Source organism: Nomascus leucogenys, chromosome 10, assembly GCF_006542625.1.
Source record: "Nomascus leucogenys isolate Asia chromosome 10, Asia_NLE_v1, whole genome shotgun sequence".
Classification (NCBI taxonomy): Eukaryota; Metazoa; Chordata; class Mammalia; order Primates; family Hylobatidae; genus Nomascus; species Nomascus leucogenys.
The window spans coordinates 74,143,067-74,287,245 of NC_044390.1; the positions used below are offsets into that span (position 1 = coordinate 74,143,067).

General features: G+C 39.2%; 1 protein-coding gene across 1 annotated transcript; it reads right to left on the reverse strand.

Moving 5' to 3' along the window:
- Positions 1 to 7,244: 7,244 nt before the first annotated feature.
- CRY1 (cryptochrome circadian regulator 1) lies at positions 7,245 to 114,989 on the reverse strand. The gene is made up of 13 exons (XM_003269977.4): positions 114,197 to 114,989; positions 38,349 to 38,457; positions 21,065 to 21,207; positions 17,698 to 17,882; positions 17,205 to 17,293; positions 15,855 to 15,995; positions 15,464 to 15,775; positions 13,804 to 13,955; positions 13,374 to 13,576; positions 13,180 to 13,272; positions 8,856 to 8,927; positions 8,678 to 8,781; positions 7,245 to 7,890 (listed from the first exon to the last, which is right to left on the reverse strand). The coding sequence occupies exons 1-12, from the start codon at positions 114,352 to 114,354 to the stop codon at positions 8,678 to 8,680; spliced, it is 1,761 nt and encodes a 586-aa protein (XP_003270025.1). The 5' UTR covers positions 114,355 to 114,989; the 3' UTR covers positions 7,245 to 7,890.
- Positions 114,990 to 144,179: the final 29,190 nt, after the last annotated feature.

The following is a 144,179-nucleotide window of genomic DNA, read 5'->3' on the forward strand; positions in this document are numbered from 1 at the left end:
AACTGCAAGCTGCCATCACTGGTCAGGAGGGAGGGAGCAGAAATGTGCACCAGGGTGCTGGAAGCTTGTATTAGGGCTCCACATAATTGTGTGAGGAATTACAATACATATGACCTCGTGCACTGTAATCAAAACTTGAAACTGACAAATCAGCTATGCCAACTGTATTAAATAAATGCTATTTAAAGTTTTTTCCAGCCCAAATATTTAAACAGTGCATTTCTAAGACCATATAATCAGAAAAAAAAACCTTGAAGAAAAGGGGAAAATAACTTACAATTATGCATATTATGTACAAGAAAATTACAAACACATTTGAACTGTGAGAAGATCCTGAAATTTCTAGTATGTAAGGGATGCATTAAAAATACTGATAGTCGATTCAGGAAATACAGAGAACGCCACAAAGATACTCCTCGAGAAGGGCAACTCCAAGACACATTATTGTCAGATTCACCAAAGTTGAAATGAAAGAAAAAATGTTAAGGGCAGCCAGAGAGAAAGGTCGGGTTACCCACAAAGGGAAGCCCATCAGACTAACAGCTGATCTCTCGCAGAAACTCTACAAGCCAGAAGAGAGTGGGGGCCGATATTCAACATTCTTAAAGAAAAGAATTTTCAACCCAGAATCTCCTATCCCGCCAAACTAAGCTTCATAAGTGAAGGAGAAATAAAACACTTTACAGACAAGCAAACGCTGAGTGATTTTGTCACCACCAGGCCTGCCCTAAAAGAGCTCCTGAAGGAAGCACTAAACATGGAAAGGAACAACCGGTACCAGCCACTGCAAAAACATGCCAAATTGTAAAGACCATCGAGACTAGGAAGAAACTATAGCAACTAACGAGCAAAATAACCAACTAACATCATAATGACAGGATCAGATTCACACATAACAATATTAACGTTAAATGTAAATGGGCTAAATGCTCCAATCAAAAGACACAGACTGGCAAACTGGATAAGGAGTCAGGACCCATCAGTGTGCTGTATTCAGGAAACCCATCTCACGTGCAGAGACACACATAGACTCAAAATAAAGGGATGGAGGAAGATCTATCAAGCAACTGGAAAACAAAAAAAGGCAGGGGTTGCAATCCTAGTCTCTGATAAAATAGACTTTAAACCAACAAAGATCAAAAGAGACAAAGAAGGCCATTACATAATGGTAAAGGGATCAATTCAACAAGAAGAGCTAACTATCCTAAATATATATGCACCCAACACAGGAGCACCCAGATTCATAAAGCAAGTCCTGAGTGACCTACAAAGGGACTTAAACTCCCACACAATAATAATGGGAGATTTTAACACCCCACTGTCAGCATTAGACAGATCAACGAGACAGAAAGTTAACAAGGATATCCAGGAATTGAACTCAGCTCTACATAAAGTGGACCTAATAGACATCTACAGAACTCTCCACCCCAAGTCAACAGAATATACATTTTTTTTCAGCACCACACCACACCTATTCCAAAATTGACCACATAGTTGGAAGTAAAGCTCTCCTCAGCAAATGTAAAAGAACAGAAATTATAACAAACTGTCTCTCAGACCACAGTGCAATCAAACTAGAACTCAGGATTAAGAAACTCACTCAAAACCGCTCAACTACATGGAAACTGAACAACCTGCTCCTGAATGACTATTGGGTACATAATGAAATGAAGGCAGAAATAAAGATGTTCTTTGAAACCAACGAGAACAAAGACACAACATACCAGAATCTCTGGGACACATTCAAAGCAGTGTGTAGAGGGAAATTTATAGCACTAAATGCCCACAAGAGAAAGCAGGAAAGATCCAAAATTGACTCCCTAACATCACAATTAAAAGAACTAGAAAAGCAAGAGCAAACACATTCAAAAGCTAGCAGAAGGCTAGAAATAACTAAAATCAGAGCAGAACTGAAGGAAATAGAGACACAAAAAACCCTTCAAAAAATTAATGAATCCAGGAGCTGGTTTTTTGAAAAGATCAACAAAATTGATGGACCGCTAGCAAGACTAATAAAGAAGAAAAGAGAGAAGAATCAAATAGATGCAATAAAAAACGAAAAAGGGGATATCACCACCGATCCCACAGAAATACAATCTACCATCAGAGAATACTACAAACACCTCTATGCAAATAAACTAGAAAATCTAGAAGAAATGGATAAATTCCTCGACAAATACACCCTCCCAAGACTAAACCAGGAAGAAGTTGAATCTCTGAATAGACCAATAACAGGTTCTGAAATTGTGGCAATAATCAATAGCTTACCAACCAAAAAGAGTCCAGGACCTGATGGATTCACAGCTGAATTCTACCAGAGGTACAAGGAGGAACTGGTACCATTCCTTCTGAAACTATTCCAATTGATAGAAAAAGAGGGAATCCTCCCTAACACATTTTATGAAGCCAGCATCGTCCTGATACCAAAACCTGGCAGAGACATAACCAAAAAAGAGAATTTCAGACCAATATCCTTGATGAACATTGATGCAAAAATCCTCAATAAAATACTGGCAAACCGAATCCAGCAGCACATCAAAAAGCTTATCCACCATGATCAAGTGGGCTTCATCCCTGGGATGCAAGGCTGGTTCAACATACGCAAATCAATAAATGTAATCCAGCATATAAACAGAACCAAAGACAAAAACCACATGATTATCTCAATAGATGCAGAAAAGGCCTTTGACAAAATTCAACAACCCTTCATGCTAAAAACTCTCAATAAATTAGGTATTGATGGGACGTATCTCAAAATAATAAGAGCTATCTACGACAAACCCACAGCCAATATCATACTGAATGGGCAAAAACTGGAAGCATTCCCTCTGAAAACTGGCACAAGACAGGGATGCCCTCTCTCACCGCTCCTATTCAACATAGTGCTGGAAGTTCTGGCCAGAGCAATCAGGCAGGAGAAGGAAATAAAAGGTATTCAATTAGGAAAAGAGGAAGTCAAATTGTCCCTGTTTGCAGATGACATGATTGTATATCTAGAAAACCCCATTGTCTCAGCCCAAAATCTCCTTAAGCTGATTAGCAACTTCAGCAAAGTCTCAGGATACAAAATTAATGTACAAAAATCACAAGCATTCTTGTACACCAATCACAGACAAACAGAGAGCCAAATCATGAGTGAACTCCCATTCACAATTGCTTCAAAGAGAATAAAATACCTAGGAATCCAACTTACAAGGAATGTGAAGGACCTCTTCAAGGAGAACTACAAACCACTGCTCAATGAAATAAAAGAGGATACAAACAAATGGAAGAACATTCCATGCTCATGGGTTGGAAGAATCAATATCGTGAAAATGGCCATACTGCCCAAGGTAATTTATAGATTCAATGCCATCCCCATCAAGCTACCAATGACTTTCTTCACAGAATTGGAAAAAACTACTTTAAAGTTCATATGGAACCAAAAAAGAGCCCGCATCGCCAAGTCAATCCTAAGCCAAAAGAACAAAGCTGGAGGCATCACGCTACCTGACTTTAAACTATACTACAAGGCTACAGTAACCAAAACAGCATGGTACTGGTACCACAACAGAGACATAGATCAATGGAACAGAACGGAGCCCTCAGAAATGATGCCGCATAGCTACAACTATCTGATCTTTGACAAACCTGACAAAAACAAGAAATGGGGAAAGGATTCCCTATTTAATAAATGGTGCTGGGAAAACTGGCTAGCCATATGTAGAAAGCTGCAACTGGATCCCTTCCTTTCACCTTATACAAAAATTAATTCAAGATGGATTAAAGACTTATATGTTAGACCTAAAACCATTAAAATCCTACAAGAAAACCTAGGCAATACCATTCAGGACATAGGCATGGGCAAGGACTTCATGTTTAAAACACCAAAAGCAATGGCAACAAAAGCCAAAATCGACAAATGGGATCTCATTAAACTAAAGAGCTTCTGCACAGCAAAAGAAACTATCATCAGAATGAACAGGCAACCTACAGAATGGGAGAAAATTTTTGCAACCTACTCATCTGACAAAGGGCTAATATCCAGAATCTACAATGAACTCAAACAAATTTACAAGAAAAAAACAAACAACCCCATCAAAAAGTGGGCAGAGGACATGAACAGACACTTCTCAAAAGAAGACATTTATGAAGCCAGAAAACACGTGAAGAAATGCTCATCATCACTGGCCATCAGAGAAATGCAAATCAAAACCACAGTGAGATACCATCTCACACCAGTTAGAATGGCCATCATTAAAAAATCAGGAAACAACAGGTGCTGGAGAGGATGTGGAGAAATAGGAACACTTTTACACTGTTGGTGGGACTGTAAACTAGTTCAACCATTGTGGAAGTCAGTGTGGCGATTCCTCAGGGATCTCGAACTAGAAATACCATTTGACCCAGCCATCCCATTACTGGGTATATACCCAAAGGACTATAAATCATGCTGCTATAAAGACACATGCACACGTATGTTTATTGCGGCACTATTCACAATAGCAAAGAGTTGGAACCAACCCAAATGTCCAACAACGATAGACTGGATTAAGAAAATGTGGCACATATACACCATGGAATACTATGCAGCCATAAAAAATGATGAGTTCGTGTCCTTTGTAGGGACATGGATGAAACTGGAAAACATCATTTTCAGTAAACTATCGCAAGGACAAAAAACCGAACACCGCATGTTCTCACTCATAGGTGGGAATTGAACAATGAGAACTCATGGACACAGGAAGGGGAACATCACACTCCGGGGACTGTTGTGGGGTGGGGGGAGGGGGGAGGGACAGCATTAGGAGATACACCTAATGCTAAATGACGAGTTAATGGGTGCAGGAAATCAACATGGCACATGGATACATATGTAACAAACCTGCACATTGTGCACATGTACCCTAAAACCCTAAAGTATAATAAAAAAAAAAATACTGATAGTCTTTTATACCTCAAATTTACTATTTTAAGCAAATGTGAAAAACATAAGGACTTTGTACAGTTCATTCAAAACCCTGGTTGTCTCAACATAATTTTCCCAAGTTGTCAGTACAGTTTTTGGCAATAAGAATTGAAGAAGTATTTGCTGAATGAGTAAAATGTCTTAAATCCCTCAACCGCAAGTAGGATTTCTAGTTAGGGGGAGAATACTGATTCGAACATCGTGTATCTGCTCAAGTAGAGCATGATGATTGATGCCTTTTCTTTCCCTTTCAGTGATCCATTTTGACCACTATTTACGCCAAACTGAAAAAGCTTTCCAAAAAACTCCCTAATAAAAAAAAAGAAATCCTCTTAACATTTATAAATAGCATACCAGTGCTTATGCTGATAGTGTTCTTTTACTGAAATGTTTATTTATTCACATTAAAACTGAATCTTTGGCCGTGCATGGTGGCTCATGCCTGTAATCCCAGCACTTTGGGAGGCCGAGGCCAGCGGATCACGAGGTCAGGAGATCGAGACCATTCTGGCTAACGGTGAAACCCTGTCTCTACTAAAAAATACAAAAAATTAGCCGGGCGTGATGACACGCGCCTGTAGTCCCAGCTACTCGGGAGGCTGAGGCAGGAGAATCGCTTGAACCCAGGAGGCAGAGGCCGCAGTGAGCTGAGATCGTGCCACTGCACTCCAGCCTGGGCGACAGAGTGAGACTCTGTCTCAAAACAACAACAAGAAAACTGAAATCTATGACCTCTTGTACGGTGATGGTAAATCTCAGGTCTATGAATTTCTCAACTCTGCACTGTACAACCAGGTCCAAAGAGTAGGATGTGAGGTACACTTACCATAAAAAACAATTAAAATATTACTTCACTTTAACAGTGGTGAAAAAAGAATGATAAAGCACAGAATTTTTTCTTATTCTTTTTCTCGGTAATGGATTTCCCACCTGCCCCCATCCCCGAGACAAGGTCTCACCCTGTCATCCAGGTTGGAGTGCAGTGGTGCAATCACAGTTCACTGCAGCCTCAAACCCCCCAGATCAAGCCCTCTTCCCACCTCAGCCTCTCAAGTAGCTGGGACCATAGGTGCACACCACCACACCTGGCTAATATTTTTGTTGTTTTCTTTTGTAGAGATGGGGTCTCAAGATCTTAAACTCCAGGTCTCAAGTGATTCTCCTGCTTCAGTTTCCCAAAGTGCTAGAATTATAGGCATGAGCCACCATGCCTGGTCTTCTTTACTTTTTAATTTTTATTTTTATGTTGATTTTTTAAAAATAGAGATGGGGTCTTGCTAAGTCTCCAGGGCTGGTCTCAAACTCCTGGCTTTAAGTGATCCTCCCGCCTCAACCCCACAAAGTGCTGGGATTACAGGCAATGAGCCACCACACCCAGCTCAGATGAGGTCTTGCTCTGTCCACCCAGGCTGGAGTACAGTGGCACAATCATAGCTCACTGCAGCCTTGACCTCCTGGGCTTAAGTGATCCTCCCACCTCAGCCTCCAAAAGTGCTGGGATTATAGGCATGAGCCACCACACCTAGCCTCAGTAATGCAATTTGTTGATCATTGTTAATTCACTATCCAGGATATTTTAAAAAATGCATATCATCTAAAATGTTATTGTTTCTGTATTTTTACTCAACTTTATCATCAGTTATCTTTAAATTATCATACTAAATATCTATCACGATTAATGATGGGAAAATGAAAAGCCACTGGTTATAATTCAGAATGGTAAGAACTAACCTACTAGAGAACATTAAAGGGATAATAACAATAGTAATAAAAATAATGGCAGCTAACCAGAGCTGTGGCATACAGCTATGCAGACTGTGCACTGTACATGCCGGGGGGTGACACAGCATGGCAGCCCCGTGGCTAACACTGAGTACCCTATCACATGCCAGCTCATAAGTATTTTACATGGAACTGAACTATACAGCAGATACTACCCTCATCCCCATTTTATACATAAGAAGAAAGAAGACACAGAAGGTTAAACTTGCTCAAGACCTCAAAGCTAATGAATGGCAGAACTGGGCATTTGACTCTAGAGCTCACTCTATTGATTGCTACCCCATACTGCCTGATTTATGGTTACAAATGCCATTACTTGAAAAAAATCCCCTTAGTTTTACATCTTCCTTGCATATAATTTTGAAAAATACTGTTTAACTAAACATATGGTAGCTGTTCCTTCAAAATGATGATGTGGTTTATAGAATCTCTTTGTAATTTGTAATCATATATCATACAGCAATACTCTCTCCCTTACCAAAAAAGAAAAAAAAAAACCACCACGTACACAAGATTTCATATTTGCATATACTTTAATAACAAGGTCATTTTAGTAATAAATGAACAAAGAAACAGAGACAAAGAGAACTTAACACGTGATACTTCCACAAGTTTGGGTCTAAAAAGGTTTACATCAAAGTTTAAAACATATACTGTCTGTGTTAACAGAGGCTACAATACCAATTTGGATTACACACATTATCTAAAACATTATTATCAAAGAGTGCAAAGTTAGATCAAACAACATCAAGAAAATTCTGTCCTAAAATTTTAACAAAGTCTTTTAAGAAAGTCTAAAAACCTCCTTTTTCCCCACTGACTTCAAAACTTTGAGTTTTATATCAGAATATCAATTTGTCATTTTAACTTTTTTACCATACATGAAAAATTATCAAAAATATATCGATGGGTCTATACTAATTGTGACTGTTTATATTTACATTAAGCAAATTCTCTTGCCAAGTTCTTTATATACAAATTACCAGTTGTCCTCTGTGAAATTCATTAAAAAGTTAAAAACCAAAGAAATGTCATTAGAAACAACATATTTCAATATGTAACTGCTTTCCATCAATGAAGAATATTTTTAAATAACTTAATTGAAAAGTATTGAACTCCCCACCAATTTCAGCTGCAACAGTATTCCTCCTGAATGTTTTCTGTGATTTAAGGGGAAAAAAAAAAACTAGGTAATGCCTGATTGCAAATAATTCAATGACAAAAATGTGATGAGTGTTTATTGACCTTATCTTCAAGATACTTATAGTCTAATTAGGTTGACATAAAAAAACCAAGCAATAAAAAATGTAAACAGTGTTAGAAATTGAAGAAACAGAAAATTTTTAAAAACTGGCAAATGCAACATATAAATACTTTTCATATTAATTTAAATCATAAAATGACATCCCAAATCCAATTAAATTGAATGCAGGCAAGGCTTTCTGATACTTCTAATAAGGGCCAGCATTTAAAAAAATTTTAACCTATTCCCAAATTGGAAAGAATTTAGATTTTAGAAGCATCACAACAGATAAAAAGAAATTTATAAACATTTAAGAGGCAAAGATTTGGGGGAAAGTTCATAAAAAGATTACATTAATGTCACTAAAATAAAGGGGCCACTTTAATTGTTTTAGATTCATAGTTACATAATAAGGAAATAAAAAAGTTGTCATTTTCTAAGAAAAAACTTGACCACAAAATCATAAACATCTCTAATTTAAAGAGGATTGGTTCAGATGAATATAAAACTGGTACAACAATTTCTCCAGTACAGATGCATGTCTCCTGGCCAAAAATTAACTGATTTTGTAAAAATTGCTTAAAAATTAATGCCTCAAGATTTTCTGGTTTGAAAATAGAGATTTGCTCCATTTTTGAAATTATCTTAGTTTATGTTAATTATATACTCTTCTAAAGCAAGAAATAAAGCTCTAAAATATTTACCTAATTAGTGCTCTGTCTCTGGACTTTAGGACCAATACTCTGTGTGTCCTCTTCCTGACTAGGACGTTTCCCACCACTGAGACCAGTGCCCATGGAGCTTCTTCCTGCACATTTAAAAAATGTATGTTTAAGATAGGAAAAGGAAAAAGAACAGTATGCTCAAATGCTTCATTCTTACCTTGCTTCAACAGGTGAGTTTGCTGACTGTCACCATGAGCATAGTGTAAAATACCACTCCCTTGAGAGCAACCTGTTAGTATTTAAAACACAGTAAAATTACTTAAAATCAAATCCAAGATGTATGTATTATTAAGACTACAAATCCAACTTTTAGTGCTTGTACTTAAGGTCATTTATATGCTTTTAAGACTAAATCTCAATCTTCCTATGAACCAAACATCACATGCTCAAATCAGGAAAACTTAAATTTAGGCTCACAGAAGTGTTGACAGTTCAAAGGCAAAATCACTGATGATCATTTTCTAAAAAATATTTCCTTACTAGATGACAATTTGAAACTTGACCATGAAGGTAAAACATGGGGGCAAGAGTGAGATGGACATTCTTCCCTCACTCTTGTCCCTTTTCCCACGCTTTTCCTTCAGAGCCCCTCCAAACATATTTCCTTGAGGATAAGGGAATAAGGGCCTGCCCGATGAGTTAAACAATTCAAATCATAAAACAAGCAGAAAACACAGACTATGTGGCAGTTACCTAGCCTGAGCAATCATATCAACCCTTCTAAAAACAAACACTATTATAGGAGAATAGGTTGGCTAGAACAGAGAAGTATGTTTTAGGGAAACATTTCCGTCAGTGTGTCCAGGTTATAGAAAAATATGAGCATTCTGGACCTATCCATGAGCAGGTGGATAGGTCAACACCTTATGGCCTGAACAAGACTGTGCACTTACTTTCATTTCAATTAACTTCAATCCCAGGCAATCAGTGGCAGTTGCTCACCCTAAGTGAGTATGAAGTACTATCCCATAGTTGTTTTAATTTGCATTTCCCTAATGACTAATAATGCCGATGAACTGATATTTTACAATAAAAAAAAAACCCTAAAAGTTAAATAAAAACGAAAACATATTGCTACAGTAGTCAACATATTACGGTCTGTGTTATTTTAAGAACAAAAGTAAGACATCTATGTATAGTTTATTCCTTTCCTGAGCACGTGTGCACACACACACAAATATAAAGATGAGGAGAGAAAAATGCAATTTGTGTTGCAGAGATTAAGAATGTTCCACAGTCATTAAAACAAACAAACAAAAAACAACAACCAAAAAAACAAAGAAAAGTCCAAGAATTTTGCCCTTTGACATGCCTTGTAAGGTACTATAAAAGCCTACAGACAGGATAAGTGTAAGGCATAAAAGGATATGCTTTAGAAGCATTTAAGTCCTTTCAAATGGAGCAGAAGAGGAGAAATGTTTAATATTAATAGCATAGCCCAAGTCGTATCTTTTCACAATTTCCCATTTCCAGGTCTAAAATGTTTTTTCCTTCATCTGACTACCCAAATGCTACTCAATCCTGCCACCTTTCAAGAAAGTTTCTCTAGTCCCTTCAGCTCTCAATAATCTCTCCCTTTTCTCATGTTGCACATGGAGGCAGCATCTTATAATTTATCACTTTTTCATTTGTTTTTGTTTTCCCTCCACACCCCCATTTAGACTTAAGTTCTACTTAGCTTTTCATGTCTCATGTCTTTTGAAAGCCTCCAAGAAGCTGGCTACAAACTATGTTACAGGCAAATATTTACATGATTAAAATAATTTCAAGATTTATTAATTCTTCTATTATATAATAAACTACCCTATATTTATACATTTGTGAAGCAAAATTGTCCCAATTTAACCTGCTACCATGATTAGCTTTTGAAGATAATTCCAAATAAACGACACAGGTTTGAGTGGTCTGTCTAAAAGCAGTTTGTGCCATCACTGTGCATTAGTCCAGCCCTTGGTTCCTAGCCCATTGCTACCTGCCTGTTATCTAAGTGCTTCACAGAGCTTCTGTCCCTCACTCACGTGTGGGCCGACAAGGCAGACTGAACTGAACAAGAGATCTGGAAGAACTTTTGAAATGATTATCTTGTGGAAGTTTATTCAAATTGTAGGAGATCCTGAGAAGGAACATTTCTCAAGTATGCTGCCATCACTGCCAACTGTTGACTGCTGGGTGGATCACATTCCAGCAATAAAATATTTTCTCTTGTAAACATTTACGGCATTCCATTTGCAGAGGAGGCTCAATGATGCAGGAAGAAGTACAAGCTTTGGAGCTAGTCAGACTTGGATCTGAATCTTAGCTCAACTACTTACTAACTGTGGGATCTTTGTTAACTTACCTAATCTTTCTAGGATTATTTCCCCAAATATAAAATGAGGATCCCACTACCTCCTCCCCAGGTTACTGTGAGAAAGTAGGCAAAAATCCCTTACTATCTACTGGGCACAAGGTAGGCAGTCAAAATGTGAGTGCTTTTGTCCCCTTCTCCCAAAACTAATTCTTGGAGGATAAAATACATGCTGTTTTCATGAGGATGCATTTCTGAATTCAAAAAGGTTCAATTTTTAAAAGGCTTTATTCTTAATATCAACTTAGAAAATCTGACTTAAAAAAAAGCATTCCTCAAATGCTACCCTGTTTTTATCCTTATGTTTTTACTTTGAAAAATACAGATTCACAAACAGTTGCAAAGTTAGTACAAAGAGGTCTTGTTTCCCTATCTTCTTAGTGACATCTTATGAAACTACAGTACAATAATATAACCAGGTATTGACATTGATACAATGTGTTTGTACAATTTTATGCTCTTTTATCACATGTATAGATTTCTTTTTTCTTTTTTTTCCCTTCAATTTTTATTTTAAGGGTACATGTGCAGGATGTGCAGGTTTGTTACATAGGCCATGGTGGTTTGCTGCACAGATCAACCCATCACCTAGGTATTAAGACCAGCAAGCATTAGCTATTCTTCCTAACGGTTTCCCTGTCCCTGCCCCCCCAACAGACCCCAGTGTGTGTGTTTTGTTGTTTTTGTTGTTTTTTGTTTTTGAGACAGAGTTTTGCTCTTGTTACCCAGGCTGGAGTGCAATGGCGTGATCTCAGCTCACCGCAACCTCCGCCTCCTGGGTTCAAGTGATTCTCCTGCCTCAGCCTCCCGAGTAGCTGGGATTACAGGCATGTGCCACCACGCCCGGCCAATTTTGTCTTTTTAGTAGAGACGGGGTTTCTCCATGTTGGTCAGGGGCTGGTCTCGAACTCCCGACCTCAGGTGATCCACCCACCTCAGCCTCCCAAAGTGCTGGGATTACAGTTGTGAGCTACTGCACCTGGCTCCAGTATGTGTTGTTCTCAGCATGTATCCATGTGTTCTCATCATTCTACTACCACTTATAAGTGAGAACATGAGGTGTTTGGTTTTCTGTTCCTGCCTTAGTTTGCTGAGGATAATGGCTACAAGCTCCATCATGTCCCTGCAAAGAACATGATCTCGTTCCTTTTTATGGCTGCATAGTATTTCATGGTACATATGTACCACATTTTCTTTATCTAGTCTATCATCGATTGACATTTAGGTTGATTCCATGTCTTTGCTAATGTGAATAGTGCTGCAATGAACATAGTGTGCATGTATCTTTATAACAGAATGATTTATATTCCTTTGGGTATATACCCAGTAATGGGATTGCTCAGTCAAATGGTATTTCTGCTTCTAGATCTTTGAGGAATCACCACAGTGTCTTCCACAATGGTTGAACTAATTTACATTCCCATCAACAATGTAAAAGCCTTCCTTTTTCTCTGCATCCTCACCAGCATCTGTTGTTTCTTGACTTTTTAATAATCACCATTCTCACTGATGCTGTCCTATTTTTTAATCAAATTACTGAGCTTCATGCTATTTTTGGTCAAAGCCAAAAACTAATATGATGATTCAAATTTCGAACACATACTGAATTCTTGAAATTATTAATATCACACATAAGAATTTACACACGGTCACTAAATTTGCATCATACAGAAAACTACTACAGACCAGACTTTATAAGAAAAACTCATGTGCAAAAAGACTAGAGGGCTCTATGCATGTGTACAATAAATCTTTTGGCCATGTTCACAGGGCCACTAACTTTCTTAACTAATTACCTTATAGTTGCCGTACACCTAAAGAGTAAAAAATAATAAGCATTCTGAAAATATGACATTTGAGTTTCATTTTATCCTTAAAACTGCTCTCCTCAGTTTGCAAGAGCTTTAACTTGACCCAGTATCTATTATACGTAATGATGTTTTCCATCTCTAAAATGTCATCAATGGAGTGAAGAGATGTGTCTGGGTGCACATGTATGCATGCATACAAAGAATCTATTAAGCTAATTTCAAAGATAGATTTTTATAAAATATGTTAGTGAGGATCACTAACAAATAAATTTGTTTAATAACCTCTTCATGTTACTAAGTGCAGAAATTTCCTTTTCACTTACTTCCACTGCTGCTACAACCTGGGATATTTTCTGCAGAATATCCCATGAAGCCTCCATTCCCATTAGGATTAGAAGGTACTGATGCTAGAAGACCTAAAGGACAAAAAAATTTTCTTTTAAATTATGATCAAGATAAAATTCAAAGGTAAGTACATAAACAGCTGCCAAAGAAACAAAGACAGTTATTAACATACCTAGTCCTCTATATCGTGAAAGCTGCTGATAGATCTGTTTCATCCTTTCAATATTCAAACGGCTTGCTTCAGCATGGTTCACCATTGGTTTAGGATAATTAACTCCTATCAAACATTTGGCTACCTTTTGGATACCTTCTGGTGCATTCCAGGGATCATAGATATATTTTGCAGGGAAGCCTCTTAGGACAGGCAAATAACGCCTTTGGGAGAAAAAAGAAAGATTACTAATAAAATGCACTCTAAGCAAACTATAACAACTACTAGCTAAGACAGACCAAAATCAAATCAAGACCATTTAAATGATCTGTTTGCCCTTCTCATCTCTGCTGCCCATCATGAGTGGGGAATACTTTAAGCATTGATTAAACATGAAAAGCTCTTCTTGAATTAACTATTCCAAACTGAGTAGTAATCACCCTTGATTTACCTGATGTAGTCTCCATTGGGATCTGTTCTCCTACCAAAACCAACAGGGCAATAGCAGTGAAAAAACTGTTGAAAAAAGGAACTACAAGACAGCCACATCCAACTTCCAGCATTTATGCTCCAATCTGCATCAAGCAATAATTCTTCAAATACCTTCAGAAGTAACAGTAACCAATTAGTTTGCACACACATAATTCACAAAGCAAGCATTTTCAAGGTCACAGTAGATCCAAAGTCAAGGCAAAGAAAATCTAGCACAGAATTGTAAAATTAAACATTCCAAAGTTAGTTTCCCTGTCTATGTTCTGTTCTATAATGAGCTCTTCCAGAGAAAGAGACATAGTAGTAATATAGTATGCTTCTGAAGAGAATTTCCTTTTCCAATCTCTGCAGTGTTACTGGGAGAATGGAAGGTAAAAAAAATATTCAAATCACTGATTTAAAAGGATGTGGATTTAAAAGGATATTATTAGTAGACACAGGAAATGCAGTAAACCACTTTCAAGAAAGCAAAAATGCTATTACATAAAACACCAACAAAAACTTAGCTTCATATTCTAGCCTAAATAAAGGAAGCACACTCAAATATAAATTCACTTAAAAATATATACTAGCATTACATAGTTTAATTTCGAATTCCTTGATCAGAAAGAAAATAGAATTAAAATAAATGATTTATATATATATTCATTAAGTATGTTATATATTGTCTTTGTATACAACTGTGTACTAGGAAATATAAGAGATTAAACACACACACACACACACACACACACACACACACACACAAGCTCAGAAATGGTCCTTGGATGGGGCAAATGTATGATACTGCCAGAAAGGTAAAAAATGTATGTAATGGCCGGGTGCGGTGGCTCATGCGTGTAATCCCAGCACTTTGGGAGGCTGAGGCAGGGGGATCATTTGAGGTCAGGAGTTCAAGACCAGCCTGGGCAATGTGGTAAAACCCTGTCTCTACTAAAAATACAAAATTAGCTGGGCACAGTGGTGGGCACCTGTAATCCTAGCTACTCGGGAGGTTCAGGCAGGAGAATCGCTTGAACCTGGAAGGTGTAGGTTGCATGAGCTGAGATCACGCCATTGCACCCCGGCCTGGGCTATAGAGCAAGAGACTCCGTCTAAAAAAAAAAAAAAAAAAAAAAAAAAAAAAAAGTACCTAAGTCTTATTATGTATAATCCACAAGATGTCGTCACAAAACGTAGTATGCTTCTCTTTACATAATAGAAGTATTACTAAAAAGCTGTGAAGTTGAAGTGAGGTGAAATGATTTATATTTTAAAATTTATAATATGAATTCACTATCTCTAGGAACTCTTTAGTGAATTCTTTTGGTGACAGAAATATCACCTATAAATATATCTATCAACAAATTCAGTGTTAAATTTTACAGTTCTCTTAATGGCTAGGCTGGTTTAACCATTAAAATGACTTTAGGTTAATCAATTTAACCAGTTTTCACCTTTTTGCTTGTCTGATTATATCATTTTTCTCTGAAAGTGTCCCCATATTTGGGGAATTATGTTTTATCCACTGAAAAACTACACTATAAATGAATCTGTATAACAGACAACTTCTAGGATTTGTTTTATTAAGGTAAGGATTCCTTCAAAATAAGGCATGCTATATCAGTTAGAACACTTACCTTCATTCCTTCTTCCCAACTAATCCACAGGTCCCCTCGTGTCAGGAAGCAAGCAACTGCATGCCTGGCTAGATGATGAATCCAACCCTCCTGACGAAGCTGTGTCATGATGGCATCAATCCATGGAAAGCCTGTCCGGCCTTCTGCCCATTTTGCTAAAGCCTCAGGATTTTTATCCCAAGGAATCTGAACACAAATAGGGTTTCCTTCCATTTTATCAAAGCGTGGATTATTTGTTGCTGCTGTATAGAAAAATTCACGCCATAATAGTTGCCCATAAAGGGAAAGGGGAGGGGAACTGTTCTTCTTTACCTATGGTTAAAAAGCAAAGAAGTATTATCAGAATTTTTTTTTAAAGTATTAAACAATAAGCTCTAATTTTAGAGAATACCTTTTTGTAGAGATCTGTTAGTTTGAAGTAAAACAGTCGACATGACAAACAACCAAATCGGAGATAAGGACTAAGTCCAGTAGGGCTTGCAAGCAGAGAATTCGCATTCATTCGAGGTCTTTCAAAATTTGCCACCCAAGCCTGAAAACACACAGAGAAAATTACATTAACTAATTGTCTTTTTCATTTTAAAAGAACACTCAGAATGGAGATTTTTTTAAAAAAAGTTACATAGTTCTTGGGGAATAAAATCTTATCCTAGCCACAAATTACATGTTTTAATAAAAAATAAGACAGGATAAAAAAGTGAGCATTCTTTTGTTTCAGTCATCCTTGTGCAGCACATACTCATGTGAAATAAATTACCTTCCAATTTCCAACAGAAAGCTGAGAGCACCTTCAATCTCTCTCTCTCTCTCTTTTTTTTTTTTTTTTTTCTGAGACAGGGTCTCACTCTGTCACCCAGGCTGGAGTGCAGTGACTCAATCTTGGCTCACTGCAACTTCCAGCTCCCGGGTGGAGGATTCTCCTGCCTCAGCCTCCTGAGTAGCTGGGACTACAGGCATGCGCCACCACGCCTGGCTGTTTGTATTTTTAGTAGGGATGGGATTTCACCATGTTGGCCAGGCTGGTCTCAAACTCCTGACCCCAAGTGATCCACCCACCTCAGCCTCCCAAAGTGCTGGGATTACAGGCATGAGCCACCAGGCCTGGAAAATTTATTTATTTATTTTGAGATGGAGTCTTACTCCATCACCCAGGCTGGAGTACAGTGGTACGATCTTGGCTTACAGTAACTTCTGCCTCCTGGGTTCAAACAATTCTCATGCCTCAGCATCCCAAGTAGCTGGAATTACAGGCACACTCCACCACGCCTGGCTAACTTTTGTTATTTTTAGTAAAGATGGGGGTTTTGCCATGTTGGCCAGGCTCGTCTCGAACTCCTGACCTCAAGTGATCCACCTGCCTCAGCCTCCCAAAGTGCTGGGATTACAGGTGTAAGCCACCATGCCTGACTTTCAACCTGTCTCTTTAACACAAAGGTAAAGGTGAAATATAATTCTATTCTAGTTTCAAAATTGTGGCTACTAGATACCAGCTTAGGTAGAAAGAACAGAAGAGGTAGTGTGGTAGTAGCTAACGTGGAAATAATTAGAAGAGGAGGAGAAAGAGCATTTAAATGAGGAGATGGTAGTTAATTTTCAAACAATTAGGTTTGTGCTATTTTAACCATTTCCGTTAATCCTCCCCTTTCAACAATCTATTTGTTATTTTTAAAAGAGAGAAAAATTATTTTTTAAATGGCAGTTTGGAAATACAAGCATAGCTATATAATCTACATTATCATACTTTTCTTTCCAAATGCCTTTCCAAACGAGTGAGTGCTTCAGTTTCTCCACCTGGCCACACTGCAGAGGATAAGCCATCTGTATCGAAACCTACAAGAAAGAAAAGAAAAAAACATCATTCTTCCAAAACTAAAGTAATTTTTATTTAACCCCAATAACTGGGAGAACAAATTACTTTGCAGAAAAATTAAGAGAGTATCATAAAAATGAACTGAAGGCCTAAATAAGCCCTCACCTACAGAGGATACAACATGGTTTCAATTTTTCAGGATGTACATCTTAAGGTGTTAACAATAGATCACATATTTATAAAACACATAAATGATGAACAAACATATCACTTCTTAAAGGGTTCTTTTTCTTTCTTCTCCCCCTGCCCTTTCTTTCTCTCCTAATGCAAAATACTTTACATGGCAAAATTAAAAGGGGAATTTTCTGAGTAATTTATGATTTATTAACTTTTAAGCCTTACACTGATTACAGTTTACACTCACCTAGCTCTTCCAGTGAAGGGACTCCATATTTCTCATCATGGTCATCAGACAGAGGAGTTGTGCACTTTTCTATCACTTCTGAAGTAATTGTCTCTACTGGTATCTCTAGTGGTTCCATTTTGCTGATGAGAGTCTGGAATCTTTTATAAGTTAGAGGCGGTTGTCCACCATTGAGTTCAATGATCCTATAACAAGAGTTAGTAAAATGTAGACAGTATAAAAAAAGACAATAAATTTTGGCTAACAAGCTCCCAAAAGGCTTAAAAAGCAGAAAATAAAATTAATCACTGAAGTCTTTGAGGAGAATGTTAGCTTGTTATAATAACCAAGAAATGTGTCCAAAATGATTAATGAGTCCAAAAATCATTCTCTTGAGCTTCCAGACATCCTCTAGGTATCAAATATACACACTACACAAATATTAAAACCTTTAAGACAAAGAATATTAAGAACTTATGAGAGGAAAAAACAAGTAAGAGGGTAAATTAGTCTAAAGGCAATTACAAAAAGTTAATACACACAGACATATGAAAAACATGTTATAGCCCAGCTCAAAGAATCTCAATCATCAATAAAAACTAAACCAGGTTGATAATTATATGAAAGAGTAATCAGCAGGTCTCATTTAGGAAAAATAAATTTTATTGTATATATTTGAGTTTACAACACATTATGGGATACATGTAGATAGTAAAATGGTTACTATAGTGAAGCAGATTAACATATTTATAATCTCATATAGTTACTTTTTTATATGTGTGTGACAAAAGCAGCTAAAATCTACTTATTTGATAAAAATTCCAAATAAAAGACAATTTTATTAACTAAAATCCTTACTCTGTACACTAGACCTCTAGTGTGGTTCATCTTACATAACTTCTACTTTGTATCCTTGGACCTACATTCCTGATATGGTTTGGCTGTGCCCCCACCAAAATCTCATCTTGAGTTGTAACTCCCACAATTCCCACATGTCATGGGAGGGACCCTGTGGGAGGTAACTGAATCATGGGGGCAGATCTTTCCCGTGCTGTTCTCATGATAGTGAGTAAGTCTCACAAAATCTGATGGTTTTTAAAAGGGGGAGTTGCCCTGCACAAGCTCCCTCCTTGCCTGCTGCCACCCATGTAAGACATGACTTGCTCCTCCTTGCCTTCCACCATGATTGTGAGGCCTTCTGAGCCATGTGGAACTGTAAGTCCATTAAACCTCTTTCTTTTGTAAATTGCCCAGTCTCAGGTATGTCTTTATCAGCATCGTGAAAATGGACTAAAACAATTACCCTACTTCCTTCAGCAAATTTTATAAATTTGGATTCTATATTACTGTGGTGACAATTACTTCCTATTTTCTATTGTGCTAATGAAGGCATGAGAGATGTCAGCATATGTATCTATGTCACATACTTAGAACACATAAGCCCCCAAATTTCAAGTTATTTAAATTTAAGTATCTTTTTATTTACTTCTGATCACTAATTACCTCAATCAAGTATTAATTTAAAAAAAAACTAGCTTTGCCAATGGTAGTTTAGATTAAGTTTAGATACTATTTTGGAATAACTACTCTTTTTCACTATGGCCATTTGCTTAGCATTTGGCCTTAATAAAAAATGACAGGTGAAATCCAACTCCATCATTTTATAGATGTGAAAACAGGCCTACCAGAAGAGTTAAGTAAACTAGTCAACAAGGTCATATAACTGATAAATGGCAAATCAAGGTTTTCTTAGTGTATTTTAGTGTATTTTTCATTATACAATACGTAGTGATGTATCAACTACAGATACATACAGAAAATAATACAGAAAGCAATCACCATAAAAGATATCCTGTTTAAGTAAATTTTGCTTCAGTGTATTTTTAATTTATTCATAGGGTTGCAATGAATTTTGCTGAATGTAATGATACCACAATAATACTACTGAGGACATTGTTAATTACACAACAGTAGCAAAATGAGAATCTTAGGACAAAACATTTTCTATATGTTACATTTTAATAAGATAGATTACATATAGTAAATATTCACATTCAATCCAATAAACACTTAAGTTTTTTTTTTTTTTTTTGAGATGGAGTCTCACTCTGTTGCCCAGGCTGGAATGCAGTGGTGCTATCTTGGCTCACTGCAACCTCTGCTTCCCAGGTTCAAGTGATTCTCCTACCTCAGCCTCCCAAGTAGCTGGATTACAGGCACCTGCCACTATGCCTGGCTAATTTTTGTATTTTTAGTAGAGATGGGGGTTTCACCATTTTGGCCAGGCTGGTCTTGAACTCCTGACCTCGTGATCCACCTGCCTCGGCCTCCCAAAGTGCTGGGATTACAGGCGTGAGCCATCGCGCCTGGCCTAAACACTGAATTTTATGCATAACACTAAGTCTCCCACTTAGAAGCAATTGCTTTTATCCTGTTTTGCCCCCTCCTTGCTATGAGCTCCCTAAAGTTAAGCAAATTGGTGAGCTCAAAGGCAAGATTATTAAAAGATACATGAATTCTAGCTTAGTATCAAGTAAGACCTTTGTCTGAATCAAATCATGGTTTTTTGATACATTTAAAATGTGAAATCAAATCAACTAGTTTGTCATGTTACAGAATTTGTTTTATTAACTTGATAAAATACATAAATTACTAAAAAAGTAAAATGATTTAAAAGGTAAATAAATTATAAGATTTCAGTACTTAAAAGGACAATGGTATGCCAAAAGTTTTAAAAAGTTAAGTTTTATAGGCCTCTAAGACTCATAGCATATAATACTCCCTAAATTTAAGTTTGACCACAGAATTTCTGTGGGACAAAGCATCACCAAGGACTGGTGTTGGAAGAAATACACTTCGAGAAATATTCTATTATGCCATTGTTCAGAGGACTACAGCTATGCAATGTTACATTACATCCAATTTGCATATGGATTTAAAATCCAGACAGACAAGATAGATATACATGAAATAAGATAACATTAAACAAGCATATAAATATGTCAAGGCAATTTATAACTATGTATAACTATAAAATTGATAATGCTAAGAGCCCAGAAAGACAAGATCACAGAAGGCTGAGTTAAGAGTAGTCAAGGAAAATTCGGTAACAGTCTTAATCCATAATAGTTTTGAAATTGAAATGCTGATACCTGTCATTGGGTCAATAGCGGCTAAATAAAATGCTAAGGATTTGACATATGTTCACTTAATTCTCCCATAACTCTGTGAAGTACATGTTATTTCTACTTTATAAACCTCAGTTAAAAACTTATCTATGTAGTTAATACCACCAAACTATATACTTAAAAATGGTTAAGATGGTAAATATTATGTTATATGCATTTTCCCACAGTAAAAAAAAAAAAATAGAAAAAAAAGGACTCACTTGTCTAGGTCATATAATGTATGTGAAATTCTTACAATGACTTCTACTCCAGCTTCAGTTGCCAGTTTCTTAATAGCTGCATCTCGTTCCTTTCCAAAGGGCTCAGAATCATACTCAATTGAAAGTTTAGTAATGTTCCATTCCTAAAGTAAGAGAAAGGGGAACAATGTACACCAATTTTAATAGTTATTTTTTCTATTATAACAAAAAGTGAAAAAGCTGAAAATCTACATATCAAAGGATTATACATAAATCAAACTTTGAATATGCAGGAAAAAGTAAACAATTTATCAATTAAAAAATACATAAGTAACAAATGTATAACCCATTAGATTCTAGGCATTATGTTAGGCAACAGACAATCTAGCAAAGCAATAAGCTTAAAACCAGCTCTTATACTGAATGTGTTTGTAGAGCACTTTCCTTTTTCAAATTACTCATACTTACATTACATACTTTCATTTGAGCCTCAAAACAACACTCAGAGTTTGGCACTTTGGTTAGTATTTCCATTTTGGAGATAAGTTTATTTTTAAAACTTAGGGACCTGCCAGAGTTCACAGAGAGCCAGACCACCTGAATTTATGTCTGTTGAGTCTAAGAACTGGTCTTTAACTAACCTTTGATAGTTGATATGGTATAAGCTGCCTGGCTGAGGTCGTGTGTGTGTGTGTGTGTGTGTGTGTGTAAATATTTTCTTTCTGATTACTAAAAAATGTTAACCGAAAAATTTGGAGATGGTAATAATAATAGCAGTTACTTATTATCAGGAGCTATGTTAATAAGCTCTGTACATCTCCTTATACTGATTTTAAATGAGGAAACTGTGACTTAAGGGAATTGATTTTTCTTAAGGAGAAAGTTTTTTTTTATTCTAAGTCTATTCTGATTTATCTCATAAAGAAAAAATTCCACCATTATTTAACTGCCTATATGGTAACATACTATAATTCACCAAACACCTCCAGATTAGACAAGGGCTATTCCAATGGTGGGTTTAAAAAAATTGCTATTCTAGGCCGGGTGTGGTGGCTCATGCCTGTAATCCTAGCACTTTGGGAGGCCGAGGTGGGTGGATCACCTGAGGTCAGTAGTTCAAGACCAGCCTGGCCAACATGGTGAAACCCTGTCTCTACTAAAAACAAAAACATTAGCTGGGTGTGGTGGCACATGCCTGTAATCCCAGCTACTCGGGAGGCTGAGGAAGTAGAATCACTTGAACTCAGGAGGTGGAGGTTGCAGTGAGCTGAGATCGTGCCACTGCACTCCAGCCTGAGCGATGGGAGCAAGGCTCCATCTTAAAAAAAAAAATGCTATTATAAACTTTACAGTATATATCTTTACCTTTATGCACACATCTTACAAATTTTAGGGTATTTATCCAATTTTTTCCTAGAAATAATCCCTTGAAAAACAACTGATGGGTCAAAGATAAGCACATTCAAAATTCTGATAGGCTGTCAAATTATGTACCAGAAAGACTGTACAAATTTACATTCCCATCAGCAGTACACCTAAGTGCTTGATCTCCACACACTTGCCAATAATATGTATTAGTAATCATTTTTTTTAAGATGACATGTCACTTTGTCCCCTAGGCTGAAGTGCAGTGGCATGATCTCGGCTCACTGCAACCTCCGCCTCCCAGGTTCAAACGATTCTCCTGCCTCAGCCTCCCGAGTAGCTGGGATTAAAGGCACACACCACCACAACTAGCTACTTTTTGTATTTTCAGTAGAGACGGCGTTTTGCCATCTTGGCCAGGCTGGTCTCAAACTCCTGACCTCCATCTACTTCGGCCTCCCAAAGTGCTGGGATTACAGGTGTGAGCCACCATGCCCAGCCAGTAATTGTTTTTAAATGTCTGCTAAACTACTAGGAAAAAAATAATATCTCATTAAAAATTTTTTCCTTTCTTAAAAGTCCTGAAGAGTGCACATCAAGAAATTAAGTGCTGTTGACTTTGAGGAATAGAATTTGAGCGTGTAAATAAGATAACTTTTACATTCTGCTGTATTACTCAGATTTGTTAGTACAAACTTGCTATTTTTGAAATTTAAAAATAAAACTAAGATGCGAATAGAAAGGCATTCTATTTCTTTGTTTTATAGTGAGGTAGCATAGAATAGTTTAAAAACACAGGATCTAACAAGTTAGACTTCCTAAGTTCAAAGACTGGCTCAACTACTTAGGCAAACTGCTAAACTCTCCATGCCTGTTTCCTAGTCTATAAAATGGGTAGAATAAGTAAGGTGCAGAGAGAGTGCCTAGCACATAATAAACCCTATGTAAGTATTTGCTACAGTGAAGTGAAAAAATTAACCATATTATTGGGTTGCTAAAGAATTAAATAACATAATGCATATAGAGTGTTGAGGACAGAGCACAGTGCATAGCAAACCCTCAGTGAATGACAGGAATTCTTTTTCTTTTCTTTTTTTTTTTTTTTTTTAAGAGTTAGGCTCCCACTCTGTTGCCCAAGCTGGAGTGCAATGGTGCAATCATAGCTCACTGCAACCTCAGACTCCAGGACTTGAGCAATTCTCCCACCTCGACCTCCCGAGTAGCTAGGACTACAGGCATGCACCACCATACCCAGCTAACTTAATTTTTTTTTTTTTTCGTAAAGACAGGGTCTCACTATATTGCCCAAGCTAGTCTCAAAATCCTGGCCTCAACAGATCCTCCTGCTTCGGCCTCCCAACGTGCTGGGATTACAGACGAGAGCCAATGTGCCTAGTGCGATTTAATACTGTTTTTTGAAAAATATTATTTTAAATCTTAGGTAGTAAATACTGAAGTGAGTCAATAAATAACACTTCCTGCCCCTTTTCCTTCTTGAGTTCAGTCACGTAAGCCGGGGGCTAAAGATAAAAATATCAGCCATATTATTAGCAAAGCTAATAGAAATAGTAGAAAACATACTAGGTTTCAGGGCAGGTAAACTTGCTAATATTATTTCACTGCTGAATCAAACAGATTTACCTACTCAATCATAAGCAGCACCTCCCTGCAGTGTGGGCTTTCTCTATAAAATGTATTACATAGAAGAGGAGAACATAACGTGTGCTCTCTACAACTAAAAGAAAAGGAGCCGTCTGAGCTAAACTAGCCCAGCTCCTTCTCCTAAACTCACCAATGAGATCATTCACTTTTCCTTCCCTGGGGATAAATTAGTGAACATCTCTCCACAAGAAAAATGAAAATCTAGGGAAGAGAAAGTTTCCTCAACATTAAATGCATTCATTAATACACTAAATATTTATTGTAATTCTATGACAGATACTATGCTAGATGACCCTCTCCTGGAGCTTATTGAGAAAGAGTGGCAATACAGAGGTAAATTAATGAATACGTAACTATTAGGGAAAAAAAAATGCTATGATAGAGAATACGGGGATGGGGTCTGAGGTGGTAAGCTAATAATCCACACTGTCTTCCAGACTGCACTGGCTAGACTTCAAGTAAGTTGTAAAAGCAAATATCCTTGTTTTTTCCTATCTTGGGTAGAATGCATTCAGTGTTTCACCTTTAAGTATGATTTTGTGTTTTTTTGTACACTTCCTTTATCAAATTGCTATTTAGCACTTGATATGGTTTGGCTGTGTCCCCGCCCAAATCTCATTTTGAATTGCAGCTCCCATAATCCCCACATGTCATGGGAGGGACCCAGTGGGAGGTAACTGAATCATGGGGGCGGGTTTCACCCGTGCTGTTCTCATGATAGTGAGTAAGTCTCACGAGGTCTGATGGTTTTTTAAAGGGCAGTTCCCCTACACATGCTCTCTTGCCTGCTGCCATGTAACATGTGCCTTTGCTCCTCCATCTTCCACTAGGATTGTGAGGCCTCCCCAGTCATGTGAAACTGTGAGTCAATTAAATCTCTTTCCTTTATAAATTACCCAGTCTCAGGTATGTCTTTATTAGCAGTGTGAGAACAAACCAATACAGCACTTTAAAAAATTTCTAGTTAGCTAAAAGACCTTTTTAAAAAGTATACATGGGTGCTGAATTATGTCAGATGCTTTCTCTTCATCTGTTAAGATAATTTCTCTTTTCCTTTATCCTATTAATCCAGTAGGTTATATTAATTGATTTTTTTTAATGCTCAACCAACTTTGTATTCATGAGATAAACCCCACTTGATCCTGAAGTAGTAGTATTTTAAAATATAGCAGGCTGGACACAGTGGCTTACACCAGTGAGCTCTTTGGGAGGCTGAGGCAGGCGGATAGCCTGAGCTCAGGAGTTTGAGACCACTCTGGGCAACATGGTGAAACCCCGTCTCCGATAAAGATACAACAATTAGCCAGATGTGGTGGTGGTTGCCTGTAATTCCAGCTACTCAGGAGGCTGAGGCGGGAGAATTGCTTGAACCTGGGAGGTAGAGGTTGTAGTGAGTCAAGATTGTACCACTGCACTCCAGCCTGGGCAACAGAGCGAGACTCCATCTCAGAAAAAAAAAAAAAAAAAGAAAAAAAATATATATAGCCAGGTTCACGGCCGGGTACAGTGGCTCATACCTGTAATTCCAGCACTTTGGGAAGTCAACATGGGAGGATGGCTTGAGCACAGGAGTTCGAGCTCAGCCTAGGTAACGTAATGAGACTACATAGCGTCTTTACAAAAAAAACTTTTTTTAAATAAAAAATATTGCTAGATTCAATTTAGTGATTTCTGAGTCTTTGTTTATGGGGGACACTCGGCTATACTTTAAATTTTTTCTTAAACTTTCCTTGTCAGGTTTTGGTATCAGGGTTATGCTGTCCTCATAAAATGAGTTGGGAGGTAATCTCAATCTTGTTTTCTGAAAGAGTTTAAGAAGGAAATATTTCCTTCTTAAATATGTGATATAACTCAAAATAAAGCCATCTAAGGGCTTGAAGTTTATTTATGGGAAGGTTTTTAATTATAAATTCAATTTCTTTAAGAGATATAGGGCTATTCAGGTTTTCTTTTTCTTCTTATGAGAGTTCTAGTAAGTTATACCTTTCAAGTAATTTTTTCATTTCATCTCAGATGTATAATTTATTGGCATTATAGTGCTTACGATATTCTTTACTATGCCTTTAAAGTTTGGAGAATCTCTAGTGATGTCCTCTTTCTTATTCCTGATATAGGTAACTTGTATTTTCTTTCTTTTTTGTCTGAATCAGTATTGTTAAGAGTTTATCAATTTTATTAATGTTTTCAAAGAACCAGTTTTTGGCTTTGTTGACTAACAGGAGACAAAAATCACATCAGCAATTTGAACATGAAAAATTTACAAGGGCAACTCATTTTATTGTGCTTTGCTTTATTGCGCTTCTCAGATATTATACATTTTATAAATCAATGGCTAATGGTAACCCTGCACTAAGCAATTCTATTGGTGCCATTTTCCCAACAGCATGTGCTCACCTCGTGTCTCTGTGTCACATTTTATCAATTCTCACAGTATTTCAAACTTTTTCATTATTATATCTGTTATGATAACCTGTGATCTCTTCTCTTTTTAACAGATGTGGTCTCACTGTATCACCCAGGCTGGTCTTGAAATCCTGGCCTCAAGTGATCCTCCCATTTCAGCCTCCTGAGTAGCTGGCACTACAGGTACCAGTCACTACACCCAGCTTTTATCAGAGATCTCTGATGCTACTATTATAATTGTTTTGGGGTGCCATGAACTGCACCCATAAAAGAGGGTGAACTTAATTGATAAATATAGTGTGGTCTGTCTCCCCTACCCAGCCTTTCCGCCATCTCTCTCTCCCTCTCTCCCTCTCCTCAGGCCTCCTTATTCCCTGAGACAACAATATTGAAATTAGGCCAGTTAGTAACCTTACAATGGTCTCTAAGTGTTCAAGTGAAACGAAGAGTCACACATCTCTCACTTTCAACCAAAAGCTAGAAATAAGCTTAGTGAGGAAGGCATGTTGAAAGCTGAGACAGGCCAGGCTGGGCACGGTGGCTGACGCCTGTAATCCCAGCACTTTGGGAGGCCAAGGCAGGCGGATCACGAGGTCAGGAGTTCCAGACCAGCCTGGCAACATAGTAAAACCCCGTCTCTACTAAAAAAACAAAAAAACAAAAAACAAAAAAACAAAACAAAACAAAAAACTGCGCATGGTGATGTGTGCCTGTAATACCAGCTACTCGGGAGGCTGAGGCAGGAGAATCATTTGAACCCGGGAGGCGGAGGTTGCAGTGAGCTGAGATTGAGCCATTGCAGTCCAGCCTGGGCAACAGCGCAAGAACCGTGTCTCGACAAAAAAAAAAAAAGAAAGCTGAGACAGGCCAAAAGCTAGGCCATTTGCACCAGTTAGCCAAGATGTCTACACAAAGGAAAAGTTCTTGAAGGAAATTAAAAGTGCTACCCCAATGAACACATGAATCATAAAAAAACAAAGCAGCCTTAATGGTGACATGGAGAAAACGTTAGGGGTCTGGATAGAAGATCAGACCAGATACAATACTCCCTTAAAGCACAGTCCTAATCCAGAGAGAGGCCCTAACACTCTTTGATTCTGTGAAGGCTGAGAGAGGTGAGAAAGCTGCAGAAGGAAAGTTGGAAGCTGGCAGAGGTTGGTTCATAAGGTTTAAGCAAAGAAGCTGTCTCCATAACCTAAAAGTACAAAGTGAAGCAGCAAGTGCTGGGTGGAGAAGCTGTAGCAGGTTATCCAGATCTATCTAAGATAATGAATTAAGGTGGTTATACTAAACTACAGATTTTCAGTGTTGATGATGCAGCCTTCTATTGGAAGAAGATGTCATCTAGGACTTTCATAGCTACACAGAAAAAGTCAATGCCAGGCCAGGCGCTGTGGCTCATGCCTGTAATCCCAGCACTTTGGGAAGCTGAGGCAGGCAGATGCTTGAGGTCAGGAGTTTGAGACCAGTCTGGCCAACATGGTGAAACCCTGTCTCTACTAAAAATACAAAAATTAGCCGGGCATGGTGGTACACGCCTGCAGTCCAAGCTACTGAGGAGGCTGAGGCAGGAGAATCACTTGAGCCCAGGAGGCGAAAGCTGCAGTGAGCCAAGATCGTGCCACTGCACTGCAGCGTGGGTGACTCCGTCTCAAAAATAAAAAAAGAAGAAAAAGTCAGTGCCTAGCTTCAAAGCTTCAAAGGACAGGCTGACTTTCTTATGAGGGGTTAACATAGCTGGTGACTTCAAGTTGAAGCCAGTTCTCATTGCCCATTCTAAAACTCCTAGGGCCCTTGAGAATTATGCTAAATCTACTCTGCGTGTGCTCTATAAATGGAACAAAGCCTGGATGACAGCACATGTGTTTACAACATGGTTTATAAATATTTTAAGCTCTCTGTTGAGACCTACTGCCAGAAAGACTCCTTTAAAAATATCACTGCTCACAGACAACGCACTTGGTCATCTAAAAGTTCCAATGGAGATTTATTAGGGCGATTAACAATTGTTTTCATTCCTACCAATGTAACATCAATTTTGCAGCCCATGGATCAAGGAGTAATTCTGACTTTCAAGTTTTATTAAGAAACACATTTTGTAAGGCTATAGCTGCCATAGACAGTGATTCTTTTGATGGGTCTGAGCAAAGTAAATTGAAAACCTTTGGAAAGGATTCCCAATTCTAGATGCCAATAAGAACATTTGTGATTCATGGGAGGAGGTTAAAATATCAACATTAACAGCAATTTGGAAGAAGCTGATTCCAGTCCTCATGGATGACTCTGAGGGGTTCAAGACTTCAATGGAGGAAGGAACTACAAATGTGGTAGAAATAGCAATAGCACTAAAACTAGAAGTGGAGCCTGAGGATGTGACTGAATTACTGCAATCTCATGATAAAACTTGAATGGATGAGGAGCTGCTTTCTATGGATGAGCAAGAAAGTGGTTTCCTGAAATGGAATCTACTCCTGGTGAAGATGCTGTGAACATCATCAAAATGACAACAAAGGATTTAGGATATAACACAAATTTAGTTGATGAAGCAGTGGCAGGGTTTGAGGATTGACTCCAATTTTTAAAGTTGTACTGTGGGTAAAATGCTATCAAACAGCATTGCATGCTATAGAGAAATCTCTGGTGAAAGGAAGAGTCAATTGATGTGGCAAACTTCATTACTGTCTTAAAAAACTGCCATAGCCACAACCATCAGCAACCACTACCCTGATGAGCCAGTAGTCACCAGCACTGAGGCAAGAACCTCCAGCAGCAAAAAAGATTATGACTTGCTGAAGGCTTAGATGATCACTAGCATTTTTTTAGCAATAAAATATCTTTAATTAAGGTGTGTATTTTTTTTTAGTCATAATGCTACTGCACACAGAAAAGACTACAGAATAGTATAAAGACAACTTTTATATATATGCACTGGAAAACAAAAAAATTGTGACTTGCTTTATTGTGATGTTTGCTTTATTGCAATATTTACTTTATTGTGGTTGTTTCGAACCAAACTTGTAACATCTCCCAAGTATGCCTGTATCAAGAATTGTAATTGTTAGCTACTAAAGGTGGTCAACAATGACAAGGAGTAAAACAGGAGATAAGGCTACACTTCAGCATGGTAGGTAGTAGCCACTAGGCCACGTGTGGCTTCTGGGCACTGAAATGTGACTAGCTGGCACTGAGATGAGCTGGAAGTATAAAATACACATAAAATTTCAAGAACTTCATATTTTTTAAACCTGCATTTAAAATAAGCTATTTTAAAAGATAAAATAGCTTATTAATACTTTTATATAGAATATTTTAGATATACTGTGTTGAATAAATCATTAAAATTAATTTCACCTGTTTCTTTTTACTTTTTTAATGTGGCTATTAGAAAATTTTAAATTTAACATGACTTCTATTAGATGGTACTGCTCTAAGGTGTTCAAAAGTACCAATTGCAGAAAGCAGCTGCCACCTCCATGTGGAGGGAAAATAAACAAGGAATGAATAAAAAAACTTAACAAAAGCTCCCTCCACCAAGACACTGAGATTCACGGCTCATTGGATGGAGCATGCTGCCACAGGAACACACAACCTTCCCTGTAAAGAAACTTACCAGAGGGCAATGACTAAAACTGTTTCATACCAATAACCTGCTGGTTGGCTGAGAAACTTCCTGGTAGGTATGGGCTAACTGGAGGTGATCTGTAGAAGCTGTCCACCAGGTGGCATAGAAACTTATCAGAGGGTATAAATAGGCTTACACAGAAATTCACCAGAGGGTGTATGTAGGCTGTGGCTGGTTCAGGAGGGCTGCTGAGGTGAATGCTACTGATCCTCCTGCATAGTCATCTGCTGGCCCAGGGAAAAAAAGCACAAGTATATCAAGAAGAAAAGCTTCTTCTCTCTTGCTGTGAGCTTGCAGAGCACCACCAACAATATCTTTTGATAAAGCCTAATATCTAGCCAGCTGGCGAAGGAGAAATGTTTACAGTGTCCAGCTCCAGTATCACACAGTAGGGCAAGGAAGGGTGGGTCTGGCACTAAGAAATAATAAACTAATTAATGCATACTGATTTTCTTTATTGTTTTCTATTTAATTGATTCCCATTCCTCTTTATTTTTTGTTTTCTTTCTACTACTTACTATTGGTTTAATGTGTTCTTTTTCTATCTTTAAGGTAGAAACTTAGTTCTTGATTTTTCCTTTTCTAATATAATATTGAAAGCTATAATATTAATTTTCCTCTAAGCACTGCTTTAGCTGCATTCTGTAAATTTTGATATACAGTCCTCCCTTGGTATCTGCAGGAAATCTGTTCCAGGACCCCTTGTGGATACCAAAATTCACAAATGCTCAAGTCCATTATATAGAATGGTGTAGCATTAGGATATAACCTGGGTGTATCTATATATATATTTTGTGTGTTTTTTTTTGTTTCTATTGTTTTAGACAGAGTCACACTCTGTTTCACAGGCTGGAGCGCAGTGGTACAATCTCGGCTCACTGCAACCTCTGCCTCCTGGGTTCAAGTGTTTCTCCTGCCTCAGCCTCCCGAGTAGCTGGAATTACAGGTGTGCACCACCACTCCCAGCTAATTTTTGTATTTTTAGTAGAGACGGGGTTTCACCATGTTGGTCAGGCTGGTCTTGCACTCCCGACCTTGTGATCCGCCGGCCTCGGCCTCCCAGAGTGCTGGGATTACAGGCGTGAGCCACCACGCCCAGCCTTTAGAGACTTTATTTTCTCAATTCTCTAATGGGTTCAAACAAAATAAGAGGGAAAAAAACCTCTATAATTTTGTGTCACATTCACTTTCATCTCATTGTTAATATCGGAAACAATGATCTATTGTGAGTTTTTATATCTTAACCAGAGATGGAAGTCCCTATCTACTTTTTTTTTTTTTTTTTTTTTTTTTGAGACAAGGTCTCACTCTGTTGCCCAGGCTGGAGTGCAGTGGCATGAATATAGCTCACTGCAGCATTAACCTCCTGAGTTCAAGTGATCCTCCCACCTCAGCCTCCTGAGTAGCTAGGACCACAGGCGCACACCCAGCTAATTTTTTTTCTTTTTTGGAGACGGAGTCTCGCTCTGTCACCCAGGCTGGAGTGCAGTGGCGCAATCTCGGCTCACTGCAAGCTCCGCCTCCCGGGTTCATGCCATTCTCCTGCCTCAGCCTCTCCGAGTAGCTGGGACTACAGGCGCCCGCCACCACGCCCGGCTAATTTTTTGTATTTTTAGTAGAGACGGGGTTTCACCATGGTCTCGATCTCCTGACCTCGTGATTCACCCGCCTCGGCCTCCCAAAGTGCTGGGATTACAAGCGTGAGCCATCGCGCCCGGCCACCCAGCTAATTTTTAAAAATTTTTGTAGAGATGGGGTCTCAGCATGTTGTCCAGGCTTATCTACTCGTTAGAGCAGGTTTTTATTTTAAGCAACATGTAGTTACCTTTGAATTTCAATACCTGGATTTAACAGTAAGACTGCAAATGACACCAACATATTTTCATTTGAGTAAGTGAATATTCACTTTGCAATTTGTTTTGAGAGAGGGTCTTGCTCTGTCGTCCAGGCTGGAGTAGAGTCGCATGACCTCGGCTCACTGCAGTCTCCAACCTTCCAGGCTAAAGTGATCCTCCTACCTCAGCCACTGGAGTAGCTGGGACTACAGGTGTATGCTACCATGCCCAGCTAATTTTTAAAATTTTCTGTAGAGACAGAGTCTCACTATGTTGCCCAGGCTGGTCTCAAACTCCTGGGCTCAAGCACTTGGCAATTTTAAGCACTAAGATTTGTATCTATTTTTGTGTATCACAATTACTTGTTAATCAGAAAGGATAACATGAACAACTAAATGAATATAAAGTTCTTGGCTGGGCGTGGTGGCTCACGCCTGTAATCCCAGCACTTTGGGAGGCAAAGGCAGGTAGACTTAAGGTCTGGAGTTCGAGACCAGCCTGGCCAACATGGTGAAACCTCATCTCAACTAAAAATACAAAAATTAGCTGGGCATGGTGGCGCGCTCCTGTAGTCCCAGCTACTCGGGAGGCTGAGGCACGAGAATCACTTGAACCCAGGAGGTGGAGGTTGCAGTGAGGTGAGATCGTGCCACTGCACTCTAGCCTGGGTGACAAAATGAGACTTGGTCTCAAAAAACAAAAACAAAACAAAACAAAAGAAAGAAATAGCACTCCTGAACAATTAAAAAAAAAAGTTCGTAAGTCATAATTAATATACTGTGAAAATAGGCAATGTAAAATTTGATAGTAAAACTAAAAGTTGTAAATCACATATGTGCTAGGAGAAAGCATTTATTTTTAAATTGACAGTAAATGAAACAGTATAATTGCATAAAAATGTAAAGCTACCTCACAAAATAATCCAAATACAAAGAAGGCAAAACTCTAAAAATTTCCATCCATCCATCCATCATCTTTTCCTTCTGTTTCGTAACTCTAGTCTTAGGGTCTAAACTACTATTTATATACTGAAGAGTCCTAAATTTAGTCCAGACTTCTCCCTGAGCACGAGACTTGAATGCCTTCTCAACACGTACACTAAGATGCCTAAAAGGTATCCTAGACTAAAAATTTATAAAATGAACTTCTTATTTTTTCCTTAAACTTGTTCCTCCATAGTCTTTGTTACTCCATTAAATGGGAATCCATCCTGCCATTAGTCCAGGCTAAAAACCTAGAGTCATCCTTGACTCTCATATATCACATATAGGCAAACCTTACAGCCTCTATTTAAAATATATATCCAAAACCCTACCACTTCTCAACACCTCTACAGCTACCCTGGTCCTGGTCATCATCATCTTATTCCTAAATAACTGCCATTGCTTCCTAACTGATCTTTCTGCTTCTGCCTCTACAATATTTCCAATCCCCTGTGTATTCTCCACAAACAGCCAGAGAAATTCTTTTAAATCATGAGTTAAATCATGGCACTCTTCTACTCAAAACTCTCCAATGGCATCCATTTCACTCTGAGTAAAGGCTATGATCTGGCTTCCAGCCACCTCTCTGACACCATTTCTTCTTTTCACTCACTGTGCTCTAGACACGGGCCTTCTTCTTGTTCCCTAAACAAATCATGCACATGTCTGCTTCAAGGCCTTTGTTAACCACTGTTTCCTCTCCCTTCCATGCTCCTTCCCCATGTTGCAGTTAGCTTAGTAGAATTACTAATTCTCAAAATTCTGTCAGGTAACTGGATGGTTCTTTTATTGGTTTCACTTGGACCTGCTCATGAGGCTGCAATTCACTGGCAGCTTGGCTGGGGCTGGAGTGCCTAAGATAGTCAAACTCACACATCTCAGACTTTGGTGTTGGCTGTTGTTTGGTCCACTATCTATATGTGACCTCCCAAAGTTAGATATTCTACCCCAGGCTTTCTTACATGATAGAAGGAGCATCCTAAGAGGGGAAAAGTAGAAGTTGAAAGGTCACTTAAGGCCTAGGATTTGGAATTCACAATGTCTTCTTTGATACTTGTTTAAAAACAAGTTATAAGGGCAAGTTAGATTCAATGGAGTAGGGAAATAAACTCTACCTTTTGACGGAAAGAGCTGCAAAATATTGTGGAAATGATATACCACAACCCAGATGCATGGCTCACTCCTTTCATATGTTTGCTCAAATGTCACCTTATCAGCAAGGCCTTCTATGATTCCATATAAAGTAACTTTCCCTCACCTTGACATTTACTATCCCACATTTTACTCTTCTCTACAGCACATATCACCACCTGACATTGCATGTTTACTTATTTGTTTACTATCTGTCTCCTTCCACTACAGTGTAAGCACCATGAAGATACAAATTTTTTGTTTCACTACTGTATCTCCAGTACCTCAGACACAGCCTTGTATATAGCAGGCACTCAATCAGTATCTGTTGAATACATTCTATTAAGCATGTGCCATGAATTAATAAAGCAAGATCCAAAGTAACTTAAAAAAGCATAATATAAATTTTACTGTTGAAAAATGGTGGCTTCATATGTTCTTTTATTCTGTGATTTTTAACAAAACATTTTATAACGCTTCAGGGTGGCCATCTATAGACTTTAGCCATGTGTCTCTGTTTCTTAGATATAATGAGGCTTGGCACAGTGGCTCATGCCTGTTATCCCAGCACTTTGGGAGGCCAAGGTGGGTGAAGACTCCTGGATCCTGAAGCCAGGAGTTTGAGACCAGCCTGGCCAACTGGTGAAACTCTTTCTTTGCTAAAAATACAAAAATTAGCAAGGTGTGGTAGTGCATGCCCGTATCTCAGCTACTTGGGTGGCTGAGGCACAAGAATGGCTTGAGCCTGGAAGGCAAAGGTTGCAGTGAGCCAAGACAGCACTACTGCACTCCAGCCTGGGCAACAGAGCAAGACTCTCTCTCTCAAAAAAAGAAATAAGATACAATGAGAATGTTTTTAAAAAATCTAGATATTAGTTATGCACCTAGTCTCTAAAACCAATAATTTAAATTCCTTATTAAAAGTTTCTGCAGGGCCTAGGAAAAGCCATCCTGTTAGCCTATATTAAGTCAGAGTTCAACTTAGAAAAAAAGCTAAGTAAAAAAGGCCAGAAAAAATGACAATAGTTTATTAGATACATATGTGTTTACCTATATGTGTATAAAAATGTTCTGACCCATTCCTGAATCTACTCCTTATAAACAGAATAAATTGAGTGAATGACACAGAAGAAAGATACATACTAGGGGAGATATCAGTACTGGAGCCACTGACACAACTATCCCAATTAACTAAGGGTACTGTTACCAGGTCTAAACCAGCCTTACCTCCAATGTGGAAAACCAGATTAATTACCTATTAAAAATCCTCACTACTTGCTGTACTAGAACCAAAAGACCTGAGACACCAATTAAGTGACTCAGCTAGTTAATGACAGAAGAATCTTCTCCCTCAGAGAAACTGTGGTTGTGATGGTTAGGGTGAAGGTGGGGGACAATTTACTTTTAATTGTATATCCTTTTAGCCTTTTTTTTTTTTTTTAAACACATGCATGTTGAACCTATAAGCAAAAAGTAAAAATCAAAACATTAATTCAATAAAAAAGGAATTAATTCCCTCTATGGCTCTAGATATGGTCAATAAATCTAAAAGGAAGTTTTCACAAATGGCATTTTATACAGACTACTATATGTAGCTAAAGAAAAAATCAGAATAAAATAATAAGTACTATATGTATATGTATGTGTTCATGTATTTGTATATTATGGCCCATGTGGAAACCCATTCCTCTCCGCCAAATTGATAAGATAGGACATCATTTAACTATAGAAGATAGTTTGGCCCAATAATGTGCTACTTTAGGCAGAAGAAATCTCAAAACAAAGAACACAAAACACTTGCTGGTTGGAAAAATGTTGGTTCAAAAACAAGTAAATAAGAATTTTGTTATTTTAAAGCAACTAGGGCTAGGTGCTATGGCTTATGCCTGTAATCCCAGTGCTTTGGGAGGTTGAAGGAGGATTGCCTGAGGCTAGAAGATTGAGACTAGCCTGAGCAACATAGCAAGACTACCAAAAAAAAAAAAAAAATAGCTGAGTACGGTGGTATACAACTGCAGTCTTAGCTACTCAATCCTGTAGTCCTAGCATCACTTGAGCCTAGGAGTTTGAGGCTGCAATGAGCTAGATTGGCACCACTGCACTATACAGGCAGGGCAACAGAGCGAAACCCTGTCTCCCTGGCCCCAAACAAAAAAAAGGCAACTCCACTTAGGATTCATTTAATTTATATCAAACAGATTTAGAGACAGGGTTGAAACAATTATCAACACATACTCTTATACTCATGAGTTGCTGATAAATTATTATTATTGCTTCTGATATGCTTTCTTGTTAGAACTCTCCCAAATACCTAGGTTAAATTCTAACTGGATAAATTACAGTTGTGAACACTCTTTATTGAATGTAAACTTTCGCTAACATTAAATGTGTCTCTCATACAAGCCAAAAAAAAAAAAAAAAAAAAAAAAGGGCTAAGTAATGTTTATTTGATCCCCAGCACTGGGGATTGATCTTCTCATTCACAGAAAGGAGCTGTTCTCTTCTACATTAAAAAATACAAACGGAAACACTGCTATTTCAAAAATTTGATGAATCAAATGATTCAAGAAGAAGCAGACATACATTTATAAAGTCTAATAGTAGTTGATATGGTTTGGGATCTATGTCCTCACTCAAATCTCAAGTTGAATTATAATCCCCAATGTTGGAAGTGGGGGCTGGTGGGAGGTGATTGGATCATGGGGGCAGATTTCCCCGCTTGGTGCTCTGATAGTGAGTGAGTGCTTGCAAGATCTGTTTTTTTGTTTTTTTTTTTAAAGTGTGGCACCTCCCTGCTCCTTCTCTCTTCCTCCTGCTCTGGCCATCTGAAGTTCTTACTTCCCCTTTCCCTTCCCCTTCCACCATGATTGTAAGTTTCCTGAGGCCTTCCCAGAAGCCACTATGCTTCCTGCACAGCCTGCAGAACCGTGAGCCAATTAAATCTCTTTTCTTTATAAATTATACAGTCTCAGATATTTCTTTGCAGCAATGCAAGAATGGACTAATACAGTAATAAATAGGAAGGGATGAATATAAAAAGGGCAATGAGGAAACTCAGTTTCTGGTCTGGGCATTTCCATGAGCTAGTTGTATGATCTTGGGCAACTCATTTACTCTCTAGGCCTAATTTTTTCATTTGAAAAAACGGGAAGAGATAAGAGTAGGTATCTTAAACACTTTTAAAGATTTTTAAGATCCTACTCAGTTTTTTAAAAAGCACTACAGTGCCGGGCACGGTGGCTCACACCTGTAATCCCAGCACTTTGGGAGGTCGAGGCAGGCGGATCACCTGAGGTCAGGAGTTCGAGACCAGCCTGACCAACATGGTGAAACCCTGTCTCTACTAAAAGTACAAAATTAGCCAGGCATGGTGGCGTGCGCCAGTAATCCCAGCTACACAGGAAGCTGAGGCAGAAGAATCACTTGAACCCTGGAGGCAGAGGTTGCAGTGAGCTGAGATTGCACCATTGCACTCTAGCCTGGGCGATGAGAGCGAGACTCCATCTCAAAAAAAGAAAAAAAAAGCACTACAAATTCTGTATTATTGGTAAAATGTCCATTGTTACAACCCTTTGACCCAGAAAGTCTTCTAAGAATTATCCCATAAATGTACTGGCCCATGTGAGCAAAGATTCGTAAATGTGGATAAGTAAGTTCACTGGCATTTATATTAGCAAAAGGCCTACAGAGAAAATAATTAAACGTTCAGTAGAAAGCTAGTTTAAAAAATTACAGCCATCTACAAAATGGAATACTATGAAGTCATCTCAAAGACCGAGGAAATGATACGGAACAACTTCCAAAAGATATGGTTATGTGAACAAAGCATGGCAGAACAAAGCACCATTGTGTGTATAGTGTGACATTTTAACTTTTAACAAAGGGGATAGTAACACAGACACACACACGGATATGTGTGTGTGTGTGTGTGTATATATATAATATACAAAAAAAGTATATATATATATATACACACAAAAAATTCTTGTTTATCCAAAGAATATTTCTAATTGGATAAACAAATTGGAATTGGATACATAAGAAACTGGTAGTAGTTGTTGCTTCTGGAAGGGGAACTAGCAGTTTAAGGTAGAAGAAAGATTGAACTTTTCATTGTAAACTATTTTCTCACTGTCTGATTTTTACCATGTATAGCTTTTTCATTAAATAAAGAAAAAACCACAAAATTTTTACCTGAAAATACTTATATTTTCTACATTTTCAATTAGCCAAAAAACTTTATTTACCAAATATGTAATATTATCTGAGAAAAGATTGTTTTATGCAAATATTTTTCAAATTACCTTGAAAAGCCTGGGAAACACATCTGCTGGTTGTCCACGAATCACAAACAGACGGGAGTTTAATTTTCGTAGATTGGCATCAAGATCCTCAAGACACTGAAGCAAAAATCTAGAGAGAAGAAAGTATTATTTAAATTATTAAAAATATATATTTAGAAGACATAAATTATTACAAAGTCATATTATTCTAAAAGTTGAAATGCCAACCTATCATCTTATTACCTCCTATTGATATATAAAGTACTTTTTCCAAAAACCATACTAATATATATTTTTTAATTATAGCACAAATTACCTAGTATTTTAATACTGAATAAAATCAAATTTTCATTAAATAAAGTGACTATTAGCAAAAATTTAATTTGTGAACATAAAAACATATAAAGTATCAAAGCAATTAAATTGGTTTCATTGTTTAAACTTTATGAATATTTTCTATATGAAAATGGCTTTTCATATAGAAATGAAAACTTGAAAAATCTAGAATATCTTCCGCTGGGGGGAAAAAACTGGAAACATCCTATGTAATGAATAAGCAAGTGAATAATTTAAGAATGTCATGGTAAAAAGGAATCTGAGGGGACAAAAAAAAAGAATATGAGTACTTTTTTGTAATATTGTAATCATTTAAGAGACTGAAATCATAATGCCCATTTTCAAGTTTTTAATTTATTTAAAAAAGAAACTAATAAGTAGATGCCAAATTATGTGGTTATTAATTCCCTGAGTGTAGAAAATGCCAGATTAACTTCTAAAAAAAAAGAAAAGGTTTCATGGAGTTGGGGTGGAGATTATAGACTTTTTCAATGAAATAAATAGTAATAAGGCTTACACATGACAGATATCTAGGAAAATTCTGGGGCAGTACCGTAAGACTGCTTACCGTGCATCTTCTGTTGCGAAGAAATGGAACATTCCCAAGAGCAAATTTAAAAGAGATATCACCCATGGAAGGCCCAATCTTATTATTTGACTCATGTTAAGTTTCATCTAGATTCTGTTCTTTTCAGCTGGACGTATCTTATTTCCTATTTTGCTTCTTTTATGTTTTTGATCTTAAGGTTAAGTATTTGTCTGACTTTTCCACAGGCCACATGGTCTTTCAGAATAGCGATTATGTCTTACTTGTGAAGAGCAGTGATTAAGATGCAGGGAAATGCATATTCTAGAAGTACACTATCTAATATGGTAACCAAAAGGCACATGGAGCCATTTAAATTTGTTAGTTAAATTTAAAAATCAGTTCCTTAGTCACACTTGCCACATTTCAAGTCCTCAACAGCCACGTGTATAGCTGGTGGCTACCGTACTGAACAGTATAGCTACAAAACATTTCCATCATTGCAGAAAGCTCTACTGGACAGATTGTTCTAAAAAGTTGCTTGGTCTAGATCATTTTGTTCTCTTTACCCATTCCAATACCATCATTTCACCAAATAAGTCTTTGTTGATTTTTTACAACTGTAGTTATTAGTGACATAAGTACACTAGTCAGGTCTGACACTTCTACCTCTTTAGGAGCACCATCTGTACAGCTTGAAGAGTCACGGTGCTATATTTTTATGTGGATGTTACAGACGTCCCACCATTTCACCTTAGGAAGTCTCATGGGTTTCCAAGTAGGAAGCAAACCTTTCTATCCCCACATTTATATTTTATCACATCCCTTTTCTGCCTTGATTTGGAGTCACCTCCCTAACACCTGATCCCCACCCTAATCCACCACTACCAATGTACAAATATTTCAGGGGAGAAGACTGTTGTTGTTAGATGGATAGTGATATAAAAGCATCGGAGTTTAACAAAATTATCTCCAACTATGAATAATTTATCATGTCTGGTGACAAATGTTTATCGGGAAGCATCTAATTTTATGTATTTGCTTGGCAAGAAGAGCTACTAGACAGAACAAAGATCGAAGAGTTTTTACACAGATCAAAAATTAAGAAGTTGAAAGAACTAGCAATTTTAAGTTTTCTTAAATTGAAACAGTACAAAACTTAAATGTCCTGGAGGGGTAATCTAAGGCAATAATAATCCCCTAATCTCTGTTGTATCATTAGTTTCAAAATCTTCCCCACCAGAAGTGAGGAAGAACTGAGAACAGCAAGAGTTCTCCATATTCAACTTTTTGGTCAAAACAATTCTATGTGGTACAAGAGTTCAATGACAGTAAGATGGGAAAAGAAATAAACCAAAAGGACATGATTAATTCATAAAATGAAGAATTAAGTATGGATTAGTTAATAATCTTTCCCTTTCTTAATAGGCTGAATAAGCATTCTGAATGCTTTTAATAAACATTCTTTTTTTTTTGGAGACAGGATTGTGCTCTGTTGCTAAGGATGGAATGCAGTGGTGTAATCATGGCTCACTGCAGCCTTGACTTCTCCCACCTAAGCCTCTAGAGTGACTGGGACCACAGGCATATGCCACCATGCCCAGCTGATTTTTGTAGTTTTTGTAGAGGTGGGGTCTCCCCACGTTGCCCAGGCTGGTCTCGAACTCCTGGCCTCAAGTCATCCTCCCACCTCAGCCTCCCGAAGTGCTGGGATTATAGGCATGAACCATCACAGGCCTGGCCTTAATAAACATTATATGAACCAAACAAATGCACAGAATGATATGGACTAAAGTAATGTGTTACAATAGGAAAAGTTTTGAAACCTAAGAATTTATTTTGTTTTGGTACTTCATGAAACAAAGGACTAAAAGCTGTATTTAAGTATGGTGTTCTTCTTCCACAGATATAATTTACATCTCTCATTTCACATAAAAGTTGCACAGATTTAAAAAATAGAAGCACTTAAAAAATTGGCCAGGCACGGTGGCTCACGCCTGTAATCCTAGCACTTTGGGAGGCCAAGGCAGGCGGATCATGAGGTCAGTAGATCGAGACCATCCTGGCTAATACAGTGAAACCCCGTCTCTACTAAAAACACAAAAAATTAGCCGGGCATGGTGGCAGGCGCCTGTAGTCCCAGCTACTTGGGAGGCTGAGGCAGAGAATGGCGTGAATCTGGGAGGTGCAGCTTGCAGTGAGCTGAGATTGTGCCACTGCACTCCAGCCTGGGTGACAGAGCAAGACTCTGTCTCAAAAAAAAAACAAACAAAAAAAAACCTAATAATAATATAGGTACTTTGTAATAAAATATTTTAAGTAGAAAAGATCCAAGAAGAAAAGCAAAAGAGAAGGCTAAACTAGAACACACTATGATGCTGTTCTTTGTTATAAGGCTTTTAAAACGATTTGCATATATTACTTTGATAAAATAAAATTTACATTGCATATATCTACTTTTGTTTATATGTGCAGAAGAAAATAATTGGAAAAATACTTACCAAGCTATTAATCATATCTCCCCCTTAGGGAGTGGGGGTTTGAGATAGGGGTGAGAAAAAGAGAAACACATTTTTTTTAACTTCATAAAAAAGTTTAAAATTGATAATTAGCATATATTCCTTCAAAGTAGAGGAAAAATGAGATACGCTACATATGTATCTGGTTTAATACATGGTGAACATCTTTTTGAGGCAATGGACATACTTCTACAGCATCAATTTTCATAATTTCATAGTACTTCATTGCACAGATGTCCTATAATTTAACAAGTCTATCAACAAATTACTATCCTTAAATCAATCCTGAAAAGTCCTATCTAGTCTCCTCATCTGTAAAATTGGGTCAGTAATCAGACCTGTCTCATAGCATTGTTCGTGAGAATTAAATAAATTAACATATGTGAAGCTCTTAGAATAGTGCCTGCCCATAGTAAGTACAATTATATGTTATCTATTACTTTTTAGTGTTCTCCTTCCTTTCCACTTCTGTTTTTGCTACAATAATTCTAGTTCATATTATCTCTTGTTTGTATTTACTGCAATGCCTTAAAATAGATCTGCCTACTAACAATCTCTCTCCATTCTAATTCATTTTATATGCAATTCCAAATCTTCATGAGACACATCTTCCTATACAAAGGTTTTCAATGACTCATTCCCTGAGCAATACACAACAAATCATTTTGCTTGGCTACTAACCTAGGACACAACAAATCATTTTGCTTGGCTACTAACCTAGGGTTCTAGGTTGATTTTCTACCTCACACTCCTTTCTCTCACACCAAACCAAACTTCTCTTTCAGCACACATTCCATCTCCTGGAATGTGCTCCAGGCCCTTTCCTTGGCTTGGAATACCTTTCCCAATTCCCATCCCTTTAAGTCCATATCCTACTAACCTTAAATCTTCCAGCTTAAAGCCACTTCTAGATCTTCTGAACTTCTGAGGTACATTATGTCCTTCAGAGGATGAAAAAATTTTACCTCATATTATACATATTATATATATATAAAATAAAACCTCCTCCTGATGGACTTCAGATTAAGTCAGTCCTTCCCCATCTCTCTCTGAGACAGGGTCTTGTTCTGTCGCCCAGGCTGGAGTGCAGTGGCACGATCTCAGCTCACTGCAGCCTCCACCTCCCAGTTTCAGGCAATTCTTGTGCCTCAACCTCCCAAGTAGCAGGGATTACAGGAGTGTGCTACCACACCTGTCTAATTATTTTTGTATTTTTAGTAGAGACAGGGTTTCACCATGTTGGCCAGGCTGGTCTTGAACTCCTGACCTCAGGTGATCCACCTGCCTCGGCCTCCCCAAGTGCTGGGATTACAGGCATGAGCCATCAGGCCTGGCCCTAACTACAGTTTTCTTAATCTATATTTTGGTTTCTATATTTAGCAAACAAATCTCATTATGTGCCTTGTATAATTTATTGAAAAGATTAGAAACAGGATTAAATGACCTAGTAGGGATGTCTTGTATAACTGTTGAAAGGATTAGGAGCCTCATAAAATCACCTAGTAGAGTCTCTAGCACATGGTAGATACGTATCAAACAGAAGTTGTTATTTTCCCTTAAGAATAATTCCTGTTTTTTTTTTTTTTTTTTTAAAGAAAACACCCCATGCATTGCTATATGTAAATACTTGGGCATGACAAAAGAAAACATGAATTAGTTGGATGCCTACACATGTATACAGAATTACTTTGAATTCATAACTTCATCTGAATGTGACTTTGAACTACAATTTGAAGGAAACCTTTCCCAGTAGCAAGGTCAATGTGACTATGAATATTATAAAACACGGTACAATGCAATTAAGACTCAACTAATCTCTAAGCATATAATTTTTCCTTGATAATACCTCCAACAGCCCAGGTTCAAAGTATCAACTCAGTGATGGGTGTGATTTCTTTTTAATGCTGAATGAATAATGTTACTTCAAAACTATACAAAATCTAATGCTCAATCCTTTACCCTTAACTGGGAAAAGGACTAGATCTGTTAGAGTTCAGATTCAGTGTGTTCCAAAGAACACACCAAGTTCAACTTTAATGTAATAGAAATGCATGTGCTCTGGGACACTCAATATTGAATGAAATGATTTATTTTTAATATATTCCACTGAAAATACATATGATATCATCTTAACAGGAACATACTTTCAGACCTTCTCCAATTTGGCATATATATTATTTTCTTGAACTACACCCATTTGAAGGCTCAGTTAATACTGCTATTAACTACATACAACAGGTTGCTTTTTAAATAGGCCAAATTATAGTAAAACTCACTACATCCCTTCATATAATTGTGCTGCCTACATAGAAGCACAGTCCTCATATTATTTAATTACAATATTGAACGCACCACTTTAAAATAAATTGAAGAGGTATTAGGTGACAAAATATATTTCTTCACTTTAAACATTTTAAGGATTTTTTTCTTCCAGAGATCACTATCTGTTGCTATTATTTTAAAAATTACATGCAGTAAGCTTCCTTATATCACTTCCAAAAGATGACTTCAACATGAATCAACAGAAATATTTTCCTAAAGTAGGTCATTGCTATAGCAACCAGTGGACGGTTTAGTATACTCCGTCACAATGACCTACTTTCCAGTCTGTGCTAGAACAGCTTTATATAACTAGAATTTCTAGTTCTGTCTATGAAATAGTCCAAAAAAGGCAATGGTAAGATACAACATAATCCTATTGCTGCTGAACACAAGGCATTAAGAACATGTATCATGCCAGAATAAAGCCATGTGGTTCTGTATGCTAGTTTGTAAAATATATCTTACACACTCAGCAATAAAAACTACACTTACAATATCTAAACAAGAACAACTCATTGCTGACCCCAAAGAACTGATTCAAAGAATATAAACTAAAATCACTAAAACTACAAGGAGAATAACTTTATTATCCACATAAAACAAGAGTTAAATGTAGAAAAAAATTAAAGTTCTGTATGCACCATCATAAAGAAAAAAATGGAGATTCTCAGTCATTAACCAAAGTCTGTTACATTTTATTAGAGATTTAAAAAATATAACAATTTGGCCAGGCGCGGTGGCTCACGCCTGTAATCCCAGCACTTTGGGAGGCCGAGGCGGGCAGATCATAAGGTCAGGAGATCGAGACCAGCCTGGCTAACACGGTGAAACCCTGTCTCTACTAAAAATACAAAAAAATTAGCTGGGCGAGGTGGCGGGCGCCTGTAGTCCCAGCTACTCGGGAGGCTGAGGCAGGAGAACGGCATGAACCCCGGGGGGCGGAGCCTGCAGTGAGCCGAGATCGCACCACTGCACTCCAGCCTGGGCAACAGTGAGACTCTGTCTCAAAAAAAAAAAAGAAAAAAAAATATATATAACAATTTGTGTGTGTGTAAATTTAATAAAATTTACATATGCTCTTTTTTCTGGTTTGTTACAAATTTTTAGTGCTTTCATCTAACTTAATTTTATTTAAATTGTCTGGATATTTGTGATACACACTTTCCCTGAAGATAAGAGTTTAATATTCAATAAAGATGAAATATATATTTTAAAAGCAAACTTTGCATTTGCAGACTCTAAAAGCCATAAACCAGTAGACCTATATCACTTTTTATAACTAATATTTTGCAATGCCCTCTTTTAAATCCTGAAATAAAAGACCTAGATAATATAACATATCCATACGCACAATTTTAAAGTATTAATATCATGCTCTAATTGAAACATATAGGAGAAATTAAAGGAAAGTCATTTATATTTTAAAAAGAAGTAACATGTACTTCTAGAGGTAAATATGTGGGCATGATATAAGGAGACAATGAATTAAAACTCAATGTCCGGCCGGGCGCGGTGGCTCACACTTGTAATCCCAGCACTTTGGGAGGCCGAGGCGGGCGGATCCCAAGGTCAGGAGAGCGAGACCACGGTGAAACCCGTCTCTACTAAAAATACAAAAAATTAGCCGGGCGTGGTGGCAGGCGCCTGTAGTCCCAGCTACTCGGAGAGGCTGAGGCAGGAGAATGGTGTGAACCTGGGAGGCAGAGCTTGCAGTGAGCCGAGATTGCGCCACTACACTCCAGCCTGGGCAACAGAGCGAGACTCCGTCTCAAAAAAAAAAAAAAAAAAAAAACCTCAATGTCCACACCTACATACAGAATCATTTAAAATTTAACAGCTACAAAACAGACTAATAGAGTTGTGTTACTGGTGACTCAAACACCATACACCATGAGTGATATTGTCTTTGGTGACGTGATTTTCTGAAATATTGACCAAGACAGTAAAGTTCAGAAAAAAAGCAAAGTACAATCTTTCCTTTATTTATATAGGTGATAAATACATTCCAGGAAAACTCAGTGTAATTAAAATTGTGTAAGAAATACCTGCTGTTTATACACAAAGATTTACGCTCTAGGTTCAGACAATTATGAATAAGTTTTTCACTTACATTAAACATCTGGAAGAACATTTGAAATTTATGTGGAACTCAAAAAAATATTTTATTTACTTATTTATTTTAGAGACAGGGTCTCGTTATGTTGCCCAGGCTGGCCTCAAATTCCTGGACTCAAGTGATCCTCCCATCTCAGTTCCTGAATAGTCGGGACTACGTGCATGCACACTATGGCACCTAGAGACAACTATTTATTTTGAGGGATTACTCTGAGTACTGAAAGAAATCGTCCATTCTTGGCCTCTCCTTACTAATTCCACTAGCACCTTCCAATCATTGTGACAACCGGCCGGACACAGTGGCTCATGCCTGTAATCCCAGCACTTTTGGGAGGCCAAGGTGGGCGGGTCGCTTGAGCGCAGGAGTTTGAGGCCAGCCTGAGCAACATAGGGAGATCTCATTCTACAAAAAATACAAAAAAACTGGCCAGGCGTGGTGGCGCATGCCTGTAGTCCTAGCTACTTGGGGTGGGCTGAGGCAGGAGGATCAATTGACCCTGGGAGGTTGAGGCTGCACTGAGCTGGCTGTAGTCATGCCACTGCACACTGTACTCCAGCCTGGGCGACAGAGTGTGATCTTGCCTCAAAAAAAAAAAAAAATCAATCATTATGACAACCGAAAATTCCTCTACAAAATTTCTAAAATGCCTCTGAAGGAGTGATACTGTTAATTACTTCTATAATTTCAATCACTGATTTATGAGTCATACAAAGATAAATGAGGTTCTAATACTCACAGAGCTTAAAACCTAAAAAAGTAACCTGAATATGTATATTATGTACATAAACACTACAGAACTGGCTATGGTAGAATAAAACATATAAAATACAAATAGATATCACTAATATGCTCTGAAAAATCAGGTGGGAGAAATCATTTCTGGATTTTTCTTTCCTTGTTTTGATATGGGGAACGGCTTAGGCAAAAATTTCAAAGATGTGGTGGTGATGGTAGGTAGTGACCCTGAAGTACCAATACAATAGCTGGAGATAAGGAAGGAGAATTATTGGCCACTGGACTGCAGCCTGCAACTAGGCCTTGTTCACCACTTCCCACTGTCCAATTCCTGACGTATAGCAGGAGTTCAATAAATATCTATCTAATGACTAAATAAATTAATGAAAGCAGAAGAAAGGGATTTTAAAGGCTTGATTCAACAGTCAATGAAGAAGGAACATGAATGGGAAGGAATATTCTCTGAATGTCTATTGTGCTGGATACTTTACATATATTATATTCCCAACAATTTTACAAGGTATCTCATTTTAAAAATGATGGAATCTGAAACTCATGAAGGACATTTCCAAACCCAGGTAAACAATGAAGCCCAAAATTTAATCTGGATGTCTCTGACTCCACACCACAGTGCTCTTTGTATTATATAATGTGACTTTCCTACAGAATATGTAATAATCTAAGATGTTTTAGGAAAATTAATTTGACAGCTTTAAGAACATAACAATGACTAGTATACAGCTTTTGTCCTCAAGCTGAGGAATAGGCATGTGTATCAATTAAGAAGAATTTAGGATATACTATGGTAACAAATCAGTCAAAACAGGTCACATGGCCAAGTTAGTCTTTGAAAAGGCAGGAAAGCATAATCTTCTTGCAGGAAGGGACACTGAATAACAGTGTACAGTAATGATATCTACCACAATATCCAAGCACTGATATTATGTGCCATGTGGTAAATTTTATTATGAAAAGTGTATTATGGCAGCCCAGAAGAAACCTAACTGTGTGGGGGTGGGGAAGGGGGCAGGGGAAGGCACAAGGAAGAAAAGATTTGAGTAGAGTTTAGAATTAATAGGTGTTGCTTAAGGTGATAAAGCAGAAATGGGCAACCAAAGCAGAAAAAACAGTATGTATGCTTAAATCACAGAAACTCAAAAGAGCTGGGGGTTGGGGGTACCTGGGGAAGGACTATAAGTATTATGCTTTCTATACTAAGTTGTATATTCTCCCCAACACAAGCTTTAACATTTCAAAACATATTCAAATCAATGTCAAAACAAACATGTTATCAACTTCTGTTGTTGACAGTACACCGGATTAAGATACCCTAACAGAAATAACTAACAAACTGAGAAACAACAACGACAAAAGAAAAGTTCTTAAAATAATTCACTGGGTTATCCAAAATGCAAGAAGGCATAATAGATCACAGGGAGCTAAAGTAAGCTTTAGCCCTGGGGATTTCTGCAGAGCCCTGAGAACTCTGAGCTTCATCTGGGTTGAAGAGGACAGGAGACAAAGCCCAAGACCCACCCAAAGTAAGGAAGCTAATAATAGATTCAATATAAAGCCTGGGCTTCCAAAAGCTTTAGTAAATAAGACATAAATATATATATATATTTTTTTCGCTTATTATACCCAGACTGCTTTGAAAGATACAAATCTTAAGTCACAGATGAAGACTACAAAGAAACTTATCTGTCTCTAGCCAGTTTGGGATGAAAGAAAATAAAATCTCTCCCTGAATGGAAAGGAAAAAATAGTAACTTTACAGTAGTGAATACCGGCAAGTACTACCTTAACCACACAATCAGAGTCAACGTCACCAGTGACAGGTCAATCATGTTGATATTATGTTCACTCTGACTTGATGTGATGAGAAAACCATTTCACCTCTGTGGTATTTTCCCCCAAACCCCCATAACCCTAGTTTAATTATCAAAAAAAATCAGAGAAACTCAAATTGAGGGCCGTTCTACAAAACATTTGACCAGTACTCAAAACCACAGAGGTCATTAAAAATAGAGAAAGCCTGAGAAACTGTTACAGAGGAGACAAAGGAGACATATGACTAGATACAGTGTGGTATTCTAGATGGGATTACGGAAAAGAAAAACTTAGTGGAAATCTGAATAAAGTCTGGAGTTTAGTTAGTATTATGGTTTCTTTTTCTTTTCTTTTTTTTTTTTGAGATGGAGTTTCGCTCTTGTTGCCCAGGCTAGAGTGCAGTGGCACAATCTTGGCTCACTGCAACCTCTGCCTCCCAGGTTCAAGCGATTCTCCTGCCTCAGCTTCCCAAGTAGTTGGGACTACAGGCATGCGCCACCATGCCCGGCTAATTTTGTATTTTTAGTAGAGACGGGGTTTCGCCATGTTGGCCAGGCTGGTCTGGAACTCCTGACCTCAGGTGATCCACCTGCCTCGGCCTCCCAAAGTGCTGGGATTACAGGCGTGAGCCACCACGCCCATCCAGTACTATGGTTTCTTAGTTTTAATAAAAGCGCCATGGAAATGGAATGTTAATATTACAGGAAACAGAATACAGAGCATACAGGAACTCTGTGTATTATCTGCATATTTTCTACAAATCTAAAATTATTCAAAAAATTTTATTTAAAAAATCCTCCGAGAATGAATCACCTCAACGCAAATTCCTGGAAAGTATGTGGTCCCAAACACCTGAAGCACGACAATGCGTTTAAAGTGGTCACAGGCTTGGTGTACCCTGAGATAACTGTTACAGACACACACACACACACACACACGTCACAAATCCTCTCTGTATTCTCAACTTTAAAACTCAGACTTCAGGCCAGGCACGGTGGCTCACGCCTATAATCTCAGAGCCCACGAGTTCTAGACCAGCCTGGGCAACACGGAGAAACCCTGACTAAATTAGTTGGGCATGATGGCATGCACCTGTAATCTCAACTACTCGGGAAGCAAAGGTGGGAGGATCGCTCAAGCCCAAGAGGTCAAGGCTACAGTGGGCTGTGATCACTTCCCTGCACTCTAGCCTGCATGACAGAGCAAGATCAATTTTAAATTGGTATCATTCATATGTTTTGAAATTAGAAAATACTTGAAGACTTGAAATTAAGAAAAACAGCAGAATAAATCCTTAAAAAGTAAAAAGAAGAAAATGATAAAGAACAGAAATTAGTGAAAACAGAACACAAATTCGTAAGAGAAACAGCAAAGCCAAAATGTATTATATGAAGAGACAATAATATAAATGTCCGACAAGAATAATTAAGAAAAAAAATGGGAGAGGGAAGAGTAAGAAATGTTAAGAATTTTTTAAAAAGTGGGGACATAATCTCAGATACTTCAGGGATTAAACAGCAAATAAATAATTTTATGCAAACAAATTTGAAAACTTAGATGAAATAAATTCCTTGCTAAAACTGACTCAAGAAACTTAAAACTTACCAAAAGGGACTCAAGAGTAAAGAAAGAACAGGAATAGTTCTAAGTCACTAAATAAATTGAATCCATAGTTTAAAATCTTACAAGAAAAACACAAGAGTCAGTTAGCTTTACAGATGAATTCTACAAAATATTCAAGGAATAGATAATTCTATTTTTACAAAGGATTCTAATCTCATAAAAAGGATAGACAGACAAGGAATATTCAACTTATTTTATGAGGTTAGATTTACCTTGACACCAAAACTAGACAAAGACAGTATAAAAGAAAATTATAAACTAATTTCACCCATGAGCATATTATAACAGCAAACCAAATCCTGCAATATACAAAACATATTATATATCATAATCAAGTTGGGCTTATCCTCAGAAAGTTAAATCATTTAATATTTACAAATTGGTTACTGTAATTCACCTCATTCATAGAATAAAGAAGAAAAACTATATAACCAGTTGATGAGATGTATAAAGAGTAGCAACAAAATCTCAATTCCCTTTAGCTTCAATAAACTAGAACTAGCAGGTAACATCCCTAATCTGAAAAAGGGTACCCGTAAAAATACTTAGGGAAAACATCATATGTAATAGTGAAATGTTGAAAGCACTTCCTTTAAGATCGGAAAGAAGACAAAGATGCCTGCTACCACTGCTTCTCTATTCAATCTAGTAGGCCTAACTGATGTAGTGCAGGTTGAGCATCCCAAATCTGAAATGCTTCAAAATCCAACACATTTTGAGTGCTGACACTGTCAGAGGCATTTGAACCAGAGTGACTCCATCTTAAACAGGGCCTTGGTAAAATAAGGCTGAGACTTGCTGAGCAGTACTTCCAGGAAGTTAGGCATTCTTAGTCACAGGTGAGACAGGAGGTCGGCAGGACTGGTATCGCAAGATACAGGTCACAAAGACCCTGCTGATAAAACAGAACGCAGTAAAGATGCTAGCCAAAACCCATCAAAACCCACCAAACCAAGATGGAGATGAAAGTGACCTCTGGTCATCCTCACTACACATTATACACTAATTATAATGCATTAGCATGTTAAGACACTCCCACCAATGCCATGACAGTTTACAAATGCCAAGACAACATCCAGAAGTTACCCTGTATGGTCTAAAAAGAGAAGAAATCTTCACTTCTGACAACTCCCCACCACTTTTCCGGAAAACTCATGAATAAGCCACCCCTTGTTTAGCATATAATCAAGAAATAACCATAAGTATACTCAGTCAAGAAATCCATGCTGCTGCTCTGTCGATGGAGTGGCCATTTTTTGTTTCTCTACTTGTCTAATAAATTCGCTTTCATTTTACTCTGTGGACTTGCTCCAAATTCTTTCTTAAGTGAGTTCTAAGAACCCTCTCTTAAGGTCTGAATCAGGAGCCCACGTCTGGTAACATGACATTCAAAGGAAATGCTCCAGTGAGTTAGGTTGCTCAACTAGTAATGTCAATATTCAGAAATATGGGGAAAAATCTGAAATCCAAAACACTTCTGGTCCCAGGCTTTATGGACAAAGGATACTCAACCTGTAACGGAAGAGGAAGAAATAAAAGGTATAAGGATGGGAAAGGAAGAAGCAAAACCATGATTATTTATAGATGATAGGCAAATAAGTACTATCATACAGAAAAAAATAAATACATAAATAAGCGTTTCAAAGGATTAAAATCACTTAATTTCTGGCATCAATTAGACTAATATAATCCTTGTAACTTATGCCTCTCTGATCTCAAAAATCACACAGAGCTATTTATAGTCTAGAAATTGTATTAGTTCTTGTCTAACTTTAGAAATCACTGCATTGTGACTCTACCAGGTTAGGCCAAATAAAGTATAAGATATACTTCTAGGATTTCAAGGATCTACACACAACTAAAATAACATCTGCCTAACATGTGTTCAAAAACATGCTGTCCCAGATCTATGAATAATGCTTTTCTGTAGTCTAACAGCCCTATTTCAAATTTCTGTCCTTCAAAAAGATATTAATAATGCTGAAAAATTATTCCACTTTTTTTGATCTATGACCTAGCACATGTAACTATTCAGGTTTGTTTGAAGTTTGGCCAATGGTCAAGATCTTTCTCATACTGACATTACTGCAAAAATTTAGTCACTTATGCAATCTATCCAGTAATGTATCTATTAACAATTTATTGAGAGCCTATTAAGTGTCAGACATTGTTGTGGTCCCTGGTAATAAAGCAGAGAACAAAATTAAGTGCCTGCTATCATGAGGTTTGGATGTTAGATGATAATTGTGATGATAGTGATGATTACAGCTGCAAACATTTAGAAAGTGTGTATAAGACACTGCTCTAAGCACTTTAAATGTTTATACTCAATAACCCTTTGATATAGGTACTTCTTCCATTTCAAATGAGGAAATTGAAACATATAAAGGTTAAGTAATTTTCCCAAGGACACTTGAACAATAAAGTGGCAAAGCCATGATTTCAAACCCAGTCAGCTTGGCTCCAAATTCCAAGCTGCTTGAACCATACAGTATTTCACTGCTGATAATTTTTATGGAGAAAACTAAAATAGAGTAGAAGGATATTGGGGGGTATAATTTTATGCAAAGCAGTCATAGAAGGATTTATTCATATCCTTCCATTTATTAAACACCTCCCTTTGAAGATTGCCTCAGACCATCTCCTCCCACAGTCTTCCAATCTCATTTAATTCCATCCTTCAAGTTAATCAGGGCAAAGACTCACCTGGTTGGTCAGAATAGAACAGGGTTATGCTGCAGTAACAACCAACCTCCCAAATCAGTGGCTTGACAAAACAAAAGTTTTCATCTTGCTCATGCTGAGTTCACTGCAGCTCTGGCTAGTTATCTTCTAATGGTGACCTTACCATCCCAGCTATTATGACCTTGTGGTTCTATAATTTCAACACAAGGCCTCCTCCACAGCAGGGGAAGAACTGGGAAACCTACAGGGTCTTTACATTGCCTTCGCCAAGTACTTCCTCACACAATTGATTGGCCAGAAAGAGTCACACGGCTTCGCCAGACTGCAAAGAGAGCTGATAATTGAAATATTGCATAGCCCAGGTAAGAAAGGTGAATTGGATATTGGTGAACACTACCACATCATCCTTGACCTCTCTTTCTTTCATAGTCCACATCTAAAACTATGGCAAATCTTAACAGCTCGATGTTCAAAATACATTCAGAATCTGATTACTTCTGACTGCCTTTACCTCTACAGCTCAGGTTCAATTCTTCATCATTTCTGACCTAGATGATTCCACTGGCCTTCTATCTGATCTCACTGCTTCCATACTTGTCCTTACTGCCATCCAGTTCAGTCTTCACCCAGATGCCAAGTGGTCATGTCATCTCTATGAACAAAGTCTCCAACTGCAATGACTTCCCAGCCCATTCAAAGTTGGTGGTTTTTTTTTTTTTTTAAGTCCTTAAAATGGCTTTCTAGGTCCTACAGAATGAACCCAGGCAACCAATACCACTATGACTCCATCTTTCTTACTACTCTCCCTCTCACTCACTCTGTTCCAGCCACACATCCTCCTTGGGATCCTGTGAGCATGCCAGAAATGCTCCTACTTCAGTACCTTTGCACACGATGTTCTTTCCATCCAGAATATATTTCCCTCATACATCCACAGGGTTCAATTCCTCTCTTTCTTTAGGTCATTGCTCAAAGGTCATCTCTGAAGTGAGGCTCTCTCTGACCACCTTATCTAAAATAGACCTCTCCCCACTTCTGGCCCCTAGCATTCCTGAGCCCCCTTCCTTGCTATCTCTTTAACAAACTATATAATTTATTTATGTGTTAATGACCTGTATCCCACCCCCACTCAGATGTAAATTCCATGAAAGTAAGGTTTTTGCCTCTTTTATTCACTACATTCAATAAATACATATAGTTTCAATGAATGAAGATGACATGTGAGCAGAAAGACACCTAAGGGGGTAAATGACCTACACAGATAACTGAGAAAACAGAACGTCACAGAGGGAATAAAGGCCCAGACACGTGGGACCTCATGCCTGTTTGAGGAACAAAAAGTAGGCCAATATGCTTGGATATCAAATAGTAAGGGGAAAGAACAAGAAGAAAATGGTAATCCCAGCACTCTGGGGGCCAAGGCAGGTGGATCACACGAGGTCAGGAGTTCGAGACCAGCCTGGCCAACATGGTGAAACCCCGTCTTTACTGAAAATACAAAAATTAGCCAGGCGTGGTGGTGCACGCCTATAATCCCAGTTACTTGGGAGGCAGAGGCAGGAGAATCACTTGAACCCAGGAGGCGGAGGTTGCAGTGAGCGGAGATCACACCATTGCACTGGAACTCCATCTCAAAAAAAAAAAAAAAAAAGGAAAATGATGTTCAGGTTCTACTGGGAGACAATCACATGTGTCCGTGTAAATCATGGTAGAGACTTAAGTTTTTACTCTGAGTGAGCTAGGAACTCATTGAAAGGTTTTGAGCAGAAGTTGGAACATAATATAAATTTGTTTTTTAGAAATTATTTTATTTTTTATTTTAGAGAAAGTCTCACTCTGTTGCCCAGGCTGAAGTGCAGTGGCATGATCATAGCTTACTGCAGCCTCAAATTCCTAGGCTTAAGCGATCCTCCCACCTCAGCCTCCCAAGTAGCTGGGCCTACAGGCACATACCAGCACACTTGGCTAACTTTTTAATTTTTTGTAGCTATGGGGTCTCACTATGTTGCCAAGGCTGGATTCGAACTCCCAATCTCAAGCAATCCTTCTGCTTTGGCCTCCCAAAGCATTAGGATTACAGGCGTGAGCCACCACAGCTGGCCCTGAATTTGCCTTTAAAAGGATCACTTGGGCTGCTGAGTAGCAAATAAGTACCAGGCAAAGAAAGGGCAACCACAGGAAAATCACTTAGAGGTTACTACTTCTTTACAAGAGAGATGATGATGACATGGATAAAAGTGGTAATGGTGAAAATGATAAGAGAGTGGGAATCTGAATAGAAATTCAAGAGCTAATACAACAAAGGAAATGAGATGACTAAGTCTGGAGTTCATGGTAAAGGGCTGAATTTGAGATATAAAACTGGAAATCATCAGCACATATGTAGTAGTCTTAAGACTAGATGAAGGAAAAGAAGGACTGACAGAAAGAAGCAGCTTCACTTTGAATAAACAGAAGGAATGACAGAGAAGGCTGAAGAGAGAGCAGAAAAGAGGAAAGATGGAATGAAGTCTATAGAGGCAGTGGCAAAGGACAGATGTATGTATTCTTAGAAGGAAAGATGGATGGATTGACTTATAAAAGAAATGGAGGAAGGAAAAACAGCTAAATGGGACAGAGAAGCAAAGATAGAAGACAGAGAGAAGCAAGGGCATGTGGGACAGCAAAACAAAGACTAATGGAATATAAAAGCAAGAATGGATAAAGACAGATGGAAAATGGTAAGAGGGTCAAAAAGAAGGAAATAAGAACGATGTCAGTGAAATGATAGAATAGGAAGTCCTGGACTCTCATCCACAGACACACTGATTCAACAGCAATACACAGATCAATTCCCTTTGTGAGAAACAAACAAACTAGTTGAGAAGCTCCTGCACATTGGGAGAATGTGAAACTAGCCACACTGAAACTAGCAAGAGACACCCTCTCATCATAATCTCCACTCTTGGCACAGAGCCGTATGATTGAGACAAAACTCTCAGCTCCTAGGTTGTCCCTGAGGAAGATACATCCAATGTTGCATCCCTCCCAGCTGCTGCCCAAGGGACTAACATCTGTATCACTAATCTCAGAGTGCTGGGTGTGGTGGTGCATGTCTGTAATCCCAGCTACTCGGGAAGGCTGAGGCAGGAGAATCACTTGAACCTGGAAGGCGGAGGTTGCAGTGAGCTGGGATTGTGCCATTGTACTCCAGCCTGGGCAACAACAGCAAAACTCTATCTCAAAAAAAATAAATAAATAAAAATAAAATAAGGCCTTCATCTTACACTATACACAAGAATCAGCTCAACATGGATTAAGACTTAAATGTAAGGCCTGAAACTGTAAAACTCCTACAAGAAAACAGAAGAAAAAGCTTTGTGACATTGGGTCTTGGTAATGCTTTCATCAATGACTCCAAAGGAACTGGCAACAAAAGCAAAAATAGATGACATCAAACTAAAACCTTCTGCACAGCAAAGGAAACTATCAACAGAGAGAAAAGCTCACCTATGGAATGGAAGAAAATATTTGCAAACCATTTATCTGACAAGGAGTAAATTTCCAAAATATGTAAGGAACTCCTGCAACTCAAAACAGAAAACAACTCGTTAAAAAATGGGCTATGCATTTGAACAGGCATTGTTCTAAAGGAACCAAACAAATGGCCAACAGGTATATGAAATGATGTTCACATCACAAATCATTAGATAAATGCAAATCAAAAACCACAATGAGATATCACCTTATACCTATTAGCTATTATCAAAAAAACAAAAGGCAATGTGTTGGCAAAGATATGGAGAAACTGGAACCCTAATATAATGTTGGTGGTGCTGCAAAATGGTGTGATCCCTACAGAAAAAAGCATAGAGGTTCCTAAAAAAATTTTGAATAGAACTACCATATGATTTGGCCACTCAACTCCAGGTTTTTATCCAAAAGAACTAAACTAAGGATTCCAAAGCAATATTAGCACTCCCAAGTTCACTGCAGCACTATTCAAAATAGCCGCAAGATGGAATGAATCCAAAAGAATGGATTAAGAAAATATTATACATACATACATATACACACACGTATACGCATACATACACACAAATATAAAATACACACACAATGGAGTATTATTTGGCTATTAAAAAGAAGCAATCCTTCAATATGTGACAACATGGATGAACCCTGAGGACATTGTGCTAAGTAAAATAAGCCAGTGAAAAAAGAACAAATACTGCATGATTCCATTTATATGAGGTATATAAAATGGTCAAACTCATAGAAGCAGAGAACACATAGAATAGTGGCTATCTGGTGCTAACAGGAAAGGGGAAACAGGAAGTTGCTAATCAACAGGTATACAGTGTCAGTTATGAGAGATGAATACCTTTTTTTTTTTTTTTTTAGTTTGTTTTTTTTGAGACAGAGTCTCACTCTGTCACCCAGGCTGGAGTGCAGTGGCACAATCTCGGCTCACTGCAACCTCTGCCTCCCAGTTCAACTGATTCTTCTGCCCCAGCCTCCCGAGTAGCTGGGACTACAGGTATGCACCACCACACCTGGCTAATTTTTGTATTTTTAGTAGAGATGGAGTTTCACCATATTGGCCAGGCTGGTCTCAAACTCCTGACCTCATGATCCACCCAAAGTGCTGAGATTACAGGCGTGAGCCACTGTGCCCAGCCAAAAGATGAAAACTTCCTAAAAATCTGTTGTACAACTTTGTGACTATAGTTAATAATGTATTTTACACTTAAAAATCTTTCAATGGGGTAGATCTCAATTATTCCTACCGCAATAAAATATGTTTTTTAAAAAAGAGGAGGGAAGAGTAGATAGGCACAATCAAACCAAAATTTTAGTATTCTATAACAAAAAACGTCAATTACTAAGTGAGTTATGAACCTTCTATGAATCTCAAATATATTGCATATACACTTGATTTCATCTTTGAAAGTGAGACATATCTCTTGACTTTACGGATGCTATATAAACCTTTAAAAAAAAAGAGAGATGGGATCTTGCTATGTTGCCCAGGCTGGTCTTGAACTCCCAGCCTCAAGTGATCTTCCTGCCTCAACCTCCCAAGTGCTGGGATTACAGGTATGAGCCACTGCATCCGCCCTATGGATGCTATACAACTATATGACAGAACCTGTTCTACACTTACAGAGAGAAATATAAGAGGTGAAGCTAAGAATTTATTAGATAACATGTAGAACCGCCTATTCTGAGGTACATTCTTTCATTTATACAGCCAACATTTGGGCGTTTACTCAGGATACAAAAAAAAAAAAATTCTACTCCTTAGAATCTCCACCGTTTAATGAGATTAAAATATGCAAATTTATTGTTATATTAATTAATGCATTGTATCATTGATGTCCCCAATGTTAAAGGACATAAAAAAGGAAAGCAATTATACTAGGGAAGATCTCTAAAGTTTTATAATAGAAAGATGGTAACTAATCTGGGTCTTTTTATATCTATCATGGCACTTTGTTGGACTTTACTTGAAGTATTTTTTAATTTCTGAGGTTGGTCTTTACTTGAAGTATTTTTTAACTTCTGAGGTTGACTTACACTAGCATAAGGCTATGTAATTTATGCCTTCCTAATCTCTAAATCACATAACAGTATTTGAAATCTAGGACTTTTCCTATTCCATGTGTATTTTTAGAAGCTGCTGCAACATAACACTACAGACCAAAAATCATGTATAAAATCTACTTCTAGGCTTTACAGGATTAATATGGAACTAAATGAAATATGTTCAACATGTTTACAAAAGCAAATGGAGGAGCTATATATGCTGGTTTTCTGATATTCCTATTTTTACGCTAGATGAATTCAAGTTTTTCAGATGCTTTCATAGTGGTAGGACTATGGGGTGGGGTGGGGAAGAGTGCCAGGAAAAGAAAAATAAGGTGGTAAAAGTTGAATACAGCACCCAGATTTTGGTTTTTAAATATCGTTCCCCAATAAGAATAATCAGGACTCAACAGAGCAGTTGCTGATTCCAGGGCTGGGGAAAGGAAAACAGAAGATGAACTGGAGCATTTCATAGTGTCAGAAAAAAGTGCTCAAGAAAAATAGGATTGGTGAATGTCAAACAACAGGATGGGTGCCAACACTGGAACAATTTAAATGAAATAAACAGTAATAGCAGTACATTATGACCCAAAGAGTAAAAAAAAAATACTCATGACTCTGTACTTTTATAAATGAATGACTGAATAATTAAATCAATGAGAGAGAAGAAACAACTCTTCATTACAGAAGAATTCCAACTAATAAATATAGGATGAATGAAGGGAATAGAAAAATCATCATTAGAATAGCACATAATTCAGGCAAGATCTACTGTTGAATACTAAAATTAATGGCTGAATGTTTAAGGAAACACAGAATATTTACATAGTCTCAAAGTATCTCTCCCAAAATATTAATTACAGAAGAAAAATAGTAATTTTACAGCAGAGAAACCTGGCAGACACGAACTGAAACACATGATCAAGGTTAGTATCATTTGTAACAAGACATACCGATACCACATATACCCTGATATAAAAAAAGGCACATCACTTCTGTGGCATTTGTCCCCCAAAATGCATAATCTTAATCTAACTATGAGAAAATATCAGATAAAATCAAATTGAGGAGCATTCTACAAAATACTTGACCAGGTAATGATATACTGTATCTGAGTAAGATGGCCAGCTGGAAGCCCCTGGCACTCATTGCCCTCACAAAGACAGACAGAACAACAAATAAACAAATGTATTTTGAAGAAAATAGCTAAAGGAGAACACTGGGGTATATCACAGTAACAGAAACCCTGGTTGAGTACAGAAACTTAGGATGGCCACACGGAGAATGGAAGGAAATGCCAGGCCTCCACCAACTCATCCTCTAAATGGGATCAGCTGAAAGCCAGGAGGAACTTCTCATGGTGAGGAGATAAGCAAGAGGATCCCAGCAACCTCCATCAACACCTTGAACATGTAAAGATCTTACCTCACAGGTACAAAGTCCAGCTGACAGAATTACCTGGAGTCCAGGTAACTGTGCTCACCCTAAAGAAAAAGCAAACACTAGGCTCCACACCCTGCAGCTACAGGGCTACTATGCTATGCCATCGTAGAATTGGAACTATGGCTGGAGGGTGTCTTGCTCTGGCGGTGAGTAGCCACGACTCTCCTTCATCTCTGAGACTAAGGTGCAACTGAACCACCACCCTAGCCAAGTGGTCCAACATCCCCAAGCCAAGCTTCCTTTCCTGTGGGGCCAAGCAGAGATAGAGCCACTTTACTTACCCCTCCACCCTTGTGCTTGAGCTGAAGTAGTATTTTGCCTCTTGCAAAAACAGTACCTTGGCTACTGTGAGCAGTCATGTCTCTCTGAAGTCTAAGATGAAGCAGTGCCCTGCATCCCAGGAAATGGTGACTTGGCCACCCAGAAGAATGATCATGCATCACAGTACCTAAGCTGAAGTGGAGCCCTACATCCCAGGGAAATGGTTCCTGGTCTTCCCAGAATAGTCACACTCCCCCAAGCTTGAGCTGAAGCAGCATTATCACCCTCTGGGAATAGGTGCCTTGGCTGAGCTGAGCAGCTGCACATCTCAGAGCTGAGCTGATGTAGTACCCTGCATCCCAGGGCAAAAAAGCAGTGGCTAAGCTGGGATACTCTGCCCTACAGGCCAAACAACCCTAGTACCCTGCTTCTGTGGAGCTGGACTAGCTACCTAGAGTGTGAGTTGCTGAGATACCCATCTCCCTTGATGGTGGGGTCAGAACTGTGCTGTTCCCTGTTCCTCGCAGGGTCCAATGACAGCTGTGCTCTGCCATTCTGGGTATTTGCTGCCACTACATCTGGCCTCCCAGAGGGAGGATACTGCTGAGCCCCACTATACCAGGGTCTAGAGTTATTACTACACAGTTGCTCATCCTCTAGGACCCAAATTGCCACTGAGCCCTATTGGCTCAGATTCCCAAACTGCAGCTGAACTTTGCTCCCCAGGCTCAAACCGCCAAAGTACCCCTTACTCCATGGAGTCAGGCCAGAGCTGTGTTCTGCCTCCTTCAGGGGTAGAATCATAGCTACAACTCAGCTTCCTGAGACCAAGCTGCTAGATGGTACCTGAGTCACAGATTTTGGTTCTACGGGCAACCGGCATCCAACCCTGCCACAGAAAGTGAACCTGCACTCCAAGACCCAGGTGCCAAAACAGGGTCACGAGACCCTGAGATTAGGACCTCCAACTGCCCCACAGCTGCTCTGAACATCTGCACCTGGAACCCAGAGCTGCTGCAGCTGCTTGTAGGTTGTGTCAGACCTGACAATATGAGGAATCCCCTTGGCTAAGTCTCCTAGTTGTGGGGAAAATGAGAATAGAAGAATCCCAAAAAGCCTATGACACCAAGAACATTAACAATCTATGCTGCTGCTGCTGCTGCCGCCACAAAGTTCTACAGCCTAGGCCACTGAGGTGCCCATAGTTATTGCTGATGTTCAATGCAGCTGAAGCAGCTGCATGGAGACTATACCACTGCACCTATCTGGAAAGTCACCATACCCTTCCCAAATGGCAGACTAAAGCCCAATAACAGGTGAAAGTCTGTCTCTATGAAAGATATTTTAGAAAGTTTGGAAGAGACAACTGTTCTACCAGATGCACAGACATCAATGCAGGGACCAATACAGACAGACTATTCAATGAAATCAGGAAAACAATTCACAATATAAACAAGAAATTCAACAAAGAGATATAAATAAAAAGAGCCAAACAAAAATGCTGTAGCTGAAGAATTCAATAAATGAAAATTAAAAAAATACATTAGAGAGCTTCAGCAGCACACTTTGATCAAAAAGAAAGAATCTCTGAATATGAAGGTAAATTATTTGAAATTTGTCATCGGAGAAAGAAAAGGAATTAAGAATGAAAAAGAATGAAGAAAGCCTACAAGACTTATGGGACAACATTAAGCAAACAAAACTTTCTATTATGGGAGTTTCAGAAGGAGAAGGGAAAAGGTGTAGAAAAACCTATTTAATGAAATCACAGCAGAAAACTTCTCAAGTCTGGGGGGAAATATGCACATTCAGATCCAGGAAGCTCAAAGGTCTCCAAATATATCCAATCCAAATCATTCCCCACGGCATATTATAGTCAAATCATCAAACGTTAAAGACAAAGAGAGAATTCTAAAAACAGCAAGAGAAAAGTGTCAAGTCATATAAAAGGAAATCTCCATTAGACTAATAGCAGATTTATCTGAAGAAAGCTCACAGGCCAGGAGAAAATGGGATGATCTATTCAAAGTGCTAAGACAAAAAAAGTGCCACCAAAAATACCATACTCAGCAAAGATATCCTTCAGAAATGAGAGAGAAATAAAATCTTTCCCAGACAAGGAAAATTGAGGAAATTCATCACCACTAGATAAGGCTTACAAGAAATTCTCAAGGGCAGCCGGGTGCAGTGGCTCATGCTTGTAATCCCAGCACTTTGGGAGGCTGAAGTGGGTGGATCATGAGGTCAAGAGATCAAGACAAGCATGGCCAACATGGCAAAACCCTGTCTCTACTAAAAATACAAAAATTTGTCAATTTTGGCTTCTGTTGCCATTGCTTTTGGTGTTTTAGACATGAAGTCTTTGCCCATACCTATGTCCTGAATGGTATTGCCTAGGTTTTCTTCTAGGGTTTTTATGGTTTTAGGTCTAACATTTAAGTCTTTAATCCATCTTGAATTAATTTTTGTATAAGGTGTAAGGAAGGGATCCAGTTTCAGCTTTCTACCTATGGCTAGCCAGTTTTCCCAGCTCACTCATAGGTGGGAATTGAACAATGAGAACATTTGGACACAGGAAGTGGGACATCACACACCGGGGCCCGTTGTGGGGTGGGGGGAGGGGGGAGGGATAGCATTAGGAGATATACCTAATGTAAATGACAAGTTAATGGGTGCAGCACACCAACATGGCATATGTATACATATGTAACAAACCTGCATGTTGTGCACATGTACCCTAGAACTTAAAGTATAATAAAAAAATATATAAAAATTAGCTGGGTGTGGTGGCCAGCACCTGTAGTCCCAGCTATTCAGGAGGCTGGGGCAGGAGAATTGCTTGAACCTAGGAGGTGCAGGTTGCAGTGAGCTGAGATTGTGCCACTGCACTCCAGCCTGGAGACACAGCAAGACTCTGTCTTAAAAAAAAAAAAAAAAAGTAGTTGGGCATGGTGGCACACACCTGTAATCCCAGCTACTTGGGAGGCTGAGGCACAAGAATCACTTGAACCTGGGAGGTGGAGGTTCCAGTGAGCCAAGATCATGTGACTGCACTCCAGGCTGGGTGACAGAGTGAGACTTTGTCTCAAAAAAAAAAAAAATGCTCAAAGGCATCCTACATCTAAAAACACAAAGACAATAATCACTATCATGTAAATATGCACAAGTATAAAACTCACTGGTAGAACAGATACACAAATTAGAAAAAGAATAAAAACTTATAACTACAGAAAACCACCAAACCACAATGATAAACAACAAGAGAAAGAAAGAAACAAAGAATATACAAAACAACTAACAAAGTGACAGGAATAAGACCTCACCAATCAGTAATAACCTTGAATAATAAATTGATTAAATTCCCCACTAAAAAGCTATAGAGTAGCCAAATGGATTTTAAAAACAAAACGATCCAACTGTATTCTGCCAACAAGAAACTTAATTCACCTGTAAGAAACATACAGAATGAAAGTGAAGGGATGAATAAAGATATTCCACACAAACAAAAACCAAAAGCAAAAAGGAATAGCAATATTTACATTAGACAAAGCAGAATTTAAGTCAAAAACTAAAAAGAAACAAAAGCTTATAATATAATGATAAAAGGATCAATTCAACAAGAGGATATAACAACTGTAAATATAATGTATCCAACACCAGAGCACCCAGATATAAAGCAAATATTATTCAATCTAAAAGGATAGATTCCATTACAGTAATAGGGACTTAATCATCCAACTCTCAGCATTGAAAAGATCATCTAGGCAGAAGAAAATCAACAAAGAAACACTGGACTTAAACTGCACTCAAGACAAAATGGACCTAACAGACATTTAGAACACTTCATCCCACAGTTGTGGAATACGCATTCTTTTCATTGGTATATCAAACATTCTTGTGGATAGACCACGCGTTAGGTCACAAAACAAGACACAACAAATTTAAGATAACTGAAATCATATCAAGTATCTTTTCGGACCACAATGGAATAAAATTATAAATCACTACAAGAACTTTTGAAGTTATACAAATATAGGGAAATCAAAGAACCCACTTCTGAATGATCAGTGGATCAATAGAGAAATTAAGAAAAAGATTTAAGCATTTATTGAAACAAATGAAAATTAAAAACCAACATACCAAAACCTATGGACTACAACAAAAACAGTATTAAGAAGCTTATAGCAATAAACACTGATATGGTTTGGCTCTGTGTCCACACCCAAATCTCATCTTGAACTGTAGTTCCCATAATCCCAAAGTGTCATGGGAGGAACCAGGTGGAAGGTAATTGAATCATGGAGGCAGTTCCCACCATGCTGTTCTCCTTATAGTGAATTTGTTCTCATGAGATCTGATGATTTTATAAGAAGCTTCCCCCTTTGCTTGGCACTCATTTTCCTTCCTGCTGCCACGTGAAGAAGGATTAGTTTGCTTCCCCTTCTGCCATGATTTTAAGTTTCCTAAGGCCTCCCCAGCCCTGCAGAACTGTGAGTCAATTAAACCTCTTTTCTTTATAAATTACCCAGTCTCAGGTATTTCTTCACAGCGGTGTGAGAACAGACTAATACAAACACCTATGTCAAAAAAGTAGGAAGATTTCAGATAAACAATCTAACAATGCATTACAAGGAACCAGAAAAGCAAAAACAAAGCAAACCCAAAATTCATAGAGAAAAAAACTAATCAAGGCTGGTGCAAAATAAACAAAATTGAGACTAAAAAAAATTACAAAATATCAACAAAATGAAAATTTTTAAAGACAAAATTGACAAACCAATAGGTAGACTAATATAGAAAACAAGTATTATTATAAAATAACTGTTCAAAGCAATTATATTATTTTTTGAATGCTAGTATTCATTCAGATTTTTTTTTTTTTTTTTTGAGACGGACTCTTGCTCTGTCACCCAGGCTGGAGGGCAATGGCATGATCTCTGTTCACTGCAACCTCTGCCTCCTGGGTTCAAGTGATTCTCCTGTCTCAGCCTTCTGAGTAGCTGGGATTACAGGCACCTGCCACCACACCCACCTAACTTTTTGTATTTTTAGTAAAGACAGGGTTTCACTATGTTGGCCAGGCTGGTCTCGAACTCTGGAACTCATGATCCGCCCACCTCGGCCTCCCAAAGTGCTGGGATCACAGGCGTGCGCCACCGTGCCCGGCCATTCATTCAGATTTACCCATATACTTATGTTTTCTATTGCTCTTTATATCTTTCTGTATCTCCGTATTTCTATGTAGAATCATTTTCCTTTTGCCTGGCAAAACCCCTCTAGAATTTCCTTCATATTTGATCTGCAGATTCTGTTTATCTCTCCTTTCCTTTTGGGATTTCAATACAAACATTTCAGATTCCTTTACCAAATACCATATGTCTCTCATGCTATTTTCTGTATTTTCCATCCTATTATTTTGTGTTTGAATCTGGCTATTTCTTCTGAACTATCAGTTTATCAATTCTCTCCTCAGCTATATCTAATCTTCTGATAAACCTATCCACTGACTTGTTAACTTCAGCTATTGTATTTTTCATTTCTAATATTTTCATTTGAGTATTTAAAGCTCTCTGTCAAAATTCCCTATTGTATTCAATTTTTGAAAATATTAATCACAGCTGTTTTTAACTCCATGATTGATAAGTCTAATGTGGATTTCCTATGAGTCTAATTATCTGTTTTTTTTTTCCTCCTGGTTTCAGTCATTTTTTGTCTTTCAAAATGCCTGGTTATTTTTTACTGTGTTCCAGACATTATATTCAAAAAGCTACAGATATCCTCCTTTAGAGAACCTTAACATTTACTTGTGGCACACTTCTGAAATATGATCTAATACCATTAATCAGTTAAGTATCAAGCTGATTTCCCTATGGACTTTAGTGCTTGTATAGGATATTTTATTCACTCTATTCCTAGGATATTGCCTTTCAGGGGTCTCAACCAAAAGTTGAAATAGTCCAGGGCTCCTCTTCCTTGTTAGTCTCTGAACTCCATTTTTTTCCCTTTCAGCTCAACACAACTGCTAAAAATTCTGCTCTGTCTCTCAGTCACTATTGTAATTTTCAGAATTGACTTTTGCATTAAGGAAAAAACAGCATGAAATGTCAAGTTCGATTATCTTGGTTTTCCTTTTCTTCCAGATCTTAGCCCCACAAATTCTTACTATCTTTTTTTTGTTTGTTTTGAGATGGAGTCTCATTCTGTTGGCCAGGCCAGAGTGCAGTAGTGCGACCTTGGCTCACGGAAGCCTCTGCCTCCTGGGTTCAAGTGATTCTCCTGACTCAGCCTCCTGAGTAGCTGGGACTACAGGCACGTGCCACCATGCCTAATTTTTGTATTTTTTAAGTAGAGTTGGGATTTCACCATGTTGGCCAGGCTGGTCTCAAACTCCCGACCTCAAGTGATCTCCCTACTTCATCCTCCCAAAGTGCTGGAATTACAGGTGTGAGCCATCGTGTCCAGCCAAATTCTTATTATCTGTGTAACTCTCTGATGGCTTCAAAGAGATTTTTAAAAAACATTTTCTCAGCTTTCCTATGTACTTTTAGCATACATACCTGGTATTTGGTCTAAGACAACCAAATCAGCCACTTCCAGAAGTAGAAATGCCCAGTTTAACATGTATTTAGTTTGAAGTGCCTATGAGACATCCAAGAGGACTTGTTAATTATAAAATGATGTACATAATTCTGGAATTTAAGCTAGACATCTGCAATAGTAGATATGAATTTGGGACTTACTGTAGAAATGGCCCTAATTGCTATAAAACTAGATGTACAGGTGGAAGAACAGTTGGATGGAAGTTCCTAAGGCATTCAAGGAAGTAAGGAGATAAAGAAAATGGAGTGGTTACAAAAGACAAAGTGGGGGAGACACAAGGGGAAAGTAAAAGCAAAAGAGCATCTTTCTATAAGAAAATAGGAACAATGGAAAGAGAAGAAAAAGCTAGAAAAAATGGAAAGGTAGAGAGAAAAACAATGAGGAGGGCTGGGAAGAAAGATGGCAAGGGGAGGGAAGTTTGGAAGAAGGAAGGTAAGATAGGCAGGTAGCACCAAAAAAGGAAGGGAAAGACAGAATAAGTGATATGATTTGGACATTGTGTCCCCTACAAAGCTCATGTTGAAATGTGACCTCCAGTATTGGAGGTGGGCCTAGGGGGAGCCACTTGGGTCATTGGGGCAGATACCTCATGAATGGCTTGGTGCTATTGTCGTGATGCGTGAGTTCTCACTCTATTAGTTCACGTAAGATTTGGTTGTTTAAAAGACCCTGGCACCTCCTCCTCTCTCTCTTGCTCCCTCTCTTGTCATGTAATTCTCCTGCTTCCCTTTCACCTTCTGCCACAATTGTAAGTTTCCCGAAGCCCTCAACAGAAGCAAATGTTAGCAGCATGCTTCCTGTATAGCCTGCAGAAGTGTGTGCCAAAATATCTCTTTTCTTTATAAATTACCTAGTCTGAGATGTTTCCTCATAGCAGCACAAACAGAAATAACACAAAAAAGAAGAAAGGCTGACAGAAAGGACAGACCTTTGTAAGATGGATCTTTGTAAAGATGACAGAGACAGACTAACCAGCCTTGGAAGGACAGACTAACCTGTCTTAGAAAGGACAAATGGGTGTTTGGATGTCAATTAGGAAAGAAGGAGGGGGGCAGGATGAAAGAAAGGAAGAGTGGAATGGATGAGAAAGAGCAGGACAGAAAGATTCAGACACTTTGATAAGGAGACTTAACAGGAAGTGAGTATGAGAGCTCTAGAAAAAAGAAAATAATGAAAGAACAACAAAAAAAATCCAATTAAGATAACCACTAAATATGATGTGGTTTTCAAAAGAAAGGTAGAGAAACATTTTAAAAATTTCAAACGAGAGGGTTATGAACCTGTCATGGACTGAAAACAAATTTCAATTACAAGTGTTTACACATCTGAAAATAAAAATGTTCCCTAACCATATAGATGTTATATAAATTACATGAAAAACACGTTTTCTGTAGAGAAAAAACAAACAAACAAACAGAAACAACAGAACTATTCTTAACTAATCCTGTGAGTCACATTATCTTATTTAGGTAAGAAGTTACCTTTAGGCCTGTATTAATTTTTAATCTTCTTATAGTCCTACTGCTTTTATGTCCTTTTTATGGTAAAATATTAGTGACCAATAAAATGCAGAAAATTGTATCTGAAGCACTTTCATTCACTCATTCTTTCAATCAACATTTGGATATTTTCTTGAGTTAAAAAAAAAATAAAGCTTTAAAAATAGATAAATAAGAAGATACGGAATTCCCACCCTTGAAGCCTCCCAAATTTAATGAAAATAAGATATGAATATTATATGTCAAACTGCATTATTAAAGTTCATGGCACAGAGGAGTCAATCTGTCAAGGAAGGTCCATAAAGTTTCACGAAGATAATCTTTGATATGGGCCTTTTAACTATCATAGCATTTCACTTTGTGACAGCAGCATAAAATGATCTGTAATAGAAATATATATACTTTCTAGAGTTGAATTACACTAGCACAAGTCTATATAACTTATGCCACCAGGATTTCAAAAACCACATAGAGGTAATTGTAATCTAAGGCTCCTATTAATTTTTATCTATTTTTAAAGAACACTATATTGTGACTCCGAGGGAAAATCAGTAGAAGATCTACTTGGGGACTTTAGGAGACTTATATAAAATTAAATAAAATCTGTTAAGCATTTGTAAAACGCAAATTGTCTTAGAACTATATATAATGATTTTCTGTAGTCTAAAAGAAATTTCCCTTCTCAAAAAAATTATTCAAAAATGCTGAAAATTATTCTGATTTTTCTGATCTATGATATAAATGTAAACAACTATCTGAAGTTTGCACGAGGTTTTTCTAATGGTTACTTGGTAAGAATGATTTTTAAAGAGAAAGAGAAGAAAAAGAAAATCAAGAAGGTCATAAAAGAACCTAGAATTCTAAACCCAGTGTAAATAAGGATGGTATCTTCAGACAAACTTGGGAGAGTTTACCATCAGCAGCCTTTTACTATAGAGAATTCTAAAAAATCTAATGTAATTAGATTTGAGACTCTCCTAAAATGACAGTACTTCTTCACCACAAGGGCAGTCCCTTGAATAACACTTTATAATCATTTATTTATTCAACAAATATTTATTGAGAACTTAGGTACTAAAGACTGTACTAGATATTAGAAACACATCTGTGATTTTTTAAAGTCAGACTTCCTACAATTTGAAGCTCATATTCTAGAAGGAGAGGGGGTAGAGACAGAATAACACAAAAACAATAAAGCAAACTGTTCAAATGGTAATAACTGAATAACATAAAGTTAAAGGGGAAACTGGGACTTCAGGGAATAAAGGAATGGAGACTGGTATTTTGTATGAAACAAGTCAAGAAAATACTCACTGATAATAGACCATCTGTGCAGAGACCTGAAGGAAAGTTGGAGAGCAAGCAATGCTGGTAAGGAAACATTTTGTGCAGAGGGAACAGCAGATGTACAACGCAGATGAAGAACATGCATGGCACTTTAAAAAGAATACTCAAAAAACCAGTATGGCCACAGCACAGAGAGCCAAAGAGTGGCAAGAGATTATTAGGTTAGAAAGTTATCAAGTTCCAGTTCACATGACATCTTGTAGATTATGGTAAGGGCTTTGCCTTTTACTCTGAGATGTAAGCCACTAGAGATTGATCCTACTTGTGACTATGAAGGATCACAGTGGGCTGAAGAGGAAGAAGAAGAGAACCAGAGAATCTGAAGGGAAATTATTCGGTAGTTAATGTGGAAGCATGAGATGGTCCGAACTTGGATATATTTTGAAGGCAGAGCCAATATAATTTAATCAACATGTTTAAAGTAAAAAAAGCAAGGAATAAGAAATGGCAGATTTGAAAAAGAACCAAAGAAAATCTCTATATATGAAAAATATAATAACTAAAATCCAAACTTAACAGATACAGTTAAAAATAACATTTATAGAATAGCTGATAAAAAGACATTTTTAAAAATGAAGTAGAGAGCCGAAGAGATGGAAAATATGAAGAAGATAAGAAGAGTGCAGTAAAAATGTCTAACATGTGTACAAATGCATTTTTTTTTTTTTGAGACGGAGTTTCACTCTTGTTGCCCAGGCTGGAGTGCAATGGCGCAATCTCGGCTCACCACAACCTCTGCCTCCCGGGTTCAAGCAATTCTCCTGCCTCAGCCTCCTGAGTAGCTGGGATTACAGGCATGTGCCACCACGCCCGACAAATTTTTTGTATTTTTAGTAGAGACGGGGTTTCTCCATGTTGGTCAGGCTGGTCTCGAACTTCCAACCTCAGGTGATTCGCCTGCCTCGGCCTCCCAAAGTGCTGGGATTACAGGCATAAGCCATGGTGGCCGGCTACAAATGTATTTCTAAAAAGAGAAAATAAAGCAAGGCAAAGCAAGATCTGAAAAAGTAACAACTGAAAAACTTTCAAAGCTGATGAAAGATAGCAACAGACAGGTTTCAAGGAGCCCTGTAAATCCAAGAGAAGTAAATACAAAGAAACTCAGACCGAGATTCAACATTGAAAAACTTCAGAACATGTCAGAGAAAGAGAATACTTAAAATTAGACAAAAAGAAACAAGATATTACCCCCCAAAAAAATATGAGTGGGAGTGGCAGCTGACTATAACTACATCCTCAACAGGCTGAGAGAAAATCACTGTCAACCTAGAATTCTATATCCAGTGTAAACAAGGCCAGTATTTTCAAACAAACCTGTGAGAGTTTACCATCACCAGTCTTTTTCTATAGAGAATTCTAAAAGATATATCTGAGATAAAAGAAAAATGTTCCCCAATGGAAGAGCTGAGATGCTAGGAAGAATAAAGAACACTGTAAATGGTAGATATGTGGGTAAATAAATACTGGCCTTATAAAACAAGAATAATATATTTTGGTTTTAAAAAACAAAAACAGAGAAATGACCAGAATTAGAATATATAAATCAGAAGAAAGGTAATTAGAGTTTGTGTTTCAAGGGCCTTGAATTATCCAATAAATAGACAAAATTATTGATTAACTTTAAACATTAACCAATGTGCTTCTGGTAATTTCTAGAGTAAACACTAAAAGAATAGCTAAAATAATGTGTAATTATTTTATTAATTAATAAATTTATTAAGTCTGATAAATTAATAAATCTAGTTATTAGAAAGAAATTGAAATTTAAAACAATAGAATTTAAAAGAATATTAAAAAATAGAACAAGGAGGACAAAAACACAAAACAATATGACAATAAATCCAAATACTTTGGTAATTATAACAAATGTAAACAGACTAACGAAAGGCTTCAATTAATTAAAAACTATCAGACTAAATAAACAAATGTTAATATATGCTATTTACAAGAGACATCTAAAAGACTCCAGAAAGTTTGAAAAAAAAAAAAAAAAAAGATACAAAAAAGTTGACCATAAACATACCAAAGAAAGCTGCCATAGCTATATTAATTATAAACATAATGAACTTTAAAGAAATACACTATAAAGTCATGTTCATAATGACTTTAACCAGGTTAATAATTATCTAAATATATATATATATTACACATATTTCTCCACACCTCATAATGATAAAAACAAAAGCCTTCACTTAACCAGGAGGACATATATTTAATTTTAGCATTTCAAATTGTATAAAGTAAAAATGACAGAGCTTCAAATAAAGACAGATCTATGATTAAACTGGGGGGATTTTAACATTCTTCTGATAATAATTGAGATAAGCAGACCAAAAATGAGTACAGAAGATTTGGACAACTTATTAACAACCTTGACCTAATGGAAAAACAAAGAATATCCCATCTAATAACAATGAAGACAGCAGTATACACATGGAATATTTTTTAAAATTCAGCATATATTGGACCATTTAAAAAAAAGTCTATATAAATTTCAAAGAACTGAAATTAATTACAGCATAGTCTCTGACCTTGACATATTTATGCTAAAAATACTGAAAAGAAAATTAGAAAACTTTGCATGTTTGGAATAAATATTATAAATAACAAAGGATATAATTCTAAATAATTCACAGACCAAAGAAAAAAATCATAACGAAATTTAGAAAATATTTTGAACTGAATAATGTAAATACCACATTAAAGAGAATGTGGACTAAAACTACAGTAGCAATTGGAGGGATATTTACACACCTAAATGCTTGTATCAGATAAAAAGGAAAGGTTAAAAACAGCCTAAGAATTCAGCCTATTAAATTGAATAGGCTAAATAGGGTATTCAATAGGCTAACTCCATTTCAATAAGTTAGCGTAAAAAAAAGCAGAAGAAAGAAATGATATTAACACATTCTGAAATAAAAACAAACCTACCATAGAGAAGGCAAATAAAGTTGGTTTTCTGAAAAGACAATAAAACTAACCAACCTCTGATGAAATGTATCAAGACAAAAGGTAGGAGACACAAATAAGCAATATCAAAAATGAAAAGGTTTGGGTGTAATTACTCACACCTGTAATCCCAGCACTTTGGGAGACGGAGGCAGGAGAATGGCTTGAGTGTAGGAGACAGAGCAAGACCCCGTCTCAAAAAAAAAAATATGAAAGAAAAGGGCAAAATAACCATAGGTACTACATATATTTAAATCAAACAAGAATAAAGCTAAATGGGTTTCAATTCCAAGTAATAGCTTAGGTTATTTAGATCAATCTAATTGGTCTAAACAAACAAAAATACTGGTTAAGATATATAAAATATCTCCCTAAAGAGTTGGCAAGACAATAAGGAATTCCCAAACCAAAAGCTAAGTCGAATATATAATCAGTTTTTGCCCTAAGAACATTTGCTAATAATCCCAGAGAACCTTAATAGTGGTTTTGACAGCCTCATGGTACAAGAAGGACAGAAATTAAAGCCTAGAACCAGCTCAAGACAGACAGTCTAAGATACCCCAAAACATTAAGCCAAGATGCCAAAAAGCTAGACATCATTAGGGAAGAGGTGAACCAGAAACAAAATCCTCCTCCACACCTTTTGTGAGGTTGCCTTGGCACTCAGCAGAAAAAGATGGAAAATATTAATAAAAAGTAAATAATTTATAGGCTGTAAGCACTGGCCAGCCCTTGGGGGAAGAAATCTCAAACAATAAATTTAAAGTGCCCTGGAGTGGTAGTGACTCTAATGCCATTAAGAAGTAAGTTCGAATTCTAGAGCAAGCTTGTCCAACCTGTGGCCCGCGGGCTGCATGTGGCCCAGGTCGGCTTTGAATGTGGCCCAACACAATTTTGTAAACTTTCTCAAAACATTATGAGATTTATGCACAGACCTTTTTTTTTTTTTTTTTTTTTAAGCTCATCAGCTATCATTAGTGTTAGTTTATTTTATGTGTAGCCTATGACAATTCTTCCAATGTGGCCTAGGGAAGCCAAAAGATTGTTCTAGAGAAAGACAACCTTATCAAAGGCCTCAGGAAGTTCCCACAAATAATCTTTCAAAAAATGAGAAAAATCTTCAAAGCAGCTAGAGGATAGGAGTAGATGACAAATTACCTTCAAAGGAGAAACAGTTTCCAACAGCAATAAAGGTAACCAGATGACAACAGAATATTTTCAATAAGCTGGTAACAAACCCAGAAACCTAAAATTCTATATTCATGAAGATATCTTTCAAGAATTAAGATAAACATATAGACATTTTGATAAAAGATAGAAGAGTTTGTCTCCAAAATATGTCACTAAAAAAAATTCTAAATGATATATTTTGGGTAGAAGTAAAGTGATTACAGACGATTGTCTAGTATGTAAGAAATATGTAAAGCTATCATGTAACAATAAAAAAAGAAAAAATTAAGAGAAAAGAAAGTCACTGCATTAGATGCCTTCTAAGTGCTTACAATACAGAAGGGGAAATAGTTACATAAGCACCATAATATACTGCAGTAAGTATTGTACAATACTTAGTCATACTTTTGTTATCAAGACTGAAAAATCTACACTGACTAAACAATGAAAATGGTATAAAGAAAGCCCAATAAATGCCAAGTAGAAAGATTTATGGAGTGCCTGTCACTTAATAGGCATAAACAATAATCAGTAAACAATGGGTGGGCAAATCAGGAGGCAATATGGCACAGGAATTTAAAAAGATAAAGCCCTGCCTACCCACTCGTGAATGAGTAAAACGAGCAAAAACTAAGATCAGGAGTGAGGGAATAGAAGAATGCCTCTTTCTTTCTCTCCAAAGTTTTCTCACAAACCCACATTTCAAAGATGAGAGGGCTGGCATATAATTGAGTAAAACTGCAAAAACAAACAAAAGCCTTTAAGAAAAGTTTCAGCTTAGCTGGGCATGGTGGTATGTGCCTGTACTCCTAACTACTTGGGAGGCTGAGGTGGGAGGATCACCTGAGTCCAGGAGCTGGGGGCCACAGTGGACTATCATCATGCCACTGTACTCCAGCCTGGGTGACAGAGCAAGACCCTGTCTCTATAAGAATGAGTAAATAAATGAAAAAATAAGAATAAGTTAATTAAGGTTAGGACTGGTGGCTCATACCTGTAACTGCAACACTTTGGAAGTCTGAGTCAAGAGAACTGATTGAGGCCAGGAGTTCAAGACCAGCCTGGGCAACACAGTGAGATGCCGTCTCTCCAAAAAAACAACAACAAAAAATTAGCTGGGCATAGTGGCATGTGCCTGTGGTCCTAGTTACTCAGGAGGCTGAGGCCACTTGAGCCCAGGAGTTTGAGGCTGTAGCAAGTCATGATCACACCATTGCACTCCAGCCTGGGCAACAGAGCAAGACCCTGTCTCAAAAATAAACAAACGAACAAATATATAAAGTGTCAGGAATGTTCAAACTGAAGTTTAAAAAAAGTTAAAGATGAGAATACAACTCCTTTTAAAATTCATGCTCATGGCAAGAAAATTAACAAAGAGAATACAAGCCTATAACTCAGAATAATATAATATTAATAAATGACAGAGAGAATGCAGAACGTCTTCTTCCACTAGCACCTAGGTAAATACATACACACAGACACAGATGCGCACACACACACTCACACGATTCAATAAGAAACTCTAAATAGGAGTGTACAAACCTAAAGAGAGAACACAAGTCCAAGATAAACCTCTTGGCAAGAGTAACAGAACACCACAGACGCAATGAATGAGCTCAAGTTAAGAAAACAGTTACAGGACTGGAGATGAGAAAACAAGTTGGATTTTTAAAGGTGGCTATCAGTGGGGAAAATTCCTTACAAGCCAGTAAGTGTGCTTACTTTCCTCAGGAAAGTAACAGAAAGGGTTATTAAACAAAGTTTAGAAGTACTTAGAAAACAAAGCTTGTTCTAAAATAAAAAACTGAATTACTAATAAGGTCATGTCAAGATAACCTCTTTTCACTTTCTGATTATTAGACTGGCAATAACATATGACAAAAGTATATGGCAAAGTAAATGATGCTTTTTGTGAAGACAGAAAATTCTGAATTGTTGATAAGATTTTTAACTGGATGAATTGTAGCCAATAAAGTACTGTTGAATGAATAAATACTAACCTGGAATAAGGATTCTAATATCAATGAGCCTATCATGAGGCTTTCTGTACCCATACATCTCTTGACAATTTCATAATTATTTTCAATTATACAAAAAAGCTAGAAGGATTTGGAATCTAATCAATCATGTTTTATATTAAGACACTGTAAGCACAGATATGGCCTAGGGCAAGTGGTTTAATCTCACTGGACCTATTTCCTCATCTAATAAGTGGACAAAATCAGTGATATTCAAACTTTCTGGCAGTCACTCATATTAACAGTAAGAAAAATGATCCAGTGCAACTAACACGTATGTGTTTAGTGTATGTAACTAAAACAAAACTTTCATAAAACAGTATGCCCTTATGACATAATGTGCCTAATATTTTCTAGTCTATTTCATTATTTTTAATGTAAGTTACAACCCCCCAAATTGATATCATACTCAAAAATGGGACATGAATAGAGATTTTGTTTATTTTTCTGAAACAGGGTCTTGTTCTGTTGCCCAGGCTGGAGTGCAGTAGCATGATCACAGCTCACTGCAGCCTCAATCTCCCTGGCTCAAGTGGCCCTTCTGCCTCAGCCTCCTGAATACTGAAACTATTGGGCACCACCATACTTGGCTAATTTTTTTTCTGTTTTTTTAGTAGAGATGAAGTCTCGCTATTCGCCCAGGCTGGTCTTGAACTCATGGCCTCAAGCAATCCTCCCACTTCAGCCTCCCAAAGTGTTGAGATTACAGGCATGAGCCACCATGCCTGGTCATGAATAGAGGTTTGAAAAAATAATGGACAAGACTTCTAAAGTCATCTATGTACAGCTGTACAATTTAATAAATAGTTCTCTAATTTAGATATCAAACAAAATGCATGATATCAAACCAGTAGATGATATATACTATATCAACATAAATAGTAATGATGATCTCACAGTGACAGAACTCAGAATTATACCAAACAACTGAACACTGGGTTGAAAACAAAATGAATCTACAGAGGTAAGGCTCTGCATTTAGGTTCAGAAATCCTCTCAACAGAGCCTGGAAGCAGGTCAAATGAACAAGTCCTGCAGGCTTTAGTTAACTTCAACCCTATTATGTGATCTTAGTGTAATTCACCAATTTATTGTCATCTATAAATAATACTGTTTTTAATAAATATGTGTGATATAAATAAATATTTTGGTACTATGCAGATCAAAGGTAATCTGAGATCAAATTTAATCTGTATCAGAGTGATCAGTTGTAGTCCCCATCCTTTTTATTACATGTAACATAAAAGAACAAAATATTGATATTATATGCATTGATATTAATATACATTTTACTGAGTATAATTTCCCAGATATAGTATGCTAAGTATTTTTCTTTATCTCATTTAATACTCAAACAATTCTATGAGCTATGTGGTGCTATAGTGTGAATGTGTCCCCCAAAAAGCACATGTTAGAAACTTAATCCCCAATGCAACAACGTTCAGAAGTGGGACCTTTAAGATGTGATGAGGCCAGGAGGGCTCTATTTCATTAATGCCATTATCACAGAAGTGGGTTCTTCATCTAAGGACAAGTTCAGCCTCCTATTGCTCTCTCTCTCTTGTCCTCTCTTTGCTCTTCTGCCACGGGATGATGGGGCAAGAAGGCCCTATCAAATGCCAGCCCCTTCATCTTGGGACTTCCCAGCCTCCAAACCCATGAGCAATATATTTTTGTTCATTAAAAATTACCCAGTCTTTGGTACTGGGTTATAGCAGCACACAACAGACTAAGATAGTATTATCTCCATTTAAAAATAAACAATCTTAGAAAAGTTAAACATCCTACCCAGGTCACACATGTTGTTAGTGGGTAAATGCTGAAACCAGGAACTGAACGCAGGTCTTTCTGAAGAGAAACTATGATCTTTTAACTCTTTTTTAAAATAATTTGGGCCAGGTGTGGTGGCTCACGCCTGTAATCCCAGCCGAGGTGGGCGGATCACGGGGTCAGGAGATGGATACCATCCTGGCTAACACAGTGAAACCCCGTCTCTACTAAAAATACAAAAAATTAGCCGGGTGTGGTAGCGGGCGCCTGTAGTCCCAGGTACTCGGGAGGGTGAGGCAGGAGAATGGCTTGAACCAGGGAGGTGAAAGTTGTTGTGAGCTGAGATCACGCCACTGCACTCCAGCCTGGGTGACAGAGTGAGACTCTGTCTCAAAAAACAAAAAACAAACAAAATTACTGAGATTCCCAAAAAGCTGGAAGTCTGTGTGTATTAAACTCTTATTTCTTATCAAACTTTTATTAAAAAGTTCATTAAAGGATCTATGGCTATAACAACTATTTAACATATATGTGGACCACTAAATTCAGGTAAATTAATAGAAAATCTATTAAAATGTTTAATAAAATATAAACATATTTTAATTAATAATAACAATGATTGTTTTCTACCACAATATTTTACCAGTGTCTCTTTACCTTAATTAGTGATGGCTCACTACTATAAGCACTCAGAAGTTAATTCAGTGAACCCTAAAAAAGCTGACAGCCGAATGCTTCAATTCAGGAAATGGTAATAAACTGATTCCTAATACATTCTTTTTTTTTTTTTTTTTTGAGATGGAGTCTCACTTTGTTGTCCAGGCTAGAGTACAGAGTTCAGTGGTATGATCTTAGCTCATTGCAACCTCTGCCTCCCAGGTTCAAGCGATTCTCCTGCCTCAGCCTCCTGGGTAGCTGGGATTACAGGCATCCACCACCAGGCCCGGCTAACTTTTTTGCCTTTTTAGTAGAGATGGGGTTTCACCATGTTGGCCAGGCTGGTCTTGAACTCCTGACCTCAAGCGATCCGCCCACCTCAGCCTCCCAAAGTGCTAGGATCACAGGCATGAGCCACTGCGCCCAGCCCCTAATACATTCTTTAGTTGCATTTGGACTTGGAAAATATTTCTTCAAATCCTATTTCAATACACAAAAATACACATTTTTCTTACCATATCCACTAGCATATCATTAATTTCTTTCTCTAAACAAGTGATCAAAATTATCCAGTGCTGGGAAGGAGTTAAACTTCACCACCACAGTTCAATTTTTAGAAATCCTATTATCTACTCAGGGACAGTGGTGTAGTCCCAGCTACTTGGGAGGCTGAGGCATGAGAACTCCTTGAACTCTGGAAGTGGAGGAGGATGCAGTGAGCCAAGGTTGTACCACTGCACTCCAGCCTGAACAACAGAGCAAGACCCTGTCTCAAAAAAAAAAAAAGAAAAAAAGAAAAGAAATCCTATTATCTTATCCTCAACATTCAACATTAAAAATCCTATTTTGGCTCTATTCAAGAAACTAAAAAGTCACAGAAGTAACTTTTTATTGACATCGTATTATGAAGAAATGTTTTCATCTCATCCTATATTTCAAAAACTTACATGAGCACCTTTTGTTTTTATAATATACTTCAGAATTGGAGATCAAAGTCAAACTCTAGATATTTTCAGGAAGATGAAACAATTTTCACTTATTATAGTTTTAATTATATTCATAATTTGTATTACATTCAACAATTAATCATGATTAGGAAGCAAAATGTTGACTACCAACTCTTTTTTCTGAATAAAACAATGTCAGCAATTGCATTACAGTACAAGTTATTTTATTCTACTATCACTTAAAACTTAGTTTTTCCTCGATGCTCAAAGCTAGTACTGTGTCAGCGCTGACATAATACATATTTTCCAGTCTAAAAAAAGTCACAAAAGAATCACTAAACTAAACATTTCTTCTCCTGGTTTTTCTGTGATAAAATAGTAAGTTATCTTGCAGATCTCCCTCATACATATACCATAGAAGTACAAATACCTCATTTCTACAATGCACACTGGGAGTTGCATTTAAATAAAAGGAAATATATATTCAAGCCAGTATTTAACAGTACTGACTCCTCCACATTGTATACCATGAATATAGGATTATCCATAACGTCATACAATAAAAGAACATTGTCAAATAGCTTATTCTGCCTCTTCTGCCAGAACAGTCCAGTCAATAGCTTCATAAGTGAATTTCAGTCTTTTTGGCAATATTTCCCTACTTCCTAAAACATTCATTAATGATTAAGTTTTTCTCAATTTAAAACTTGACTATCATTTGCTTCTCTGACATTTGCTATACTAGGATATTGTGTATATAAAGTAGTATTTGATTTTATACAAAATTTTACTTATTTTTAAGTTAAAAATATGTGTTTCATGGTGTTCTCTTTATTTCCCAGTTTGTGAACCCAATTTTAGAAACAAAACTGTGCCAGCAGTGAGGAAGATCTTGGATTAGGAAGACTCAAGAGACCATTTTGGAGTCTTGATATTCTAAGCAAGAAATGCAGTGTACACAAACGGAACAGATTTAAAGCTATTTTGGAGGTGGAAACCAATAGGATTTTTACGTCCAAGAAGAGGAGGAAACTTCAAAAATGGCACTAAGGTTCTAGCTTAGGAGCTGAGAGGATATGCTATTAATTAAGAAATAAATTTGGTTTTAAATATCCTTGGTTGAGTTGTCAATTACCTGACAAATAGATAAAAAGGACTAGAACTCAGGAGAATTAGGGATTTCTAATATACAAGTTCTTTTGCTTTTGTTTCCCTGCCTCACCACTTAAAGCTATGTTTGGAGAAAGTTCTTCAATGCTGGCACGGAGATTAAAGGGAAAGAAAATGCAACAGGCTAGAGGGCATATATGTTTGAGGGTAATCTAGGCCATGTAGTAAATGCAATATATAACCCAGCTGGGTCATAGTTTTTGTTTTTGTTTTTTTGTTTGTTTTTTGAGACAGAGTCTCGCTCTTGTTGCCCAGGCTGGAGTGCAGTGGTGCAATCTCGGCTCACTGCAACCTCTGCCTCCTGAATTCAAGTGATTCTCCTGCCTCAGCCTCCTGAGCAGCTAGGATTACAGGCATGCGCCACCACGCCCAGCTAATTTTTGTACTTTTAGTAGATACAGGGTTTTGCCATGTTGGCCAGGCTGGTCTCGAATCCCTGACCTCATGTGATCCGCCCACCTTAGCCTCCCAAAGTGCTGGGATTACAGGCATGAGCCACTGCATCTGGCTGGGTCATAGTTCTTAATCAGGGCTCATTATATTCATACTGGGGTTGGGGGGACAGGGGTTTGCAAAATAAATCTCCTAAGCGCCACCCTGGATATTACTTCTTTGATAGATCTGGGGTAGAAACTGAGAGTGTACTTATTTTTTTTAAGTTCCCTGAATGGATTGACTCAAAGAGGGTTATGAGAGAACTTTCTGTAATTATAGAAATATTCTATTATGACCGGGATGGAATACTATTCGGCCTTTAAAAAGCAGAAAATTCTGTCATTTGTGATGTGAATGCATGTAGAAACATTATGCTAAGTGAAATAAACTAGGCAAAGAGAGACAATATCCAGAATACAGAAAGAACTCTCAAAACTCAGTAATAAGAAAATAATCAACCCAATAAAAAATTAGCAAACAATTAGAGTAACACACTTCACCAAAGATATACAGATGGAAAATAAGTACATTAAAACAGACAACAACAAAATGCAAATTAAAACCACAATGAGATGCCACTACATACTTATTAGAATGGGAAAGAACAAACCTGACAAAACCAACTGTTGACAAGGATGAGGAGCAGCTGGTCTCATATATACTCAGTGAGAATGCAAAATGGTATAGCCACTTTGGAAAACAGTTTGGCAATCTTCAATAAAGTTAAAACAGAAGACAAAAATCATAAACAGTGGAAGCACATAAAAAGATCACAAAGCTAAGAAAACTGAAAATCAAAATACAGAATAACTTAGAAATTGAAATGGTCAGAATCCACACCATATCGCCAAATAACTATGACATGTAGGTGTTTGTAGGAGATCACAATAATTTGAAAGAAAAACAGTGAAATTATGGAAACCACAAAAAGACAGGAGAGTCAAAACCAATTTAACTTAATTAGTAAACTTCAAACAGTAAACACAACAAACAGAATAGAAAAAGTATTCACGAGTATGTTAGAAGAAAAATAATCTCACCAGATTATCATGCTAATGGAGCAACAGACATTCTCTAACTAAAAGAACTTGAGGGAGGGGCAAAAGCTGGACAATGATATCAAGCTAAACAACAGATAAATGGAGATAAAAGGACTGCTGATAAGTTCTGAATTTATTTAGGAGTAAAAATGGGCTGGGCATGGTGGCTCATACCATTTTCCCAGCACTTTGAGAGGCCAAGAGGGGTGGATCACTTGAGGTCAGGAGTTTGAGACCAGCCTAACTAAAATGGTGAAACCCCATCTCTACTAAAAATACAAAAATTAGTCAGGCATGGTGGCACATATCTGCAATTCCAGCTACTCAGGAATGAGGCACGGGAATTGCTTGAACTTGGGAGGCAGAGGTTGCAGTGAGCTGAGATCATGCCACTGCACTCCAAGCCTGGGCGAGAGAGTGAGACTCTGTCTCAAAAGAAAGGAGTAAAGGCTGGGCGCGGTGGCTCACACCTGTAATCCCAGCACTTTGGGAAGCCAAGGTGGTAGGATAACCTGAGGTCAGGAGTTTGAGGCCAGCCTGGCTAACACGGTGAAACCTCGTTTCTACTAAAAATACAAAAAAATTAACCAGGCATGGTGGCGCACACCTGTAATCCCGGCTACTCGGGAGACTGAGGCAGGAGAATCACTTGAACCCTGGAGGTGGAGGTTGCAGTGAGCTGAGATCGCGCCATTGCACTCCAGCCTGGGTGACAACAGCGAAACTCTGTTTCAAAAAAAAAAAAAGTAAAAATAACTGGGAATTTTGGTGTATAGAACAAAATAAAACAGAACTATAATAAACTTCAACAAAGTAAGAATAATCTGGCACTGGTGGTAGAAAGAAATACAGCATGTTAAATGATCCATACCATGAAAGATAAGGAAATGGACATTGCCCAAAATGAGACACTTATTCCCAACATTTCATGTTTTCATAAATGGAAGCAATTTCTACTTTACAACCAAGATGGAAAAAGTAAAAGGAACATCTTCAATTTATCTCTGCCTCTGCATTAAAAAACAAGGAAGTACACGTGCTCAACCCAGCCCTATAGGATGTAGTTTCTATTCTCCCATGCAGTAAAATTATAGAGGCATTATCCATTCCTGCTGTGGTTGACCAGCACAGTCTATGACTATGTTGCTAAATAAGTCTAATTCAAAAGTAAAGTATCATAAGGCTCATTCTGACTACACAGTCGTACAACCTAGTTTTTACTAGGAATAAAGTGAATATTATTTCTGACAGTACAACCCTCCTTTGTGTGTGTGCATCTCTCCTTTGATTAGTCCGAAACTGGGAAAGTGAAGATTATTGCCCATCCCCCAACACCAACTTTACAGTTCAGTAAAATAATAATTCTAAAATAATTTTTAAAAGTTTATCCTAAGTTTAGCTATTCTTACATTTTACTTCCTTGTTATATTCAAGTAAATTTAATTCTTTTTATTTTAAAATGGTGTATATAATATGACCCCATCTTCATTTCTCTATATCCATTCATCCTTTTATCTTTAAATGTGCATAGAGAGACCCAGAATGATTTACATAATGTTTAAGATGGTTATTTCTAGATGGTAGATTAAGTTTTTTTGTTTTTTTTTTAAAGACAGGGTCTCACTTTGACACCCAGGCTGAAGTGCAGTGGCACTATCTCGGCTCACTGCAGCCTCGACCTCCCAGGTCCAAGTGATCCTCCTGCCTCAGCTCCCCAAGTAACTGAGACTACATGGGACTACAGACATGTGTGCCACCACATCCGGCTAATTTTTGTATTTTTTGTAGAGATGGGGTTTCACCGTATTGCCCAGGCTGGTCTCGAACTCCTAAGCTCAACATCCACCTGCCTCGGCCTCCCAAATTTATAGGATTACAGGTGTGCACCACTGTGCCTAGCTTAGATTAATTTTGTTGTTGCTGTTGTTTGTTTTGTTTCTGCTTTTTCAAGACACAGTCTTACTCTGTTACTCAGGCTGGAGTACAGTGGCACTGGAGATCATGGCTCACCACACCCTCGACCTCACTTGCTCAAGCGATCCTCCCACCTCAGCTTCCTGAGTAGCTGCGACTACAAGCACATGTCACCACACTCAGCTAATTTTATTTATTTATGTATTTGTTTGTTTGAAGAGACTGAGTCTCACTATGTTGCCCAGGCTGGTCTTGAACTCCTGGGCTCAAGCAATCCTCCCATCTTGCTCTCTCAAAAGGACTCAATAAAAGAAATAGGAAATAGTCTACAGAAGCGTTTGCAAACTATGGCCTATGGGACAAATCTGACCTGTAGCCTCTTTTTGTACAGCCCACAAGTTGAGAAAGGCTTTTAATTTTTAAAGGGCTGCATAAAAAAAGAAGAATATGAGACAGAGACCCTATGTGTGGCTCACAAAGCTGAAAATATTAACTGTCTAACTCTTCAAGAAAGTTGCCAGCCCTTACTTAGTCTATACTATCAACTCTATATTGACAAAAGGTACAATCTACTGTAACTCATAATTAACTGATATACAAGAGAATTTTTTTTTGTTTTTATTATTATACTTTGTTTTAGGGTACATGTGCACAATGTGCAGGTTTGTTACATATGTATCCATGTGCCATGTTGATTTCCTGCACCCATTAACTCGTCATTTAGCATTAGGTATATCTCCTAATGGTGTCCCTCCCCGCTACCCCCACCCCACAACAGTCCCCGGAGTGTGATGTTCCCCTTCCTGTGTCCATGAGTTCTCATTGCTCAATTCCCACCTATGAGTGAGAACATGCGGTGTTTGGTTTTTTGCCCTTGCGATAGTTTACTGAGAATGATGTTTTCCAATTTCATCCATGTCCCTACAAAGGACATGAACTCATCATTTTTTATGGCTGCATAGTATTCCATGGTGTATATGTGCCACATTTTCTTAATCCAGTCTATCATTGTTGGACATTTGGCTTGGTTCCAACTCTTTGCTATTGTGAATAGTGCCGCCATAAACATACGTGTGCATGTGTCTTTATAGCAGCATGATTTATAGTACTTTGGGTATATACCCAGTAATGGGATGGCTGGGTCAAATGGTATTTCTAGTTCTAGATGCCTGAGGAATGGCCACACTGACTTCCACAATGGTTGAACTAGTTTACAGTCCCACCAACAGTGTAAAAGTGTTCCTATTTCTCCACATCCTCTCCAGCACCTGTTGTTTCCTGATTTTTTAATGATGGCCATTCTAACTGCTATGAGATGGTATCTCACTGTGGTTTTGATTTGCATTTCTCTGATGGCCAGTGATGATGAGCATTTCTTCATGTGTTTTTTGGCTGCATAAATGTCTTCTTTTGAGAAGTGTCTGTTCATGTCCTTTGCCCACTTTTTGATGGGGTTGTTTGTTTTTTTCTTGTAAATTTGTTTGAGTTCATTGTAGATTCTGGATATTAGCCCTTTGTCAGATGAGTAGGTTGCAAAAATTTTCTCCCATTCTGTAGGTTGCCTGTTCACTCTGATGGTAGTTTCTTTTGCTGTGCAGAAGCTCTTTAGTTTAATTAGATCCCATTGGTCAATTTTGGCTTTTGTTGCCATTGCTTTTGGTGTTTTAGACATGAAGTCCTTGCCCACGCCTATGTCCTGAATGGTATTGCCTAGGCTTTCTTCTAGGGTTTTTATGGTTTTAGGTCTAACATTTAAGTCTTTAAACCATCTTGAATTAATTTTTGTATAAGGTGTAAGGAAGGGATCCAGTTTCAGCTTTCTACATATGGCTAGCCAGTTTTCCCAGCACCATTTATTAAATAGGGAATCCTTTCCCCATTACTTGTTTTTGTCAGGTTTGTCAAAGATCAGATAGTTGTAGATATGCGGCATCATTTCTGAGGGCTCTGTTCTGTTCCATTGATCTATGTCTCTGTTGTGGTACCAGTACCATGCTGTTGTGGTTACTGTAGCCTTGTAGTATAGTTTGAAGTCAGGTAGCGTGATGCTTCCAGCTTTGTTCTTTTGGCTTAGGACTGACTTGGCGATGCGGGCTCTTTTTTGGTTCCGCATGAACTTTAAAGTAGTTTTTTCCAATTCTGTGAAGAAAGTCATTGGTAGCTTGATGGGGATGGCATTGAATCTATAAATTACCTTGGGCAGTATGGCCATTTTCACGATATTGATTCTTCCAACCCATGAGCATGGAATGTTCTTCCATTTGTTTGTATCCTCTTTTATTTCATTGAGCAGTGGTCTGTAGTTCTCCTTGAAGAGGTCCTTCACATCCCTTGTAAGTTGGATTCCTAGGTATTTTATTCTCTTTGAAGCAATTGTGAATGGGAGTTCACTCATGATTTGGCTCTCTGTTTGTCTGTGATTGGTGTACAAGAATGCTTGTGATTTTTGTACATTGATTTTGTATCCTGAGACTTTGCTGAAGTTGCTAATCAGCTTAAGGAGATTTTGGGCTGAGACAACGGGGTTTTCCAGATATACAATCATGTCATCTGCAAACAGGGACAATTTGACTTCCTCTTTTCCTAATTGAATACCCTTTATTTCCTTCTCCTGCCTGATTGCTCTGGCCAGAACTTCCAGCACTATGTTGAATAGGAGTGGTGAGAGAGGGCATCCCTGTCTTGTGCCAGTTTTCAGAGGGAATGCTTCCAGTTTTTGCCCATTCAGTATGATATTGGCTGTGGGTTTGTCATAGATAGCTCTTATTATTTTGAGATATGTCCCATCAATACCTAATTTATTGAGAGTTTTTAGCATGAAGGGTTGTTGAATTTTGTCAAAGGCCTTTTCTGCATCTATTGAGATGATCACGTGGTTTTTGTCTTTGGTTCTGTTTATATGCTGGATTACATTTATTGATTTGCATATGTTGAACCAGCCTTGCATCCCAGGGATGAAGCCCACTTGATTATGGTGGATAAGCTTTTTGATGTGCTGCTGGATTCGGTTTGCCAGTATTTTATTGAGGATTTTTGCATCAATGTTCATCAAGGATATTGGTCTGAAATTCTCTTTCTTGGTTATGTCTCCACCAGGCTTTGGTATCAGGACGATGCTGGCCTCATAAAATGTGTTAGGGAGGATTCCCTCTTTTTCTATCGATTGGAATAGTTTCAGAAGGAATGGTACCAGTTCCTCCTTGTACCTCTGGTAGAATTCGGCTGTGAATCCATCAGGTCCTGGACTCTTTTTGGTTGGTAAGGTATTGACTATTGCCACAATTTCAGAGCCTGTTATTGGTCTATTCGGAGATTCAACTTCTTCCTGGTTTAGTCTTGGGAGGGTGTATTTGTCGAGGAATTTATCCATTTCTTCTAGATTTTCTAGTTTATTTGCATAGAGGTGTTTGTAGTATTCTCTGATGGTAGATTGTATCTCTGTGGGATCGGTGGTGATATCCTCTTTATCATTTTTTATTGCATCTATTTGATTCTTCTCTCTTTTCTTCTTTATTAGTCTTGCTAGCGGTCTATCAATTTTGTTGATCTTTTCAAAAAACCAGCTCCTGGATTCATTAATTTTTTGAAGGGTTTTTTGTGTCTCTATTTCCTTCAGTTCTGCTCTGATTTTAGTTATTTCTAGCCTTCTGCTAGCTTTTGAATGTGTTTGCTCTTGCTTTTCTAGTTCTTTTAATTGTGATGTTAGGGTGTCAATTTTGGATCTTTCCTGCTTTCTCTTGTGGGCATTTAGTGCTATCAATTTCCCTCTACACACTGCTTTGAACATGTCCCAGAGATTCTGGTATGTTGTGTCTTTGTTCTCGTTGGTTTCAAAGAACATCTTTATTTCTGCGTTCATTTCATTATGTACCCAATAGTTATTCAGGAGCAGGTTGTTCAGTTTCCATGTAGTTGAGCGGTTTTGAGTGAGTTTCTTAATCCTGAGTTTTAGTTTGATTGCACTGTGGTCTGAGAGACAGTTTGTTATAATATCTGTTCTTTTACATTTGCTGAGGAGTGTTTTACTTCCAACGATGTGGTCAGTTTTGGAATAGGTGTGGTGTGGTGCTGAAAACAATGTATATTCTGTTGATTTGGGGTGGAGAGTTGTGTAGATGTCTATTAGGTCCACTTTGTGCAGAGCTGAGTTCAAGTCCTGGATATCCTTGTTAACTTTCTGTCTCGTTGATCTGTCTAATGCTGACAGTGGGGTGTTAAAATCTCCCATTATTATTGTGTGGGAGTTTAAGTCCCTTTGTAGGTCACTCAGGACTTGCTTTATGAATCTGGGTGCTCCTGTGTTGGATGCATATATATTTAGGATAGTTAGCTCTTCTTGTTGAATTGATCCCTTTACCATTATGTAATGGCCTTCTTTGTCTCTTTTGATCTTTGTTGGTTTAAAGTCTGTTTTATCAGAGACTAGGATTGCAACCCCTGCCTTTTTTTGTTTTCCATTTGCTTGATAGATCTTCCTCCATCCCTTTATTTTGAGTCTATGTGTGTCTCTGCATGTGAGATGGGTTTCCTGAATACAGCACACTGATGGGTCCTGACTCCTTATCCAGTTTGCCAGTCTGTGTCTTTTAATTGGAGCATTTAGCCCATTTACATTTAACGTTAATATTGTTATGTGTGAATCTGATCCTGTCATTATGATGTTAGTTGGTTATTCTGCTCGTTAGTTGATGCAGTTTCTTCCTAGCCTCGATAGTCTTTACAATTTGGCATGTTTTTGCAGGGGCTGGTACCGGTTGTTCCTTTCCATGTCTAGTGCTTCCTTCAGGAGCTCTTTTAGGGCAGGCCTGGTGGTGACAAAATCACTTAGCGTTTGCTTGTCTGTAAAGTATTTTATTTCTCCTTCACTTATGAAGCTTAGTTTGGCTGGATATGAAATTCTGGGTTGAAAATTCTTTTCTTTAAGAATGTTGAATATTGGCCCCCACTCTCTTCTGGCTTGTAGAGTTTCTGCCGAGAGATCAGCTGTTAGTCTGATGGGCTTCCCTTTGTGGGTAACCCGACCTTTCTCTCTGGCTGTCCTTAACATTTTTTCCTTCATTTCAACTTTGGTGAATCTGACAATTATGTGTCTTGGAGTTGCTCTTCTCGAGGAGTATCTTTGTGGCGTTCTCTGTATTTCCTGAATCTGAATGTTGGCCTGCCTTGCTAGACTGGGGAAGTTCTCCTGGATAATATCTTGCAGAGTGTTTTCCAACTTGGTTCCATTCTCCCCATCATTTTCAGGTACACCAATCAGACACAGGTTTGGTCTTTTCACATAGTCCCAAATTTCTTGGAGGCTTTGTTCATTTCTTTTTATTCTGTTTTCTCTAAACTTCCCTTCTCGCTTCATTTCATTCATTTCATCTTCCATCAGCGATACCCTTTCTTCCAGTTGATCGCATCTGCTACTGAGGCTTCTGCAATCTTCGCGTAGTTCTCGAAACTTGGCTTTCAGCTCCATCAGCTCCTTTAGGCCCTTCTCTCCATTGGTTATTCTAGTTATCCATTCTTCTAATTTTTTTTCAAAGTTTTTAACTTCTTTGCTATTGTTTTGAATTTCCTCCCGTAGCTCAGAGTAGTTTGATCGTCTGAAGCCTTCTTCTCTCAACTTGTCAAAGTCATCCTCCATCCAGCTTTGTTCTGTTGCTAGTGAGGAACTGCGTTCCTTTGGAGGAGGAGAGGTGCTCTGCTTTTTAGAGTTTCCAGTTTTTCTGCTCTGTTTTTTCCCCATCTTTGTGGTTTTATCCACTTTTGGTCTTTGATGATGGTGATGTACAGATGGGTTTTTGGTGTGGATGTCCTTTTCTGATTGTTAGTTTTCCTTCTACCAGACAGGACCCTCAGCTGCAGGTCTGTTGGAGTTTACTAGAGGTCCACTCCAGACCCTGTTTGGCTGGGTGTCAGCAGCGGTGGCTGCAGAACAGCAGATTTTCGTGAGACCACAAATTCAGCTGTCTGACAGTTCCTCTGGAAGTTTTGTCTGAGAGGAGTACCCGGCCAAATGAGGTGTCAGTCTGTCCCTACTGGGGGGGTGCCTCCCAGTTAGGCTGCTCAGGGGTGAGGGACCCACTTTAGGAGGCAGTCTGTTTGTTCTCAGATCTCCAGCTGCGTGCTGGGAGAACCACTACTCTCTTCAAAGCTGTCAGTCAGACAGGGACATTTAAGTCTGTGGAGGTTCCTGCTGACTTTTTGTTTGTCTGTGCACTGCCCCCAGAGGTGGAGCCTACAGAGGCAGGCAGGCCTCCTTGAGCTGTGGTGGGCTCCACCCAGTTCGAGCTTCCTGGCTGCTTTGTGTACCTAAGCAAGCCTGGGCAATGGCGGGCGCCCCTCCCCCAGCCTCGCTGCCGCCTTGCAGCTTGATCTCAGACTGCTGTGCTAGCAATCAGCAAGACTCCGTGGGCATAGGACCCTCCAAGCCAGGTGTGGGACACAATCTCCTAGTGTGCCATTTTCCAGGCCCATTGGAAAAGCACAGTATTAGGGTGGGACTGACCCGATATTCCAGGTGCTGTCTGTTACCCCTTTCTTTGACTAGGAAAGGGAACTCCCTGACCCCTTGCACTTCCTGAGTGAGGCAATGCCTCGCCCTGCTTCGGCTGGCGCACAGTGCGCTTCACCAACTGTCCTGCACCCACTGTTTGGCACTCCCTAGTGAGATGAAACCAGTACGTTAAACAGAAATGCAGAAATCACCCATTTTCTGTGTCGCTCAGGCTGGGTGGGAGCTGTAGACCGGAGCTGTTCCTATTCGGCCATCTTGGCTCCACCCCAAGAGAATTTTATATATTAAGGAAATCAATGGCCGGGCGCAGTGGCTCAAGCCTGTAATCCCAGCACTTTGGGAGGCCGAGGCGGGCGGATCACGAGGTCAGGAGATCGAGACCATCCTGGCTAACACAGTGAAACCCCGTCTCTACTAAAAATACAAAAAATTAGCCGGGTGTGTTGGCGGGCGCCTGTAGTCCCAGCTACTCGGGAGGCTGAGGCAGGAGAATGGCGTGAACCCGGGAGGCGGAGCTTGCAGTGAGCTGAGATCGCGCCACTGCACTCCAGCCTGGGGCAGAGAGCAAGACTCCGTCTCAAAAAAAAAAAAAAAAAAAAAAAGGAAATCAAATTTTATCACAGACTCCCTTTTATCCCTTGGGATGTTGTCTTTAGATGCTGACGTGGTGATATCGGCATGCACAACTTTTATGATTATCTAAAGTTCCCAATCTTTTCTTTTTGATTTTAGGATTGCAAGTTAGAAGACTTTTCTCATTTCAAAGGCAAAAAAAAAAAAAAAACTTCCTTAGTTTTCTTCTACTACTTTTATAGTTTTGTTTTTCACATTTTAAATCTGCGACATCTGGAAAAGTGGCCCTTCCATGACTAGGAGAAAATAACAATCTATACAGAAAGATACCAGACTGCAGATTAATGGGGGGAAGAAGGTGTTGGAAAAGTGTAGGGGAGAGGAGAAGGAAGACAACGAGCAGGAGTCTGTGACAAGGCTGAAATCTTGAAACTGACTGAATGATAATTTACAGGTTTCCTTCCTTCTCTCACTAGAAAGCTTCAAACTGTACTCTTTGTTGAACCCTTGACAGATGTTCTCAACTGAGGATGTTCCATGGGCCATAAGGCAGTCAGTTCCTAACTATTCCAAAAGAATAAGAGCTTCAGTAGAGAACAAGATCCAATCATCATTCTCTTTGTATCTGAATTTATCTCTGGATTGTTGTATTTCTCTTTGTTGCTATTATACACAGAATTTTTCTTCCTGTTATATTTGCTAACTGGTTGCTTATATGTAGCAACGGGCCAGCCAACTATGGGTCAAGCCACCTCACTGCCTTCTTTGTAAATAAAGTGTTACTGGAACACAGACATCCTGATTAGTTTCATGCTACAATAGGAGAGGTGGGTAGCTGAGAGAGAGATCATATGGCCTGAAAAACCTAAAATATTTATCATTTGGCCCTTTACATTAAAAGTTTGCCAATCTCTGATATATAGGGAAACTACTGGATTACAATTTTTTGAGGTAAAATTGTAATACACACAATACAAAATTAATAATTTTTTTTTCTTTGAGACAGTGTCTCACTATTTTGCCCAGGCTGGAGTACAGTGGCATGATCTTGGCTAACTGCAACCTCCGCCTCCTTGGTTTAAACAATTCCTGCCTCAGCCTCCTGAGTAGCTGGGACTACAGGCATGTGCCACAATGCCCAGCTAATTTTTGTATTTTTTTTTGTAGAGACAGGGTTTCACCATGTTGGCCAGGCTGGTCTCAAACTGCTGACCTCAAGTGATCCACCCTTGTCAGCTTCCCAAAGTGCTGAGATTATAAGCATGAGCCACCGCACTCAGCCCAAAATTAATAATGTTAAAATGTACAATTCAGTGGCATATAGTACATTGATAATGCTCCGTGACTATCACCTCTATCTAGTTCCAAAACATTTGTATCACAAATGGAAAGCCTGTACTGATTACCTTGTATCCATTAAGCAATCACTCTCTATTTTTCGCCCTGCCCCTAGCTACCACTAATTTGCTTTCTGTTTCTATGAATTCACCTGTTCTGGATGTCTCATATAAACGGAATCATATAATATGTAATCTTTGGTGTCTGGTTTCTTTCACTTAGAATGTATTTGACACCCATGTTGTAGTATCTCATTTCTTTTTATGGTTCCATCATGTGAACAGACCACATTTTGTTTATCCATTCATCAGTGGACAGACATTTAGGTTGTTCCCACATTTTGGTGATTGTGAATAGTACTGCTATGGACATTCATGTACAAGTTTTTGTTAGAATGCCTGCTTTAAATTCTTTTGGAATTCTACGAGTGATATTGCTGGTAATTCTATGTTTAACTTTTTGTAGAACTGCCAAATTTTTCTACAGCAGCTGTACTATTTTATACTCTCACAAGCAATGTACAAGGGTTCCAATTTCTCCACACCCTCACCAACAATTACTTTCCTTTTTAAAAAAAATTTTTTTTTTTTGAGATGGAGTCTTGCTCTGTCACCCGGGCTGGAGTGCAGTGGTGCAATCTCAGCTCACTGCAAGCTGCACCTCCCAGTTTCACACCATTCTCCTGCCTTAGCCTCCCAAGTAGCTGGGACTACAGGCGCCCACCACCATGCCTGGCTAATTTTTTGTATAAAATTTTTTTAATAATAGTCATCTTGGTGCATATGAAGTGGTATTGCACTGTGGTTTTGTTTTGCATTTTCCTAATGACTAATGGTGTTGAACATCTTTTCAGGTGCCTGTAGCCATTGTTTGTATTTTATATATATATATATATATATATTTTTTTTTAAACTTCGACGAATAAAACTGAAAAGACAGCACATCAACAGAAAAATGAACAAGACAATTAAAAGGTAATTTATAGAAAGAAAAACCTCCAAAACTAATATGTATAAGAAATGTTCAAAGTAAGTAGAAAAGTACAAATTAAAAGAATCAAACATCAGTTTATGCTTTTTAGATCAGTAAAGTTTATAAAGCTGGATAATTTTTAAATGTTGGGACATAAGGATATGAGAAGACTCATGCATTGTTAGTGGGAATACAGACTTGTTCATCTACTGTGAATAGCAATCTGCCATTTCGTAGTCAAACTACATATGGGGCTAATCTATGTCCCAGCAATTCTATTCATTTGTATATACACTCCAAACAAATACTTACACAGAGTCATGTGCAAGGATGTTCACTGCAAAACAATTTGTGGTGTCAGGAAACTAGAAGTAAACAGGTAGTTATCACTAAGATAACAGATATAATATGGTAAAGGTCTCACAGAGCATTATACAGCTGTTAGAAGCAATGGATTAGCAGTATCAACATGAGTACACCTTAGACATTTAGTGCTTGTGGGAAAAAAACAGAATAAGAAATACAACATGATAGCATTTATGTAAATTAAAAATAAATGCACATAAAACAGTATCTGTTTTGCATGAACACATAGTTACAAAAAGATAAATATATTAGAATATAACCACAATGTATACTGTATAACAAACAATGTATGGGAGAAGGGAAATTCAAATAGGAATAAAGGAGGCTAAAGAAAGAAAACAAGGAAGAGAACTTACATAAACCTGTGATGATAATGTCTTAAACTAATTCTCTGCACCTAAGGCTAATAAAAATTGTATCTAGCCACATCATTGGATTCTCTTATTTTTATTTATTTATTTATTATTATTATTTTTTTGAGATGGGGTCTCGCTCTGTCGCCCAGGCTGGAGTGCAGTGGCGCGATCTTGGCTCACTGCAAGCTCTTTCTCCTGGGTTCACACCATTCTCCTGCCTCAGCCTCCTGAGTAGCTGGGACTACAGGCACCTGCCACCATGCCCGGCTAATTTTTGTTTTTTGTTTTCTTTTTAGTAGAGACAGGGTTTCACCGTGCTAACCAGGATGATCTCAATCTCCTGACCCGGTGATCTGCCCGCCTCGGCCTCCCAAAGTGCTGGGATTACAGGTGTGAGCCACCACACCTGGCCTGGATTCTCTTATTATTAATAGTACCTTTTCAGTTGATTCTCCTAGATATTTTGGGATATAATAATATTGTCCTAAAAACAGCAATACATTTTACTTCCTCTTCCATTTTTATACCTTTTATACTGCATTAGTTAGTACCTCTGGCACAATAAGTAATAGTGATGACAGCCAGCATTTGTATCTTGCTCCAGACCTTGTAGAACTTCTAAATTTTACCCATTAAGCATGATGCTGACTTTTGAGCTGATTTGGTAGCCTTCTGTTTCTGGTTTAGTACTAAATTTTATTAGGAATAAATACTGAACTTTATCAAAAGTATTTTCAGCATCTATGGAGGTGATAGGATTATACTCTGATCTATTAATATAATGACATATTAATATATTTCCAATACTGAATTATTCCTGCATTTTCAATATGAATGTAGAATATACATTTAAAATAGGCTTCTGTATCCTATTTGATAATTCTACACATTGTTTCCTCTTCTTTTATCGTGTTTTAGAACAATTTACATATCACTGAAGTTACATGTTTCTTAAATTTTGGTAGAACCCAACTATGAAACTATCTGAGCCTGATGTTTTTTGTGGAGGTAACTCTTTGACAATATTCTTTATTCCTTCCCTAGCAGTTATGCTTTGAAAAGATCAATAAAGTATAAAAACATCTAGCAAGTCGAAGAAAGAAAAAGAAGAAAAAAATAAATATCTATCAGTAATGTAAGAAAGGGACTATCATAGCAATTGTGGTACTTATTAAAGAATATGGTATACAACTTTAGCAATACATGTGAAAATGGAAGACTAGATTTAATGGCAGATATTTTAGGAAAATATGCATTAATAGCAAATTCAATTATCAAACTGACAAGAAACCTAGAATAACCAATAAACACAAATGAAATAAAAAGTATGCCAAAGATGATCTAAGTCAGGAATTGTTTCATTGCAATGAACAGAAATCTACTCAAACTAGGTCAAACAAACAAAAAAAAGCATTGGAAGAATATAGGAGTATTTCATGGAAACTTGTGCTCAAGTAGTATAGTGAAGTCTAAGGATTCTGGAATGTTAGAACCCAACTCCTTTTTGGAATTGAATTCTCTCGTTTGTTCCTTTCTGCAAGAAAGGAAACTAAATAAAACAAGAAAACTAAATAAAAATACATGTCATTAAGATATTTAATTTGTTGCTGTTGCTGCTATTGAGAAGACAGATAGGATAAGATAAAAATGGCAAAAGTAACCAGAGTCAATAGAATCCTCTTTTTTTAAATAGCATTTTTTAATCTCTAGGAAACCCTAATATCCAATTATTTAAAATATGCAACCCAAAACAAATAAAAATATTTGAGAATGAATTTTATGTCAAATTTTAAAAACCTATCGTTATATCTTTTATAATACTAAAAATTATTTTGGTATTCCCATCACAGAAATCATACAATTCTAGAACTAGAAGGGACCTTGGCAATTATGTAGTTAACATACATTAAAACTACTAAGCCGCCCTTGATGGCTCATGCCTGTAATCCCAGCACCTTGGGAAGCTGAGGCGGGTGGATTACCTGAGTTCAGGAGTTCAAGAACAGCCTGGCCAACATGATGAAACCCCGTCCTAGTAAAAATACAAAAATTAGCCGGGTGTGATGGCGCATGCCTATAATCCCAGCTACTTGGAAGGCTGAGGCAGAAGAATCGCTAGAACTGAGGAGGTGGAGGTTGCAGTGAGCCGAGATCATGCCACTGCACTCTAGCCTGGGCAACAAGAGTGAAACTCTATCTCAAAACAAAAAACAAAAAACAAAAACTACTAGTGATCTCCAGTTTATCAATTCACACAAATAACCAAATGCCTTCTACCCTGTGCAAAGCATACAGAGGCCGTACTGACTGATGGACATGGCTAATTTCAGTTGGACAAAAATAAAATAGGCTACTGCTTTCTAATAAGTCCAATTCCTATTCCAATCAGTTAAAGTTCTAGACATATGAAGAGTCAGTTGTGTTTCTCAAACACGTTCATGCCAGCTGAACTTATTTTAATCATATAATTTAAATTTTATATAAACTGAGAATATAAAAAATAAAGGTGTTTTATAGAAAATGAAACTGAATGCTTCAAAAAGGCTTGATAAAAGGTGAATCACCAAAAAAGTTTGTCTAATTAACTATCTGTAGATAAGACAGCTAAACTAGATGGGAAGAAAAAATGCACTAAAGGAATTCTGTACTCAAGTTTGCTTCACCATGGTCTTTAAGGTTTTAATCAACTTTAAAGAATGATAGGCAATATCAGTCTGTGGGTGTAATTTACGCAGGAAAGCCAACTTGAAATTCCATCAGCAAAATCAGCAGAACAATACTCATTTATACATTCAATACACAAGGACATATTGACACCTACCCTGTGCCAGGTATTGAGCCACCAGACCTAACTATGGTTTTAAAAATACTACTCTGAATTCCACATGGAACAGATGGGAAAGGCAGGCACAAAAATGGAAGTGGAAAACTTAGGAGGCTTTTACAGTAATCTTGTAAAAAATGCTGGTGGCCTGGATATTATGATAGCAGTGGGGGGGTGTTATTTGAATGGATATGAGATTTAACTTGAAGGGAAAAGCTCTAACAATTGCTTTAGGACTAGATATGAAGTTTGAGTACAAAAAGAAGAAAGGGGCCGGGCGCGGTGGCTCACGCTTGTAATCCCAGCACTTTGGGAGGCCGAGGCGGGCAGATCACGAGGTCAGGAGATCGAGACCACAGTGAAACCCCGTCTCTACTAAAAAAAAAATACAAAAAATTAGCCGGGCGTGGTGGCGGGCGCCTGTAGTCCCAGCTACTCGGAGAGGCTGAGGCAGGAGAATGGCGTGAACCCGGGAGGTGGAGCTTGTAGTGAGCCGAGATTGCGCCACTGCACTCCAGCCTGGGCGACAGAGCGAGACTCCGTCTCAAAAAAAAAAAAAAAAAAAAAAAAAGAAGAAAGGGTAGCTCCTGGGTTTTTGCAGAACTAGGTTAATGTTGACATTTACTGTGATATAGAGAAACCACGGGAGGTGGAGGAGATGGAGACAAAATCAGCTTAAGATGCTTATTTTGAATCCAAGTAAAAATACTAGATAGGCAAATCCGGAATTCAGGATAGAGGCCAGTGCAGGTAATACACGATAGGAAATTATCAGGTATTCAAGTATGCAACTAGATGAGATCACCTAAAGAATAAATGTGGATAAAGAAGTCAGCTAAAGAACTCAGACCTGGAATCAAGCCCTACATCAAAAACTATCAAATTAATGCACACTTTTCTATGTTTTTTTTTTTTTTTTTAATGATTTCCTTTTTCAAGTAACTGCAGGTTCCAATGGTGTCAGATAAGAGACAATTTTTTAGAAACTCCCTTTTCAGGCTGGACGCAGTGGTGCATGCCTGTAATCCCAGCACTCTGGTAGGCTGAGGCAGGCAGATTGCTTGAGGTCAGGAGTTCAAGACTAGCCTGGCCAACATGGTGAAACTCCATCTCTACTAAAAATACAAAAATTAGCCAGGCGTGGTGGCACACACCTGTAATTCCACCAGCTACTTGGGAGGCTGAGGCACGAGAATCACCTTGAACCCAGGAGGCAGAGGTTGCAGTGAGGTGAAATCACGCCACTACACTCCAGCCTGCATGACAAAGTAAGACCCTGTCACAAAAAAAAAAACAAACAAAACAAACAAAAAAAACCTCTCTTTTCATGTAAGTACACTGACTCATGCATCTTCAAGAAGCTCATCTAATTTGGTATGTGTCCCTGCCCAAATGTCATATTGAAATGTAATCCCCAGTGCTGGAGGTGGGGCCTACTGGGAGGTGACTGGATCAAAAGGGCAGGTTTCTCACGAATTATTTAGCATCATCCCTTTTGGTACTGTCTTTACAATGGCGAGTTCTCATGAAATCTGGTCATTTAAAAGTGTGTAGCACCTGCCCCATCACTCTCTTGCTTCTGCCTTTGCTATGTGACATGCCTGTGAAAGCCCTTTGCCTTCCACCATGATTGTAACCTTCCTGAGGCTCCCCAAAAGCAGATGCTGCTATGCTTCCTGAGCAGCCTGCAGAACCATGAGCCAATTAGACCTCTTTTCTTTATATACAACTCAGTCTCAGGTATTTCTTTATAGCAATCCAAGAACGGCCTACTACAGAAGCATTCTAGAATTCCTCCTCTCTCAGTCTCATATCTCACACTCAGCACTCCCCAACACATACACACAAACACACACACACACACACACCTCTAGAACTCACACTCATCACCTTTACCCCTTTTCCTACCCCACCCCTTTAAAGTTGTCTCTCCTTTGTGCTTTCACAATTGTCTTTGCAGATTTCCACAGAGGTCCTTTTTAACATTGTATGTTCTAATTGTCCTTTAGTGGCGTGAAAGTTTCCTTATGGGCAAGAACCATAACCTTCATCTTTGTATCTCCAATGACTTGCACAGTACCTGGTAGATAACAGGCTCTCACTGAATGTTTTCCTGAATGAATAAATGAAGGGAGGGAGATTTACCCAAGGTCAGTCGCACGGCCATTTAATAGGAAAGTAGGAATTATAAAGTAGGTCTTAGTACAGTCAGATGTTCTAAACTCACTTCAGTCTGTCATTCAAAGAATTACATACTCAGGCCTCACCTTATCTATATATTTTATTTCTTATTTATCATCCTGTGAATACACTATGCTCAGTCTTGACTAAAAGTCTAGTTATCTAACCAAAATTCACTTTTCCTCAGCCTGTTCAGAACCTATGCCTTGAGCGAATTTCTTACCTCTCTCATAAAAAATCTCCCTCACATTGCAACCTGAATCATTTCCCCCACTCCCCTCCCCTCACCTGCTACGCACACCTTTGTTAACATGCTATACAATCTGATTTCTATCCTTACACCTACATTGAAGTGTTATCTCAAAGTTCACCAAAAGCCTTTGTAACAGATAAAGTATAATTTTCAAACTAGTAAAATCATGACTCTCATACAAACATGAAATGAAGATCTGGCAAAAAATTTACGTAATTCATTGATTAAGGAAGAAAGAAGTAAGATGTTAAAACTGATTCAAATGAGAATCTGATTTACTATTTCTCAACTTACAAAATTCATTTTCATGGCATAAACATAATTTTCATTGTTATGGGCAGAAAACATTTGTACTGCTTTCAGTTTTCTACAACTTAACTTTTATCCCTTTTTACAGAGTTGTAAAACAGCCTTGTCAATCAAACACAAAGATGCATATCCCTTAATCAGAATCATATAACTCCTGGAGGGTCCTCTTAAACAATATCTAGCATTCTAGATATGCAATAATTTCCTTTTCCCACTTCTAAGTCTTTGATAATTTTTCCTACGTAATTGTCAAAACTCATCCTAACCTGCCTCCTGTAGTGCAATGTAAAATCACTCTTGCCACATTTAGTTTCCATAATATGGCACTCTCCTGGATCCTCTTTTACCTCTCTGGTTCTCTTTCGCCTCCTTCACCAGCTCCTATTCATCTTAAATATAGTATTTGCTGAGTTTTTTCACTGGACTTTTGACTAACATAACTTTTTATGGCTGTATCCAATCTCATCCAGGCATGCTTCATCCATTACTTATATAGGAATTATTCCCATATGCACAGATCCAATGTCTATAATTCCCAGAATTAAATTTCTGTTTTCTCCATTTCTCATGTTGATATCTTAGCAGTGCTTCAAACTGGTCAACAACCTAAACTCACTCTTTTCCTCACCTACATATGGTCTATTTCTGTGTTTCCTAACTTAATGTCTAATTGTCACAGAGGCACAAAGTATGAGGATCTTACACTCTACTTTCACCCTCACCCTCCTCCTCTATGAAACTGTGTTTTCCAGGCAGTCACCTAAGCTTTTCACTGTACCTCTGCAGGCTTCTTCTTATATCTTCCCCTTCCTCATAGCCTTTCCCCTTGTTCAAGCCTATATTATCTTTCACTTGAACTCTTGATAAAGTCTCCAAACTGGTATCTTGACTCTCTCTTCTAACATTCACTCAGCTACTAAATTTCTATTTCCCCAAACAAGGGCAGCTTTTCTGAACTATACCCACTTATCTGAGTTCTTATATAACAGCCAACAATGTTGTTTTAGGGTATCCACCTACTTCCTACTCATTTTACTTCAGTTACTTCAGTTTCTTCAGTTTAGTCAAGCTGATTCCACCAGTGAAGCACACTTCAGCTAAGACAATCATAAACTCATGATGACTGGTTCAGAAACTGGCCCAAAAGAGCCAATGAAGTGCCATAAGACTTTTGCTGAGACTTCTGGGCCAAAGATGTATGCTTTTTGCTGAGGTAAATGCCATTGTTATTGCTATATTTTACCACCAGAGGACGGCCTATTTGAGAAGTCAAGGCAGAATAAGTGAAGTTCAGAGATGCAAAGAGAAATGTGATCCCAGTAACATCTTCTGAGCCCTAGTATCAAGAGACATCCAAAGCCAGTTTCCCTTAGGTTATTCAATTACATCTACCAATAAACTTTCTTTTTGCTTAAGCCTGTTTGACTCAGGCAACCAACTAGCAAACAAAAAGGTACTAAACAACACCTCCTATCTTTTCATGCACCATATGACTCAGCTACATCAGCCTCCTCACCACCATCAGAATACTGTGCCTTTCCTTAAGCTATTCCTTCAGTCTGGAATTCGCTTCTCTTTGCTTGGAATTCCCTTCCCTCCATGCCTTGCTTATTAAGATCCACTTTACACTTCAAGTTTCAGTTTAAATGCCTCAGTGAAATAATCACCAGAGACTAGAAAGAAGCAGAGGGCCAGATTACACAAGGATTTGAAACCATGCTATGGCTTTTTGAACTTTAACCTAAGGGTAAAGAAATGTCATTAAAAGGTTTTAAAGCATAAATGACGTGACCAGATTTGCAATTTTAAAAAGATCACTCTACTTGCTGTGTAGAGAATGAATTAGAGAAGGGCAAGGGGGACAATGATTTGTAAGCTACCAAAACAATCTAGACAAAGAGAATGGTGATATGGGTTAAAGAGACAATGGAGAGGGAAGAATGTATTTATGTAACTATTTTATTTCTGAATACATCTTCCTCCGTACTGTAAACTCCCTGAGGGCAGATAAATTATCTGTTGACTATCATGCTATCCACCGAAATTAGCAATTAATTGGCACACAGTAAGGACTCAAATGGGCAAATGGAAGTATCATTTGTGAAGACAGAAAATACAGGAAAACTCAGTTTGGGGGTTGTTTTTGAGCAACAGAGAAGGATGAAGATGAACTCTGTTTTGGACAAGCTGAGTTTGAGGTAATGTAATATATTCAAGCAGGCAAATGGGTATATATGATACATACAAACACACACACACATCTGGGGATCAGGAAAGAGATTTGCACTGAAGACACTAACTTGAGAATTCCGGGCACAGACGAGTAAATGGTACCTGACTTTATGAGAAGAGATAAGATTGCCTAGAAATATGTGAAATGAAAAGAGGGTGGAGATCACAGACCTCAGGGGCATTTAAAGGTTGAACAGAAAAGGAGAAGCTAAGGAAGAACACTAATAGCGCTGGCAGGAAAGCATAGAAGAGTCCTTTAATAAAGCCAAGGGAAGAAGAGGAAGGTGTGGTCAAATGTGTCAAACATTGTTAAAAAAAATAAAAAAAGAAAGAAAGAAAAAAGTCAGGGAATGGGCAGATTTAAAGTATCCTTTGGATAAAAATAGTTTTGGCAGAGTGCGTGGGAGTGAAGCTGGACACGCCTTAGTTTGGAGCGGGTTCAAGGGTAAGTAGAATATAAAGACATGAAGTCAGCCACTATTAGACATCTTGCTCAAGAAATTGGCTACAAAGAAACTGAGATACATAGTTGCAGGAGTGGAACACAGTCAATGCTAATTTCTGTTCCTTTGTTGTTACAGGTTGTGTATGTTTTACAGAATTTGATCTTAAGCATGTTTAAATGTTGATTGGAGGCAACCTAAAAAGAAGAAAAAGTAGAAGAAAAGGTAAGAATAAATATAAAAAATGAGCAAAGTCTTTGAAATGGAGCACAGAAGAAGAAAATCGTTTTGAAAAGAGGCAGCAGTATCTCTTCCACTGAAGTTGTATTCTAGAAGGAAGAACTAGTAAGGATGTAGGCACATTTATAGATTTGGTTACTGAAAATTAAGAGAGCTTACACATGTGATAGCTTCAAATGTGTAATGAACATGTTGAAGTTTAAATTCTAAAACAAATCTGTTCATTGAGAATTTTTTCTAAGTTATGAGTTTAAGATAGACATTAACATACAAATTATATAAAGTAGCTGTCCCATCCCTCAACCTTAGATTTATAAGAAAAATTAAAACAATATTTAATGCCTACTATGTATAAGCCACTATGCTGTGGAGAACACAAAAAGGCTCTTTCCCCAGATACATGTATAGCTTGTTTCCTCTTCCTTTAGGTCCCTGTTCTCACATTCTGCTTTATTTCTCTCCATTGAATTTACCACCACCTGATACATTACTTTTGTCTTACTGTCTGTTTTCCCCCCACTGGAATAGGGCAGCAACTTTTTCTGTTTTACTCACCGCTGTATACCCAGCATCAATAATAATGCCTATAATGGATAGGGATTCAAAATAAACTTTTGATTTAAGAGGCAACTTCTCTTCAGGAAGGTACTATCTGTTAAGTGAGAGAGAGATTATATACAGAATACATCCCTGCTATGGTCTGAATGTCTGTGTTCCCCCAAAATTCATGTTAAAACCTAATCCCCAATGCTATAGTATTAAGAGGTGGGGCGTTTAGGAAGTTATTTGGTCATATGCATTGTACTGTCATGAGAGGGATTAGTGCCTGATATAGTTTAGATATTTGTCCCCTTCAAATCCGATGTTAAAACTTGATCTCTAATACTGGAGACGGAGCCTAGCAAGAGGTATCTGAGTCACGGGCACAGACAAAGACAAAAAACTGGTACCAGGAGTGGGGTGTTGCTATAAAGATATCTAAAAACGTAAAAGCAGCTTTAAAATTAAAGCTGCTTAGGTGTTGCAATCCTAGTCTCTGATAAAACAGACTTTAAACCAAAAAAGATAAAAAAAGACAAAGAAGGGCATTACACAATGGTAAATGGATCAATGTAACAAGAAGAGCAAATTATTTTAAATGTATATATGCACCCAAAACAAGAGCACCCAGATTCATAAAGCAAGTTCTCAGAGACCTACAAAGAGACTTAGACTCCCACCAATAATAGTGGGAGACTTTAACACCCCACTGTCAATATTAGATCAATGAGACAGAAAATTAAGAAGGATATTCAGGACTTGAACTCAGCTCTGGACCAAGCAGACCTAGTAGACATCTACAGAACTCTCTACCCCAAATCAACAGAATAAACATTCTTCTCACACCACATAGCACTTATTCTAAAACTGACCAATAATTGGAAGTAAAACACTCCTCAGCAAATGCAAAGAATGGAAATCATAACAAAGTCTCTCAGACCACAGTGCAATCAAATTCGAATTCAGGATTAAGAAACTCACTCAAAACCGCACAACTACATGGAAACAGAACAACCTGCTCCTGAGTGACTACTGGGTAAATAAAGAAATTAAGGCAGAAGTAAGTAAGTTCTTTGACACCAATGAGAACAAAGAGATAACATACTAGAATCTCTGGGACACAGCTAAAGCAGTGTTAAGAGGGAAATTTATAGCACTAAATGTCCATATCAGAAAGCAGGAAAGATCTAAAATCGACACCCTAACATCACAATTAAAAGAACTAGAGAAGCAAGAGCAAACAAATTCAAAAACTAGCAGAAGACAAGAAATAACTAAGATCAGAGCAAAACTGAAGGAGACAGAGACACGAAAAACCCTTCAAAAAAATCAACAAATCCAGGAGCTGGTTTTTTGAAAAGATTAACAAAATTGATAGACTGCTAGACAGACTAATAAATAAAAGAGAGAAGAATCAGATAGACACAATAAAAAATGATAAAGGGATATCACCACTGATACCTCAGAAGTACAAACTACTATCAGAGAATACTATAAACAACTCTAGGCAAATAAACTAAAAAATCTAGAAGAAATGGATAAATTCCTGGACACATACACTCTCCCAAGACTAAACCAGGAAGAAGTCACATCCCTGAACAGACCAATAACAAGTTCTGAAATTGAGGCAGTAATTAGTAGCCTAGCAACCAAAAAAAGCCCAGGACTAGATGGATTCACAGCCAAATTCTACCAGAGGTACCAAGAGGAGCTGGTACCATTCCTTCTGAAACTATTCCAAACAATAGAAAAAGAGGGACTGCTCCCTAACTCATTTTATATGAGGCCAACATCATTCTGATAACAAAACCTGAAAGACACAACAAAAAAAGAAAATTTCAGGTCAATATTCCTGATAAATATCAATATGAAAATACTCAATAAAATACTAGCAAACCGAATCTAGCAGCACATCAAAAAGCTTATCCACATGATCAAGGCGGCTTCATCCCTGGGATGTAAGGCTGGTTCAACATATGCAAATCAATAAATGTAATCCATCATACAAACAGAACCAATGACAAAAACCACATAATTATCTCAGTAGATGCAGAAAAGGCCTTGGACAAAATTCAATACCCCTTCATGCTAAAAACTCTCAATAAACTAGGTATTGATGGAATGTTATCTCAGAATAATAAGAGCTATTTATGACAAACCCATAGCCAATATCACACTGAATAGGCAAAAGCTGGAAGCATTCCCATTGAAAACTGGCAGAAGACAAGGATGCCTTCTCTCACCACTCCTATTCAACATAGTATTGGAAGTTCTGGTCAGGGCAATCAGGCAAGAGAAAGAAATAAAGGGTATTCAAATAGAAAGAAAGTCAAATTGTCTCTGTTTGCAGATGACATGATTGTATATTTAGAAATCCCATCATCTCAGCCCCAAAACTCCTTAAGCTGATAAGCAACTTCAGCAAAGTCTCAGGATACAAAATCAATGAGCAAAAATCACAAGCATTCCTATACACCAATAATAGAGAGTCAAGTCATGAATGAACTCCCATTCACAATGCTACAAAGAAAATAAAATACCTAGGAATACAACTTAAAGGGATGTGAAGGACCTCTTCAAGGAGAACTATAAACCACTGCTCAAAGAAATAAGAGAGGACATAAACAAATGGAAAAACATTCCATGCTCATGGATAGGAAGAATCAGCATCATGAAAATGGCCACACTGCCCAAAGTAATTAATAGATTCAATGCTATTCCCATCAAGCTACCATTGACTTTCTTCACAGAACTAGAAACAACTACTTTAAATTTCATATGGAACCAAAAAAAGAGCCCGTATAGCCAAGACAATCCTAAGCAAAAAGAACAAAGCTGGAAGCATCACGCTACCTGACTTCAAACTATACTACAAGGCTACAGTAACCAAAATAGCATGGTACTGGTACCAAAACAGATATATAGACCAGTGGAACAGAACAGAGGCCTCAGAAATAACACCACACACCTACAACCATCTGATCTTGACAAAAACAAGCAACAGGGAAAGGATTCCCTATTTAATAAATGGTGCTGGGAAAACCGGCTAGCCATATGCAGACAACTGAAACTGGACCCCTTCCTTACACCGTATACAAAAATTCACTCAAGATGAATTAAAGACTTACATGTAAAACCTAAAACCGTAAAAACCCTAGAAGAAAACCTACGCAATACCATTCAGGACAAAGGCATGGGCGAAGACTTCCTGACTAAAACACCAAAAGCAATGGCAACAAAAGCCAAACTTGACAAATGGGATCTAATTAAACTAAAGAGTTTCTGCACAGTGAAAGAAACCATCATCAGAGTGAACAGGCAACCTACAGAATGGGAGAAAATTTTTGCAATCTATTCATCTGACAAAGGTCTAATATCTAGAATCTACAAGGAACTTAAACAAATTTACAAGAAAAAAACAACCCCATCAAAAAGTGGGCAAAGGATATGAACAGACACTTCTCAAAAGACATTTATGTGGCCAACAAACATATGAAAAAAAAGCTTGTCATCACTGGTCATTAGAGAAATGCAAATCAAAACCACAATGAGATACCATCTCATGCCAGTTAGAACAGCGATTATTAAAAAGTCAGGAAACAACAGATGCTGGAGAGGATGTGAAGAAACAGGAAAGCTTTTACACTGTTGGTGGGAGTGTAAATTAGGTCAACCATTGTGGAAGACAGTGTGGCGATTCCTCAAGGATCTAGAAACAGAAATATCATTTGACCCAGCAATCCCATTACTGGGTATATACCCAAAGGATTATAAATCATTCTACTATAATGACACAGGCACACGTATGTTTACTGTGGCACTGTTCACAATAGCAAAGACTTGGAACCAACCCAAATGCCCATCAATGATAGACTGGATAAAGAAAATGTGGCACATATACACCATGGAATACAAAGAAGCCATAAAAAAGAATGAGTTCATGTCCTTCGCAGGGACACGGATGAAGCTGGAAACCATCATTCTCAGCAAACTAACATAGGAACAGAAAACCAAACACCGCATGTTCTCCATAAGTAGGAGTTGAACAATGAGAACACATGGACACAGGGAGGGGAACATCACATACCGGGGCCTGCCAGGGGTTGAGGGGCAAGGGGAGGGAGAGCATTAGGACAAATACCTAATGCACGTGGGGCTTAAAACCTAGATGACAGGTTGATGGGTGCAGCAAACCACCATGGCACATGTATACCTACGTAACAAACCTGCAGGTTCTGTACATGTATCCCAGAACTTAAAGTACTAAAAAAAAAAAAAAAAAGCAAAAACTAAAGCTGCTTAAAAGAGCTTAGAGAGCTCAAAACAAAACAAAACCAAAAAACCTCATACACAACAAAAACTTTAAAACTTTTTAGAGACTGGTTAAGAGGTTGTGACAAAAATACTGATTAAAATATAGACAGTAAAGGCCATGTTCATGAGGTCTCAAATAAAATTTTTAAAAACTAAAACAAAAAATGGCCACATTATATGTTATGCTTGTTAACAAAAAACTTGGCTACATTGTATCCATGCCTAGGACTTTGTAAAAGGCTGAACTTAAGAGTAATGACCTAAGCTATCTGGCAAAAAAAAGTTTCTAAACAACGAAGTGTTCAAAAGGTGACATGGCTGCTTCTATCAGCCTACTATCAGATATGGGAGTTCAAAAAAAAGACAAAGTTAAAGCTAATAATTAAGAGAAAAACAGAGCATACAAATTTGAAAAATTTACAACCTAACCATGTGGTAGAGGGAAGTTTTCAGGAGAGAAATCCAAACTACCCAGCCCCAGGTACCAGGCCCTGACAGAACAGGTTGTTAAAGCAATTAACATGAATAAAAGAGAGCCAGTTGTTAACAGTCAAGAAAATGGGGAAAAGCCCCCAAGACATTCCAGAAATCAAGGCTACCCCTTCCATCACAGGCTCAGAGGCCTCCTCCGGCAAAATGGTTTGGGAGGCCAGGCCCAGGGTGTTGCTGCCTTGTGTGGTCTTGAGATGCTACTCCCCACGTTCTGGCTGCAGCCAGGGCTCAAAAGGCCCCAGGTACTGGCTGGACTGCCACTCCAGTGGGTGCAAACCATAGGCCTTGATGGTTTCCAAGTGGTGTTAAGTCTGCAGGTATACAGAATACAAGATCCATGGAGGTTTGGCAGCTTCCACCTAGATTTCAAAAGATATGTCAAGAAGTCTGGGTGCCCAGGCAGAAGCCTGCCACAGCAGAGCTCCTACAGAGAGATTCTACTAGGCTGGTGCCAAGGGAAAATGTGGGGTTAGAGTCCCAAGAGAGAACTCACTGTAAAGCAATGGGAACAGTGGCACTGCCCTCCAGGACCCACAGTGGTGGCAGTCTAACTAAAGCCAAGAGAAGAAGAGAAAGGTGTGGTCAAATGTGTTAAATACTGTTATGAAAAAGACGAGAGAGAGAGAGAGAGAGAGAGGAAGGAAGGAAGGAAGGAAGAAAGAAGAGAAGAGAAGAGAAGAGAAAAGAAAAAGCAAGGAACAGTCAGGGAGTGGAAAGATTAAAAGTATCCTTTGGATGTAAACAGCATACACCCTCAGCCTGGAAAAGTGACAGACATTAGACTCCAATCCATGAGAGCAGCCATGTGGGCTATGCCCAACCAAGCCATAGAGATGCAGCTGCCCAAGGTTTTGAGAGCCCACCTCTTGGATCAGTGTGCTCAGGATGTGGGAGGGAGTGGAAAGTGAGGAAGTGGAAAGATTAAAATAATCCTTTGGATGAAAACAGCACACACCCTCAGCCTGGAGAAGTGACAGACATTAGACTCCAATCCATGAAAGAAGCCATGTGGTCCGTGCCCAACCAAGCCATAGAGATGGAGCTGCCCAAGGCTTCAAGAGCCCACCTCTTAGACCAGTGTGCTCAGTTATGGGACAAGACTCAAGAGAGATTATTTTACAGCTTTAAGATTTAATGTCTGCCCTACTAGGTTTCAGACTTGGGTGGGTCCCTTTTTGTTGGTCAATTTCTCCCTTTTAAAATGAAAATATTTACCCAATGTCTGTTCCACCATTGTATCTTAAAAGTAGATAACTTGTTTTTGATCTTACAGGCTCATAGCTGTAAGGAACTCGCCTTGAGTCTCGGATAAGACTTTAGACTTTGAGTTGATGCTGAAACTAGTTAAGACTTCTGGGGACTTTGAAAGAGATGATTATATTTTACAATAGAAAAAAGAGGGTGGGCACAGTGGCTCACACTTATAATCCCAGCACTTTCAGAGGCTGAGGCAGGAGAATTGCTTTAGCCCAGGAGTATGAGACAGCTTAGTGAGATCTCACCTCTACAAGTAATAAAAAAAAATTACCTGGCCATGGTAATGCATGCCTGTGGTCCCAGCTACTTGGGAGGCTGAGGTGGGAGAACTGCTTGAGCCCAGGCGGTTGAGGCTACAGTGAGCCATGATCATGCCTCGCACTCCAGCCTGGGTGACAGAGTGATACCCCATCTCAAAAATAAAAATAATAAATAAATAAGACAAGAGATTTGGGGGGCTAGAAGTGGAGTGATACAGTTTAGATATTTGTCCTTTTCAAATCTCACGTTAAAATGTTATCCCCAATGTTGGAGGTGAGAGGTGTTTGGAACATGAGATAAGATCCCTCATGAATGGCTTGGTGCTATCATGTAATGAGTGACTTCTCACTCTATTAATTAACAGAACAATTAATTGTTAAAAAGAGCCTGGTATCCCTCCCCTCTCTCTCTCGCCATGTGATATGTCAGCTCCACTTCCCCTTCCATCATGATTAAAAGCTTTCTGAAGTCCTCACCAGAATCAGAAGCTGATGCCATGCTTCTAGTAAAGCCTGCAAAACTATGAACCAAGTAAACCTCTTTTCTTTATAAATTACTCACCCTCAGGTATCCCTTTATAATAACACAAACAGACTAAGGGAGTGCTCTTATAAAAAGGGCTGCAGGAACTTGTTTACCCCTTCTGCCATGTGAGGACACAGAGAAAGCATCGTCTATTCAGCAGAGACACTGAATCTGCTGGTGCCTTGATTCTGGACATCTTCCAAAACTGTGAGAAATAAATTCCTGTTGTTTATAAACTACCTAGTCTAAAGGTATTTTGTTACAGCAGCTCAAACAAACTATTAATAAAACAATACTAACATTCACAAATGAGGGCAGCAAATGCTAAGAGTGATGTGAGAAGCAACAGCAAAAAGTGGTGTAAGAGTTCAGAATACTGCTAATCATCCCAGACAAGCAGAGTTGTACAACCATCCATCACTGTCTAGAACAGTTTCATCATCTCAAAAAGAAACCTTGTGCCCCTTAGCTATCACCTCCCAACTCCCCAGCTTCCCCAGTCATAAGGAGCCACTAGTCTGCTTCCTGTCTCTATACATTTGCCCACTGTGGACATTCCATGTAAACAGAACCATATAATACATGGAATTTTGTGACTGGCTTCTTTCATTTATTTTGTTTTTCAAGGTTCATTCATACATGTTGTAGCGTGTATCAGTATTTCATTCCTTTTTATGGCCAAATAATATTCCATTATATGGATATACCATATTTTGTTTACCCATTCATCAATTGATGGCCATCTGGGTTGTTTCCACTTTTTGGCTATTATGAATAATGCTTCTGTGAATGTTAGTGTATAAGTTTTTGTATAGGATAATTTTTCTAAGAGATGTGAATTTTCATAAAGCTTGTAAATTTATCCAAATCAAAAAATGTTATTCTGAGACAATGTCCTTCAAATTTTTTTTTGTTGTTGTTTCTTTGTTTGTTTTTTAAGAGATAGGGTCTCTCTGCGTCACCCAGGCTGGAGTGCAGTAGCCCATTCATAGCTCATTGCAGCTTCCAACTCCTGGGCTCAAGTGATTCTCCTGCCTCAGGCTCCTGAGTAGCTGGGACTGCAGGCATGAGACATTGAGCTCAGCCAAACTTTTTTTTTTTTAATATAAAACATCCTTTTTAAACGAAAGGATGGCAATATCAAAAAGTAGTTTTGTTAATGTGCTTATTAGGTAAAATAATTATTTAAAATTTTGCCTTTCTGTTAAATCCAAAAGTCTAAAAAGTGTTGATGGAAGAAAATACAAGATAGCTTCTAAAGAAAACTTAGAAGGTTTTCCCCCTGGAGTTGAAATCACATATTGTAAACAGCAGAAAATGAAATACATAAGCCAAAAGGTAGATCTTGCCAGGCTAAGGAATTTGGGCATTATCCCATAGTCAATAGGTAAATTAATAAGGCTGTTTAAATATAAAATTATTGACTCCAAGATATCACTATATTCAACAAACAATAGAAATTGAGCTACTACTATATAAAAAGCACTGAATTTGGTACTATGATTCCAAAAAGACTTTTGCCTCTGACACTACCAAAACCATTCCAGATAAAATTCCAAATGACCTAAAATTGCTAAATCCAATTTTTATTTTTCAGTTCTCCTCTTACTTGACCTATCAGTACCATCTGACATAAGTAAAACACTCTTCCTTGAAATACTTTCCTTCTTTCTTTTTTTTCTTTTTTTTTTTGAGACAGAGTCTGGCTCTGTTGCCCAGGCTGGAGTGCAGTGGCACGATCTCGGCTCACTGCAACCTCTGCCTCCCGGGTTCAATCGATTCTCCTGCTTCGGCCTCCCTGAGCAGCTGGGATTACAGACATGTGCCATACGCCCATCTAATTTTTTTGTGTTTTTTACTAGAGACGGGGTTTTGCCATATTGGCCAGGCTGGTCTCAAACTCCGGGCCTCAAGTGATCTGCCTGCCTCAGCCTCCCAAAGTGCTGGGATTACAGGCATGAGCCACCATGCCTGGCCAAAATACTTTCTTTACTTGGCTTCTAAGACACCATACTCTTCTGGGTTTTCTTCTTACATTACTAGTGGCTCCTTTGCAGTCTCATATGCTGGTTCTTTCACACCTCCACAATTTATAAACATTAAGGGTATTCAAGGTTCAGCCCTTGCACCACTTGCATCTCTTGTCTATCTCATTTTCTTAATGCTGTCAGTCTCACGGCTCCACTAGAATGTAGCTCCAACAGGGTGAGAATTGGGGGCTGTTTTGTTTATACTGGATCTCTAGCACCTAAAACAGTGCCTGGCATATAGTAGGTGCTTGACAAATATTTGTTCAATAAATGGATGGATGAATAAATGGCTTTATATATATCTATAAACTGATGAATTCTCCAATTTATACTTCCTGCCTGGATCTCTGTCTTGAGCTCCAGATATATCCAACTGCCTATTTGCTATCTCCATTTGAATGTGTAAAATACATCTCAAACTTAATGACTTAATGAAAGAGAACTCCAATCACCCACCCAATGGCTTCTCCAGCTGGCTTCACTTTCTTAGCAAAGTGTAGCCCCATCCTTCCAGTTTCTCAAGTCAAAAACTTTCTCAAACAGTAACTAAACTGCTACTATATAAAAAGCACTGAATTTTGGTGCTTTTTATATAGCACCAAACTATAAGTCCTTTTTTTTTTTTCTTGCGACAGAGTACTCTGTCACTCAGGCTGGAGTGCAGTGGCACGATCTCAGCTCACTGCAACCTCCGTCTCCTAGGTTCATGCGATTCTTGTGCCTCAGCCTCCTGAGTGGCTGAGATAACAGGCATGCGCCACCATGCTCAGCTAATTTTTATATTTTCAGTATTAATAGAGACAGGGTTTTGCCATGATGGCCAGGCTGGTCTCGAACTCCTTGCCTCAGCCTCCCAAAGTGCTGGGATTACAGGGATGAGCCACCGTGCCCAGCCTAACTCCTTTTCTTTCTCACTACATATCCAATCTGCCAACAAACACCGTGTATTCTGCCTTCAGAATATAACCAGCATCTGTTTATTTCTCACCACGTCCACGATTATTACTATGATTCAAGCCGTTATCATCTCTCACCTGGATGAATGCCAACAGCTTCTTAATTGGACTTCCTGCTTCTTGTCCACCTCCACTCCCCAATTCAGAACCACAAGCAGAGAAATTCTCAGATTTTTTCTCAGAACCACAAGCAGAAAAATTCTTTTTCAAACCTATGTCAGATCACATTACTTCTCTGCTCATAATCCTGCAGTTATTCCCATTTCACTAAGTAAAAATCCAAATCTTGAAAACTGCTTATAAGGCTCTCTTCAATCTGGCCCTAAGTCAACCCTGACCTCATCGTCTACTATTTTTCCCTCACTTATTCTGCTCCAGTCATACTGGATTCTTCTGCTGTTCCTTCCAAAGGTCAAGCATATTTCTACCTTTTCCCTTACTCTTCCCTTTGCCTGGAATGGTCTTCCCCTAGATATCTGCATCCCACCACCTCCTTCAGGTCTGCTCAACTGTCACCTTCTCTGTGACTTTTCCCCCGATCATATTTAAAATTGCAACCCCATCCCTACCCTTGTATTCTTTATCCCTTTACCCTGCTCTATTTTTCTCCACAACACTTATCACCACCTAAAATACTACATATTTTACTTTCTGCTTGAAGACATGACTTTCTGTCTTTCACTCCCTGGCATTTAAATCAGTGCCTGGCACATGGTAACTGTGTTCAGCTATGCTTTCATTTCCACCAGGGGGCCTAACAATCATGTAGCCTGGTGTTTCAGGAAAAGATCATAAAGCATCTGTAAGATTTCTTTCAGTGCTCTGATCCCTAGAAGGACTACAACTTGTCTAGAAAGAAAAAATGTGCTTTGTCTCGGCAACCACAAGGAGGAGTTGAGAAAAAGAACCGAGCAGAGAAACCAGATAATGCTGTTTCCCTTGCTTTTCCCACAGTAACCTCAAGGTGGAAGAACACTGCATCTGGAGCCGGCTGTACTGAATGAATGATTTTTCTCCATACTATGAGTTACCTAGACACAAACGTAAACAGGAAACATCACAATCCTTTCGAATGCCACAAAGAGGCCAAGGGAATCCATATACACTGGCCACTAAGGACAGGATGGGTGTTTCTTTAACTCCAGCACTAAGAATTCTCCACAAATTCAGGGGAGGAGCTCCAGTTAGCACAGAAAGACACATAACTCGCTGATGAAGGCCGAGTGTTTCAGATCGTCAGTACCCTCTGGCCAGAGAAGTATTAAGTCAATTCTATTTAATACTTAGGGCACCTAAAATTCGTAAGCGGTATAAGCAAAGCAGGCCCACGTCTAAATTCACAGATTTTGCGGATCGCATGGAATTCATTAACATCAGATTCATTAAACACCCAAATCCATTTCCCACGGGCTTGTGACTCACCGCCACCTGTTGATGCCCACATTGGAGGAGCCGGCGAACCAGGGGTCCAGGATGTAGACGCAGCGGATGGTGTCGGCGCCCTGAATGCACTCCTTCAGGGCGGGGTTGTCGTGAAGCCGGAGCCCCTTTCGGAACCAGTGCACGGCGTTCACCCCCATGCCGGGGGGCGCGGCGGGTCCTCCACGGAGAAATTCAAGGAAGGAGGCTCCGGCTCATAGCCGACACCTTCGCTTCCAAGAGAACTGCCTCACCCGGGGAGTGAGGAAAGGGCGGCAGAGGGGGGACAGGAAAAAATGACTCCGAGGAGGGGACCGGAGAAGGCGGGGGCGCTGGAAGCGCAGTGGGAAGATGAATGGAGGTTGCCTAGTCGGCGGAGTCCGGGTGTGACGCCCTTCAGGAGCCCGCGCCCGCCGCAACCGACTGGAGGCGACGCATAACTTCGAGGGCCTTGGACCTCCGCAGCCTGAGCAAGTTCCAGGAGCTCGAGCCGCCACGACGGCCCGAGCCGGCACGGACAGCCCCAGGAGGTTCGTCACGGAAACCTCGCCCCACCAAGGCGGCCCCTAAAGACAAAACGGCCCGCCCGAGGTGAGTCACCGAGGAGAACGGGAGGGGAATGAGCCCCTCTCGGCGACGCTGTCTCTCGGCCCGGGAGAAAGGACCGGGGACGGAGGCTGGAAGCGGTGGTCGAGGCCGCTGGACGGTTGCCGGCCGGTGACCGGTCCCGAGGCTGCCCGGGTGACTCTGCCGCCGCCGCCGCGTCAGCGGCCTCGGCCCCGCCCCCGGCTCCTCATTGGAGGGCGCGCTCCCCTCGTGACCACCGGCACCTCACGTTTCTGAAGTGTGTTTACTACACTGGCTCGGAAGGGGAATCTGCTCGCGCTTCGGTCGCTTTTGGAGGAGCGGCAGCCGCTTGATCCCAAAACTGTTGACCCTCGCCCACACGCTGAGCTCACTGCCTCTGCCCCTTTTCTGTGCCGACTGGTGGCCGTCCCTTGGAGGCAAATCGCGTTGACCACAGGCCCCTTGTGAGGGAAGGCTTAGCCCCGCCCCCAGGGGCCGTGAGCGGCCACCATTGGCCGAGGCTCGCTGAGACCCGGATGAGCACGGGGATGCGGGGAGCTCGCGGGCGCGCGCGCTGCTCCGGGAGGCGCGCGTGCGCTCTCGCTGCATTCCAGAGGGTAAGGGGGCGGGGCCGGCGGGCTGGAGCGCGCTCGGCGATTCCTCACCTGGCATTTGGGGAAGGCCTGGAAATTGTCCGGTTTCCTTCAGGAGCCAGTGGTGGAGTCGGGCGGAGAGTGAGGGGAGGATGGAGTGGAAGGAGGAGAGTGGGAGGCTCCACGTACGAAAATTTCAAGTCCAAACCATGTGCTTCAATCCTGCTTTGGCCAGAGAACCCTACTTGGGAGATTGTGGAGCTGTGCCCTTCCACTCTCCTGGCCCGTGGGTGCCTCCTCCCTCTTGTACATGCTCTGGGGAAAAGGGTAATTGGCAGGACGGATGCCAGGCATTCCTGGACTTCGTGGAATTTTTTTAATACTAGCGATATATATCATCAACATTTCACCCCTCATCTCTTACATTTAATGTAGTTTACCGGTCTCTTTGAAACTGGACGTTTGTGTACTTTTCTAGCGACAGTGAACTGTAGGCCATAGATATATGCAGGCGTCCCTTAGATATATGATGCCCTTAAATTCATTCAATGATTACTTTTTGAATGAACTAGGCACTGTTCAAAACACTAGAGATACAGGAGATACTTAATAAAACAGATAAAAACCCTACCCCTCCTGGGGTTTGCAATTTGTCTCTTAACCTTTGCTGTTTTTTCCTCTATAAAATACACTTCTTTAGAATCCAGTACTCAATATTACCACCTTTGAGCTACCTAGGATATTTCTACGCATCCCTTTAGACTCAGATGAAATAATAACTAATTTCTGAAAGTATTCCTGATCCCTAGGGCAAATTTAGGACCTCCCTGGGTTCTCCAAGTATGTTTCTGATACATCACTTATCACACTACCGTGAAAATTAGTTGAAAAGTGCCCATACCTAGCAATACCAACTCAATAATAGTACTTACTATCATAATAATGTGCCTCCGATTCCCTCCGAAGTGTGATTTCTCAAGGAAAGGGTCTGTATGCAGTTTTGTTTTGTTTTTATTTTTTGCATCAACACCAGAACAGAGCCTGACATAGGCAAATGTTTATTTAATGAATGAATGAGTGAGTGAGTGAGTGCTGTTGGCCACCAGTGTGTTTGGCAAAGTTGAAAGAAAGAAGGAGATGGCAATTCTTATTGGTTGAATTGTGTGTCCCCAAAATTCATATAACCCTCAAGGACTATAAATGTGGCCTTATTTGGAAATAAGGTCTTTGTACATGCTCAAGTTAAGATGAGGTCATTAGTGTGCACCCTAATCCAGTGTGATTGGTGGCCTCATGGAGAAATTTAGACACAAAAATATATATACATACAAGGAAAATACCATGTAAAGATTGGAATTGTGCTGCCACAAACCAAGGAACTACTGGAAGCTAGGAGAAAGACCTGGAACAGATCCTTTCTTAGCACCTTCACAGGACTGTGGCACTGCTGACACCTTGATTTTGGACTTCTGGCCTCTAGAACTGCGAGACAGTTAGTTCCTATTGTTGTTTTAAGCCTCCCAATTTGTGGTACTTTTTTACAGCAGCCCTAGCAAACTAATGCAGCAATAAAGTAAATTCAATACTCTAGAGAGCCAATCTGTCTGAATAGTCTTCCCTACTTCTGCTTCTGTTGCCACAAGAAGTATATATCAGCCTTTCTTTGGTTCTGTAAGAATACTTTTAAAATTATATATATGAATGATATGGTTTGGCTGTGTCCCCACACAAATCTCATCTTCAATTGTTGTTCCCATAATCCACACATGTTGTAGGAGGGACCCGGTGGGAGGTAATTTAATCATGGGAGCAGTTACCTTCATGCTGTTCTCGTGATAGTGAGTGAGTTCTCACAAGATCTGATGGTTTTATAGGGGGCTTTTCCCCCTTTTGCTTAGCACTTCTCCTTGCTGCCTCTGTGTGAAGAAGGATGTGTTAGCTTCCCCTTCTACCGTGATGATCAGTTTCCTGAGGCCTCCCCAGCCATGCTGAACTGTGAGTCAATTAAACTTCTTTCCTTTATAAATTACCCAGTCTCGAGTGTGTCTTTATTAGCAGCATGAGAACAGACTAATATAGTAAATTGGTACTGGGATGTGCTGCTATAAGTATACCCAGAAATGTGGAAGCACCTTTGGAACTGGGTAACAGGCAGAGGTTGGAACAGTTTGGAGGGCTCATAGGAAGACAGGAAAATGTGGGGAAGTTTGGAACTTCCTGGAGACTTGTTGAATGGCTTTGACTAAAATGCTGATAGGGATATGGACAATGAAGTCCAGGCGGAGGTGGTCCCAGATGAAGATGATCTTGTTGGGAATGGGAATAAAGGTGACTCTTGCTATGTTTTAGCAAAGAGATCTGTGAAACTTTGAACTTGAGAGAGATGATTTAGGGTATCTGGCAGAAGAAATTTCAAAGCAGCAAAGCATTCAAGAGGTGTCTTGGGTGCTGTTAAAAGTATTCAGTTTTATATATTCACAAATAATGTGGTTTGGAATTGGAACTTATGTTTAAAAGGGAAGCAGAGTATAAAAGTTTGGAAAATTTGCAGCCTGACAATGTGATAAGAAAGAGAAACCTATTTTCTGAGGAGAAATTCAGGCCAACTGCAGAAATTTGCCTAAGTAACTTAGAGCCAAATGTTAATCTCCAAGACAGTGGGGAAAATGCCTCCAGGGCATGTCAGAGGTCTTCACAGCAGCCCCTCCCATCACAGACCCAGAGGCCTAGGAGGAAGAAATGGTTTTGTGGGACAGGCCCAGGGCCTTGCTGCTTTGTGCAGCCTTGGGACTTGGTGCCCTGTGTTCCAGCTGTGGTCAAAGGGGGCCAAGGTACAGCTCAGGCCATGGCTTGAGGGTGCAAGCTCCAAGCCTTGGCAGCTTTCACATGGCGTTCAGCCTTGACAGAAGTCAAGAATTCAAGTTTGGGAACCTCTGCTTAGATTTCAGAGCATGTATAGAAATGCCTGGATGTCCAGGCAGAAGTTTTCTGTGGTGGCAGATCTCTCATGCACAACCTCTGCTAGGACAGTGCAGAAGAGAAATGTAGGGTTGGAGCCCCATACAGAGTTTCCACTGGGGCACTGCCTAGTGGAGCTGTGAGAGGAGGGCCACCATCCTCCAGACCCCAGAATGGTAGATCCACTGACATTTTTCACTGTGCACCTGGAAAAGCCTCAGACACTCAATACCAGCCTGTGAAGGAAGCTGGGAGGGGGGCTGTGTCCTGCAAATCCACAGGAGCATAGCTGCCAAAGAGGTGGGAGCCCACCTCTTGCATTAGCATGACCTGGATGTGAGACATAAAGTCAAAGGAGATCATTTTGGAACTTTAAGGTTTAATGACTGCCCTATTGGATTTCAGACTCATGTGGGGCTTGTAAGCCCCTTCATTTTGGCCAATTTCTCACATTTGGAATGGGTGTATTTACCCAATGCCTGTAACTCCCTCCACTGTATCTAGGAAGTAACTAACTTGCTTTTTATTTTACAGGCTCATAGGTGGAAGGGACTTGCCTTGTCTCAGGTAAGACTTTGGACTTGGACTTTTGGGTTAATACCTGAATGAGTTAGGACTTTGGGGGACTGTTGGGAGGGTATGAATTGTGTTTTAAAATGTGAGGACATAAGATTTGGGAAGGGTCAGGGCTGGAATTATATGGTTTGGGTGTGTCCCCACCCAAATCTCATCTTGAATTGTAGTTCCGATAATCCCCACGTGTTGTGGGAAGGATCCAGCAAGAGGTAATTTAATCATGGGGGCAGTTACCCCCCTTCTGTTCTCATGACAGTGAATAAGTTCTCATGAGATCTGATGGTTTTATAAAGGGCTTTTCCCCCTTTTGCTTGGTACTTCTCCTTGGTGCCTCCATGTGAAGAAGGGTGTATTGGCTTCCCTTTCCACCGTGGTTGTCAGTTTTCTGAGGCCTCCCCCAAGCCGTGCTGAACTATGAGTCAGTTAAACCTCTTTCCTTTATAAATTACCCAGTCTCGGGTATGTTTTTATTAGCAGTGTGAGAACATACTAATACAACGAAAACCCTGGGGAGGATCCCCTGAGCCCAAGAGTTAGAGAGCAGCCTGGGCAACATGGTGACACCCCATCTCTACAAAAGATACAAAGAAATTAGCCAGGCCTGGTGGCCTGCACCTGTAGTCCCAGCTACTAGGGAGGCTGAGGTAGAAGGATTGATCTAGCTGGCAGATGGAGGCTGCAGTGAGCCAAGACCATGCCACTGCACTCCAGCCTAGGTGACAGAGTGAGACCCTGTCAAGAAAGAAAAGAAAAGAGAAGAGAAGAGAAGAGAAGGAGGGAGGGAAAAGAAAAGGGAAGGGAAGAAAGAAAGAAAGAAAAAAAAGAAAGAGGGGGAAGGGAGGGGAAGGAAGGAGGGAAGGAAGGAAGGAAGGAAAGAAAGAAAGAAAGAAAGAGAAAGAAAGAGAAGGAGAGAGGGGAAGGGAAGGGAGGGGAGGGGGATTAGGGAGGGAGAGGGGGAGGGGAGGGGAAGAGGAGGGGAGGGGAGGGGAGGGAAGGGAAGGGAAACCCTGTGTTCACTGTAAAGTATTAAGCAAATATGGGTCATTTTTACTGATGAAGATAAGCCTTGGGTCATCACCACGCTTAGCTTCCCCTCACATATGCAGCAGATCTGGTATACAAAGCTGTGCCTTCACTTGGATTGCTTCATTCTTCAGGGCCCATTATTGTACTTTTTAAAATATAATATTTTATGTTTCCTTTTAGGCAATTTGAAAGTAAGCAGATTGTGTCTAAAGACGTAAGAATTGTTTTCAAGCATCCAAATGAAACAGTGGGAGGTACAGAGAATATTGATTTGTATAGAGTTGACTTATGTTTGTGGATTGTTCATTCAATAAAGTCAGGTTTTTTTTTTAAACAGGCAGCTGTGTGGGGGTGTGTGTATAACTTTCATTTAAACATAAAATGCTAATTTATTATAAAAGTGTCAGTAGTGTCAGCTGCACATTCCTCAAATACTGAAGGGTTTTTATGGCATATAAATGATTTAGGGGAGGAGGGTTACCATTTAATACTAGCTATGGCTTTTGAGCACCTACTATGTGCAAGCTTATTTGTATAGATTATTATTAATCCTAGTAATCTTAATTATGGAGTTTATTAATATTTAATAATTATTTAATAAGGATCTGTGCCCAGTTTGCTGTTGAAGAAACAGAAACTCAGAAACACAAATACATAGTCAAACCTGTTGAAAAACTAATACTGTTTTTGGATCCAAAACTCTTTCCTTAAAATATACCATCCCTCACTGACACACACACTCCCATTCTTTTCAGAGTGAATATTATGTATAAAGGGGGAAAGACGAGGTGGAGGCCATTGTTAGGAATCATTTTTGAAATTCTGGTTGGCTCCAACATCGTGGTGGTAAGAGAGTACAGGACGAAGAGGAAGAGAACAGTTTGTATCTCAGCTTGCCATTAAATTAGTTGATGATCTTGAACAAGTCACCCAGGCTTTCTTGGCTGACTAATTCATCTATAAAATGAGGAAACTGAACTACATGATTTCTAAGTTTTCTGTGCTATTTTAAAATTCTATGAACGTGACCCTGCCGTGAGCTCAGAAATATATGAGTTCTGTTAAAGGTTCTTTTAACTGCCAACAATGTTAGAAAAATCAGTGTATCCTTGATTTCATGAACGCTCTTGATAAAAGTGTCAGATCTCCAAATCAAAAGCCTGTGTTGTCTCTTAACCCCATCTTGCAGAGGTGATTTTTGGCATGTGCTAATACACAAATAATGAAGGAGTAGACAGTCTGTTCAGCTCATTCAATCCTGATATGATGTGAATGTTGGCTGAGTATCCTTCACGCTGGAGTCTTTGGGGGATTGAATTTAAATGTGTTAACGGGTGATTTTTTTTTTGAGACAGGGTCTCATTCTGTTGCCAAGGCTGGAGTGCAGTAGCATGGTCATAGCTCACTGTAATTATTTTATTAAAGGTAAGTTATGACTTTTATGAATATAAAATGAACACGTCAAAAAGTTCACTTAACTCACTAATTATCGAAGGAACCCATAAGATGTTACAGTGGATTAAAAGGAGGATCCAAAGAGCAGTTACACAGATAGGCCATCATGCATCTTAAAGTGAATTTGCTTAATATATGTAAAACTGACTTCTTCCACAGAGGAGTAGGGGAATGGAGATCAATTGTACTTTCACAGGACAGAATTCATTTGCATGTCCAAGGACAGGATTCATTTGCATTGCTATCAATTATCTGCAATTTACAGAGTTATAAAATAGCTCAAATATAGCAAAAAAAAAAAAAAAAACTAAAATGATAGGCAGAGACTAACTTGAAGGGTGCACTGGTCAAGAGACCTAGTAATCTTTTTCGACCATTTCAAGATCATTCAGAATTTTTTGCTAACTCTTCAGAGAGATCCTCCATGTCTACCTATTCTTAAAAGGGTCTCTCTCTCTCTCTCTTTTTTTTTTTTTTTTTTTAAGACAAGGTCTCTGTCATCCAGGCCATGGAATGGAGTGGGATGATCACAGCTCAGGCTCAATGCAGCCTTGACCTCCTAGGCTCAAGTGATCCTCCTATCTCAGCCTTCTGAGTAGCTGGGACCACCACCATGCACCACCTATTTTTAAACATTTTTTTAGAGATGAGGTCTCCCTGTGTTGCCCAGGCTGGTCTCCAGCTCCTGGACTCAAGTAATTCTCTCATGTCAACTTCCCAAAGTGCTGGGATTACAGACATGAAACACTGTGCCTGGCTAAAAAGGGTCCCTTCTTATTCTTTATCATAGTTCTCTATTTACTTTTGTCATGGCACCAATTATGATCTGTGTTTTTGTTTGTTTGTTTACTTATTTATTCTCAACCTATGCCTGCTCTGACCCCAAATGCAAACTCCAGGAGGGCAGAGTATTTGTTATCATTACTACTTGCTACAATGCCTGGTGCTCAACTCTCAATCCATTGTTCTTCTAGAGGCCCTGCTAACACCCAATTGATCACATTTAACACTACATTTCATCCGTACATTGGTTATCAATTTATTGTCTCTCAGCTCCAAATTCATCTTTCATTACTTCCTCTCTGTTCATGGAACCAGGCCCTGTAAGGATTTCATCTTCGCCACTGGCACGATGCTAAACATTCTCAGTAGAGAGCGTTGGAGGGAAACTACAGGAGGAAGGGGCTTCTCTTCCTAGTTCCGGTCTTTCTGTTTTCTTTTTCTTGTACTTATTTTGCCACTGGCAAAGATGCCTTGGAGAGGGACATGCGGTAGCACTCACTTCTGTCAGGTTTCACTGGCATCTCTGCTGGTGGACCCAGCGAGTCTTGCAGGCATCCCCACAGTTGGCTACCCAGCCTCAGCCCACCTGCATTCTGGGAAGGTGTTTCCTGTGGCCACTCCCATCCATGTTTTCTGCCCTCTGGCCTCTACCTGGTGAATGTAGACCCTGCCTGAGCTCAGGGAAATGCAGCCAACTTCTTCATTATCCAGTGGCTACAGTAATACATTCTCCAATGAGGTCTGAATCCCACCCTTAGAGAGGATTCCCTGCACTCCCACTTTCAAGTTTGTCCTTTGTTGGGTATTCTCCCTCAGTACTTTTGAATATTCTTTAGAGTTCCCCCTACACTTTTTAAATCAGTCATCTCTTATAATTGATCATTCTATTTATTAAATATTTCCTGTTTGATTTACTGTGTGGTTTCTGTGTCCTGACTGGACACTGATTGATATAGTCCATGAACTGACCCAGTCCACCAGAATGTACTTGTGAACAGTTCTCTCTTGTTCTTACCCTTTTTCTTGACCAGGTACATTTAGAAAGTGTAAATAGTTACAAATGTGGCAATATGATATTGTGAAATATTAGCCAATGTTTTTTCCCCACAGATCTTTTTCTGTCCTGTGACCATCCCCATGCAGGTCATTGGATGGGAGTCTTGTCACCTCAGAGGGGCAGAATTAGAGGACAAAGGTAATCCAGCATTTTTTCTAAATTCGAGATGCTTGGTCCAGATGTAAATCAGAAAAGATTTGCTGCTTCCCACTCCTTCTCCTAACACTGTATAAAAATCCTCCAGGCTGGGGTGGAATATGAGGGCAAGGAAAATAAGATTAAAATTCTCTATCTTAACTAAAGTAAGAAGAAAATATCTCATCTGCACTTATCTAGGATTAGCTCCAGATGTCTAGATAAGTTTAGGGTGATCTGAGGGTAGAGGAGATTTGTGCCAGCTTCCCATCTGAAATCTGGAGGCTGAGTCTCATGGAAATTCCATGCCACTTTGGCTGTGGCTCAGCACAGAAGCCTGTATGGAATGCCACTGGGTCTCAGAAGCCTTCAGGCTAAGAGAACAGATGGACTTTTCTAGATTTCTCCTCATCTTTAGAGGGCCACAAAAATTACCTGAAAGACAAAACCAGATAACTAAGGGGTTATGCCAAGGGGACAGCATGGTACAAGGTGTCACAAGAGGTTGTGGCCAAAGACCAGATGGGGACGTGGGCATCTCAACACATGCCAGCCTGGAGAGATAACAACATCTGAAGATCAGACAGGATCATACATTCAGCAAATGACAGTGTAGACAGGTAAGGAATGTCAGCCAGATCAATACCCTTCCTTTCTAAGGATGTAATGTTCCTTAAGCATCTGGGGACAGAGATGCTATCCTGAAGAGAAGCAGGAGACATCTCCTTAGATGTTTTCCAGAATTGATTGAATTTCAACGTGAAATGATCTGGAATTGACTAGCCCAGTTTTCAGCCAGTGAGCAGACTGAGACTTTAAAGTAGTTTAACTCTAGTTTAGCTCTAGAAAAATGAAGGCAGGCTGGGCACGGTGGCTCATACCTGTAATCTCAGCACTTTAGGAGGCCGAGGCAGGCAGATCACTGGAGGTCAGGACATTGAGACCAGCTTGGCCAACGTGGCAAAACCCCATCTCTATTAAAAATACAAAAATTAGCCAGGTGTGGTGGCGCATGCCTGTGGTCCCAACTACACGGGAGGCTGAGGTAGGAGAATTGCTTGAATCCAGGAAGTGGAGATTGCAGTGAGCTGAGATCATGCCACTACACTCCAACCTGGGTGACAGAATGAGACTCCATCTAAAAAAAAAAAAAGTGAAGGCATCTGATTTACAGACTGAAAAATACAGTAGTTGCTACTAAATCCAGCCAAATGTTATAGAAACTCCAAAGACCTGCACAAGCTATCTGGCCCTGCGATCTGGCCTGCCTCTGCATCCTCTCCGCAGCCCATCCATCTCTCTGGCTTCTATTCTTCCCACTCTCTCCTTACTCACTCCTTGCTCTTCCTCAAGCAGGCCAGCAATGCTCCCTCTGGCCTTGCTACTTCCTCTGCCTGGAATGTTCTTTCCCAAGACATTCTCATGCCTCCCTCCCTCACTGCCCTCAGGTGTCTGCCCCAGTGTCACCTCCTCAGGGTAGTCTTCTTACCTGTCCACTGCATCCACACCCCTCATCCTTCTCTATTCCCTTTATCCCCTTGATTTTTCCTTACAGCACTTACTAGTATTTGATATTATATATTTGTTTGGTTGCCTGTGTCTCTCCCCACTAGAGTATTTATATTTGTTGATATTTATGTAAGTGAATATTTATTAAGTGAATGAATGGTTATTCACAATATTTATTATTTATTTATTATTAATTAATTATTGTTAATAAATATTTATTAAGTAAATGGTTAAATGCACAAAATACTCTAAATAATCTCCAAGATAAATTGAATCCTTACTATATGCCAGACACAGAACTACTATATTAGGTACTTTGCTAAGTACCTTAGATAACATTACTTAATTTTTACAACAGCCCCTATGAGATCGATATTACTACTGCCATCTTATGATGAGAAAACTGAGGCCCAGAGTAGTTAAGTTCTCATAACTTGTCCTTGAAGCTAAAAGAGGCAGGACACAAAGCCAGGCTCTCCCAACTCCAGAGGCTGTGGGTTGCCCAGCATTCTCTACTTCCTCCATTGCACTGGTGTTAGGTGCTTTTATGTAGGTTTTTATGCTTTTATGGTTTGCTTTTATGCAAACCAAGGGTTGTCAGAGCATGGGGGAAGGCAGAATAATTCTGGTTAAGACAAACCTAGGAAGGCCTTCTGTAGAAAGTAGCACTTATACTAGGCAAATTTAAAACATTTTTTTTTTGTTTAAAAAAAAAGAACAAAAAATGATTCCAAAGGAGTAGATGGTTGTGCAACTTACGGCAATATATTTATTAAAAATGTTCATGTGGTGAAGTCAATATATATAAGAAAAAGGTTGTCAAGTATAAATAGAAGATCTAATGAACAATGACAGTTACCTGGAGGGGTATTTTTTATAACTGCAATATCAACAGAGTCTGCTGGTAGGAAGCAGGGAAGAAATGGAAAGAAAGAACAGAGAGATGGCACCGAATCGTGCTATGCATTACTCAGAGCTATCAAAGTGCTTCTGTGGTGCTCAGCTCCGTGGTACTTGGGCATTCAGTGGGGACGAAGCCAGCCACTCTTGGGGTTGTTGTATTGAGATGGTAATACTTGGAAGAGGGGTCAGGGTAGAGAAGTGGATTTAGTAGTAGCTTCGTATATCAACCAAAGCCACACACACACACACACAAAACTGGTAGGAGCTCTTTGAAGAAAGAACAATCCTCTGTCCTCAAAGCTAGATTTTTGAGTAAGAATAGTTAGTGGACAAGACCAATAGGCAAGTTTAGAGAAGGCAAGGTACACATAAATGCTGATTGCGAGAACAGGCACTGCCCAGTCCACTACTTCCCTGGCCCACACCTCTCAGAGTCCCAGGACAGCCAAGAAGTTGTCTGGTGCTGGTGATGCCACCTGGAGGCTAGTGCAAGAAGTACAAGAAATTCCAGAAAAATCTATACAATACTTCAGCAAAGATGCACAATTAAAACAATAACGCTGATGGAAACATTTGGTTGGAACGAACCACTTAAAATGTATACAACTTAACCACAATACTCATAAAAATAACAATCTTAGTAAAATGACAGCACAATTGAAAAGTTCACATTAAAGAAACATGAGGCTCTACTTTTTAAAAGTGTTGCTAGCTTGATGCAGAGGGTATAAGAACAAGTTGAGCCTACTGATTTATGGAGATAAGAATGTAATAAACAAAAGTTGAGTAGGACTCTACCTATGGCTAAATCAAGACAGGAGACAAACATGGGATGAATCATGAGTATCCGGCACAGTATGGTGTTCTTCCGTGGCTTGCTGTGTTCATCTCTGCAGATCTAGTTTGCCATTCACTGTTGTTTCTTAGTGGAACAAAACATTAATGTACTGGGTAAAATTGCATATGAATCATCATAGCTTTTGCCTTTCACTGACATCATTTGTGTATTAACCAATAATCTATAAGCTAATTTGCATAACATAAATATCGTTTGTAGTAGAAGAGCCTGTAAGTCACTTTCCCTCTCTAGAGCTCAAGAGGATCCTGACCTCCTGAGCATTCAGCATCCAACCCCCACCAATCCCTTCACCTGACCCCCCACGCACCATTTCCTCCAGTCTTTGCAACTTAAACAAGCTCATGATCACTCCTATTTAACAGGTGTGAATCTCAGTCTCCAAATCCTGATGTTGAGAAAATTTATTTTCTAAAAATCAATTTAATTTCTCATGCCATTCCCCTACTCTGCCAGGTTGGTAAGAAACTGACCTCAGTCATTTTTTTGAGTTTCCCTTTTTCTTTCTGGGAGTCATCGGACTATATGCGGCCCCATGCAGTACCCACATTTTGGGGGCCCTCCGTCTGTTCCTACTGCCCTCTGCACAGATGGCCACTCTCCTATATGGTCATTTCAGATCTGGGTGGCTATCTGCTGATTTTGTGTGTTACTTACAGAATCATGGTTCGTTTTGTTCTTGCTGCTGGGATCTCTCCCTCCCCTGGCCATGTTGCTGCCTCCCTAGTCCACCCCCTGCCTCTCTGAGCCTTGCCATTTCTTTGGGACACTGCCACCAAGAGGGGTCTGGGACTTCTACTCCTCCTCCATTGCTGGGGACAGCTCTTCTTAATCTCTGGCAATCTGGACACCACTTCTTGCATCTCTGAGACACTTTACTCTTCTGCCTTCACTTCCTCACCTCCTTCCTATCAGTTAACAATCTTTGGGTTGTAAGCTACAGAAAATGCATCTCAAACTGACTTAAAAGAAAGTATATTGGCTCAAATGACTGCAAATCTAGAAGTAGGGCTTGTTTCAGGCTGAGATTGATTTGGCCAGTCAAATTTTTTTTATAGCAATATATTCCTATGTTCCAGGCCATGTTCTGGGCACTGGGGATACAGTGGTGAGCAGGTGGATTCTCTGGCCCCCAGTCAAATTACCATATGGTGCAGAGACAAGCTGCCTCTTCCAAGCCCTGCCCAAATTGCATATTCATGAGCAAATCAGTGATTGTTGCTGTTTTAAGCCACGCAATTTTGGAGTAGCTTGTTACACAGCAATGTTATGTGAACACCACCTGTGAGTATAGGGACAACGGAATTTTCCCTGTCCTTTTGGGAAGTTTGATGTTTGAGTCCAAGAAATAAACTGACAATAGTCAGATTAATAGGAGGAAAGACATACAAACTTATCAATATGCACATGGACATGGGAGTCCTGCAATTATGAGACTCCAAGAAGGCCATATGACTGCAGTTTTTATACCAGACAGAAGGAAAGAGGGGCTTGGAACATGGTGACAGGTTATGGAAGGGTGAGGGGAGGAAAGGCACGGTGAGCAAAAGCTGTCTTGGGATGCAGGTGAAGCCTCCCAGGTTGCAGCCCTCAGAAATAATAGTTGGCACCCTGTGGAAAGTTTCTGTAAAAGTGTCAGATCTCTAAAGGGGTCAGACTTTTAGCCTCCTTTTCCTGAGTGTTAATCTTTCCTGGATTCAGATAAGGGGACTTCAGAGAACACCTCTACATTGCTGTTTTCATCGCTAAGGTAGATATCCTCCACAGATGCAAATCTCCCCCACAAAAGACAGCTTTCCAGAGCCATTCTTGCCTCTGCAGCCCTGCTGAACAGCCATCTTGAATATGCCAAAGATGCATATTTTAGGGTGGCATATTTTGGTTTCCCACATGAGCCCAAAAGAAATCCTAGTATTTATCAATAAATATAAGATTAATGCTAATGAAACACTTTTTATCAAGAATAAGGAAAAGCGTATACTTTGAAATTAGATAATAATAACAACAAGAATATTTCCCCTGCTCTAAATTGCATTGAACAGCCTTCTGCAGGTTCCTCACCCTCTGGCTTCCACATAGGTTTGGCCCCTGGGAGGCACTGGCATTAGATTGGAAGGCAGGAGGAGAGAAATCAGGGTTTACCTCCACCCACTGCCCTCAGTGCCACCGCTATTTCAGTGACATTGTTTCTGGCAGTGGTTGTGATTCCTCTATGGTTCTGAGGAAGAAAGATAAATTTCGGGGTCCCCAAATCACTAAACTAAAAGGGAAAGGTCAAGCTGGGAACTGTTTAGGGCAAACCTGCCTCCCATTCTATTCAAAGTCACTCATCCGCTCACTGAGATAAATGCATATCTGATTGCCTCATTTGGAGAGGTTGATCAGAAACTCAAAAGAATGCAACCATTTGTCTCTTATCTACCTATGACCTGGAAGCCCTCTCGCCGCTTCGAGTTGCCCCACTTTTCCAGACTGAACCAATGTATATCTTACACATATTGCTTGATGTCTCATGTCTCCCTAAAATGTATAAAACCAAGCTGTGCTCCTACCACCTGGGGCACATGTCAGGACTTCCAGAGGCTGTGTCACAGGCGTGCGTCCTCAACCTTGGCAAAATAAACTTTCTAAATTATCTGAGGCCTGTCTCAGGTTTTTGAGGTTCACAGTTCTATTACCTGCTGGACAGCCCCTCTCTCAGGGGTACCAGTTCCTGCCTAGTCAAGACAATTGGCTGTGACAAGACCATTTCATTCTTTTGTTCCTCCAGGCCTAGGGATGGGAGCCACTTTCTGCTGTTGATGATCTCTGGGTTGTCTCACTAAACTGTTGGGCTTCTTTGTTCTCCCAACACTAGTTTTCTTTGTTATTTTTCCTTTGTTTGAAAGACTTAACAAGGTTCCTATTTCCTAGCTTGACCGTGATTGATTCAATCACTAAAATTTATTGTGTATTCTAGGATCAATCCTATTAGAAAGCTACTATTAGCATCTCCATTTTCCAGATGAAGCAGCTAAGGCACAGAGAGATTAACCCAAGATCCCACATTCATATTCAGTGCTACTCACATCTACAAACAATGAAGTACCATTATAAATTAGTATTATTTATTATTATTTTGGTGGGGGTGGGGTCTTGCTCTGTTGCCCAAGCTGAAGTGCAGTAGCACAATCATAGCTCACTGCAGCCTCAACCTCCTGGGCTCAAGTGATCCTCCCACGTCAGCCTCCCAGGTAGCTGGGATCACAGCTGTGTGCCACCACACCTGGCTAATTTTTTATTTTTTAGACATGGGCTCTCACTATGTTGCCCAGGCTGGTCTCGAGCTACTGGGCTCAAGTGATCCTCCCACCTCAGCCTCCCAAAGTGCTGGAATTATAGGTATGAGCCACCACACTCAGCCTAGAAATTTTTTTTTTAATTAAAGTTGAAAAAACATAGTATTCACTGTCAGGGGACACAAAGGGGCCTTCTCGGGTGCTGGAGTCTTCTGACCTGGGGGTGGTTACATGGGAGTGCTCACATTGTGAATATTCATCAAACTGTGCATTGAGGATTTGGACACTTTTCCATATGTTAGATTTCAATAAAGAGTTTACTGTTCATATGTGTCAATTTTGAAAGCTTCAGAAATCTTCATTTAACTCTTCATTAAACTTGGTTTTCTCAAACACTGACTTTCAAGATACACTATTTCTTTTTTTAATTTTGAAGATTAGAGTTCTGATTTCAATTCAATTCTACGTTACAGTTTTTGTAGAGCAGTTACGTGACAGACACGTGCTAGGAGTTGGGACTCTAACAGTAAACACAAACACAGCCCATGCCCTAGTGGATGGAGCCCAGTGGGGAAGACAACACTGAAAGCGAATTGTAACCTGGATGTAGGTACTACCCAGAAGAAAGATCATGGGAATACAGGAGGTTACAAAAAAAGGAGTTAGTCCAAGCCTAAGCGGAACTGAAACTAAGACTTGAAGGTTAAAGGTAAGGGGGGGACTGGCACAAGAAACAAGGGTAAAGATCCAGCAAGCAGAGAGAGCAGGAAGTGAAAGGCCATTGAGGAGTAGGGAGCAAAGTGGGGGACGGTAGAAGGGAAGGCTCATGGCACAGCAGTCAGATAAAGCAGGCCCGCACAGGCTGTGATACAGAAATAAATTTTCCAGTAGAAAAACACTATCATTGGTTACCAATGGCTCTCAGGCCTGCCTGCAGAGAAGTACTAGGAAATGAAATCTACATTCAGGGATTCTTCTGGGGATATCAGGGTGTCAGAAATACTTTTTTTTTTTTTTTTTTAATGAGACGGAGTCTCGCTCTGTCGCCCAGGCTGGAGTGCAGTGGCGCGATCTTGGCTCACTGCAAGCTCTGCCTCCCAGGTTCATGCCACTCTGCTGACTCAGCCTCCCAAGTAGAAATAGATTTTTTTGTTGTTGTTTTTAATGTAGCAGTGAGATGAGATCCTACCAAGATCCCTTACCACCACCACCACCACCACCACCACACTAGGGGCAGAGGTGACAGCAAATTGAGGATACAGGGGGAGGCAAGGGCTTATGGAGCAGGGAATCCACGTTTGGGTCATGATTACTATCGTTAGAGGTATTTGAACCAGAACAACTCTGTCTTAAATAGGGGCTGGGTAAAATAAGGCTGAGACCTACTGGGCTGCATTCCCAGAGGTTAAGGCATTCTTAGTCACAGGATGAGATAGGAGGTCGGCACAAAATACAGGTCATAAAGACTTTGCCGATAAAACAGGTTTCGGTAAAGAAGATGGCCAAATCCCACCAAAACCAAGATGTTGACGAAAGTAACCTCTGGTCGTTCTCACTGCTCGTTATACGCTAATTATAATGCATCAGCAGGCTAAAAGACTCCCACCATCGCCATGACAGTTTACAAATGCCATGGCAACGTCATGAAGTTACCCTGTATGGTCTAAAAGGGGGAGGAACCCTCAGTTATGGGAATTGCCCACCTATTTCCCAGAAAACTCATGAATAATCCACTCTTGTTTCGTATATAATCAAGAATTAACAGTAAGTAAGCAGCTGGGCAGCCAATGCCGCTGCTCTATGGAGTAGCTACTGTTTTGTTTCTTTACTTTCTTAATAAAGTTGCTTTCACTTTACTCTATGGACTTGCACTGAATTTTCTTGTGCAACAGCCAAGAACCCTCTCTTGGGATCTGGATTGGGACACCTTTCCGGTAACACAATCATGTCTCTGCTCCTAAGCATAAACTCAATACCCTGCCAGCTCCTTTCCTCTCTCATTACACACAGATGACCACCATCTTCCCCTTGTACCTGGGGAAGCCTTTCCAATTCCTGCTTTAAACAGAATGAAGTCTCAGAGTTCCTTGGACTTCATCCCTTCCTTGAAGCAAACCCATGTCATCAGTAAGACTTTAAGATTGTACAGATAGCAAACAAAGACAAAAATATGAAGATATGCTCCATTCAATCAAGCAGTAAAAAGGTTAATTGAATCCAATTAAAGTGGTAAAGCAGTATGGGGGATGGGGTGGGTTGCAGACTCAAATAGAAACAAAGAATTAGATAATGATGTAGCTTAAGCCCAGAAGGTGGGTTCACAAAACCCACCATTTTTACTGGAAAGGTTTGTACTTGAAGTCTCCAGTTAAAGTAAGTGACTAATTTTTCAAAAGGCCAAATGCATCCGTTTTTGATGCCGAAAAAATCACCCTGGAATTCACATGCTGCCTAGGGCCAAATATCTCTGACAAGAAATAAATTCAACTTGCTTGGGATAGGAGGTGCAACTCATTTTGAGATGATATAATTATTCCCTTAGACATAGTATATACATGAATTTTAGTTTTGGGAAGATGTAGAATTAAATATTGAAAAATCAAGAGAACAAATTCACAATATTAATACTTTTGTATTAAATTTAGAAACAATCTGTGTATATTTCACATTTACAATATTTATAATGTTTAAAATAATTGGGTGTGTGAGAATATCTGAGAGATTAAGCTTCTAATTCCAACTTGAAATGTGTAGTGAAGTAATTGACTTTAGATTTGCAGTTTATTGCTGAAAGGTGAAAGAGGATTTTATGGTTTGCAAACAGTATGGTATTGAAATGTTTAAGAGATTCGTTATACAGTATTTATAAATTTAATTTAGTCTGTAAGTGCTTGGGAATGTTTTGCTTGTCAGGGTAGGTGATTGATGTGCTTAAAAAAAGAAAGCTAAAAATGTTGAATTTATGAATGCAGTTTACAATGTTTTAAGGGAAATTTAATTAAACTAAGCTTGTAAACAGCTAGTTGAAGGGAGTTTAGTTTGTTCAACTTGAGACTATTAATCAAAGTCCCCTTATTACAATGTGCTAGACTTATTAATAGAATAATAAGACTTACTGAACTTAAAAGGCTTAAGGGAAACCAGGCTTTAAATTTTATTATTTTAATAAATATTAGCTTAAAATAATATTTTTTGTACATCTCACCAAACTTTCACCTCTTCCGCGCTCCTCCATGGATACCACGCTAAAAGAAGTCTTTTAATTTTTTCTACACACTTTTACTACTAGCAAGATTGGTAAAAAGGGGGAAAAGAAAGCTACAGTTTCTGGCTGTGATGAAATTCGATAGTTCAGGAGAAAAAAATTAGGAGAGTGGAGAAGGAAGGAGAATACTTAAGACCATGAAACCAATTTAGTTTTGCCTAAGGGGCCATTTATGTATATGGAACACACATTTGTTGTAACTAAATGCTGAGGGCTCCCTTAAATAATGCAACAGTATTGTTATTCAGTTCAAATGTAATTTAATTCAGCTACAATATGAATTAAGTAGTTTTGGGGAACTAGCCTGGAAACCATTGACAAAACTGTTCAGATTGGAACAAAATTCTACAGCATTTTTGAACTTTTAAGGGTCAACACTGGAAAGTTTGATGCTAAGTGGTGAGTTTCACAAATGAGAGAAAAATGCAAGAATATCCAGGGTAAGTATTGTGAATTAGCTACAAATGACTTTCCCTTTCCCTGAAAGATAACAATACACAGTTTTGTATAGAGCCCACTTTACAGAGTATGATAGTGAAGATATGTTTATCTTGCTGCTTTCATTGCAGCTTTTAAAGGACTATAACTAATTTTACGGGGCATTAATGAGTGTGACAAGGTGATATTGTGAAGTATTAACTAACCTATTTTTTCTCACCTCCTTCAAAAAATCCTTTGAATTTTTTCATACTTACCATGAGGTATAGCCCCTCGAATAGACTGCACCACTTCAATTGCCTCAGAAGGAAGTAGGCACATCAAGATCAATGAAGCACAGTCTTGAAATTCTTGGTTCTTAGGTAGAAGCAAAACAGACAAGAAACAAGCAAACAAAAAGCCCAAACACGTTTCCAAGTGTGAGGGTAAAAGACTTTGATAATTACTGTTGAGCTACTGTGACATCTGTCTTCCAGTTATGCAAAAGATCCCATGGGCAGGGGACCCAAGGCGAACTACCAAGAGAAGAAGAAGTTGGACAAGAAACTAGAGTGTTACATTCTGGTAGGATCTCTGAGATTAGCTAAAACCAGGTCGGGGAGAACTTGGATCAATCCTTGGGAAGAGGGAATGAAGAAGGCAGAGGGGAAAATTCAAAATTAACTGAGTTTAATCCTTACATATGTTTGGGGAACTCAAAGGGAAAGAACTTGCACTCCATTTTCTGCTGGAACCTTGGGAGGCAGGAGCCTCTTGGAACTGCCCTGTTTAGTATGGTAGCCACTACCACTTGTAGCTATTGGATCCTGGCCATGGGTCTAATCCAAATTGAGATGTGTTACAAGCATAGAACACAGCTGATTTTGAAGTCTTAGTATTAAAAAAAGAAAGTAAAATATCTCGTTAATAATTTTTATAGCGATTTCATGTTGAGATGATAACATTTTAGCTATTATTGCAGCAAACAAAATATATTACTAAAATTAATTTTACTCTTGGCCAGGTGATCAAGGTCAACAGCAACAGTCATTAATTACGTTGATAGTATGTAACCTGATATATGTGATGATAATGGCATTTACCTCTGCCATCTTTCTCACAAATACCCATAACCCCAATCTAATCACGAGGAAAATATCAGACAAATTCCAGTAGAAGGACATCCTACGATATACTCTATATGGTTTGGTTGTGTCCCCATCCAAATCTCATCTTGAATTGTAGCTCCCATAATCACTATGTGTCATGGGAGGGACCCAGTGGGAGGTAATTGAATCATGGGGCTGGTTTTTCCCATGCTGTTCTCATGATACTGAATAAGTCTCACGAGATCTGATGGTTTTATAAAGGGCAGTTCCCCTGCACACGCTCTCTTGCCTGCCACCAGGTGAGACATGCCTTTATTCCTCTTTCACCTTCCACCATGATTGTGAGGCCTCTCCAGCCATGTGGAACTGTGAGTCCATTACACCTCTTTTTCTTCATTAATTACCCAGTCTCGGGTATGCTTTATTAGCAGCATGAGAATGGACTAATACGATACCTGACAAATAATCCTCAAGACTGTCAAAGTCATCAAACACAAGGAAAATCTACAAAACAGTCACAGCCAAGAGGAGCCCAAGGAGATATGACAACTAAATGTAATGTTGCAACCTAGACGGGTTCCTGGAACAGAAAGGGGCATTAGGTAAAAACTAAGGAAATGTGAAAAAACTGTGGATTTTAGTTGCTAATAATGTATCAGCATTGGCTTATTAATTATAACAAATGTACCAAACTAATGTTTCAAGTCTATTTTTGTCGTTGTTGTTGTCACTGTTGTTATTGAGACAGGGTTTCACTCCGTCAACCAGGCTAGAGGGCAGTGATTCAATCACAGCTCACTGCAGCCCCAAACTCCTTGGGATCAGGTGAGGTGATCCTCCCACCTCAGCCTCCTGTGTAGCTGGGACTATAGGCACATGCCACCACACCCAGCTAATTTTTGTTGTTATTATTGTTATTATTATTTTTTGTACAGACAGGGTCTCCCTATGTTTCCCAGGGTGGTCTCAAACTCCTGGGCTCAGATGATCCACCCATCTTGGCCTCCCAAAGTGCTGGGATTATAGGCATGAGCCACTGTGCCTGGCCTAAGATGTTAATAATAAGGGAAACTGGGTGGGTCTGTGGAGGTATATGAGAACTGTTTATACTATCTGCTCATTTCCCCCATGGAAATCTAAAACTATTCTAAAGAGTAAAGTCTATTAATTGAAAAAAAAAGAAAAAGTCAACATCCTGGTAACATGCGGAGGGCAGGAGTAGGTTGAGATTGGGCCGGGACAAGGGAAGAGGCTTGGGAGGCGGTCAGTGAAGTCTTATTTCATGCCCTGGGTAGTAGGTACATAGGTGCTCACCTTATGAAGCTATACATTTGTTCTGTGAGGTTTCCAGCATTTATTTTTCTTACATACAAAAAGTTAAACACAAACCAAAAGACTGACTTCACCTGTTCTTTTTTTTTACCTTTTTAAAAAACATGGCTACTAGAAAATTTAAACTATGTATCTGACACATTACATTTTTATTGGAAAGCTTTGCCTTAGAAGCTTCCAGTGTGTCAGAATATTGTTGGATTTTATGTTTGCATGAACCTTTCACACCAGATACTTGTCAGGCTCTAAAAGGGCAGACAGTAGGGATGTCACTGAAATTATATGAACAAGTTGTATGATTTTTTTGTATGTGCCTGCTTGCCAATAAATATTTGTACATGCTGCTTGCTTTGTATGATACCATCTGGTAGTGGTACTGCACAGAGAAGACACATCAGTCCCTCTAAGCATGGGACACACCTGATCCTTACCGAGAGAACCTGACAGTTACAAGACAGATAAGTTAGCTTAGGTCAGTTTGCAAGGAGAAAAACAATCACAATTTCCAGAGGCCCCACAAAATGCCTAGAAATGAGCTGAGAGAGAGCGACGCTACAAAGAATTGTCAGTTTCAGTGAGGGGTTGCTGCGCAAAGCAGAAGTAGAAAGCAGAAAGTCGATCATGTCACCTGGGACATGGGTGCCTCAATGGAAGCCAGCATGGAAGAATGCCCATACCCCAAGTTCAGCTGAGATTTTACCCTTTTAACCAATGATGGTGTAGAACGGAAGACAGCTGCCTATCAGTTTCCTATCTTGCTTCCAAGCTGTCTTAGCTTGTCTTCAGCTTGTCTTGATCCAAGCTGAACTTAGATCAGTCTTCAGGAAGAGAGAATGAAGAAGGCAGAGGGGAAAATTCAAAATCAACTGAGTTTAAACCCAAGGTGGCTGAGAACATCCTGAACTGGCTGAGAAAACCTAAAAACATCATAAGTTTTCTGCCCTCATACAGACTGGGAGCTCAGGTAGAAACAAAGTTTGATCATTGAGAAATATGCTTGACATCTTCCTGGTTTTTTGTTTGTTTCTAATACCTGAGTTTTGTGGCCTAAGAAACTTGTCTGAGCCATAGCCTTCTGGCTTAGCTGAAAGATACAGCTTACAAGATACTTACTGTGCCTGTTGGTAGAGGTGCACCAAATATAACTTTTTGGCCAAATACCCAAGGGCTGAGTGTTATAATCAGGCCAAAAACTAATTATTGTCACACAGAATGAATTTCTGGTTTATGCAAATGTGGTAGGTTATTTGTAAGAATGACTTTAATTATACTCCTCCCTGTATTCATGCCCCCCTTGCTATGTAACGGGAATGCCCTTCCACTCAGATTCAGATTCTGGGCTCAGGGTTTTTTTGGGGGCGTGCAGGGTTTCACTCTGTCATCCAGGCTGGAGTGCAGTGGCACGATCATGGCTCAGGCTCACTGCAGTCTCACCTCCTGGGCTCAAGTGATCCTCCCACCTCAGCTTCCCGAGCAGCTGGGACTACAGGTGTACGCCACCATAGCCCGCTAATCTAGGCAAAATTTTGTACTTATGTTAGAGTTATCTGTGGGTCTTCTGAGAGGGGATGCCCAGTAAGCCTTTAAATATACAATGCAGGATCTCAAGAGAGATATTTGAGCTGGAAAAACAGATTTGGCATCCTTAGCATGTAGTTGTTGGAACAACTGACATCCCTCAGGAAGAGTGTTGGCAAACAGAAAAGGACTTGGGGTCAGAACCCTGGGGCCAGAAAAGGAAGAAGTGTGTGCACAGAGAGACAATGAAGAAAGATTTAAAAGAGAGCTAGGAGCCACAGGGAGATGACGGTTTTGAGATCTACAGAGTGGTCACAGGTATCAAAAGCAATCTAAGGTCCAAGGAGATCGTGATAGGAGCCATTTTAGGGGAATGGTCAGCTTGCTCTCTCATTGCTTTTGAATCCCTGTGACTACTGCATTGTGACCAAGCCCAGCCTAGCCTGCTGCATGAGGAGAAACCACATGGAGAAAGGTCTCAGTTATCCCAGCTGACCCAGCTAGCCTTACCAACTAGCCTTCCCATCTCATGGTACAGCTGATGACAGCATTACCACTGAGTTATTTAGCTTTTCTTTCTTCCTGGTAGTAACTCACAGAAGACTTTTGACTCCTGGACTGAAGATATGTCTAATGGTGAAGATACAATTTTTGGAGGAGATTCCACAAATAAGAGCTCTGCGTACTATCTGAAGAAGATATACTCTACTTTCTGAGGCACTGTCATCAATTCCATTTCTTAAAATTCCTGAAGTTTGCATGTACTTGCTGCCTCACACCTCCACTTTAGAAAAGTGTGTTCTTAAATCTTGGGTCCAGAAATGTGGTAATGGACCCACTTTAATTGGCTTCCAAGGTAATACCGTTCTCTGTATTTCCTTCTTCAACTTGGCCTTTGTGGTATGCAAATTTTCGCATCTTCCCTGGCAAAGCATGATAGGTGCATCTTTATCGATAAGAAATGCTTGCTCTCTTAAGGACCATTGCTCTGGCTATTCAGTAGATTTTGGTGTAGGAACCACTTTCTCTGCAGGAAGTCTCTGGTGGTTAGCAAGCCCTGCTATATGGGCATTTTAATCTGCAAAGTGCTGAATTAAAGGCTCTGTTTTGTTCGAGCAGCCTTTTAAAAATGTAATAGCTGCTATTTCATCTTGTTTGAACATCTTGTGTAAGTACATGACAAGGCAATTCCAAAATTCCTTGTCTGCCTTGAGGTTTGTCTTTCGCTGAAGAAAAATGATGAAAGTGGCCTCTTATCTTCCTGTTTACAGTCAGTCATTCTGCTTCATTACGCTGCATCCTAATTACTTTCTGAAAACACAACTGAAGATTCATGGCCTAAATAAAATTAAATTACTAAAAGCTAAGTATAGCTTTGGAGGTTATTTCATTTAATGTTAAGAGGGCTAAAACAAGTAATTATATAAAAATTAGAATTATGAAATAATCTAATCTCTATATTCTGCCTTATGCTATTTAAATTTGTATAAAGCTTTCTAATTCAAAAAGGATATTATATTCTTCCTAAAGTTTTCTAGTTAATGTTACCTCTATTTACATGTTAGAAATTTCTTGAAATTGTTTTTCATAACATGGAGAACTTTCATAATCATCATGAACTATTCCAGCATTTTACTCTGGCAAATTAAAAATATACATTTATACTTCAACTGAGTGATAGGAATTCAAAGTCCAAAGCACACAAATAATTTCTTTTCACTGTCAGTTAGACCTAAAATACTTACCTATGTTTGAAAGTACACATTCAGATGTTAATAATGACTCTGAATGGCATGTCTTATTCTATTATTGTGCTGATTAAATTTGATGGTAACTATACAGTCACTTGCTCATTGATCAAATGCACATTCAGGGAGCCCAGAAATGACATTAAAGTTGGCATTCTGTTACTCAGCCTTCCAACGGTCAAAGCCAATACCTAAACACATTTTGGCCAAATATTGTGGCTGAAGCCAAACTTTAGTACAACCCTCATTCCTGGCAAACAGTGATTGAAAGGAAGTCCAGGCATTTAGGCAGGAAGAAAAGGGCAACTATAACCACAATACCAAAAAAAAAAAAAAGGCCAGCTATAATAAGCAGACATGATTTATTGCTCAAATTAGCAAGGAATATAGAGTTAGGCCAGAAATAGGATTTGGTGATCAAGGATAGAGAACTTTCTTGTGAGTTCAGGGACGCTTAGATTAGATCTACCCTTTAGGAAAGTCTGCTAAATGTCATATCAATGATAAGTGCTTTGTGTGTACAGCCCAGATGTCTGCTAGGTTGATAGGCTCTGCTAATTAGTAGTTACACCTCAACCTGCCTCCCAGCACCATCAGTGATCACAGTTATTTCCAGAAGACACCCAAAGGTGTGATTCAAACCTTTCTTCTGTTGCTTGGCATCATGTGTCTACTGACATTGTCTATGCAGCTGCTTGGAGAAGGCTCCCACCCTGCATTGCTGCCACCTTGCATGGGAGTGCCCAGGACCCTGCCAAGAACTGTACTGAAGATTTGCCACTGGGTACTTTCAGATTTCAACCCCTGAGGTGCCTGAGCAGTATTTGCCAAGGGTTTGTTTGCCAAGGGTTTGGGCAGCGTGGTATAGCTAGGCGAACATGGTTTCCTTCAAGGTTGCTTCTAAAGCAGCTTTACTTATGCTCAGAGCCCCTCAAATCCTCTTGAGTAGCCCCATCTGCCTCCACACTTCCCTCTCCTCAAGGGCTGAAAATAAGACAATATTTCATCACCTTTTTGGGTTTTTTCCCCCTTTTCTACCCAGCCCTTCCTCTCATGAAAACACCTCTCCTTTTCCAGTTAAAAAAACAGACAAAAAACACCAAAAAAGCCCACCTCCATATGTGAACAGAGATAAATCAAAACTGGCCTGTGTACAGGGTAGGGGGATAGGAAGTATACGCCGTCTCTCGTCTTTCCCAGGTTTGGATGTTGTACTAGTTTTTTTTTTTTTTTTTTTTTTGCATAACAAAACACCACAAGCTTCGTGGCTTACAACGACACCCATTTTATTATCTCTCAGTTTTATAGGTCAGAAGTTCTGTAGGTCAGAAGTCCAGGCTGGCTCTACTGGGATCTCTCCTTAGGGTTTCTTTTCTCTTCTGCTAATGGCTAGAGAAAACTTTTAGCTTTTTTTTTTTTTTTTAATTTTTTTTTTGCACACAAAACAATAAACATTTTCTAAAAGTACATACAAACAAAAAGATGCATATCAAACATATTAGGAAGGTTGCACATGGGAAGACGGGGAATAGAAATGGGGGGTGGGAATTAAAGAAAATAAATGAGAGAGGGACTTTGTATGGATCAATGATAATAACTCAATCCTCTATTTGACAAAGAAGAAGGAGAAGGAAGAGGAAGAAAAAGAAAGTGGGATAAAGGATCAGAAAGGGAGGAAAATAGAAAAAATTAGAGTATGACTCCAGGGTAGACCTGTTTTGTTGTCGCTTGGTTGGTCAGTTGTATTTTTCATATGTTTCGCCATGTTGGCCAGGCTGGTCTTGAACTCCTAGCCTCAAGTGATCAACCCGCCTCGGCCTCCCAGAGTACTGGGACTACAGGCGTGAGCCACCACGTCCAGCCCCCACATTGCTTCTGGCCTCTGTGGTACACCTCCCAGACGGAGCGGCCGGGCAGAGGCGCTCCCCACATCCCAGACGGGGCGGCCAAGCAGAGGTGCTCCTCACTTCCCAGACGGGGCGGCCGGGCAGAGGCGCTCCTCACATCCCAGGCGGGGCGGCCGGGCAGTGGCGCTCCTCACATCCCAGACGGGGCGGCTGGGCAGAGGCGCTCCTCACATCCCAGACGATGGGTGGCCGGGCAGAGGCGCTCCTCACTTCCCAGGTGGGGCGGCCGGGCAGAGGCGCTCCTCACATCCCAGACGATGGGTGGCCGGGCAGAGGCGCTCCTCACCTCCCAGACGGGGGCCGGCAGAGAGCCTCATCCAGACGAGGGCGCAGGCAGAGCGCTCCCACTCCCAGAGGGGCGGCGGCCGGCAGAGGCTGCAATCCCAGCACCTGGGAGGCCAAGGCAGGCGGCTGGGAGGCGGAGGCTGCAGCGAGCCAAGACCACGCCACCGCACTCCAGCCCGGGCAATACCGAGCACCGAGTGAGCGAGACTCCGTCTGCAGTCCCAGCACCTCGGGAGACCGAGGCGGGCAGACCACTCGAGGTCAGGAGCTGGAGATCAGCCTGGACGACATGGCGAAACCGCGCCTCCAGCCAAAGGAGAAAAACCAGGGAGGGGTGGTGGCGCGCGCCGGCAATCCCAGGCAGCCTGCAGGCCAGGGCAGGAGAATCACGGGAGCCGGACGCAGGGAGTCTGTAGCGAGCCGAGTGTACTCCAGCCTGGGCAAAGAAAGAAGAAAGCAAGAAGAAAGCAAGGGAGGAAGGAAGGAAGGGAGGGAGGGAGGGAGGAAGGAAGGAAGGAAGGAAGGAAGGACGGACTTTTAGCTTTTAAAGGGCTTGTGTGATGAGATGAGGCACACCCAGACCACCTCCTTTTTTGAGGAGGGATATCTCACCCTAATCACAGATTCCACCTGAACTCAAAGGGGAGGGCATTGTATAAGAGTGAGGGTCACTGGGGATCATTCTTAGAATTCTACCTACCACATAGGCATATTAGAATTATCCTTTTGATCAGGACCAAATACACGGGTTCTCAGTCATCTCCCCCCTTCTCTGGATTCTAGGTTTGACAGTCTGGAGCAAAGCTGAGGGACCTGTATGTTTCACAGGCCCAGCAATGTGATTCTGAGGCAAAGTCTTCTGGGGAGAGTGCTGGAATATCAACCCAAAAGGGTCTGCAATATGTACATCATCTTTTATCCTGAATTAACTCTTTCAGGTTTGTATCATTTCCTCCATTTAGAGGTGAGGAAACCAAGGTACAAAGAGACTAAGCAACTTTCTCAAGATCTCACAGTAAGTGGGAGAAGCCAGGTTTAGGACTCAGGAAGTATGGTTTGCAAAACTGCATGGTTCCTCACTCTTAGAAGTGGATTAATACTAAGATGAGGACCTAGAATTTTGTGAGAGCCAGACAGGAGGATTTAAGCTTAATAAGACTGAGGTGATGGCCAGGAATCCCAAATACAGGGAACTAGTAGACATACTTGATACTAGTTAAGTTTAACTTCTCTTGGACAAAGTTCCATTTTATTCACTCTATATATCTTGAATTGAGTAAAATCCAGTTTTAACAAGAACTCTGCTAAGCCAGTGTAGCAAGATCTTCCCCATCCTCGATATCTGATCAGATTCCTCATCCTCTACCCTCCCCTAGGTGATGTCTGATGACCCTAACCTGTCTTCAGGAAAAATCCTGTTAGATCAGGTTAGCCAGAATTCCCCTTACCCCTGATGTTTGCTTTTAATAATTTCCCATCCACTGACCCCCGCCCTGCTATAAATTCCCACCTGCTCCTGCTGTATTCGAAGCTGAGCCCAATCTCTTTCCCTCACTGCAAAATTCCATTGCAGTGGCCCCTATACCTATTGCAACAGTATTGAATAAATCCACCTTACTGTGCTGTAATAAGTGCAATTCAATAATTTTTCTTTAACAATATGTGAAATGGAAGTATTAGTTGACCGAGACTGGAACATAAGAAGCACGAGAAGAAGAGGAAGGAGGCTGGGTAAAACTAGTTCAGAAAGCATCCTGTATACCACAGTAAGGACTGTGGACAGTTCCTGGAGTCCAGAAGGAATCAGTGAGGCTTTAAAGCAAGGGACTAATCTGATTTATATCTTAAAAGAAGAGACCTCTCTGGCAGAAGCCTGGAAGATTGAGTAGAATGGGCTGGTACAGGCAGGGAGACCACCTTAGTAGGCAAGAAATAACAAAGTAGGTAGGTGTGAAGATAAAGAGAGGGGAGCAAATTTGAAAAAGTAACAGGAATGTGGTTATCACCATCCACCCCCACCCCCTAATCTCTCAACAAACACAGCCCTTCAGAGTCAAGGTGAAGATGATGGAAATTAGGAAGTAGTGATTAGACATGGAGCCTTCTGGTGCTGAGTTAATGGATGAGGGCTTTGTAATGCAACCCAGGATCCTTATCATAATATCAAAGTAAGGGGAGAGTTGGGGTTGAGAGGCAGCGGTGGGGGTGGGGTGAATATCATTCACAGACCGGATCCAAGCTGCTGGAGGTGATTTACTACAGCCTTCTTGATAGGTCTGATTAACTTTTGATATTGCAGGACAAAGATCAATTTATTGTTCCCTCTGTATTCTACTCTTGGTTCCAGAAGCTTCTCCCAGGTTGCCACTTAACCTGTTTTCTCATTTTCTTCAGGTCCTTGCTGAAGATGAGGAGGAAGAATTACTGGTGAAAACCTGAAGTTTGAAAAAATAAATCCAAATTGCTCTTTTGTCTAGTGTTTTGGAAGGAATGAAATCTCTGTTTTAAAATTTTATTATTTCTGTCATTGCGCATTCACTATATTTCATGCATTCTTTAAAGATCTTATTTTTTTATTGGATATTGAATATCTACAATGTGATAACTATAAAACACCTGTAAAACTTAAATAACAATACCATGATACCTATATATTCAATATCTAGTTTAAGCATAGGCTATTATCACCATAACTTCGAAGCCAACTCT

What these genes read in the sequence shown, in the direction of transcription:
- CRY1 (XM_003269977.4), bottom strand. Translation starts at nt 114,354, where the DNA reads ATGGGGGTGAACGCCGTGCACTGGTTCCGAAAGGGGCTCCGGCTTCAC. An exon ending in CCCTTCACTGGAAGAGCTAG is followed by an intron (nt 17,294 to 17,697) that starts GTGAGTGTAAAC and finishes TCTTTCTTGTAG; the next exon opens with GTTTCGATACAGATGGCTTA. An exon ending in TTCACGATATAGAGGACTAG is followed by an intron (nt 13,273 to 13,373) that starts GTATGTTAATAA and finishes TTTGTCCTTTAG; the next exon opens with GTCTTCTAGCATCAGTACCT.